Genomic DNA, 144,179 nt, shown 5'->3' on the forward strand with positions numbered 1-144,179 from the left:
TGCTATAAGAAATACTATAGACTGGGTGACTTAAACAATAGATGTTTATTCCTCACAGTTCTGGAGACTAAGAAGTCCAAGATCAAAGTGCCAACAGTGTCTGGTAAGGGCCTGACTCCTGGCTTGTAGATATCTTGTCTCTCAGTGTATCCTCATATGGTAGAAAGGAGAGAAAGATGTAACAAACTCTCTCATGTCTTTTCATATAAAGGTACTAATCCCATCATAAAAGCTCTGTGCCCATGATCTTATTACTTCCCAAAGGCCTACCTTTAAATACCATCATATGGCTTCAACATACAATTTTGGGGGGAATACAAACATTCAGTCCATAACAAGTAAAGAGGAAAATAAGTATGGCTTCCTTGGAACATAACACTTACCTAATTGAAGCATGGTTGCCTAGTTTTCTGATGAGTAAAGTTCTTTAGTAACTGAGCCAGAGGTCAGACAGTGGGGAAGCAATGAAATATTATCTTACCTTGTTCCAGGATTCTTTAGTTTTATTGGATGATGCATTGATAGGTCACTGATTGATTTTTCTCATTCCAACTCCACTGACCAGAAAATTTTTAGAAAATTAGCAAAGATTCTGATAATAGATTGTTTGCTGGTAGTCATATTCAATGCTGTGATTTTTTCCCCTTGGGCACAATACTATAAATTCTAAACTTTATTTCTTGACAAAGCATACCACATTAATTCTGTGATTTTTAAACATGTTGTATAAATTGTCATTGTATTTTTATTTTTTATTTTTTAATGTATTTTATTGATTATATTGTTACAATAGTTCCAATTTTCTCCCCTTTGCTCCCCTCCACCCAGCATCCCCCTCCCCCAGCAATCCCCCCACCAAGTCCATACCCCTGGTTCATAAAAAATAACTATCCCTCCCTCTCAAATATTAAGACCCTTTGTAATCTTGTAAAGGAAAATGGGCGAAGGTCTCAAGCTCCTCTAGCTGCTTCAAGCTGGACATGGTCGTCGTCCTACCTACCCTTGGGTCCAGAAAACCCTAATAATAGTGGGGTGTGGAGGGGAGGGTGGCATTCCCACATGGGGAAGGATCGTGCAGACTCCAGGTCAGCTGGCTGTCCCCGGACAACGGCGTGCTTGGTTTAACAGGCTGGTGTCCTTGTTGTGTTCTGGGGGCAACAGATTTGGCAACAGGGTTAAAAGGCACCATTCAATCCATAATCACTAGAGACAAAAGGCAGGGATTAATTTTTCAATATTGCATATTAGGAGAGAGAAAAAAAAAAGAAAAAAAAAAGGGCTTCTTTGGAGGAAGGTGTGCTAGGCACATCTCACCTGTCATTGTATTTTTAAAGGTAAGTAGGAGGAAACCACACCAGTCTGGAATCATAAACTCATATAACTAACCCCAGAGTAATTTACAAAATGTCAGTCTATTTTGTTAAACTATTTAGCTAAATATTCAAATAATTTATATTTTTTTTGCTGTCTCAAAAATAACCTTAAATACCATCTTATTTTCTTAAGAAATATTTCTAGGAGTGAGATTATTAGGTAAGAGTTAGGACATTTGACTGCCCTTAAAGCCTTCTCAATCATTTGCCAACTTTAGGGAAAAATAAAATCTTTCTTGCTAGCTTATAATTCTCCTTCACTTAACTGAATCCTTTTAGTAGACTCATATGATTTCCATGCATTATTGTTTTACTGATAAGAAAACTGTGGTTCGAAGGGACCATTTGTCCAAGATAATAGAGTAAATAAGCAGCAAATTAGAAGCAAATGAGTTAAAGGTTTCTTGGAAAGCCCAGTCTCCTAAGCTCAAATTCAATGCTCTTCCATACCTCCATGCTAATTTTCATTCTTATTTTACAGATGAAGAAACAAATACTCAAAAGGATAAAAAGTGTCATCCAAAGGCCACACAACTAGGTAATGAAGTAGATTCAGTTCTGCAATTCTTTATAAAGAAAATGATGCTGTATTCAGGATCAGTTTGTAATAGGAAATCATTAGAAATAATCTGAAGAAATGGTCAAATACAGTTCAAATACAATATGCTGAAACTCTGTAAATTATTATGAAATAATTATGCTTATGATTCTATAGCTATATGTATATATGTGTCTATCTATCTATCCCCTGATACCTTTCAACTTCTCCCAGGGCACTTCTTATTCCACATTTCTTCTGTCAACAAAACATCATAGAGTTTGAATTTATTCCTTACCTGAGTCCAGTGCTCAAGGAAGAGGCAATTAAGAAGACAGATTTCAATGACAAAATAATGCTGAAAAGGAAGCATCTTTCCTGTGTGCCAAGTGAGAGGCTATTTACACAGCTATCCAGTGAAAAAATCTGTTCTTGGAACATGCTTTCTTACAAAATATTAGCTTTCCATCTCCTATCAAAAATTCATTTACTTGTCATTTCTATTTGACTATGAGGTGGGGGTGGGGGTGGGTTATCTCAAGACATCTCTTCCCCTTTCTTTTCACTTTCTCTTCTGTTGTGCACACAACGCTTTGAGAAATGAGATTCCTGTTGTAATGAATAGCCAGCAACTCCAGAGCTTTCATAGTTTCCCAATTATAAAACATAACTTCGCCATGAAAGCATTTTTACAAAGACATAAATTAGGAGGCTAATGTCACAATGACCGGGTCCACCCTTGCTGCTCTCTCCATCTTTTCATGATTAAAGATAACAATATCAGTTGTTAAAGAATGAGTCATTCCGAAAGCTGCAGGAGCTTCGACGAAGGCTACGAGATAGAAAGGGGATTCCCAAGTCCTCTCTCTAGGACCTACCCACCACCAGCCTAACTTGATCCTTCTGTCCCTGCCACGCACCAGATACTACAGCCAAATTGGGCAACTGAATGAGCAATTACTGTTCTTTCTGCTTATTTTCCTGTCTCCTTTGCTCATACTGAAACTTCATCCGAAATATCTTTGTTTTTAAATTCACTGAGCAAAATCTTACACATGGTGATGCTCCACTTAAATTTTATCGCCTCTTCAAATTCTTTTTAAAAACTTTCATAGAGAGAACTATTCATTTCTTTCTCTCTAATCGCATTCTTATGGTTCACACAATTAGCAGAAAAAATTCTCCAATACACTGGGTTGGTGTTTTCTTTTCCATCCTTTACCCTAGTCTGTAAACATTTTGAGAATATCACAATTATGTATGAGTCTTTGCAGCCCAAGCATTTAGCACAGATTTTCTATAAAAGAGGCAGCACACGTTTTCTGTAAAGGGCCAGGTAGTAAGTATTTTAGGTTTGGTGGACAATACAATCTTGCTGCAACTACTCGACTCTGCTGTTATAGTGTCAAAACAGCAGATACATAAACATATGGGTGTGGTACATAATATTTTGTGGCAACCTGGAAAACCATTCTTTGGATTTGTGAATTGAAAATCAGACTGTCTTATCCAAACCAAAGTTGATAAAAAGTTAATTTGAAAATGACATCCTGTCAAGGTTACAATTTTAAGAGAGATGATTTGAAAGTTCATAAGAACAAAGCTTTGGCATCATGGACACCAGCACCCACCCCTGCTTGAGTTAAAAGAGAGCTGTGACCCCCTGACTCTGGGAAGTGTGGGGCAAGACCCCCAAATACAGCAAGATGGAAGCCATGGCTGGCAGACCAGTACTCACATCACTGAATAACCATGATGATAACAAGGATGAACATAATTATAGCAAACATTTATTGAGTGCTTACTATGTGCCAGGCACTGTCCTAAGCATTAATTCATTTAATCCTCACAAGAACCCATTGTAGAAAGTATTGCTTTTATCTCCATTTTACAGATGAAAGTGAGACTCTGGGAAGTTAAATGACTTATCGTGGAAACACAGTTAGCAAGTGGGGATGCAGGTGATCTAAAACCAAAGGATCAGTGCAAGCAATACACTGTGGTTCTAAAATGCAGGTCCATGACCTACATGCATATGAATCACCTGAGGAACTGATACAGATACCTAGACCCCCACCATTAGAAATGCTGTCAGAATACCCATAGCAAAAAAAAAAAAAATTTTTTTTTCTATTTTTTTAAAGAGCTGCCCCTATGATTCAGGTCTGTAGCTATAGTGAATTAAATGGTAGTTCCCCAAAAGACATTTATGTCCATGGTTTAATTCATGGAACCTGTGAATGTTACTTTGGGAAAAGGGTTTGTGGAAACATAGTAAGAATTTTGAGTTATGGAGAACCCTACATTATCAAGTGGTCCCTAAATCCTATAACAGGTGTCCTTATAAGAAGCACACTGAAGAGACAGAACAAGAAGAGGAGGAGCCAATGGGGCCACGAAGCAGAGATCAGAGTGATGTGGCCACCAGTCAAGAAATGCTGATGGGCAGCAGAATCTGGAAGAGGCAAAGAATGAGTTTTCCCCTAGAGCTTCCAGGATGAGTGTGGCCCTGCCAACACCTTGATTTCAGACATACGGGTTCCAGCACTAGGAGAGACTAAATCTCTGTTACAGCAGTTCTGGGAAACTCACACATAGTCACTCTCACTTCTCCTTAATTAGAGAACTCATGCGAGTGGCCAATTCACAAACCCTCAGCTAAAAAGAATCTTCCACTCCTCCCAGCTGCCATGGAAGTCCTCTCCAGGCCCTGAACTCCAAATCTCCCAAGGGTGGGATGTACGCTTCGTTTATATATTTGTGTCCCATACACCAGGACTCCTTTGGATGATTGTGCAGGTTGTTCACAGAAGCCCTGCTCTGAAACACCTAGCACACTGCCTTTTACATGAAAAACCCTTGATCAATAATTCTTAAATAAATCAATAACTGAATTCGTTGACATTGGCATTGTCCTTCATTATCAATGTAATGAACTCAGATTCCAAGATGCTGAATGTTTGAAGGCAGAACCTAAGGAGAAATATAAATGAGAAACAACACTGAAGGGAACCCAAATTCCTTATCAGAGAAAATTTGGGGTCTGAACTTTATTTTTAAAGGGAATCTCATGAAAGCACACCTCCATCACTCACACACACATGCGCGCAACCCATGACATAGAGTCCCTCCCTAGCCTTGCACATGATTCCCTGCCAGGGCCACTATGTCCTATCATGATGGTCACGCATTGTCTGCACAGTGCCTGTGCCTGACCCTGCAGTTACATCGTCTCTTACTGCACCCTACCCTCACCTCGCTTTCGGCACCCATGTAGAGTGAACACGCCCTACCACTCAGATCCTGTAACCAGCACCAGGAAAACTGCTACTAGAAACGACACGCAGTGCCAAACCCATGGCTTCTTTTCATGGGAACCTACTTGGCTTTGTGAAGAAAGAGTTAGAACATATCGTAATAACAATAATCCCAGGAGTCTCCATTGCCAAGAGATCGGATTCTCAATAGGTGAACTGTTTTTGAGTTGGAAGTCTGCCTTGAAACATAGCCTGATTATTCAACAGAACTTCGCCCCGCATAGGTATCACAGAGAGGCAAACCTAGGTAGATAACAGGCCGGTGCTCGGCAAATGAAACCAGGCCCCTGACCACTTTGATTACTTCTTATGTAGCCAACTGAAATGTGTAAACACAGCAAGGAACCCTGATGAGGTGTGGGTGTCAGTTCATATCCAGGTGGCCTGAATCGTGAGTGTCCCATCACGCTATTCTCTTACTGACCTCAGTGCCAGAATTTGGAACACATTCACCTGTGCAGACAAATCATAGGGAACCCAGGACGAGAAGTGATACTGTCCAGTGTCCCAGGTGGCCAGTGTCGCAACATACAGGCTTGGGATTCAGTTCTAATCCACTGCTCACATGGAAAGTTACCTTTCATTCATTCAGACTCCACCATTGGGGATGTGCCACCATGTGAGGGGAGGGACTGAGTCAAATGTCTCTGCTCCCACAGGAGAGAGTAGTGGTTACAAAGACTCATTCTGGAGCCGGATATGCTCAAGCTCTAACCGTCTCTGCCATTTACTACTTAACTTCTCTAGCTTCAGTTTTCTCATCTGTAAAATGAGACTGCTCATAACAGCACTGAATTCAAAGGGTTAGACATAACAAATATGAATTTGACACAGGGAAGTCCTCAGTAAGTAATAGCTATTATGTAGGATGGACAAATGACATACATTTATATAAACGTCCTTTCCTAAATACTTCCAAATTAAAACTTACACTGATTTTCTTTTTTACCTTTCAACTAGCTATTTTTATTTAAAAAGGTAAATAGTTCTTGGCTTTTAAAGAATTACTTTTCCACTCACATAGTTTGAGTACTTACAATAAGCCTGGCATGGGCACAACCTAAACACCCACTAAAAGATTAATGGATCAAGAATATTATACACACACACACACACACACACACAATGGAATATTATTTAGCCATAAAAATTCTGTCATTTGCAAGAAAAAGGATGAAACTTGAAGGTATTATTTTATGAAAAATAAGTCAGAGAAAGAAAAATACTGTATGATCTCATGTGGGATAGAAAAATAATGAACTTAATAAAAACAGAAAAAATTGACAGGGCTGGGGGATGGAAATGGTTGAAGGTAGTCAAAGGGTGTAAAACTTGCAGTTTTAACATGAATGATTTCTGGTAATGTAATGTATAACATGGTGACTATAGTTAACAATACTGAGTATACATTTGAAAGTTGGTAAGCTAAATCATAAAAGTTCTCACCATAAACACACACAGATTGTAACTATGTGAGATGATGGATGTGTTATTTAACATTATTATGGTAATCATTTCACAATATATGGCGTGACCCTAGTATTTTTTAATTTGGGGGGAAAGAAATTCAGAAACTATTTCACTCTTACTATGTTCTGAGAATATGCCTCTTTCCAGTAGTTTATAAATGGGTACATATTTTTCATTTTCCATTCATTTATATAAAGCATTCAGATTTACACTAACATTTCCATATAGGTAACAATAGTATATCAACTTAAAATACTCTCTTCTTTAAGCAACAAATGACCTTAACACATAAGCATCTGCTTTGTTCATATATCAAGAAGACAGAAGGAAGTTTGGCTGTGGTGATATAGTCATTCCAAAGATGTTGTCACGAATTTAACCATTTCCTGTCTTTTTGCTGCATGACGCTTAAAGGGATTTTATTGTGGTTATTGCCTCATAGTCATAAGGTGGCTGTTGCACCAATAGGAGTAAAATCCATCTGCATTTCAGCTGGTAAGTAGAAGAGGGAAAGAACTACATGTCAAGACCCGTGCTTTCTGGGCAGGGTTCTTTGAAATAGCTTTCCCTGAAGTCCCATCCAGCAACTTCCATAGAGTTCATCGATTCACACATGCAAATCTAGTCAAACCTCTGGAAGTTCTATGGGCAAATGAATTGCACATGGGGTTGTGCTCAGCAACCTGACAGTGTCTGCCATGGATAGTATGATAATCAGAGCTAAGCTACATGAGTTTTGAATCATGGCATAAGAGAAGAAGGCTTGGAGCCTCCTCTTTGTAACACAGAAATCTGAGGATCATGTATAAGTAATAAAGACAATAACAATATAATATAGCTAGTAATGACTATGTTAATCTGGGGCTGACTATATAACAGGCAATGTTCAAAACATTTATATACTGGATGTTACTTCATTTAATCCTTGCAATAATTTTATGAAGTAAATACTATTATTATTCCCATTTACTTATGAGGAAGGTAAAACATAAAGAAATTTCACAATTGAGGAAGGTCCTCAGTAAATAAGTGGTCAAACTGCAATTGAAAGACAAGGACAAACATTCTAACCCAGGTTTACTAGGAGATAAGAAAGGGATCTTTTGTTTCTTTACCTCCTCTTCATAATGATGTTTTTCTCTGGAAGTCAGCAAATGTTTAACTACCCAATATGAGTCTTAGTCTTAAACTCCTAAACTCATATGACCAGAAATTTTAAAACAAAAATACAAGTCAGTTCCTTACTTGGCACAGAGCCTATCTAATTTGTAATTGTTTATCCTAAATGATCATCTGAGGGGGTGAAATGTGCCTTGACTATAAAATTGCTACTGCTACTAAGATTAGTAATGCTCTGTCCATTGGCCTTCTATAACCACAGGTAGGAGGACATTGTAGAGCATAGCAGATACAGTGATGGAAAGGATCACTTTTATTAAAGTGGCCTGGAGTGGAGGCATCCTGTCTTCCCCAGCAGAAGAAACAATTTGTATGTCCCAGAGAGCCCTAACTCCCAACAAACACCACCAACAGCAAGAAGTCCAGATACAAAGTCACCACTCATTGGTTTAAAGCAGTGTTTCTAACCTTTTTTTCATTATTGAGCCCTAAGGAACCTGGGTAGATTTTCTTCCTAATTGCCTCCCACATGACATTTAAATACCACAAATATATATTTGTTTATGTAGTGTGGCCTCTAGGAGGACTGAAGATCTAAAAGTACCCCACCCCCACCCCAAGAACCAATTTTCATCCCCTTGGAATGATATTGTCCATGTTTAAAGTGATTGATTTATGACTATAAAAGTTATTCTGAAAAATAGAGCTTTCTCGTGGCCTCATCAGTTCTAATAATAGACAAGATCCCATAAAAACTTCAACTAAAGCCTTGCTGTTATCAATGTAGTAGTTCTTATTGCTATAAGCACTTTTGGAGCACGTACTAAAACCACACATGTGGTTTGGGGAGGGTTGTATGTTTAGTTGTTAGTGAAAGGGTTACATAGCACTTCCAGGCCAGAATGTTCTGTTGATATTTAGAAACCTAGAACTCTCTTTTCTTCTACCAAGTGATAAGCAATGTTCAAGATGGTTGTTGCTTTGTCAGCCTGGAGGTTGTTTGTTATTGCAGCACAACCCAGCCTACCCTGATTTACTGGGTCATTCATTTACTTATTTCAATAAATGATAACCCGCTACAGGCCACGTACTATCCTAGGCATTCATGATAGAGCAATAAACTAGACAAGTCCTTGCCTTTGAGGAACTTATATCCTAATGGAGGAACCTAGTGAGATTAAATTCAGAAATTCTTCAGTCCAGAAAGAAAGGGATATGCAGTAGAAGAAAATTAACCCTTGTCCTTGAAGACAAGGCTAAAATTAGAAAATTTTATCCTGTGATATACTCTCAACAATCTTCTCTGAAATGAAGCCATGTCCAGAGGGCATTGGTCCCTCTGTTCCTACCCGGGCACCAAAGGGATATTAATATCCTGTTTTAATTCTGTAATTTGGAGTTAAATGATTGGGAATGTTACAGACGGACAACTGTAACAGAATAACAATAAAAATAATTTAATAAAAAAATTATTGGAGAAAGAGCAGGATCTAGGAAAATATGAAGGTGAGAGAATGTCTTCTAGATTGCAGAAAATAAAAGGCACAGACATGTAAAAGTCCAGTTACTTCTCACTCAAACCAAACTGATCACAAAGGTAACAAGTTATAGGATGAACTAATTCATGCAAGCATCAACTTGAGCTCTTGAACAAGTAATTTTATTTTGTTAAGACCCTATATTACAGAGAGATGTTCATTTCCCACAAGATGAAGCCCATTCTTCCTTGAGAAGAATCCTGAGCAAATACACAAATAATTAAACTGAAATAGACCATTTTAACCCCACTGTAGTTCAAACACCCCAGCCATCAAAGCTGGCCAGCCAAAACCAGCTGCCTAAGATCATCCTTTGAGGTTCAATGAACCAAGGCTTTGTTAGACCAGGAGTGAGAAAGGATTTCAAAGACAAGGGCTCTCCTTGGGAAATGATTTCCTGATGACCTCTTTGAATTACATGATTTTTCTCATAAAACAGTTAGCCCCCTAATCCTTCTTCCCTCCACTGTGAATCTTTCCTAAGCCCCTCAGCCAGGCTAGGAGAAAATGATGGGAGGAACAGCCACATCTCCCCAACCCATGACAAAATGTTCCTAATTAACCTCTCACTCCATAATGTAAAATCAATAGGAGACTAATTTTCCTCTGTTTCTGACTCGGCAATTTCTGGATAACTTGTGTCTGTGTCTTTATACAATGATTTAAATATAAGCAAACAAATAAAAAGAAGCTGAATTATAAAGCTTGTCATTATATCACTTTCAGATACCAGCATCATTGTCACTGTCAACTTTGATGCTCCATCCACAGCCATTTCTGAAGATTCTTAATACTTTAATTCTGTTTGGATGTTTTAGCTAAAACCATACACATGTATTTGAGTTTTAACATCAGGTGTTGCCTTTTTCTATAGACTTAAGATAATAATTTTTAGAAGGAATATACCATGAACTCAACTGCCTGGCTTTAAACTAGGACAGTGATTTTCAATCTTTTTCATCCAATGACACACATAAACTAATATCTAAAATTCTGCAGCACACACACACACACACACACATACATATATATGTATATAAAATGTATCTTTATTAAATATTACATAAGATTCATAATATTTAATATTTATTATATACAATGCATGTGTATGCAACTGTTACAGGATTGCTCTGAGGAGTGAGTCATTCCATATAATGTGTGTAGGACAGGCCTGACCCTTAGTAAGCTCTCAGAAGGTCAGCTTTTATTATGGTTAACTGTCATGCACCTTATATTCTGGGGACATCCTGTCTTCAGTTACAAATCGAATCGGCAGCCGTCCGTCTCGAGAGACGATGGTGTAGCTTCTTAAGAGTCTATCTGCACCGCCGAGAACGGCTGTGCAGTCCGACTCGGGAGTGACACGGTATCTGTCTCCTCCCACGTTAAATCAACATCTTGTGATGACGCTGGAGTGTCCTCTCCAGTGGAGCTGAAGCTACAGAGCCTGGGCAGGGTGATATGGAGGGTCTGCTGTTGCCCATGCAGCAGACCCCCCCTCTCTTCGCAGCTGAAGGGTCCAAGGGAAAGACGGAGTCAATACAGCTTGGCTTCAGGTGCGCCGCAGGAGTTGCCGGTGTTGACTACAACGTCAAACCGCCTTAGGGACTCCGGCTCCGGATTTTCTGTCGGGGTTTACTCCCTTAGCCTTTCCCCTGAAGAGGTATGCCGCAAAGCAGCGGAGGTTTTTTGGAGTCAGTTACAATACAGTGGAATAAAAGAGATATTTGGTCAACAGTATAAGTTGTTTTTGTGGATTAACATGGTTAAAAAGAGGCAATTTTATATGATACAAACTAGAATGCTCAAAGAACATAGAGAATAGAGCAATTAATTTTGCTTGAAGAAGTAAAGAAAAGCTTCAAAGAAGTTGCACCTTGGTACAGCCCCACAGGGTGAGTAGGATAGTCACTGAACAGAGGAAGGGAGAGATAATTTTGAAGGAGAGAAAAAGCAGGAGCCAAAGTAAGGTCCACAGGAAGGCATGGCCATAGGCTTTTAGGATCAGAATGCAGAATCCATTGTGAGGATGCAGAATTGAGACTAGAAGGAACCAAATTACAGTTATTACACTAAACTCATTCACATTCTTGCCTCAGTGTTATAAGAGGTATTCGTGGTTTTTAAAGAGTTAAGAAGGCATGATGGCATAAAGAAAAGGGGATACATGGATTTTGGTGCCAGATAGACCTGGTTTGAATTGCAAGTGAGTGAACTTGACAAACTCACTTCACTTCCACAAGCCTCAATTTCTTTATCTGTAAAATGGGTTCAATAGGACTTCCCTTGCAGGATGGTTGTAAAGATTAGAGATGTATATAAAGCACTTAGTGGATTACCCGACAGAAATGATTTCAGTGAGAAGGGCCCTTATTAATAATATTGTTAATGTCTTGAAGGATTAAATGCTTTATAGGAACAGATTTACTGGCAACCTGCAGGGACTCCCAACACTAATTAGAGTAAGTCCAAGCAATTAAAGGTAAATACTATGATTCCCCAACCAGAAGACTTTAAAAAGGCCAAGAACTATTGTGCTGCGAAGATGTTTAACCCCCCAAAATAACTACATTAACTAATATTTGCTTAGCAAATTTGCATATGTGAAGCACTTTTCCTATTAATTCATCTGCTCATTTCAGCAACCTTATGAAAGAAATTGACATTATTGTCTTCATTTGAAGGGAAATAAACTTCAGAGAAGTCCTTGCTCAAGGTCTCATGATGGCATGTGACAGAACTGGGAGGCTTGATGTCATTGAAAATGTATACTGCGTCTTTATCTATTCCTTAAGATACTGAACACAGAATCTCTTTTGAAGGTTTAGGAAGTTGTAACCTTATGGTCTCAGTTAAGAATGATAATGCAGGAGATTATGCAATCATAAAAATGTGTGTGTGGTCCATCAACAATCATCTCTCTTAGTCTTCTCATTTTACAAAAGAGAAAATTGAGAAAAGAGCAATTAAATGTCTCTCCTGTAGTCACTTTGAAAATTCACGGCTGTGCTTCTAGTTAAAGATGGCAGATTTAACATATGCTTTACATTAAATCCCATCTCCAAAACCCACTAAAAAGACAGTAAAGGGATTGATTTTAAGGATATTAACCCATAAGGACAAAAAGAATAAGAAGAAAACAACAACAATAACATTTTGGGAGATAGAAAGCAGATGGCTGAGGGGTGACTGGCTGTGCAGACCCATGAAGCTGAGATTTAGGTTGATAGTGAGGGAAGCCCAGAAGCAACCTGACTTGCACTGCAAAACCTCACAAAGGCTCAGGGATTGGCAGGAAAAAAAGTACATCTGAAAGCAGCAGTGCAGCTGAAGCTGATAGATTTGCTAACAGTCTCTTTGACAGGTAGTCCCTTCTACCCTCCTGGCAGAGACTGAGGACTGACTCTGGAGAGGCTGATCAGAAAGATCCCAGAGACATTAGTGCCAGACTCTACTGAGGGCAAGGATACTTTACTGAAAACAGGGAAAGTTATTAAAAAGTGCACTTTCTGAGTGGTGAGAACCCCACTTTGCCTTCCAGAACACTGACAGCCATGCTTTGAGACCCTGGGCTGAATATTGAATACAGTAGTCCCTCTCTATACCATGGTTCACTTATCATGACCTCACTGTATCGTGGGATTTTTAAAAATACTGTATTTAATTATTTATCGTGGATTTTTTGCTATATCGTGGGATTTTGTGGAACTGTATACGTATGTTGTTAAAGTTACATAGGTTTAAGAGTGTAGAATATGTTTAAGAACATAAATAGTGTTTATAAAAGTGTGGAAAAGGTTAATAAGGGACTGGGAATGGTTTATAAGTGTGTGGGAAGGGTTTATAAACCCTTAAAATATATGTAAATACTAAAATAAATGTAAGGTTCCTACTTCGCAGATTTTCACCTATCACGTGGGGGGGGGGCGCGTCTAGAATGTAATACTTGCGATAAGTGAGGGAACACTGTAATTCTGATCTGAGGACCCTGACCAGTCCAACAGTAAAGACGTAAAGATATTGATGCTCCAGCATCATCTAATGAAATGGCTGACAGGTCACCTTAATGACACCCTTTAGTCACTATCCAGGCACACAGATCTTTCTTCAACTGCTCTGTTTTCCTTTCTTAAGGTCAGATTTAGCAAATAAAAATGTGATATTTGGGACACGGTTATATTAAAAATGCATTTGTTGTTTAATGCCCTCACTAAAAAACGTAAAAAAAAAAGAAGAAAATAAAGGTAGAGAGGAAAGAAAGAAGGAGAGAAGGAGGGAAGGAAAGAAAAATAGGGACTGAGCTGAGATATATGTCTATTTTAGTTCTATGAGGTCAGTATGAAAGATGATCAATAAATATTAAATAATTTGTAGTCACTCTAGTCTAGAATTAATATGAGTTTAATAAATTGACTAAGCTTTTAGAAATGAGCTCTTACAATAATGATATACATGAATAAGCATAATGTAGTGAAAGGAACTCTAGGAATCAGATGCATATATTCTAGTCTTGTTTCTGCCCCTATATGGCCTTAGACAGATCACTTCACATCTCTGAATCCCAGTTTTATCATCTGCAAAATGAGAGCTAAGATTATAAAATTCCATTAATCTACTTATTAAGCATTTGTGAAATATATGACACTAACATAATTGGGTACATAATTAAAATAATTTAAAAAATCTATATCCCAATATTACTTGCTAAGTACACTCCTAGGCATAAGACCTGAGTTCTGGGAATCCAGGTCTGGTTTTGGCCAAGCTCCCACAGTAACTGCTGGTGTCAAGGACTGCCTAGTCCCCAATAAATCTGCTGATGTCAGTGACTGCCTGTGTCTTTCAAAGATATTGTAGCCTGCCGCCAAGAACTTAGTAACTTTTCTGTTTTAGTAAGGCTCTCTGTTCCCAGGGCCAACTCCCCCAAATCCATCAACAGAGAATCCTTTCAATTCCCTTTTCCTTTATGCCTTAAAACAAAACAAAACAAACAAACAAACAAAAAAACCCAGCTTTTCTTTGTCCATGGCCGACACTTCCCTACCTTCCTGCCTTCCTGGTCTCAGCCCACTCATGCAGCTGGCTAAACAAATCTTTTAGACTCATGGCCTGTTCTCCTGTCATTTCTCCTCTCACCAGACCTAATAGACACCACGTCCTCTTTCTCAAACTGCATTTCCTCCTTTCTTCTTAGATAAAACAAACTATTTTATTTTCATATAATAATAGATGTGTATTTCTCTAACACTCCATAGGTTTTATTCATCCTGACATTCTAAAAATTCTAAGTGATATTATTTACAGGTTCAAGGTATATTGTATTGAATTATACAGTCACGGTACCTTTCCTGTCCTCATGAAGTTTTCATTTTAATTGGGAAAATCGTTAACAAAAATTTTAGAACAAACTAATACATTCCTACATGGATAAATGCTATGAAGAAAAATAAGTTTCTATGAAAGAAAATAATAAAGGGAACCAATGTTAGAGTTGGTGGTTAGCAAAGGAATTTATGAGAATGTGGCTTTTAAAATGACAATAAGTAAGAGTTGGGGATGTGATGAGTAGAAAGAAAAGCTTGCTCGGAAGAAGAGAAAGTATGAAAGCCTTGAGGGAGAAATTGAGCTTTCACAGAGAAGAAAATTGGCCAGTGTGGAAGTATGAGATTCTCCAGAGGAAGAATGGTGTGAGGTGAAGTGGAAGAATGCAGAGGCAAGATTATTTTGGGTCTTTGAATCCATGGAAAAATGTTGGATTTTAAAATAAGGGCAATGGGAAGACATTAAGTTATTTTAAGCATTAAAATGACATCAGCAAATTTACAACATATTATCACTCTTGCTGTTACTTTGTCTTGTTGGATCATCAATAAGCAGGACAGATACACACTTCATTGTTGAGGAAGTGAGGTACAGTGTGGTTAAGTGGCTGCCTCATGAACAGGTCTAGTGGTTAGTTAATGCATAGGGATCCAGAATAAGTCCTTGGGTTTTCCAACACCAGTTACTTAGTACACGGCCTAACGTATAATAGGAACTCAATAAATATTTGTTGAATGAATGTACATCACATTAGGACACTAGCTTCTGAGCTCCATGCTTCTTTCCGTAGAGAAAAATTGTGTAAAATCAGCCACCAGGGGGAGAGTATACTTCCCCTGTTAATAGAAACATTGACCTTGGCAAAGAGAGCTGGCAGAAAAAAAAAAAATCTTTAACTGAACAAAGTGCTTTCTCCAGTTTATACCAAAAAGATTTCATGAAGTAGAATTGGCAACAACACAACAGACCCTTTGTTATGTGCTTGAGCCTGCCATCTGTCCATGAGATTAGACTATGGACAGCCTTCTGACTTAGAGTTCTCCTGACTTTGTTAAAAAATAAAAAAGTGGTTTCTCCAAAGTAAAGGGTAATCAAATGGAAGTAGCAATGTTTCCTGACACAATTCAAGCTGCACATGCTGAACAAAAGACATCTTATTTTTTCCACCCAACTCTGCTATTTTGAATTTCCTTGAACTTGCTTCAAAATAAAGTTTGAGAAGAAGAAAACTTTGCCTGTGGCACAGAAATGGTCCAAAACAGCAAACGGAGCCTACCTGGTGATGAGAGCTCAGTCACCCCAAGTGAGATAGGGCTTCTTGTTTCCACTCTACAGCCAGGGCCAAGTATGTACAAATGGAAAGAAAGAAGAAGAAACAAAACAAAACATATACACACACTGTAAAAAAAAAAAAAAATTGTCTTCAGAGACTTGGATCTCACCTGCCGACCACTTTTTTTCTGATTTATCAAGGCTTGAATTTTGTCAACAACTAATTGACAACATTTTGTGTGGTTAGTTTTCAGTCAATAATGGGTTTGATCTACACATGTTTTTAGCTTTCACCCGATGAAGGATCAGGGAAAGTTTCCAAGAGTCCCTTAAAAGTAAATCAACTATCTGTACTCAATTAATGAGGACTGGTTGGTCATTCACTCGCTATTCAGAACTGGATTTAATCTCGTGGGAGAAACAAGCAAGGTATTGTATTGACACATAGTCCCTGTACTCAATAAACAACTTTTTTTGTTGTTATTTGGGAGTATTTTCCAAATATTTCATTTTTTTTAAATTTGAAGAGCCAATCCAAGTAATGGACGGAGTTAAACATTTTTTCTGAGTTTATAGAATTATTTTAAAACATGCAAAGACCAGTAGGGTACCCACTTTAGGTTTTGTGGTCAGGTGTATTACCTTATGTTATTTATCTTTCCTTAAATAAATACTGTTACAGACAGAATGTAAGCAAAGAAGTTTGGATGTTGGAAGAGGATAGAGACTTATGCTTAGTACCTTGAATGTGTATTTATTACAAAGCTTTAGGCATATTTTTTTAAAAGTACCAATTCTATAGCTTCACAGCTCAGAAGCTTCTGGGTACATTACATCAGATACTTATTTTCTTTTTCCACTAAATTATTTAAATGTAAATTTATTATCACTCTAAAAACATTGGTGAAAATAGTGACCTTTGAGCAGATATGAATTTGCTGTGAGGATGTTTACATGAGATGACTAGTTCCTAGTATTTTCCAGTTATTAATTAAAGAAAATAAGTAAGTAAATATTTCTCAAAAACATGATACAAGAAATACATTTTTTAAATTTCTAAAACTACAATAATTTTTTTCAAATTCAACATTCAACAAATACATATTGGGCAAACCACGTAGAAGATACTGGCCCAAGTGCTATGTAAAAATTCTAAGAAGGTCTATATGATATGTTCTTTTCCTCTAAAGGTCTTACAAACTGGAAAGAAGACAAGTAAAGAAGCCAAGCTCTCAGAAGAGGCCATAGTAAGCTGACAATGGTCATGGCCACAAGGAAGTTCAAACTAAGTATTGTAGGGATTCAGAGAAGAAATAAGGTTCAACTGTATGGAGCAAAAGCATTCTTGGGGGTGCTGGGCAAAAAACGAAATATAAATAAAGGGACAAATCATTGGGCTCAACTAGGAAATTGGGTCATCTCCTTTGACTAGAACATAGGTTAATTATGGGACAGTACTGAGAGTTAAGTCTGAAAAGATCTTCTGGGGTCAACATTTGGAAAGTCTTCAATGATATTTTGGAGTCCAAGTTTACTTGAACAGAGAAGTGAAACCATGAAAGACTTTTCATGGGAAGTGGGCGTCTTGGGGACTGATTTGGCTGTGGTGCTGAAGACAAACAAAAAAGGAGCCCAACCACCTAACAGGCTATTGCAAGAGTCCAGATAAGAAGAAATGTGTAAATTGAGTGGTAACAATTGTAAGGGAAAGGAGGGAGGGTAGCCAAGAGACAATTCAGAAAACAACCAAACATAAAAAGTGAGAAAAATGGGGCGAGGCAAAGCAGAGTCCAATATTTTTAGTTTACATGACAAAGGTAATATTTGTACACTTTACAGAAATAAACAGGCCTGAAGACTGAAAGAGAAAAGGATGATTTTCATACTGAAAACTCTGTGCTGAGATGCCAGCAGGGCATATGAAAAAAGAAGACCAGCAAGTTGTTGGAATTATGGGTTCAGAATGCAGGAGGCCAGAGAATTCTGGAGAAAAGGATCTGAGAGTCAGTCTGCAGAGGCAGGGCAGTCACTGAGACCCTGGCCCTAGGTGAGACTGTGGAGAGAGAAGAGGAGGGGAGGGAAGGGGATAGACAAGGAGCAGAGGAAAGGAATCTTGGAAACACTTCTTTCTCAGCCAAGGAGGAGTCCTTTAGGAAATTTGAGAAGAACTATTTCTTGTTGCAGGAGTACACTACTAGCATAGTGTACAGGGGCCGTTTCAAGAACAAAGAGGGAGGGGGATGTCAAGTACAGCACAGGGAACATAGTCAATAATACTGAAATAACTATGTGTGAGGCCAGGTGGGTACTAGACTTATAGGGGGGCCACTCTGTGAATTATATAAATGTATGAACACTGTGCTGTGGACCTGAAACTAATATAAAATAATATGGAATGTCAACTAATATAAAATAATATGGAAAGCGGATGTCAGCAGGATCATCTGCCGTGGAGGGAGAAAGATAAGGGTAAGTCTGAGAAAGAAAAGAACAAAAGACCTGACTCAGATGATTCAAGAGTAAATGGTGAAATAGTTATTTCACTCACTATTGCAAGGCTGTTTCAATAACGCCACTCAGATTGCAAGTGTGTAAAGAATGAGAGGGTGTGAGAAGCAGAGCCAGCCAGTGTAGACCACCAACTCAATAGTTCTAATGAGAAGGGAAGGAGAGGATAGTGTGCTAGCCTGAGGGTATTTGTATCCATTTTACCAGCTGAGAAGGACTGAGGCTTCTTCTTACAAAAACGGGAAAGGAGCTGTAAGAAAGGGCGGGACTGCCCCAAGAGGAACAATTACCAGAGAGATGAGCACCTGGGAGATAATTGATCATCAGCCCATGTTGGGTATTCCCTTGGGCAAGAAGGCCAAACCCTTCTTCAGATCCCAAAGGAAAGGAAAGGGAGTGGATAAGGACAAAGGGACAAAAGAACAAGCTCTGAGGTGAAGAGGACTGGTGAGTGGGGAAGACCTTTAGGAAATTTGAAACCTTCTCAGTTAAGTGGGTGAGCCAGGGACCTTTTTGAGAGTCAGGCAGGGAAGGTAGGTCGGAGGGTTTGAGAATCATAGAGAAGCATGAATGTAATTCCTAAGGCGAAGTCAGGGGACACAGTGGGAGTACAAAGTGAGGGATTTTAGAACTGGTAAATAGCAAAGCTTTTTTTCTTTCTGGGCTCAAGGACCCTCAGGCCCCAAGGGACCTTGACTTTCAGACCTGTGACTGCTCACAGCCAGCCTTCAAAGCCACAGGGTTAAGTACTCTTACTTTGCTAATTCCTGGCATTAAGACCACGCCACTCGAGACTGCTGTGAGCAGCTTTTCCAGGCCCCTCCTGCAAGAAAGGAGACGCCAAGGAACAAGGCAAAGAAATATCGCTGGAAAAGAAGATTGGACCTCCGCCATCATTTAACCACTCAGTGCTGACATGTCAAAATCAGGGACATGCCTGACCGTGTTTCTTTGGAAGAGTGAGGTGTCCATCAAAATACATAAATCCTAAAAAGCTCATTGTGAAGCGTAGAGTTCTAATAATTTGTATTTTGATCGCTTTGAAATATTTTAAAAGTTAAGTGCCACCAGGGGTAAATAGTCTCATTTTGTGGGGCATTTGATAAAATTCCAAACATATCAGTAGTCCAGGGTGTGCCTGGTGACTCTGATACCTTTCAGCGGATTTGCCAAGAGAGTGTAAATGTGAGAGGAGCTCCAACGAAACAAGGAAACTTCTCCCAGTAGCAGGTTGCAGGGCTGGGCAAGGGTAGAAACACTCAGACTTTCGTCTCCCCAGAGCAGAGGAGATTAGAATGGAATAAATTAGCGATGTGTGCAAGAGCTGTGCCTATATAACAATGACACTTTGTGCTGCATTCAAGGGACTCCAAGCCCTTTGACAGGGTTCTTGCTTTCTCTTTGGACTCCTGGAAGGTCCTTGCTAAGTACATACAACATCCAGGGAGACGTGTGTCTCCCCACTCACCTACAATATTCTCACTCTCCGCTCCTTCTCTACCAACTTTTTGCCTTCCTTTCCTTTCTGCCCACTTCGGCCCACCCTTTGTCGCTAAGAAAACTGCCTTTGCTTAGCAGGAAACAAAACTGTATTGAGCATCCACTTAACAGTAGCAGTTGAGACCTTTGCTTACTGAGATCATTCTGTGATCATCACAAAACCTGTACAGATAAGTGACATTCAAGTGCTGATCAAAAATATTTAACAGTTAGTTTTATATAATCAGAAGCAATTTGGAAGTTGCCATGGAGGTGAGTATTAGGGGCAACCATGAGCGAGGCATTATACCTCCTAGTTGCTGGAGTGTGGAAAGGTCCAGGGGTCCCAGAAGGAGAGGGAACCTGGATGCTGCAAGTAGCAAGGGGGGAGGGGACACTTGAAGAGCAGAAAGTTTTACCAGCTGTGACAGAGGTATTTCAATGTTCAGGCAACTAAAACTGTTGAATCTTGACCCCAATGTCTTTCCATATGACTGATAAAAATGGGGCCACAAAAGTTTTAAATACCTCACGTAAGGACATCCATTTTGTACGAGAATTGGTCTCCAGTGACTGCATTGCAAGGCCTCCCTGCTGCCCCAGCACCTGTCCCTTGCTGGCTCTGCTTCTTTTCCTTCATCTGTCACGTGGAGGTTAGAGATGAGGATATGTAGTATTCTAAACAGGGGGTGTGAGGATGCCTGAAGACCCTCTCCCACCAAATCTCTAAAGCTGCATCTATTAACTCTCTGCTGGTCCCATTAGAAATCGTCTCAGTAGTGGCAAGGTCAGAAGATGGGATGGGTGAGGGAAAATTGACTAAAAAGAACACCTATTATTTCCTCTTATCCCTATGAAGAGACTTTGTTTATTTGTTCCTTACCACACCCCGAGCTCAGCACATAGTTGCCGCCTAATAAAACGCTGTTGAATGAATGAATAATAATTTATTCTATTTCTATAAACACTTTATATGCTTGTAACATACCTTTATATCTATCTAATCCTTTACATTGGACCCTCAAGTAGTTCAGTAGCGTTATAGGGCAAACATTGCTATTTCCACCTACAGATGGAGAAACTGAGATGCAGAGAGCTAAGGTGCTTTGCTTTTCCACAGTGAAGCCAGGACGGGGTCCTGCCAATTCCTGGTCCAGGGCTCTTCCTCCCACATTCCAGTGTATCCTAAATATACATAAAAGTTCACATGATTGGAAAGATGAACCAACTTATAATTTCTGACCTGTCATGTACTTGGTGACACAAGGAAGGAACAATGGCAAACAGGAGACCTGGCTGTCCTCTCTCCTGCTTAACCTACTCCCACTCCACTCACAAGGAAACCCCTCACCCTTTGTAGGGATCAGCCGCACCATCCCCATGCAGTACCTACTTTCATATTTTTGTGTTTTTAAGTGAATCCTTTCTACCCCAGAGAATTATTATTGTGGCTTGTACCAACTGGCACTGGCCCTCCCTTGCTCTACCTTCTTACTAAGTTCAAGTACTGCATTGAATGAACAAAGAAGACTAACATCCATCTGTCTAACTGGAGAATGCCTACTCACCAACTCCTTCTCTGAGACCTCCAGAAGGTGAGGAAATTGGATGACTTTGGGCAGCTGTCATAATTTTCTTCCCTCTTTTTACCTATTACAAAAGTTCTCCAAGTGTGGCTTCTGGATTAGCAACATCAGCATCACCAGAAATTGTTACTAGACTTAGTGTGGTGATCATACCATAAGATGTATAAATGTTGAACCACTATGTTGTACATCTGAAACTAATATAATCTTGTGTGCTAACTATAGTTTAAAAAAAGAGAGGAACAGCTCATTGGGGAGAACACTTTGTAAAGTATATGATTATCTAACCATGTTGTACACTTGAAACAAATACAAAAATAATATTGAATATAAACTCTTTTTGAAAAAAATAAAAGAATTAAAATTTTAAAAAGTAACAGCAAATTCTTGAGTCCCAGACCAAATAGAGTCAGTCATAGACTCTGGGGGTAAGGTCCATTGATTTGTATTTTAAAAGTTCTCCAGGTCATTCTGGTGCATTCAAAAGTGTAAGGGCTACTGTCTTATTATGTTCTATTATTTTCCTGCCTGAGCCAGGGAGTCACCTTCTATTTCCATTGGGTCTTCTGGGGACCCCCTCTGCTCACTGAGTCCTCTAATCCTTCTTCTCTTCACATGCAAGCCTGTAATATAGTCTTACTAATAATATCATCCTTTTACCGTCCTGGAATAAGGGTGGGACTAGATCTACTAAGATTTTCTCAAATTCAGCAGCTTTGATTCTTCAGGAGAGCCACAATTAAGGAGATGGCTTTAAAGAAGGCAGAGGAAAGGTTCTGCCTAGTGAGTTTCCTCTTGCTGCAGGCCCAAAGGCTGGAGTGAAGTGAGGACATAGGCCAGCTGTCAACTCCTAGTTACAACCCCAGGAGATCTTTGATGTTTTCTCTTTGCAGTCTGGGGTCCCTGTTTTCAAGAATTTATCAGAATGACCCAGACTTAGCAAACTTGCTCTATGTACCTTGGACAAAGTAACTGCTGAGTCAATTCTGTGAGGAGTCTTGGATTGTCAGCCTTAAAACCTGTTGATAGTTGACTTCCTCTGGCAAACTGCTCCAAGTGCAAAAAATAGCATCACGGGTTTGGCATATGTACTGGATCCCTGCCAGTATTTGCATTAGGTAGGTAATCAATGCAATAGCAGGTAGCAGATATCAAAAAGAAATAATGCAGTTCCTAGCTCCACATCTTTCTTATCCTCACCCCTTACTTCCTTCCCAAATCTGCACTCCTGAAATGACCACTTGAGGGCTCAAAAAGATGATTTCTCTATATTCTGGAAATTTTGACACGGTTAAGAAAAAACAGCCTAATTCCTGCTCAGTTGCTGGGTTCTGATATACTTTTCCTGCTACAATCTATTGCTCTTTGATTCACCTTGCCAACCACAAAATTTGCTTAACTTCTGACCCTTGTAACTTTATTTTCCTCCATCTTATAGGTCCTTCAAGTTATAAAAGCACAATCAGTGAATGGAAAAATGATTGAGTAAGATAAGTCAAAAATCTTACAATCTGTATTGAAGGCAATAGGCTGAATGCTCTGGGATTGGAGTCTTGAGACTTGTGTCCCGCTATGGCTTTGCCACTGGTGCGCTGGTAGGTTGTGGCAGATTACTGCCCCACTTTTGGTCACTGTAAGACAAGACCTTCAGCAAAACAGATATCTGGGCTATTTTCCAACTCTTTGGTACTCTGAGTACACATTTATTTTGGGGCTTTATTATCCCTGACTGAAAACCCAGGTTGGGGAAAGCAGGTAGATTTCAACTTGTTTGCTAATTTGACCATTTGTAATTGACTGTCTGATATGTGGGAAGAGTGTCATGCTTGACTAAAGGGTCTGCCACAAGCATAATGGAGAGAAATAGCATGGTCAGGTAGGTGCATTCTCAGGGCCTTCTTTGTTTCGTTCATAACTCTCCCACAACTAGCAATGATTTTATGCGTATGTCTATTTAATTGTTTCTTGGCTGCTTAAAATATTAATACCATCATATCATAGAGTACAGTGCCTGGTACAGAGCTTGTTACTTGATAGATTCACACTGATATTTTTTGAGTAAATAAAGAGTCTAAATAGCTTAAGGGCACATCTAGAGAAAAAGAGCAACAATAGAAGAAGACTACACAAGTGCTGGACATGTGTAGAGAGAACAGCTCCATTCCAGGTGTCCTCTAAGCATACTTGCTAACTCAGATGCTATTTTCTCTAATACTGAATATCAATCCTTCAACTTGATGGAGAAGGGATTTTACTGGGATTCAACAAACAGTCCTTTTGGATACTGCTTCTTTTTTTAATATTTTCACTGAGAGTTTGAGTAGGTGGCAGTTAGCTGGAGAAAAGATTCAAAAAGGAATCTAGCTGCTCTGTAATGCTCTGGTTTTCCAACCACCAGGTGAATTTTCCTTGAGTCTTGAAGCCCTCACTGTGTTCCCCTTTACTGTTCGTTTATGTTGGAGGACACATATTATTATAGTTGGGTATTAAGCTTTTTGGAGGCTGGGAGAGAGGGAAGCTTTCTTGGTAGACTTGGCTCTGTAGCCTGGCCCTTACACAATAAAATGATTTTATCCCCAAACCAGATGTTCAAGTTGTTTTAACAATATCTTATGATCCCTCCATTAAATAAAACAAAAACACACTCTATCAGAATATTCTCTGGGATTAAAAGTTTGATCTCTGAGACCTGAAGGTAGCACCTAGACAAATTTGTAATAAGTGTCTAGCAAAACTCAATCCTGGTTTGGAATAATTCACTCTGGATCATCTGTAAAAGTACATGAGAACATCAGGATAAGTCCCTCAATGCCTCATAAAGTTTCTAGGTAGACACTTCTAGGTAGGTCTCTATTTATTCCCAAGACTAGTGTTGGGACATTGAGTAAATTCTCATAAACTGGGGTTGATTTTCATTCTCTTTCTACAATCAGTTTACCTAGAATCTTAATATGAGCTTTTCCAGTGTATGTGAAGTTGAATTTATTGATTGTTTGGGGTCTCTTTAACTCAACAATTCTAAGACTTTTTGTAAGAATAACTTATTGACTTCCCCAGACTTTCCAAATTTGCATTAAACTTCCATGCGTTCATTAGTAGTGGCTATTGACTCAGGGGCATACTCCCTAGAGAGTCAAAGGATGACCTACTTGATCCTTTGGTAGGATCATGGGTTTCCTCTTGGACCTGAGGACCCTTCTGTTTAATTTTACATTTTCACATAGCATCCGCATCTTGTGCCTTTCTCCCATTGCAATAATCCAAATTTTAATTAGATAATTTTGATTAAAGTTTAGACTGCAACAGTAAACTATAAACCTCTTGTGAGCAGGGACCATGTTTGTTTTATCATTCCAGCCTCAAGAAGAATGCTAAATACATATATGTCCTCCCTCAATAAATATTTATTGAAAGAATGAATAAATCAGTCTATGAAATAATGAATGAATAAATAGAGTGATAAACACCCTGTGCTAAGACTCTTGAGATGATGGAAGTAAACTGCAAATTTTTTCTATTAGCTAAACAAATATTTATTTAGCAACAGGTTCTAGGGACTAAGAGATGAAAATTTCTGTCCTTAATTAACTCAAAGACTCATGGGAGAAACAGACAAGAAACTAGGCAATTATAATTGAGGCCACCTGAAAAAGAAGAGCAAAGGGTTTTATAGAAATACAGAAACCAATCTCTGGCTTAGTCTGGAAGAGCTTAAGGATGACTCCCCAGAGGGAATGGTGCCCAGTCTTGAAGAATAGGTGGGGGAAAATCAGGTCAAGGTATACCTCTAGCAAGAGATCTTTAGCACAAGAGTTGAAGTGTGTTTATCCTTCCCGTGGGGTCAATAACCAAATAGGGGAGACAATATAGTAAAGAAGTTAAGAGCACAGTTCCTGGTGGTCAACTGTCTTGGCAGGAATCCTGCTTCTACCCCACCCATAAGCTGTGTGATCTTGAGAAAATGACTTAAACTCTTTGTGTCTCCACTTCTTTGTTTCAGAATGAGAATAATAGTATCATCCTCATGGGATTGCCTGAGGAATAAATGAAATGAAACATGCAATGCACTTAGAATAGACCTTGACATGTGAAAGGATTCAATAAATATTAATTGTTATTATCATTGTCATTGCTTTTGAGTAGTTTTTGGATGTGGCACAGATTGAAAGCATGGTGTGGGGGCAAAAAGAGAGAGAACAGTGAGTTAGAGAAGGACCATACTGATTAAAAAAACAAAACAAAACTGTATCAACTATGCCTAAATAATGACCAATAATTTTGGCTTGCACACCAGTCCTCCATGGGATAGTTCTGACATTGTCTGGAGAATAAAGTTGAATATCCATGGGTCTCAACATATCACCTTCAATTTTAGTTTCATATGACCCATCTCCAAATTCCCAGAAGACCTTGATGGTCATTGTTTTCCCAGGAACCTTGCAACTTCCACAGTCTCAGTTTCTGGAACAGATTGAGAAATTCAGTCATCATCATCATCATCATATTTTAAATATGTGAAGACCAATCTACCTTTCCAAATTAAATATTGATTGCAAAATCCATTTACTCAGCCTTTATTGAGCACCTTCCATAGGCATGGGCATCAAAGATGACTATGACATATTCTCTGTCTGCAGATCTCAGGGTCTCATGGGGCAGATGGGAGGGTACATGGGAATCAGAATGTAATAAATGTGGTGAGGGCCAGAGAAGTCATCACAAATGGCTGCTGCAGCATGAGAGAATTATGTCTACCCAGGAGTCAGGAAAGTTACCACAGAAGATAAGTAATAATATGTTGAGTAAATATGGGAGAGGCGAGGACTCTTGGATTCCCTTTGACATACCTATTAGATTAGGAAAGTACTTTGTCCACAAAAATGTTCAATTAATAGCTATAAAATTACTGAACAGATGAATAAAAAGGCTAGTTTTTCCTCAAGTTCCATTCTTCTCTTCTCCCTCCTCCCAACTACATCTTCCCACACATTCACAGTCTTCAAACCCAGAGGGAATCTCCAATTCATTACTCATCCCTTTCACTGCCTGGTCTTTTGCAAACCTCTCAAAAGCCTCTTCTAGTATTGCTCAACAAACACAGGTGTCCTGGGTGAAGTATACAGCATTTAAATCATGAGGGAAGACTGACACAGATGAGTATTTCCCACTCATTTTTTTACTGGAGAATGGGAAATGCTGAGTCAGGAGAGGACAGTGTGTGCTGTGCGGTCATCGTAATAACCATGTCATGTCCCACCTGGCCTCTTCCCTGGAACGCCCCTACAGAGAAGAGTTTCAGGCAGAAAACACATGCTCCTCCCAGTATCAGGACAGCTGAACCCAACATGCCCTGTGTCCCCTCACCATCTCATCAGAAAGAAAGGGGACCCTAAAGGAATCTAGAGAATTGGGACCTCTAAACCATCCCACAGCTGCAAGCAATGTAATGCTTCACTCAGGGCCAGACCCTACATCCTGTCCAATCCATCCTTCCACCCAGCATCAGTCCCATCCCCTCTCCATATTTTCTGCACCCAGATTCTATTCTCAGCATTAGACAGCCAACAGTATAAAAGGTCTTCTAAACGAAATCACATTTCCTTCTCTTTTCAGGCCCAGAGTGTGGTGTATCCAAACCACGTGGCAACTTCACTCCTCATAAATCAATTGTTTAATTGATGGAAGAGAGGATTTGTTTAGAGGCTCACAAAACTAAAAATTTATATGACCCATTTTCCCCAAATGCCCAGAAGGCCTTGATGGTCTATTGTTTTCCCAGGAACTTTGCAACTTTCACAGTCTGGAGAAGGGTCAAGTGCAGACTCCAATTCTTTCTCCATGTCTGTGGTCTGAGAAGACAATATCATTTGGGATTTGTGGTGAAGTATAGTCTGTGTGGCCTGTTTGCATGAAGATGAGATGGAATATTTGTATGAGGAGGTTTTTTTTTTTTTCTCTTATCCATAGATTGCCCACAATGCTATGCAGAGAACTCTCCAAGTTTGGGAGTAAAAAACAAGCAAACAAACTTTCAAATGTTTGAGAAAGCATTTTGGAAAGTGCTGTAAAATATGAAGTGGTAAGATTTGAGGAGGAAAAGAATGGAGAGAAGAAGACAACAGAAGCAGAAGGAAAAAGAGAAGGATAAGAACAATAATGAGCAAAAGCTCTTACCCAGAAGCTTCTTCCTTGGCAGATCTGCCACCTAAATGCAATGCAAAGTTCAGAGAAAGGTAATGTAAATCTGTGTGCTGATTTCTGTAGGGTCTTTTAGAATATCATAGAATTTGTAGGCATCGAAAAGGGGAGAGGCAAAATGTTTCAGGGAGAGGTCTGCTCTGTTACGATCAGAAAATGTGGGTTGTTGTCTCAGTTCTGCACATAATGTGAGTGATTTCGGGTACATCTTGCACCTGTCTGAGAGCAGTTGCGTATCTTGCATGCCAGTCCAAGTACAATCACATACTACCACCCCTGTGACCACTGTAGTACTCATTACCATAATCTTTCTCCTAGAGGGTGCGGGGAAGATTGCAACAGAAAGGATTGGAAAGATCATCTGGCCCAAGGTCCCCAGTCCTGGGCACATACTAGAATCACTTGGGCAGCTTTTAAAAATACCAAGGCCCGGGTCCCATTGCAGCCCTGTTAAATGGTTAAATGGCCATCCCTGAAGGCTGGCCCTGGGTACTGTGTTTTTAAAAAGCCTGTTAGGTGATTCTAATGAGTCTATACGGGGTTGAGAATCACTGTTCTAGCTCAATCTCTAGGAAACCTGTTCTTCACATATTCAAGATATTCCTGAGTGCCTATGGGGTATCAGGAATTCTGCTGGGCATTTCACAATGAACATGACAAAGTTTTGTGTCCTTTTACATTGGGGAGGGGCAATACATTTTTTAAAAATAGGTAAGCCACATAGTCTCAGATAGTGCTTTGTACTGTACAGAATATAAGAAAAAGTGAAGTAACAGAAAGTAACTGGAGGGGAACATGAGTGGTCAGAGAAGTTTGCTCCAAGGAGATGATATTTGAACTGTGAACTGAATGAGAAAAAAAAAAAAATCCTGCCAAAGCATCTAGGAAATAAGCATTCCCAGGCAAAGGAGCAGCAAGGGCAAAGGCCCTGGGGTGGGTTCGGCCAAGAGTCTGAAAGGCCAACCCCCAAAGGCCAGCACTGCTGAAACAGAACTCTGCAGGAGAACAGAACTGGTGATACTTGCCTCCAAATCATTACACTGTTATGTTGCAAAGATAAGTGAGGTGTCAGGAAGCATTTGGGAAAGAGAAGCCCAACAAAAATACAAAGCATGTGCTGTTCCATTGTTATCGCACCTTTCTAATGTGACTCAGTGGCCCAGATACCAGATGACAGTCACATAACATCCCGCTGACGTAGCTGTGGAACCCAATCGTTGCACCATGATGCAACTGTAGGATCCGGGCCTGGACTTTTCTGAGAAGTTCCGGAGAGATTTTGCAGAGATGCAGCTATGTTCTAGGAATCTTCTATGACAAAAGGCTGAGACATTTGTTAGACTCCACTCTCTTGATGCAAGTGATTGAGTTTAAAGTCAAAGTTGAAATGCCTTAAAATACACCAAAGGAAGAAGAGTTACCATGCCGCTACATTGGGTAATGAGCTACGCAGAGGACCTCTCGCTGTGGCTTAAAACAACAGCTTAACGTGTGATTCCTTGGTGAGCTGCCTCCTTCTTCTGGTCTTGGTGATCTTGGTAGAACTCTGCTGAGTACATGCCATGCTTCTGGGGTTAGCTGGCCACTTGGCTGGAGTCTGGTGATCTAGGTTGGTGTGGTGGTTATATTGCATTCACTTAGCTTAAATGCAAATGCATTTTTGAAAATTCCCTTCCATTTAAATTCTGGATTAGCACAGGCATCACCCCCCTATTTGCATGATATCTATAGGGTAGAAGTGAAGCGGGAGCCATTATGCCTGGAATGCTGGTGCAGGGCCTTGTTGCCTGGACCCCAGGCACCAAGGCCGCAGCTCATGTGCTTCGTTGTGGATCTACCAGCTCTGCCCCTGGCCATGGGGCAGCAGCAAGACTCCCAACGGCTTTGGCTCCCATACACCTCCTTCTCCTGCTTTCGAGTCCCCAGGCACACATTCAGCTCCACAGCAAAGGCCTTAGATACAAGGGAAGACAGACACAGGTTCCAGTTCGTCCACAGTCTCTCTTGTTTTGTGTTTACCTCCTGCCCTGATGACCTTCAGAGACTTCAGGAACAGCATCAGATGCAAAACAACAGCCTTCCATAGACTTCTTTACCAGCTAATGACTTCTAATTGTGCAATATCTAATCCATGTACTAAATTCTTTATTCCATATCACTCTGCAGCTGATAAGCTGCCAGCAAGATTATGGGGGTGGAAAGTGGGTAGGCAGCTGGGTCATGTGTCTGTCATCATCCATCAGGCTAGCCTGGGCTTCCTCACAGGACAGTCAGAGGCTTCCAAAAGCAGCAAGACAAGGCAATTGCCAAATGCTGCTTGCTCTACACTGGCCAAAGCAGATTACACAGCCAAGTCCAGGGACAGTGTGACAAGACACTACCAAAAGAGAGTGGATAAAGAGAAGTATAAGCACAGGAGGCTATTCCTGCAAACAATATGTCACGCCACTTCTGCAGGTTTCCCCTGTATCCCTTCAGCATTTCCTTATGGGAACTCAAGCAAACAGGAACACAAAAGCATATGTAACTTTCCCCTTTTCTCATATAAAACACAGTACATTGTACATACTGCTCAGAATTTTCTTTCTTTTTTTTTTTATTTCACAACAAATCTTAGCAGTATAGAGTTTTCTATTACTTTATACAACTGCATAGTATTTCTTTGTGTGAATGTACTGTGGTTTACTTAATCAGTACCTCATATGTGGGCATTGGCTGCTTTAACAGTTGGATGTCCAACTAACCTCTTAATGCTGGACATTGGGAAAGGCATTATGCATTATCCTTAGTTCAGTCATTCTCAAACTTGAAACTACAAAACATTCACCTGGGGGCAGAGGGTTTAAATTAAAAATTAACTTCCAAGTTCCTGTTCTCCAGATCCTCTGAGAAATAGTTCCAGAGTGGAGCTTGAAACCTGTATTTTAAACAAGCGCCACTTCAGATCATTATGAAACAATATAATCTGTCACACGCAGAGAAGTAGGTTTCCAAATACTAGTTACCTGGACTTAGCCAATGGCAAGGGCTCACAGGAGGCAGCTACATTCTCTGGATAAAACAAACTGAAATTTAAGGCAAATGTTACATTTGTTGATCCATTCTTCCTGTCTCTCTTGATAATGTCATTCCCCCATTGTGTACTACAGAGTAGGAGTTGTTATGGTGATGGGGTCCGAATTAGAAGGTGACTGGGAAAGAATGTGTAATTTGGAAAGAATCCCAGCCTATGTCCAAGAGTTCTGAGATACCAAGAGGTAGCTTGAGTTCAACACTCTGCCAAAACTCAAGCAGTCCAGGCTGGGCTTTCTCTTTGCTACGTTTCTTCAGCTACTCCAGGAAAACAACACTATTGGACGAGAAGAGTAGATCCTGGTAGCCATAGCAAAGCCTGAGAACAGGCATTCATTAGGAAGCCCAATAAAAACTGCCGAATGAGAAATGAGGTTCAGGATTGAGAATGGGGCTTTGTTATTCCATCCTGGGCTTTGTATGGAGTCAGACAGGCTTCCTCTGACTGCAACTGCATGACCCAGGCCTCTCTCTGCTTTTTCTAATTGTTATCTACTGTGTAATAGTTACCGCTGACATTCCTTTCTTGTGCATTCTTATAAAGAAAGCAATGTTTGTTTCTTCTGAAACACTTGCCTTGCGTATTTTTAGCATGGTAAATCGACTGTGTCTGTCTCTACCTAGCAGGCTGAAAGCGCCATGAAAGCAGGAGCATGTCTGAACTTTGCTTCTGCTGCTTGCCAGGCCAACTAACTGATGTTAAAAGAATAAGGTGCACACTAGAGATTGGATCCAGATATGGACATGGCACATGGTGTCTGGGCAGGAGAAGAGAAACCAGGTTTTAACTCTACAGAATCAGAAATAGTCTGTTGAGAACTTTTCTAATCCTCACACACAAAACTATAAGCAGAGAATTCAGTTCTCACAACAAACTTGAAAATGCAGTCAATATGATTAGAATGCCGCATGCATTTATTATTTTTCTTTTAAATGAGAAAATATAGGAATACAATTTATCGTTACACAAATATTTGTGGAGCACAATCTTATATTGTGCTATAAATAAAGCTTGATCAAAACAACATTTTTCTATTCTCTTTGCAGAAAATAATATTAATAAACCATTGTTATATGAAGAAACAATAAAAAGATATGCAATCAAAACTTTAAGTAGAAAACATACTGTATCAGTGTTCCAGGCAGCTAACAAAGATTTTATTTTGTGAAATGTGTGTATTAGTCAGATTTTAAAAATCTGTAAATTGCTGTGATTTCTTTTCCTATAATAACAATTTTTTATTCTTTTACTTAATAATGGTTGCTCTCAATCCAGGATCTGCCTGTGGACAGTGGACACACCCCACAACTTTTCTATACACACTTAGGCAATAAGCAGTTGCATGATTACTTTATATTGAAAATGTAGTCTTAGTACAGAAAGTTTAATGAGTGTCTAAGAACCCCAAAATGATTTAGGGTGGCTTACTTCTTTCCTTCTTAGTTTGGGTATATTTCAGAAATACAGACTGGGTATATTTGGAAAACTGCAATCATAAAAGGGGAAGATTAATTGATTTCTTTTATATTTTTCTAACCTATGTTTCTCTTCCTCACTTCCTTCTTCTCTACCTGGCTAGCAGTTTCTGGCCCCTCAAAGGTCAGAAAAGAGAGGTTAAAAAAATGTTTTAATAGAACCACATTGGCTGGTTTCCTGTTCTCTGTACCCAGCAGAATCTACTTCTATGCGGGAATTTTGAGAAGTTCACAAGAAAGTCTCCACCGGCTTCTTCTTTCTGTGATCCCTTGACCAGGGAAGATGTGGATACACATCTCATTTGAGTGGTTGCTTTTGACTCCTTCCTCACCAAGATGTTCACCTCCAAATTCCTGCTGCTGGATCCCACTGTCACACGTGTGTGTGCATGGTTGATTTACATTTGATCCTTAGGAAATCCTCTTGCACCCCTTGTTCCAACATGCCCTGGGAGTACAGGCTAATTCCAACACAGTACTTTCTCCTGACTCCAGCACCAAAACACTGGGCAGCCCTCTTTGTTTCACAGATTTCCCAGGCACAGGTCAGACTTGGCTCCTAACTGCATAGTGGTTTTTTCAAAGTTTTCTCAGTAGACTGGAGCTGAAGGAATAGTAGATCACTTCCTATTTCTCCTTTTATAGTCTTAACCTGGCTAAGGGGTCAAAAATTCACCCACTGGTTCTTAAGGACCATTTCCTTTGTCAATATGCAATTGGAAATTTGGAACTTCTTTTTGGACTTTCCCATCAATCTTATTTTGGGCCTGGTCATAGCTTCAATTTTAACACCAGCTTACAGTCTTAATTGCCTTTGATTCATTTTCTGGGATGCAGCGCCTTTGTTCATTGGACCACTAAATTGACTCGCTGTAAAGAAAGGCACAGTCTTTTTTAAATGTTAGGTATTTTTTGTTCGAATTAATTCATAATTTCTCTCACATTTGCTCCTTTTTAATTTCTTTGGAAGGAAACAAATTACACTGAAATACTTTTGCCTGATGGTTGAGCCTATATAAATACAAAATTAGGTAACTCCTTTAACATCAATTACTGTATGTATTGTTTCTTTTGTGCAAAGCACTATGCTAGGCACAAAAAGATATCACCAGTTAATAGAAGTTGTGTGAAGGGAGGTTGTGTGAATTATTCTACAATTATTTTCCACCCCCTCAACAATCCTTTTCTTTTTCTTTTTTTGGCCTAATTTCTTCCCAAAAGTAAAGCCAGGCTGATAGTGTAATCAAATGCAGGTCTGGCCACCTGATGTTTTGAAAGCCAATACCTGAAAGGTAGATTCTGATGTAAAGGAAAGTGGTTTTATTTCAGGTTCCGGCAATCTGGAAGGCGGGGGATTCGTATCTCAAGCCAGTCTCTGCATCTCATTGCAGGCAGATGTTTTTATAAGGAGGGAGAGGGGAAACAGAACAAAGAAATCAAAGGAGGGGGTTAAAAAGTTCTCCACATGAAGACAAGCACAGTCTGTCCTGATAAGGCGAGTGATGGTCCAGTGTACGTCATCCTGGTTTAGTCATCCTGGCTTTATGTCATCCTGGCTTCACTGTTGAAGGTCAGCATATCTTCCAGAGCTGGGATGCCAGAAGGTCAGAGTCTGTTTCTTTTGAAATTAGTTCCTAGGGTCCTTACACAAATGTGTTATTTATCTACAAGCTACATATTAGAGTCAGCATTTACAGAAACAATGTCAACAAACGGTGGAGTGGGTTATGATTTTCCACTGTTATGATTCTCCATTATTACAGTAGGAGGGTATTGCCAATGAAACCTGACAGCTTCCCTTCACTGTAGTATTACACTATGAGTAGACTGGAACTGAAAATCTCTCTTCCTCGTGTTCCGCAAAGAAAGTTATCTTTTTTTGCAGCTTTTGTTCATCATCTCATAGGTGCTAGATTCCCATGTAGTCGCCCTGCTGCCCAGGAGTGTGTTATACATCCAATGTGAATTTCCATCTCGCTCTGGCTCTTGAATCTTCTCTTGACTTCCCACCTTGACTCACATTTTGAAATTGGTTATTTTTTATGACATTAGGCCCCTTTGGCTGCATGATTTGATGGCATTTTTCACAGGTTTGATTCCTAATGCAAGATGGTGACTAATTCCCAAGGCTGGAAAAAGGACTTTTTCTATCTGGAGGTTGGGTTTTGCAAGGATCTTTTTCAAGAGCCCTGAAAGAAGACAGAATCCTTTTCTTGACATGTTCACTTCCACCATCAAGACAGACTCTGTTGAGAGTTGGATCTCTCCCCAATGCTCTTTGCTTAAGATAGGGTGGAGATGGGGAGAGTGGGTAAATTGCTTTCCTGGAACCTAGGAGAACAAGGAGTGACCTTAGATGTTTTCTCCCAGGCACATCTGAGAAGAAGTTTCAGCTGTCATTTTAGTTTTCTTACAGACAGTATCCTGTGTCTTTTTTCTTCTTCTTTTTTTTATGACTTCAAGGAGTAAAATCAAAAATCAAATATATATTTTTTATGACCACACCAGGTTCTAAATTTTGCTAAGCACTAAAGGTTTTCTTGGGTCTTAAAAGAAGTGTCAGGGGTTTTAATTCTATAAAAAAGAAAGAACTGGATGTTCCAAAGACAGACCACATGGTTGCCACTTAAAAGTACAAGTTTATAGCAAATGGCTAAAACTTTCTAGTAATGCTGAAATAATTTTGTATAAGTGTACTGTTTCCAAATATTTTTCAAGATTCATTTGGGAATGATTAAGCTAATGTTACATCTTTTCAGTGTTATAAAAAAGATGACTTTCGATTGGAGAGAGATTTCAGCAGATCACTAAGGAAATAAAACCAACCTGGTCTTCTTATGTGAAGGGAATGGGCTTTTGTTATTAGGGCACCTCAGGACACTCTGGGTGTCTGCTATGTATCCAAAAGAATTAGCACATGCATCCTTTGGGACTCCCTGGGGAGTTTAGCACTGACTTTTACTAAATCAAAGTATTGCTATCATCCCTATGACAAACTTGGAACTCTCAGAAGGCATGCCACCAATTTGCTCTGCAATCTCAGTAAAAATATGCTTCATTGCCTTCTACAAATATACAAATGAAATGAAAAGGACTGGTCAGAACCATCTGAGAATAGGTCAAGGGAGTAATCTTCAAGGCATAATCAGCCAACTGCTAAATGGGCGTTGTGAGGACAGTGTGACTCTTGGGGGGACCTTTGCATGCAATTGGAAAACCCCATGTTGACAGGGTGGTGTCTTGAATGTTTTATGCACTGACTACATTCTGTGAATGCTAGCTTGAAGTCAATGACACGTGATGGAGAGAGACACAGCTCACCCAAGACAAGATCCAAGAGATGTGAAAGCAAAGCACTTGCAGTTTCTGGGTTGGTGTCCTCATTGGTTCAAGAAGAAAAGGAGACAGGGCTGCAAAGAGAGATCCAGGATTTCTGGAAGATATTTATAGACTAATCCTATTGGCTATATTAATATAATTCCAACTTAATATGGCCATGTAAATATTAAGGAGATGCTACTTTATGGATTTATATAAAGTATGTATGCATGTATGTGTGTGTGTGTGTGTGTGTGTGTGTGTGCATGTGTGTGTGTGAGTGAAGAGATTTGTTATAAGAGGTTGACCCACACAACTATGGAAGGGAGTCCCAAGGTCTGCAGGGTGAGTCAGCAGGCTACAGACCTAAGAAAGCCAATGACTTGGTTTACTTTCTATCTGAAGACAGGTAGACCTGAGACACAGGAATAGCAAATGTTTTAGTCTGAGTCCAAAGGCAGAAAACTAAGCCAAATTTTAGTTTGAAAGTATTCAGTCAGGAAAAATTCTATCTTACTCAGAGCAGGATCAGCCTTTCTGTTCTACTCAGGCCTTTAACTGGTTAGATGAGGTCCACCCATATAAGGGAGGACAACCTACTTTACTCAGTCTATGGATTAAAATATTAATCTCATCCAAAACCAGTCATGGAAATACCCAGTAGAATTCTTGACCAAATCTCTGGGCACCTTGTGGTCTAGTCAAGTTTACACATAAAATTAATTATCAAAATTTTAATCCTTGTCAACTTGGTACCCACATGCATCTCCTTATACCATTCTTAATCCCCAAATGAAGACAATAACGAGTCATAATTCCACCTAATATCCTTATACAACTACTCTGTATACAAGTGAAAATGTATTATACTAACCCCTTCCCCAACACACACACACACACACACACACAAATGTCTTCATAACAAAACAAGGAAGAAATATGCATGACAATCACAGTCCTCATATCTACAACTGGTTATGTGGTTGTAGCTGGTATTTCTAACTACCATCATCTACTACCCATTTCCTTTGCCTTCCTCAGATATCTCAGCTGGTCCTGTTTCTTTATCTGGTGAGGTGACCCAAACTTTTATTCCTGAAGATTTTAGGCCATTGGTAGTCTTGCTTGGATTTGGGTTGTTGTAGTTTTCCTTTGACCTTAATCACAGGGCATGGTAATACTAAGAGACACCTTAAGGGATCTCCTGTATTGCACTTATACTCTTTGTTACCTTCTTTCTGGAGTAGTAGTCCAGTTTTTCCTTGGTAAGCAGGATCAATCACCAAGTCAGCACAGTAACTTCCTTCTTCACCTGTTGATTCAGAGGCATGAGGAGCCTGTAGTGGCCAGGCAGGAGTCTTGACTTCCAGTTCAATGGAATCATTGCTGTGTCACCTGGTGGAAGCATACTTCCCTTCGCAGCTAAGACCTATAGGCCAGCAGGGTCTAAAGACACAAGAACAGGAAGCAAAAATTTTGTTAGTAAGTCCCTGGAGGTGATAGTGACTAGTACCACTCCCATTTCCACCCCTTGATTGTTGGACCTATGAATTCTGGCTATAGGAGAAACAGCAACATATATTGGGTGCTAATTCAGAGCATATACAGCCTTTTGGAGAACCTTGCCCCAGCCCCCCAAGGTCCTGCCACCTATCTTGCATTGCAACTGATTCTTCAAAAGGCTATTCCACCACTTTACCAAGACAGTTGTTTCAGGATGGGGGGAACATGGTATGACCAGTGAATTCTATGAATATGGATCCATTACTGCATTTCTTTTGCTGTGAATTGAGTTCCTTGGCCAGAAGCATGGTTGTGTAGAATATCACGATGGTGGGGTTCATTCTGTAAGTCCAAGAATGGTAGGTTTAGCAGAAGTACCACGTACAGGGAAGGCAAATTTGAATCCAGAGTGTCTATTTTAGTAAGAACCCTCGTGCAGAGGAGTGGGAAAGTAAGACTTCAAAAAATAATCTTGATCAAGTAACTATTGGGTGTCTACTGCAAGGTGGCCCTATTGTAGGTCTGATGCTGTAAAGACAAGGAAAAGATGTTCCTGCACTGTGCCTGCCAAAAAGGAGCCTGAGCAAAAACAATAATCCCAACACAAACCCAATGAGAACTTATGCTCTACCTGGACTGTGACATCTACACTCTTCCCTGTCATTGGAATATGAGGTACAGGAGGGGTCTGTCTGGAAAAAGTCCAGCCATTGTAAATATAATGAGAAAGGTTTGTGTGACATCAATGTAACCTGGCAGCCAAGGAGAGTGGACTGGCATGAGCATGCGTGAACCATGATGACTTCACTGTACTAGTCAGTGGGGCCGGTAGATGTCATTATGTAAGTATCTGTTGCATTCAAAATGACTGAGTGAGTAGAGCAATGAATCTGCTCAAATTTTTCATTAAGCTTCAACATTCCTCTGAGGAAACTTTTTGAATGATTCAGAAGGCTGCAGCTATGGGTGATTAGTGATTAGCTGCTTCATCATGACAATGCACCCATTCGTGCATCATGTGTCGTGCAGAGTTCTTGTCTAAACATCAAATCAGCCCCTCTACAGCCTAGATTTGATGCCCTGTGACTTCTGGCTTATCCCCAAACTAAAGTCATCTTTGAAAAAGAAGAGATTTCAGACCATCGATGAAATTCAGGAAAATACAACGGGGCAGCTGATGGTGACTGGGAGAACTGTGTGAGGTCCCAAGGTGCCTGCTTTGAAGGGGACTGAGGCATCATTGTCCTGTGTACAATGTTTCTTGTTATCTTCGATAAATGTCTCTATTTTTCTTAGTACATGACTGGATACTTTCTGGACAGACCATTTTACACATGAGGACACAGAAGCTCACAGAGATTAAATGACTATTCAGGATCACACTGCTAATAAGTGAGAAAGCTTGGGTTTATACCCAGGTCAGCCTGGCCCTTAATATGATCCATATGTTCCATCGTTGGTACAGTATAGATAACCTGAAGGGTTGAGCATCTCCAGACTTGAGAGAATGGGGAGTCTATCTTCTCTGAGTAGGCATTTGAGCCATCTTTCTCCAAAGGTAACTGGTCAGGCAACTGAGAATTTCTGGGGCTCAATCCATGACCAGAGTCTATTACTTATTTAATTCACCTTAAGTGCATCTGACTATATTACAAAGGATTTGAACATGTCTTTAAAAACAATAACAGCAAGAAAAAGTTCCCCAACCCATACTTACTCTTAGCAGCCTGAGCCTTGGCCTGGGGCAGGATGTGAGAAAAAATATAATCAGCTTTCATTCTGCCATAGACTCTCAGGTCACGATTTCTTACCCTGGTGTTAATAAATGCACATTTAGCACTAGCCAGTGTATACAACCGTAGGACTCAGAGCTTCTCCCTTTTCTCCACCCACCCGCTGGCTCAGATGCACAATGGAACTAAAAAAAGAGCTTTTAGGTAGAGAGAGTCCGGGTCCCATTAGCTCACTCTGTGGCCAAGGCAGGGGGAAGTGTTTGGGATGGCAAGTTTTCCAGCCCTTTGGGAATCCAAATCCAGACAGACACCCAGAAAGTAGCCAAGCATCCAAGCATTTTGTGGTAGGGAGGTTTCCAGCAGGCAGTTTCCTCACTGGTAATTGTTCAGGCATCGCACAGGGCAACTTGGGCTGAGCTAGGACTCCCTCACTGCAACTATACGGTGATCTTCTCAGTCTAGACAGGTGGGGCAGACAGTTTCTACCTCGGAACTCCAGGAACTCAGTACTTGCAGTCAGAGCCCGGGCCCAAGCAGAGGTCCTCCACTTTTTAGTCCCTATGGCCATCATGTTTTTAAAGGTTTAAAATATAGTGTAAAAGATTACAAAGAAGGTCAATTATATTAAAATAATCAAATATTTGAAAAATCAAATTTGTTATGAAGAAATGTATGTGCTTAATATGTGTTTAGCAGGAACTAAATAACAAGATCTCCCCTTCTTAATAAACCAGGATTAAGTTTCGAGATCAAGAAAATTAATCTCAATGTTCATAACTACACCCATTGTTCCTAGTGGTGGTAAAGTTTTAAGCACTTTACTCTTCTAGTGATACATAGTTCTGTTCCTCCATATTCATTCATTCATTTATATATTCTACTCAAAAGCAAGAACTGAGCAAAGCATTATAATAATTTCTTAGCAGGGTCAGAAAACTATACCTGTTAAATAAAGTTGGCTATTCATTTACATTTGGTCTGTAACTGCTTTCACACTATATCAGCAGTTTTGAATAATCATGTTTGAGACTTCATGGCTTTCAGAGGAAAAAAAAAATTTACTCTGTAACCTTTAATAGAAAAAGTTTGCTGACTTCTGAACTAGGCAGAGCCTTTAACCTCAACACACTTTCACAGTCCACAGGAGAAGAATAATAAAAACAGATTTCAATACAATGCTATATGGACACCAACAAAAATATGTCTAAGTTGTAGACATTGCTAATGGAAGAATAAAGGAATAGGAGCATGAAAGCTTTCCTAGAAGAAGTAACATTTGATTTTAAAAGACTAGAGGTGCCATAGAGACCTGCTTTTGGGGCAGACGTCTGTGCAAAAGATGGCATGAATAGCATTATGTTCCTGGAAATTATAAATACTTCACAATCACTGAAATATAGAGCTCTACAAAGGAGTAGCAAGAGATGGCTGAAGATCAAGGCAGGGGTGAAACACTAACACACTTTGTGGGCACATTAAGGTAATCAAATACTCTTCCATAGCTATTGGCAGTGCTGGTCAATAGTATTTTCTGTGATGATGAAAATGCACTCTAGCTGTGTTGCCCATATGATACCCACCCATAATATGAGGCATTGAATTTTCAATTTACTTTAATTTTTACTAACTTAAATGGAAATAGCCACACGGGGCTAGTAGCTACTATATTGAACACCATTAGGTTATGGATACTTAATTAAATTTTACACTCTAACATAATGTGAAATCATTCACAGACCATATGTAAATGAAGAGCTGTGACCAGCTCCTTAGCCAGAAAGCATCATTATCTGACTGTTGGTCAGAACTAATCACAATGCCCTGCTCAGTACATGTTTCTAAGTGAAATGAACAAATAAATGAATGAATAGTATGAAAGAATAAAACTATACATCCTTAGGAGGGTGAAATACTTAAAACTTTATCTTCATGAGAAGCAGAGCTGGGTGTAATTATGTTTGTTGAGATTATTTTTCATAATCTTGATACTTAATTTTGGTTTAAATAAAAATAGGAAAGGGAGACCTTGTTATTAATCCACTGTTAAAATATACTTATCTCAATAGACAAATGGACTGTCAAATTTCCTCTTTAGCAAGATTATTCTGGTCATAGATGAACTGAAAGAGGACAAAAGCATAGTGGTTGGGGTAGAGAAGAGGATAGTTTTAAGGCTTATTCAGAAATAAAATTGACAGGTCTTGGTAACTAATTAAATATGGGCCGAGGAACATGAAAGAGTTGCTAAAAATGCCCCATTGATTTCCTGAATGGTGACCGAACAGGGAGATGGACGTTACAATAGATATGAAGGATGACAGGAAGGCTTGGTGAGGGGAAGTGTGGACAGGGAAGATGACAACTTTAGTTTAAGTCACCTTTGGGTGATATGAAGATGGGTACCTAGGTCTATTGGGAGGTCTGGGTTAAAGATAGAAATTAAATACATTAATATGTACCAGGAGAGTCAAAAAATTAACTTCTAGTCCAAGTTCTCCTGTCTCCCAGATGGATGACCTGGGATATGTCATTTCTTCAGGGCCTTGGTTTCATCATCTGTATAATGGGAGGGTGTCAGACCAGAAAAATTGGGCAAAATTTTTCCCTCAAGGGGAAGACAGTAAATTTCTTTAGGATTTGAAAGCCTTATATGCTCTCTGTTGCATATACTTCTCCTCCTTCTTTTGTCTTCTACTTTTTTATAACCCTTTAAAATGTCAGAAAACATTATTAGCTCATGTCCTGTACAAAACAGAAGTAGAATTTGTTGATGCCTGGACTAGGTCATCTCCAAGACTATTTTCAACCATCAATTGCTTTGGTAAGATAGTAGGAGAGCTTCCCGAAAAAAAAGGAAAAAAAAAAAAGCAATCTTTCTCCAGTAGTTTAAATATATTTTTGATGGAAATCTAATACACATATTAAAAAGTACACAAACTATAGGTAGACATCTTGATGAATTTCTACAAAGCAAGTGTACCCATGTACACCCGAATCAGGAAATAAAACATAACCAATATGCCAGAAGGTCATTACTTACATGGATTAGTTATCTTTTTAAAAATTCATAAAATCCTTAGTACTGGGCTTGAACTCACATATATTTATGAGATTTATCCATGTTGCTTATTTTCATTATTGTATAATATTCTAATATATTATCATGACAAATTATTTCTTCTATTATTGATATGTATTTGAAGTGTGTTCTTTTCAGGGTCACTATGGATAGTGATTATATAAAGGTCCTTATATCTGTCACTTGATATACAACTGTATGCATTTCAGCTGGAAATGAAATTGCTGAGTTGTAGTGTATGCATTTTCAGCTCTTTAGATACTGTCAAACATTTTTTTTCATATGGATAGCCAAATGACCCAGTAACATTTATTGGAAAGATTCTCTCTGTCCTCATACAGTGTTACACTTTTTAGTATTGTGACTATATACCTGTGGGTTTGGGACTGGAGCCTCTATTTTTTTTGACTTTTTATCTACCCATGAGAACAATATATCCTTCTACTTAATTAGATCTCCTTTAATTTTCCTAAAAATATTTTGTAATTTTCTCTATAGAGGTTTCACACAGCTTTTGTTAGATTTACCTTCACGTAGTTGATGTCATTTGACACTATTGCAAATGGCATCTTTTAAAATAAATTTTTCATTGTTTATGGAATACAGAAATATAATTAATTTTAATATATTGACCTTGTATTCAGTAACCTGCTGAATTTACTTACTAGATAACTAAAACACGAACAAATTCCTGACTGAAATTTTCTTCCTGCTGTCATCAACACAGAGGCTTGACATTTGAATGAAGCACAGCTGGATTCCAAGGACTCACCCAGCTCTAGATGGTCTCAATGCCTCTTAGAGTCAACAACTGTAACATCTCATGTGATAATAAAATAGTTCTAATCCAAGTATAGTGTGACCTCAAATTAGTAATAAATACGTCTATGTCTGCAGGTATTTTTAATTTCAAGAAGAAACCACTTTGTATAATCATATAATTTAATAACCAATAAAGCAAAGAACTTTTTGTCTGTTTGTTTTGCTTGTTTTAGTTTTTTAAGGAATTTCCCCAGTAGAGAGTATCATTAAGTAAATGGCAGTAACTACTGGTTAAATTTCCTTCAGCTCAGCTGTCCCCAACCTTTTTGGCACCAGGGTCCAGTCTCAGGGAGGACAATTTTTCCACAGACCGGCGGGTGGGGGGTGGTAGTTTCAGGACAATTCAAGTACATTACATGTATTGGGCAGTTTATTTCTACTATTACTTCATTGCAATATATAATGAAATAATTATACAACTCACCGTAATGCAGGATCAGTGGGTGCCCTGAGCCTGTTTTCCACAACTCGACAGTCACGTCTGGGGGTGGCGGGAGACTTATATTCAGTCTACTCTGTAATCTCATTTTGGTTGCTGTCACTGCAGAAAACCCTGCTTTGTAAAGATAGGATGTTGGAAATGGAAAGAGGCTTTTCAGTGCTTTTGTGGCAATCTCAGGATAGTCTCTTGGTATTTTCTTTTAGATGTAGCTTTCTTTTTGTTGGCAGTCTTAGAATCTTCTGCCGTCTCATCATTGGGTCTTTCCTCCTTTTCAAAGAAGCTCCCCAGTGATGTTTGTTTTTTACTCATTTTGGCTAGGGTTAGCATGTGGGCTTACCAAAACTGTCACTGAGACAAGTGCGCAGTGCGGGAAAGAAGCGTGGATGGGAGTGGTAAATAAAATAACGGGTGGGACACGCATGGACTAAAATAAGTGTTGGATTCTGACTTAAAGCCTGCCACTAGATGCAGCTGTGCAGTTGAAGTACATCAATTTGCTTGCCACTGTAAAGCCTGCCACCAGAGGCAGCTTAATTGTCACTGGCCACTCATTGATAGAATTTTGATAGGAGTCTGCAAGCAATTGATTTATTATGATCTCTGTGCAGTCACACCTCTCTGCTGATGATCATCTGTATTTGCAGCCGTTCCCCAGCGCTAGCATCTCCGCCTCAGCTCCCCCTCCGATCATCAGGCATTAGATTTTCCTAAGGAACCAGCAACCTAGATCCTGCGCATGCGCAGTTCACAGTAGGGTTCGCGCTCCTGTGAGAATCTAATGCCACCATTGATCTGACAGGAGGCAGAGCTCAGGCAGTAATGCTAGTGATGTGGCTGTCAATACAGATGGAAACTTTGCTTGCCCACCTGCCGATCACCTCCTGCAATGTGGCCCGGTTCCTAACAGGCCATGGACCAGTGTCAGTCCAGGGCCAGGGCCTGGGGGTTGGGGACCACTGCTTTAGCTGGCTTGTTCTGTTTGACACTGTGTTCATGGAAGCAGAAAGTTGTTAAGATCAAAGATGTCTTGGAGATAATCCATTCTAAAGTGCTCCTTTTTTACAAATTAAATAAACCCAAATAGGTCGTGACTAACTCAAAGTTTCAGAGTGGGTTAACAGTTGGTTCAGAGCCAGAACTACAAGCTAGGTTTCTCAGTTTCTAGTCCAGTGCCTTTCCACTAAACCATACTATCCCCTCTGCTCAGGTAGAAGCTGCAAGTGAGGAACCATAGAATGCTCATGTTTGGGAGGTAGGTGGAGATTCCCATGACATATAATGGTGGGAGCAGGGCAGGGATACGCACGTTCGTTAGGAATCTCCCACATGCCAGGCAATCGTCAAGTCATTAGTTCATTCATTCCACTCAGGGATGCACAAGGTAGCCAGTATTCTCACTTTATAAATGAAGCAATGAGTCTCAGTGACGTGAAGCAGTTTGCACAAGATCACAAGTCAAGAGAAGCGTAACTCTAACGTAGAACTGCTTAACTTCAACCCTTGAATTTTGTCTACTGCTCAGAAGAGAAAACATGGCAGTTTTAGACAGAAAAAGTTTTATTTTTTAAATACTGTCAAGAATGCCAGAACTAGAACAGGTCATGAATTGATCAGCATCGCTATTGCTAACAATTACTCAATCAATTGGAAATTTTGAGAATTCTGGGTTTGAGTCTTAACCACCTCCACCGTTGAATGTCCATTCACCTCGAGAGTCTATGGAAGCATCTTCGAAGCATGTGGCAGGACTCCCAAATGACTGATGACAACCAGATGGCAGCTAGTTAGCCCTGGCCAGCATGACTCGGTTGGTTGAGCATCATCCTGCAAAGCATAAGGTTACTGGTTTGATTCTTGTCTAGGGCACAGGCCTGGGCTGTGGGCTGAGTCCTGAGTTGGGGTGCATGCAAGAGGCAACCGTTGATGTTTCTCGCACCCATTGATGTTTCTCTCCCTCTTTTTCTCTTTACCTTCTCCTCTCTCTAAAAAATAAATAAAATCTTTAAAAAAATATGACAGATAGATGAGCATGTTCTAATTTGATTCTTTATAACTTCATAGTTACCCCATAAAACAGAGATTTAAAAATTACTTTTGCTAAGGGAGGGGGGTCACTGGGTGGAGCGGAACAAAGGGAAAAGAAATTGGGAAAACTGTAATAGCTTAAACAATAAAGCATATTTTTAAAAAAATATTACTTTTGCTAAATGATCCCTGAGACAAAATCCTATCTTTAGGAAACATGCCTACCTACATACTTGCATAAGCCACTTTCTTTCTGTATGAATTAAATTAATAAAAGACTTCCCTCAATAATCAGCTATATAATTATGTCTGTAGAATACTGAACACAGTGCCACTTCATTCATTCAATCACTCACAAATTTATTATTTTAAGACATTTATTAACAAGGGTGCTCATTATGAATCAAGTCCATTACTAAGTGTTGCAAGAGCAGATGGATACGACACAAGTTTTGTGTATAATAACTAGTAAATTTACATGGAAACATGTAAGCAAGCATATCACTAATCATGACCCAACTGATAGGTTCCTAAGAGAGGCATGTGCAGAGGGCATAGGAGCACTGAGAAGAGACTGTTATATCTGCTTGTGGGAGGGAGAAGGAATATCAGGAAACAGTTTCACTGTGGAAATAACATTTAAATTGGGCCTTGAAGAGTAATAATGACTCCACCAACTATGTCTTACCTGGAGCTGTTCACCTACCTTTTCAATGGCTTCCTTGACCTACCCTTGTCACCTACCCTATTCATGTAACAGCTGTGTGATATTTGTAAAACAATCCAGATTGCGTCTTCTTTGCTCAAGCTTTTTGATGGCTTCTCAGTGAATTTAGAGTGAAATCTAAATTCCTCAGACCATCTTCAAGACCCTACATGATGTAGCTTTTGGCTGACCTTCTTCTCATTCCACCCTATTCCCTTCTCCCCCACTCCCCATTACTACATTTCAGAGACTTCTGTTTTCTTTCTGTTTAAATATGAGTTTTTTCTGAATATCACAATTATACCAAAATTAATCGTTACACCTTCAAAATATGTATCATTGAAAAAGGATCCAACACCATAAAACTAAAAGTCCAAGAATGCTTTCCTGCTTCTTGTCTCAGAGCCTTTGCACTTTCTGTTTTTCTACTTGGACTACTCTGCCCCAGAGCTCTGTAAAGTTTAGCCTTCTCTTTATTAGGATCTCAGTTACTGAGCTGTCCTCCCTAATTATCTTAGTTAAGACACCCACTTACTTGCCCTAAACACATACAAAGAAACTTCTCTCTACTTCACTACCTTATTTTCCCTTCTTCGTTATTTTACATAGTACCGGAATCCATGTACTTATTTGTTTTCTACATCCACGTATATTTACAACTAGAATATAAGCTCCTTCAAGTTCAAAAATATGATTAATTCTCTTTGTTTCTTTTCCCAGCACCTAGAAGAGCGTTTGACAAATAATAAATGATGAAGTGGATAAGGAGAGAGTTTACAAGAAGAGTTCTAGAAAACATTGCTCTTATTATCTAATTATATAATAAATTTGTTTTGTTGGTAAAAGTTTTAGGGAGATAAGTGCTAACAATATGCAAACTGTTATGTAGCAACCTCTTGAGTCTTCTTTACCTGAGATGACATTAGCTCACTCGAATGGCTGAGGAGACAGGAAACGCTTTTTCCCCATGTGGATCAGTAAAATTTTAAAGTAAATCTTGGCTTTTTGATTCTGTTTTCATTGAAATGCCTTGCTTTTTTAACAGCCAGTTGCCTAGCTTTCCTGTAAAGCATTTTAGAACTTGGGTATGATGTATTTGGGGAACTGTTAAAATGTAAATCGATGTTGTCATAGGTTTTCAGCAGTCGATCCCTATGAAGCAATAAAAGCCATGCTTATGGCTTAGGTATCAGAAACTCCAACCAACGCTCTGCTGTGCGCCTTGTAAACCTTACAAGGCCTTTTACTGGCTTTAAATATGAAATTATGGTTTTATGATGCTCCTATATAATCCCCAAAGAAATCATAACTTACATGGTGAGCTGCCCCTCCATCTGTAAGATTATTGCATCCTCTTCTCTGCTGGTCCTTTAAGGTTCCCAGAGCTGTTTTTATTATTCCCTTATACCCCTATCCACAGGGGAAGAAGGATCTGGTATCTCTCACAATTGTGCACTAGATATCTCTAGACTTAGGATTAAGAGGAACCACCTGAATATCAATTTTGGTTTGAAAAACATCTTCCCGGTGTCTATTTCTGGTTTTATTCACAGCTTAGAGGCAGAAAGGAATTAATAGATAAAGCAGTTGATGAGAAGATTAAACAAACAAAGGTATCTAACATGATGAGCAAAATCCTGATCATAGTAAGGGCTCAACAAATGTTAATGATTAGGTATGGTTACATCTATGTCCTATTACTTAATCAATGGTGTTAAAATCTGATTATGCATCTGTCTCCTATAAGACAGGAGACTAGAGGTTGGAGGATTGATTTCTGCAGCATCAGAAATTAATAAGTGTTTGAATGTATTAGTCATTCAACTAATGCTTTCTGACCAAGACAGAGCACTGGCCTCTGGGTCCCTCTCTATCACTGATTAGCTGTGAAACATTGAGCAACTTTGCTTGGCTTTGCCAGGTCTCACTGTCCTCATTTGAAAAAGGGAAAGATTGGATTTTATGGTCTCTATGGCCCTTTCCAAATCTAACATTTCATGGCTCTACTCAAGCAGCACTATTAAGTTAAGAGAAATTATTAGTTACTGTTGTAGCCAAATTCCATCTTCCTTTGCCTTTTCTGACCATGTCTTCTACAATGATGAATTGTCCAAGCTAATTTTCAAGTAATGCAAGTGATTGTTTTGCTATTATTAAGATTTCGCCCTCAATTTTCAGAATTCATTCCAACCCAAAAAATATGGTGAAAGGGAGAGGTAGATTTGAACGAAATGTTACCCCGGTGGTCACTTTGCCGCACTCTACTTCCTACTCACTTATGTATGGTTCATAGAGGGTTAATAAGGTCTTAGCTAGAAAGTAATTATTTAATAGTTTAATTTATCAATCGATTGATTTTTTAAGACAGTGATTTACTTTATTTGGCAAAAATTGTTTTGTGTTTACTGTATGCAAGTTACTGGTTAGATTCTACAGATATAAATTGAATAAGAAAGTTCAAAATGTATTATAACTAAAGATCTGGAAGATTGATACTTAGTTACAGACATGTTGAACATCTTTTTTCTTTTTTTTTCAGATAAAGACAGGTAGATGCAGAGATCCAAAGCCAAACCAGTTAAATTTTAAAATGAGTGAAACATAAATATATAGGTCTTCTAGGTTCCAGATCACTACATATATAAATAATTAGCACAGAGCTTTTTAATTCAATAAACACTATTTTCCTTCTCTGCCTTGTTTAGGCTGACACCCAGAAGTTGTTTTGCATTTCTCTGCCACTCACCCCCAAGCCATCAAGTCTGCCTACTAATATTGTTGGATTTTAGACTCTTCTCTACATTTTAGCCTAAAACAACTTTTGAGATTCTCCTATCTGTCTCCTGGATTAATCTCCTAATTTTTTTCTATTGCCACTTTTGTCTCCATTAACCTGCTCTTTACATTGAGGCTGGAGTGGTTTTTCTTTTTTGAAGTTCACATTTATACTTCCCAAATGCTTAAACCAGAAACAATGAGGAAGGGACGGAGTCTTTAAATATTTAGAGATGTAGCAATCAACAATTGGTGATTGAGTGCATTTAAGGTGGAGGGGCCAAGTTACAGAGGAAGAGTCAAGAATGACTTACACTTTACAACTTCCTTAAATAAATGAGTGGTGGTGTCATCAAAAGAAAAAGAATGAAGGAAGAGAAGGTTTGGTGGGGATAATGGTATAGAGAATGCTATGGCTCACTGCCCAGGATTCCCCCAGTTGCTGGAAGTGTGGTGCTAATGGCTCATTCTGAGACTCTCTCAGGAATTGACCATCACCGATTATACCAATGCCTTTCCCTCAGCTCACACCTGTGCCTACATGAGAGTCCGTTTTGACCAAGTGATGGAGGAAGAAAAATGCCAAATTAAGTTCATGTTTGAGTCAACTCAGTATGTGGGTACAAGCCAAAAATGATTGCTGCTGCCTAATAGCTCCATTCAGGGGTGGCCCTAAAAGACAATGGTGAAAGAATATTTCCTCAACGGCAGAACTTCAGGTGGTGCACTTTGTGTGGAAAGAGAGGTAGATTGAGAAAAAGTTTATTTATAGATTAATTGATAGTGGCAAATAGCTTGTTTGCTATTCTAGAAGAAGAATATCTAGAAGATCAAAGACCGGACAATCTAGACAGGAAGTACATGGACTGAGTATAAAAGTGAGCACAAAATGAAAATAATTTATATCAGATGTTAAAGCCCACCAGAAAGTATCCATGCAGAAGAGTCACTAAACAACCAAGTAAACAGAATGACCCAGCAAGCTGACATCGGTTATTGGCCACTCCAGTGATGGTATAAATAGGCATACGAATAGAGTAGCCATGGTGGCAGGTATAAAAGCTATACATAAACTGGAGCTCACATGCCTCACAGGATCTAGCTATTACCATTGTTAAATGTCCAACATGCTGGCAACAGACACTCAACAGGACATACATAACACTCCCAGTATGACACCATCTCTTAAGGATAACAGACACTCAGTGGCAAGTCAACTACATTGGACTCCTTTCACCCTGGAAAGAGCAGCAATTCATTTTAACTAGAATTAACACATATTTCAAGTATGGGGTTAACTTTCTTACCCACACAGCCTCAGTAAGCACCACTATCAGAGGGCTTAAAGATGATCTGATCCACCAACATAACACCTATTAGAGGACAAGACTTATTATAAAACACAGGAGGTATGTGTCACTGGGCACATGGCTGAGAGATTCACTGGTTTTTTAACATATCATATCTCTCATAAACTACTAACCTAATATCGCAGTGGAAGGCCTTTGGGCAGTATAGCTGAGGTACCAGCTTGGAGATGATACCATGTAAGAACTGACTGCCATCTTCCAGGACATAGTGTCCTTCCTCTGTTTTCAACAGGTAAAATATGTGGGTCTAGGAAGCAAGAAAGGAGTGGCTCCATTTACTATCATTCCCAATGACCCCTCTAAGGAACTTGTACTTTTTAAAACTCTAATTTTAAGTTGTTCAGATCTAGGGAAGTCTGTTCCAAGAATTAGAAAGCTCCCACCAGGAGACATAGTTTGAATCTCATTAACTTTAAATAATGGCTGCCACCTAGTCACTTTGGTCTCTGGTACCAAAAGAACTGCAGTCAAAGAAAGGAGTCAATATACTGAGAGGCATAATTGTCTTGACTATAAAGAGGAGCTAAAGCTGCAAATACAGTATACAATGGGAAAAAGGAAGAATACATTTGACACCCATTTGGTCCACTGGAGAATCACTTTGTACTTCCCTATCCAATTTTGTCATTAAATGATTGGAGAATGAAGCCAAAATATGAAAATGACATGGTGACCAGAGGATCAGACCCCACAAAGGAGATGGTCTGAGTCACCCTTTCAGATAAGCCACCTATACTAGCAGAATTGCTAGATAAGCAAAATTCACAATGGATAGTAGAGGAGGGAGATGCTTAATGTCTCTGTAGTGTCAACACCAGCTGAGCAGAGGGGTTTATGATTTTATTCCACTAATCTTCCTTTTGTAAGTTTTCCCAAGATAAGAAACAAACCAGAATCTTGGCATGAGCTATTCCTATATGGGGAGAACTTATTAGAGGTGAAAGAATCCAATATCTCAAGAAGTGAACTGCATGTTGACCTACCCAAATCCCCCCCTCAGTACTGAGGCACTAGTTCTTACACCTGCCAGGAGCATTATCTGCAGATAGTCCACAGATTCATCTCTCCTTAGGAATTATCCTTTGTTAAAGGAGTTGTTTCAGCCCTATATATTCTTCTGTAGTGGAAGCCCTACAGAATGACTGGTCAATGTAAGGACACAAAAGTCTATCTCCATGATTTCCTCAATTTCAGACAATTCTGAAGTTCTAGAACCACTCTTTTATGGGGGCTATTGCCAAAAGCACTTCACAGCCATACCCGCTCATATATACAATATTATCCACGGCGGTTTTCCCACTGCAGAAGCAGAGGTGAACTTATGGTGCACAAAGCTTGAGATATTTGCTCTCTGGTCCTTACAGACGAGTTTTGCAAACAGGAAGGACCTGGTACAGGCATGTTGCCAGTGTGTAGAGTACTCCTAAGTTGGCAACATAAACACCCAGTTAGGCTGCAGCAGTTGAGCTTGCTGAGAATCTCACTGAGTGTGGAAAGGGAGGGGGCTCTCAGGAGGGTAGAGGGGCAGCAGTGAATCCCTCATTAGATAACAGAAACAATAGCAGAGAAGCCTCAAAGGCAGGAGGGTGTGAGAAGGGTTGTGTCAACCAGGGACAAGGACCCAAATGAAGTATAAATTCCTGGATGCTTTTGCTCTGAAGGAAGCTTTAAAAAAGGAAGAAAAAAATTCACATTCACTCTCTAGTTTTTTGTGCATTATACTGAGAGTCAAAAAAAGAAAAAAGAAAAAAAGATCTAATCTCTTGGTGAACACCATGAAAAACTTTGTTTCTCGGTGTTGTCTGAAGACTAAAGGCTTTAAAGTCAGGGGTGCTTCCAGGTTTACTGAATTAGAACTTGCGGGGATGAGTTGGAAATATTCATTTTGAACAAGTGTCTTGGGGATTTTGAGGTCTATTAAAATTTGAGATTTATTTGTAGATTAATAAACAAAGCAAATCAAATAAACAAAAATCAGGCAACAATAACAGCATTCAATAGTTAAAAAAATTAAATTTTAATCAAATTTATTTGAATGCGTAATACAGGTTGAAAGTTAATGTTACATCTGGAAACTCTACTGACCAGGGGACTATAGCAGTGTTTTTAAAGGTCTAGTCTGTATGTGGAAAATCAGCATACAGTTTGGTGGAATGGGGAATACTCATAATTTTCAGTAGAATGAGAAAGAGGAGATTTTCTGATGTGATGCAACAGGTCAAAATAACCAAAATGATCAAAGTCAGTCGTGCAGAAACCAGTCCAAAAGAAAGGTGAAATAATTTTATCCCTTCACTGTGCTCTCAGATACATTTTTCTATTCCTCAAATTGATTCTAAACCATGTCATATATTTTAACTGCAAAAAAGTTACCCCCCCAAAGGATTTATTTTGCATTGCCTACTCAATTTCCATACTTAACAGAAATAACTCTCCAATTATTTTGTAACTATCGTGATTTGTTGATGACAGCTACTATGATGGGTAGGAAAAGAAACAAATTGTTATTTCTGCTTCTGAGTAAATGGGTATTGTGACATCTAAGAGACAAATTACATAATAATGCTCCTTTAAGATGCTTAGAATTACATGGTGACTTCATGGTTGAATGAAGTCCTGCAGCCAACTGTGTATCTTTGGTCAAAATGTATGAAGCCATTAGTTAGGGCTTTGAACACTTTGAGGGGAAACACAATGTAGGAGCAATACATTAATCTTCAACATCAGTGCAATTAACATTTTTCTATTCAGTGAGGATTGTTTCTTCAATTGGGTGGACAGATGTTTTAAGTGGATGACACAGAAGTGGTAGAAGCCAAGAAATTGGCAAAGATGAGGACAATTGACAGACTAAAAGCAATTAAAACCGGCTTTCCTAATTTGAAGAGCATAGGACCTCTTAATTGCATAACACTGATTAGAATTTGACCTTAGCTGGATTGCAGTTCTCGGAAAATCCTGTGACAAAGTTAATAGTAAATAGTCAAAAGTACAAAGGAAGCATGTACTATGGGCACAGGTTACAATTACAGGTTGGCTTGTTGGTTGCCTTGGGTTAGCAATGTTTACCTTGGTTATACTAGATATTTATTCTAAAAAGAATTAATAATAAGGATAAAATTTTCCTTTTGTGGTTCAGAAATTAGTAGATGATAGTAACAGGTAACCTCTATAACTGGTTTGTTACATGCCAGGCACTGTGCTAATAGCTTGATATATGTTGTTTCATTTATCTCTGCTATAATTCTATAATGTCAGTATTATTGTTATATCCATTTAGGTAAAAGATCAGAGATTTAGAGAATTTAAGAAAACTTTCCAAGTTCATACTGGCTAATAATAGCAGAACTAGACTTTAAACTGAGGTCTTTTGATTCCAATGCTTCTTCTTTAAATCACCAGGCCAGGTTATTATTGGGATATCTTGGAAATACTCTAAAATCCCTGACAGAGTTAACATGAATCCTTGGACCCCTAAATCCTCTCCTCCAATTTTCCACTTGATACATACAGGAAAATCTCATGTGCCTAATATTCTATTACCCATTCTATAGATGAATGAGTTCTATAATTAGATCTACAGGACTAAATTTGTCAGAAGGCAATGAAATAACATCATCAAAGTGATGAAGAAAATGACCTGAGAGGAGAACTCCATATTTAGCCAACCTATCATTCAAGAGTATGGGTAAAACAAAGAATCTTTACATGTAAAAAATGCAATAGTAACATACCTTAACAGGAATATTTACTAAAGGCTACAATGCAGCAGTGAGAAATTGAACCCCAAAGAGGAGGAAACAAGAAACAATACTAAGAAAAGAAATAATTATTGACCACAAAATAATGACATAGTCGCTTATTTGGGGGAAAGTGGATGTTGGTAAGGAATGTCAAAAATCTAGTGGAAATATTTTTTTTCAAATGAATAACCAATTTTTCTAACCTTGTTTATTAACTAGGTAATATTCATTAGAGCTGAAAAATTATCTTTACCATACATTAAATTTCTATATATACAAATTTATTTTAAACTGCATATTATCTTCCTGATAAGTTATTTGCCTTTTGGCAAAAACAATACTATACTATTTTGATCATAGTAACTCTGTAATAGATTTAAAAATCTGAGGAATTTTACTGTTTTTGATTTTTTTCAAAATTTTACTTGACCACTTTTATTAATCATGTTCTAAAACAGATCAGCATACTGTCTCTATAAAAAACTAGGTAGTAAATAATTTAAGCATTGAGTGCACATAGTTTCTGTCACAAATACTTCACTACATTATTGTAACATGAAAGAAGTCATACACAATATGTAAATGAATGGGTGTGGCTACACAGAGCAAGAAGCAAGAAGGATTTGGCTGGTGGGTAGTAGTTTGTCAATCCCTGTTCTAAACCATTTCTTCTGATTTACTTTCAGTACTAACCTCTCTTTGCCATATTCCTTGTGGATTCTGCCTTCAGGGTTACTTTAGTTGTATAACAGTCATTTTTCCATGTGGGATTTACCTGGTTGAGGAAAGGGACAATTCCTCCCTCAGCTTTATGACTCCAAGATATAAATAGTGTTTAATGCAGAGTAGATGCTCAATAAACACTGTCAGAAGAAGGTAGAGAGAAAGAATGTGGAATCTCTTCTAACCCTCTTGTTTGATACTGCTGAAACATACTTGCTCATATTTCTAAAATAAGAATGACAAAATGGAGAGACAAGTAAAAAGACAATTTTAGCACAGAGAAATATGGGCTGGGTTGGAATTAACACAAGAGCTCAATGGGAACTGATGTTTGACATGTGGAGGTCAAGAGAAAGTCATGCTTGAGCAAAGATCTAAAGGATGAATAGCAATTGGCCAGGAAAAGGGGAAAATAAGAAAGGAGAATGTTCCAGAAAAAAAATGGAAGGAGCACAAAAAGGCTTAGAGATGAGAGAGGGCATGGCTGATCTGCAGTAGTTTAGTGGGGCTAGAGATTGGGATGAGAGGTGGGATAGAGAGGGAAGCAAAGGGTCTAAAATAATAGACTCAAGTAAGGCAAAGGTAGGGAGTAACCTATAACAGAAGTCTAGGCTTAGAAGCAAACTCCTTTACTAAACAGAGATTTCCCAGGCTGACCAAGCTAAACTCCAGATAAAGTAAAAAAGGTGGTTGTATTTAAGCAATGAAAGATACTAGAATCTGAGGCAAATTATGGTCAGTCCAAAGCAAGGGAATGGGCTGAAGCACTAGTGTAAGGAGCCAAAGAAAAAACAGCCAGTTGGCCAGTTGAGAGCAACTGCTCACAACTATAACAGGAACAAAGGGAGGAGGAGCACACACACACCAAGGAGCTGCCTGCCAAACAGTCCTCAGTGTGGGATGCTCTTGTTCCTGCTCGTACTTTCCTGATCAAACACACAGCAGCAACACAACACAATGTGCTCTCTGGGGCAGAGAAAGGTTTTAGTAATTGGGGACGGGGGCGGGGAGTGGAAGAATGGGAACATCTGTTCTGTGAAGACACTTGAAAAATCATCTAATGGTTTGGGGAGAACATCTGGGCCACACACCCCAGACCACCAGTGGTGTGGTAAATGGAGAAATATTGGGGGACTTGATGAGGAAGGAGGCACAGTGGATACAGAGTCAGCTCTAAGTTAAAGAGGAACGGTGTGGGCTCCAGGAGAGTGGTTTGGCCCCTCTGGAGAGGTTAGTCTTTTGGAGACTCTCTCACACAAGGACCAAAAGTGGATGAAATTTTCACCCACTGAGCTCACCGAAAAAGATCACTTGGTCCATGCCACTTGGAGAACCATCCTCAACCCTTCAAGTCTTCAATGTGACAAAATGTTAAATGGTGAATAGCTGCTATGAGAAGGAAGAAATTAAGTGAAAGGCCTTGCTCACTTTTAGGAACATATATGTGAACAAGGAAAAAAAGCCAGAACAATTTTTCAGATGAATAGACAGAGTTCCTTGAATTTGACATGTTTTTTATACTTTAGTCTCCATCTCCAGTTGATCTATTAATCTGGGAAATTCACATTGAATCAAATAAAGAGGATTAGAACATCATAGCTTTTCTTTAATTCATCTACCAAGAATATTATTTTTTAGGACTGTGCAAGGCTCTGAAGCCAATGAAGAGAAATAACTTTTAGTAATTAGGAGTTGTATAGAGTTCTTCAACTTTCAAAATCTGGGAGTTGTGGAAAATGACATACAGAGAAGTAAAATTACTTTCAAAGATGATATGATTGGTAAAGGAGTAGATCCTGGATAGATTAGGTTTCATGACTTCAATTCTGATTTTTTTTTCTTTCTATAAGCTCATGTTTTCTTTCTTTTTTTTTTTTTTTTTTTTTTTGTGGATCAAATCATCAAGGTTATTGCAATATTTAGAAATACCACATACTTTATTAAGAACCTCCATAAACGTGAGCAAGGAAGAGTAGGGAAGGAGAGAAGGGCCCCAGGAAAAAGCAGTCCACGGAGATGCTGGATCCACTCCAGCGTAAATCCCATGTGGACAACGCTGCAGCAGCTCAAACGTCCATCATCCACTGGACCAGATCCTGTCACTGGCGCACACGGGTGTACTCTGACACTGTCTCACCCGCAGCTGTCTGTATTCACCTCTGGTGCTGCAGGCCGTCCACAACTTTAAAATTTACGTTGGCGCGACTCCTGTCCTTTTGTGAGTGGATGGCCCACAGCACATACATTTTGAGAAGAACCTGAAGGTTCTGCGAGCCGCACCCCATGCAGCCTGGATGCAGTTGTCATTGGTGGGTTCTTCTAGGGCTCCTGAAGCGCTGCTGGTGCTGCTGCGGCTGGGGGTGGCCGAGGAGTCACCAGGGTCACACTGGAGGGCTGGGCTGCGGGTGGCCATCCTGGCCTGCGGGCCGGGTAGGGAAGCGCTGGTCCTAGATGCCAGGCTGGCTTCCCGTGGGGGAATGGATGTCCTCAACCCCAGGCCACTTGGGGGAAGGGCAGGCTCTTCTGTGCTCTTCCTGATGTGGGAGACAAGGGTGGGGCAGGGCTTTACCTTTAAGGTGCGGCCCCTCATCTTCATTGTCGTAGTTTTGAGGATCAGGTATGTTCCCATCACCCTGTCGTACTTCTTCTGCGACGACTCCTGAATCTCCTGCTTCGTAAACCCCATGTCCTTCATTAAGTCTGCCACCTGGGGGTCAATGTCTCCCCAGGGCAGCTCACTGTACGGCCTCAGTTCATCCCCCTGGTCCATGTTGACCCATGGGTCTTTCAGTATGTCTTTCAGGGTTGACCTTTTCCTGGGGTTAAGGGTCAATAATTTTTTAAAAAAGATTTTGACCTTCTTTGGATAGGAAGTCTGGTACGGTGAACTTCCCGCTCTGGATGATCTTCTCTGTTGGCCTCAAACAGCTCCCCACAAATGGCAAATGCCCCACCAGCATCCTATACAAAACTACCCCCAGGGTCTAGACATTGACCTTCGGGCCGTCGTCATAGCTTCGTCCCCGGAAGAATTCCGGGGCCATATAGGGCGTGGTGCCACAGACGCTGCTCAGTTTGTAGGGGTTATATTTCCTACTAACACCCTGTCGTACTTCTTCTGCGACAACGACTCCTGAATCTCCTGCTTCGTAAACCCCATGTCCTTCATTAAGTCTGCCACCTGGGGGTCAATGTCTCCCCAGGGCAGCTTGCTGTACGGCCTCAGTTCGTCCCCTGGTCCATGTTGACCCATGGGTCTTTCAGTTTGTCTTTCAGGGTTGGCCTTTTCCTGGGGTTAAGGGTCAATAATTTTTTAAAAAAGATTTTGACCTTCTTTGGATAGGAAGTCTGGTACGGTGAACTTCCCGCTCTGGATGATCTTCTCTGTTGGCCTCAAACAGCTCCCCACAAATGGCAAATGCCCCACCAGCATCCTATACAAAACTACCCCCAGGGTCCAGACATCGACCTTCGGGCCGTCGTCATAGCTTCGTCCCCGGAAGAACTCCGGGGCCATATAGGGCGTGGTGCCACAGAGGCTGCTCAGTTTGTAGGGGTTATATTTCCTACTAAAGCCGAAATCTGCTATTTTGAGGTTCCGCTCATCACCTCCCAGGATGTTCTTTGCCTTCAGTCCCGGTGGACGATCTTCTTCTGGTGGCAGTACTGCACCGCCGCCAGTAGCTGCCGGAACATGGGTCTGGCTGCCTCCTCCATCCTGGGGCCGCCGTTTTCCAGCTATTCGAGCAAGCTCCCCCCGCTCACGTGCTCCATGCAGAGATAACAGTTCTCCTCCGTGCAAATCACTTCAAACAACTGGATGATATTTGGGTGATGTAAGCACTTATTACAACGAACTTCTTCAAAATTTCTAGATGCCTCGCACTGACTGATGGCTTTGACAGCCACCTCCGTCCCTGTCGGCATGTGCAGGGCCAACCACACCTCAGCGAAGGTCCCGCTGCCGACGGTGCGCAGGAGCTCGTAGCCGCCAACTGTGCGCTCCTTACGGACAACGGTGGCTGCAAGGTCATCAGCCATGGTGGCTTCAATATAAGAACAAAAGCAAAAAAAAAATGAAAAAAATAATAAAAATAAAACAAAAAGAGAAACAAATGACAAAATAAGGAAGAGAAAGAAAACAAACTCGCAAAATAACAGCAAGAATGAAGCTCGCGAGTCCAAGTCCAACAGGTCGCCTCAATCAGTTTCCTGAGTTCTAACGGACAAAACCTCAGCCCCGCCAGGGCCGTGTATATATAGGCTGGGCTTGCAGTTGCGTCACAATGGCGCGTATGAGGTCAGAGCTGGGCGTGGACCAAGCGTGGCTGGGGATGAACTGCCGTGGTTTTCTTTTTGTTCTCACTACCCTTTTGCTCTGGAATTAAAAAAAAAAAAAAAAAAAAGGACCCCCTCCCACCCAATGTAGGCTCATATTTTCTTACCTAGGTGAAAAGGCAATAGAAAAAAAACATAACAAAAATAAAAATTTTTTTCTTGTTGGAAAAGTAAGATGGCCAAGCAGGTAATAGCTAAGTCAGGAACAAAGTGTTTGTTTCAAATAATGTGCCCATTCACCACTGGGAAAAGAGAGAGACCAGTGGGGAGAATAAATGAGAGAAAAGGGTCTTCTTGGGGGAGGGAACCCGAGTGAGAGATGTAGGGCTGATCTTCCCCTGCATCTGAATAAGTTCTAGTTCAGAGACATCCATGTGCTCCAATGTCTCACTTCTGGAACTGCGCCCCTGGGCCCCACTGCAGTTGTAGAAAGTAAGGGCTACAAAAAAATTCCTGGAGCCAGGGGAAGGCACAGACACAGTTCGTTGGTCTTGTGCAATCACTGAGGTAAGACCATATGTTAGGTTGCTTACATCTTCATGACCTCCTCCATCCTGGGGCCGCCGTTTTCCAGCTATTCGAGCAAGCTCCCCCCGCTCACGTGCTCCATGCAGAGATAACAGTTCTCCTCCGTGCAAATCACTTCAAACAACTGGATGATATTTGGGTGATGTAAGCACTTATTACAACGAACTTCTTCAAAATTTCTAGATGCCTCGCACTGACTGATGGCTTTGACAGCCACCTCCGTCCCTGTCGGCATGTGCAGGGCCAACCACACCTCAGCGAAGGTCCCGCTGCCGACGGTGCGCAGGAGCTCGTAGCCGCCAACTGTGCGCTCCTTACGGACAACGGTGGCTGCAAGGTCATCAGCCATGGTGGCTTCAATATAAGAACAAAAGCAAAAAAAAAATGAAAAAAATAATAAAAATAAAACAAAAAGAGAAACAAATGACAAAATAAGGAAGAGAAAGAAAACAAACTCGCAAAATAACAGCAAGAACGAAGCTCGCGAGCCCAAGTCCAACAGGTCGCCTCAATCAGTTTCCTGAGCTCTAACGGACAAAACCTCAGCCCCGCCAGGGCCGTGTATATATAGGCTGGGCTTGCAGTTGCGTCACAATGGCGCGTATGAGGTCAGAGCTGGGCGTGGACCAAGCGTGGCTGGGGATGAACTGCCGTGGTTTTCTTTTTGTTCTCACTACCCTTTTGCTCTGGAATTAAAAAAAAAAAAAAAAAGGACCCCCTCCCACCCAATGTAGGCTCATATTTTCTTACCTAGGTGAAAAGGCAATAGAAAAAAAAAATAACAAAAATAAAAATTTTTTTCTTGTTGGAAAGGTAAGATGGCCAAGCAGGTAATAGCTAAGTCAGGAACAAAGTGTTTGTTTCAAATAATGTGCCCATTCACCACTGGGAAAAGAGAGAGACCAGTGGGGAGAATAAATGAGAGAAAAGGGTCTTCTTGGGGGAGGGAACCCGAGTGAGAGATGTAGGGCTGATCTTCCCCTGCATCTGAATAAGTTCTAGTTCAGAGACATCCATGTGCTCCAATGTCTCACTTCTGGAACTGCGCCCCTGGGCCCCACTGCAGTTGTAGAAAGTAAGGGCTACAAAAAAATTCCTGGAGCCAGGGGAAGGCACAGACACAGTTCGTTGGTCTTGTGCAATCACTGAGGTAAGACCATATGTTAGGTTGCTTACATCTTCATGACAACCTTCTAAGGAGTTATCTCTCTCACTTTATGCAAGCGGAAACACATCTACTAAGTTGAAAGAAAAAGCTAGACATATCCAGCTTTCTTATGTCACAAACTGTGTGATTGAGGTCCACAACTGGGCTGACTGTTGCTGGAGTTCATTGAGTATGGCTTATTATTACAAAAATGCAGGCTTGAGTCACAGCACACCATGTTACTCACATTGCTCTATCCAACAGTTTATATGTGACAAATCAGATTAAAGTGAAACAACAGAAGGCAACAGAAACAAACGAGCCCCAGAAGGGATGCCTGGTATATGTCTGAATGTGGTTAGGTATTGCTCTGCTCATTGAAGCTTGGTGGTACAGATAGTCATAAATGCAAGGACCTAGAATCGGAATCATCAACTGCGAGGAGAGAGGGTAGGAGAACAGGTGTAGGTGTAGGAACTGTGAGGGAGTTTAGTTCCATGTGCAGAACAGCACTTTGAAGGAATGGCGACGGAAAATAGGTGGTGGGTCAGAGAGGTCCAAGGCAAGGCCCAGCACGAGCTGACCCATATAAGGAGCATATTGAAAAGGGATGTTGAGAACAGTGAGTGCTTGACCTTGCTTGACTAAAAGATGGGACTTCTGCCTAGGCATGCACAGCTTCCAAGGAGACACATTTAGAACAGGAAAGAAGAATTAGCAGAATACAAGAGTGAGCTATTCCAGGAAACCCAGACAGAGGCAGTGGCACCTAGAGAGCAGAGGCCACTCACCAGAGACAATGATTCCAGTTCTTGGGAGGCAGTTGGCAACAATGCAAGCCTTAAGGGTGAATAGGGGAACAAGAGAGAAATTCATGCTGGATCACAAGACAGAAATTTAATTCCCAAGAAGAAAGTGTAAGCCCACTTCTTCACCTACATTGAACCCTTTCCTAAAAACCTGTTGGATAACGAATGTTCAGGTAGTGGGAGCCTATAGTCCTCTTATTTTAAAATAGAATAATAATAAAAATAATACATTTGTGTCATTCTTTAAAACCCAAACAATTCCCTGAAATGTCACTGAGCAGCCATATTGCAGTTTACTAAGAATTTCTGCACAAATAAACCACCAGTGCTTTAATAAATTTCCTCTTTACTCATGCACAGAAAATAACATGTATGCACAGTAGATTAGAACAAAATTATTATAAACATACATTTTTCATGCAGTCACCTTTCTTGATATGCTTTATACCTTCCAATCCCTAGTCCAATGAATGGACTTCCCAAAGCATCTCAGGGCCACCAACTTTCTTTGCAAGCGTTTTCATTGTTTTAGGAGACATCATCACTTAATGTGGTGAAGATGACAGTAATAATGCATAACATGTTGAAATAATGAGGTGCAATTAAAATAGCTGAAATACAACCACAAAACCTTCTGCATACCCTCTCATCTATAATCATGTAACTTTAGAAATTTTGCTGGCATATATAATATGCTGATGCAGGCGGGTTTTTTAAAAGTAATTATTTGAGTACTGAGAGTTTACATAGTAAGAGAACCAAGGAGATATGTTATCTTAGAGATAACAATGGTAAGAGATGAAACTGTGATTTATGATGTTTGAGTTCTTTTTATGTGCCAGGCATATTAAAAACAGTAAAATCTTGCTATTGTGCTTTAGATGGAGTCTAATAAATTAGTACAACTGAGGGTTACCTTGGTTCAAAGTCAGAAAGAGCCCAGGCAGCCAACTGGAACTCCTGTGTCCAGGAATCAGTCCTCAAATATCCAAACCTGAGTAATCATGGGCTTTTACCATAAAGTGGATACTTTATTGCCTCTATTTTATAGGTGAGAAAACAGAGGTGGGGTGGTTAATAAATGGCAGAGCCTGATGTGGCAAGATCTTTAGGTCCCAAAGACTGCACTGAATGCCAGACCTCCCCCTTGAAAACTACGTAACTCTAACTCCAATGAGTTAATAAGCATCTGATGCCTGGATTAGTGTTGCCCAAACTTGAGGGATGTAAAGCATCTTTGAAGGCAGTGATTGGCTTATTTTTCTGTAAAGGGACAAATAGTAAAGATTTTAGGTGTAGTAAGCTACACATACCTTGTCTTTATAACCAGAAAGTAACCACAGACAATGCATGCACAAATGAGTGTGGTTGAGCTCCAATAAAACTGAATTTATAAAAGCAGGTGGAGAGGGGAATTTAATCTGTGTGCCATAGTTTTCTGACTTCTCTTTTAAGGGAAAAAGTTATCTTTGAAAGCCACTAATTTATTTTAGGATACTCAGAATCTATGGGATTGAGTTTCTGAAATTCTGACTTGAGAAGACTCTTATCCAATGAGCAAACTTTTACTTTGTCAATTAAAAATGGTATTTTTCTTCACAACTGGTAAAAATAGTTTTCCAAGTTTACCCTTAAATTAAAGAAAAAAAATTCTCTTGTAACCCAAGGATTCCCAGCATCCCTCTGACCACAGTTGAAGAAGCATTGTCCTCAGTGATTTCCACCTTCCTATCTTCCCTCTGGCAGAATGGGGGTGGGGGGGGTAGGTGGGGACACACAAGACTGACTTTTGTCACCAGTAGGATGTGAAAGTCTTGATATCTGTACTAGAGCATACAATACCCCAATGAGAAGATCAAATCGTCGGCAGCCGTCTGTCTCGAGAGACGATGGTGCAGCTTCTTAAGAGTCTATCTGCACTGCCGAGAATGGCTGTGCAGTCCGACTCGGGAGTGACACGGTATCTGTCTCCTCCCGTGTTGAATCGACATCTTGCGATGACGCTGGAGTGTCCTCTCCAGTGGAGCTGAAGCTACAGAGCCTGGGCAGGGTGATATGGAGGGTCTGCTGTTGCCCATGCAGCAGACCCCCCCTCTCTTCGCAGCTGAGAGATCCAAGGGAAAGACGGAGTCAATACAGCTTGGCTTCAGGTGCGCCGCAGGAGTTGCCGGTGTTGACTACAACGTCAAACTGCCTTAGGGACTCCGGCTCCAGATTTTCTGTCGGGGTTTACTCCCTTAGCCTTTCCCCTGAAGAGGTATGCCGCAAGGCAGCGGAGGTTTTTTGGAATCAGAGTTTTCCTTCTCTGATGTGCCCTGACTGGAAGATCGAACCAGCGACACTTAGCTCACAGGCCGACGCTCAATCCACTGAGCCAAACCAGCCAGGGTTGAGAAGATCAAATAATTTTCCATTTATTGTTCATAGTTTTCTTACCTCCACCACTCCCCACCCCCATCACTTAAGGAGTTCTGATGATTGTCAGGTATTGGATGCAAGTTCCTTTTACAAGGAAATAGAACTCGTTCCCCTTGCAGGATTAAAGGATTACATTAAAATTTTACAGAAGTAAAACCCCAACCTCATTCTGAACAATTGTGTCCTATAATGCCCTTTACTGTCTTTCTTGCTGTACTTATTGACCCATTCATTCCCCTCTTTTCCCTGTAGCTGTTCTACTGCTCCACCATCATATCTAACTCTGCCCTCGCTTAGGAAGATACGTGCTCAATAACTGGTAATTGTCATTATAGGAATGCTTCAAAAGCATTTACAACTCCAAACTCCTTGGTTGTTAAAATAAAACTTCCTCAATCATACCTTCCACACCCTTGGACCTCAAATTCCATTGTTCTTTTACATCCCCCTTTCCTTTCTCCACACATTTGTCTTAAGGCATTATTAATGTCACATCACTCTTTGATCAGGATAGGACTTTTCACCATTTTGTGCCCTTGGGCAGGCAGCTTCAGTCTAGAATGCCATTCCCAACCTTCCCACCATTTTTTCACTTGGCCAATCATACTCCTTCAAGACACAGCTCGTGTGTTGCTTTCTATCTTAACTTTTCCCTAGCTTCCTAACCCAAAGGTGGTTACCACTTAGGGTGTTACCAAAGCACTGTAGTCATACTCTTATCCTAGCACTTTCTACTGATGACTTATACTGAAAATCATCAGTTTTGGTAAGTTCCAAAAAGACAAGGATGTGTCTTGTTCATCACTGTGTTTCCCAGTCCTTTGTGCCTGCTAATACAGAGCAATCAGTATGAATTGTTTGATTTAATGAATGGATATATTGATTGCTGAGACTGTGCTGATGTGGAAACTCCATTAAGGTCACAAGAACCAGTATTCCAATATTCACCTTGGACCATCATTCAGAAGAATCATTTTATGTGGAACTCCAAGATCTTTCATTCATCTATTCTTTTTCACGTCTTTGGGACTCTGACTAGACTAAGGGTGCTCAGGACATACAAATCCCCTCTTCTGTGAGAAATATGTTTTGGGCCTCTCATGAATTCCTCAGATATAGTTCTCAAGAGCTATAAAATGCTCTGATAACAGGTATCAGATTAATCATCACCCAGTTACTCGACTCATGTATACTTACTTACTCAAGCTATCCTGTTTTCATATTTTCTTCCCCAGTCCTCAGTAGTGTGTGTATATGTGTACATGTGAGTGTTTAAACTGTCATTGATAGCACTGCTAAATTTCCATCACTGAAGGTCAAAACACAAAGATAAATCTACGTACCCTGAGTAGTTCATTCATTCCTGAAGAGTTTATTTCGAGGACCCCCTCTAAAACGTACACAAAATAAATTTTTTAAAAAATCACTGTGTACTTCAGTTTTAAAACGTTTCTAACTTTTGGCTGGTCTAGCCTACCTCTTAACTAACTAAGTATTTATGAGGTGCCTAAGACTTCAGTAACCCAGGCACTCAGACAAATAATTAAATTCCTTCTCTTTCCTGCCAAAGAAATGGTGTATCTACTCCTAGTTTGGCAATATCCATACAGAGCAGTGGGATTTTTGTTTATAGGAATAGACTTGTAAGGTATTTCTTAACTGCACTTTCAAAGCTGCTCCCACAGAAATAGCAAAAACATGTGAAGAGGACAAAAGATGATAATGACATCAGACAAATTTCTCACCTCCCAACAAATCCCATGATTAGAGCTAATTTCAAATCTCAAGGTTCTTTATCAATGGGAAACTAACTCATTAGGATATTAGATTCATCAATTATTTAAAGGCATATTTATTAAATAAATATATTTTTGTGATATACGTATATGTGTGTATACACACACACACACACACACACATATATATATATATATATGTATGTATATATCTCCTATCTACATGATAGCCAGGCATGCTGCAGGTAGTGGAAATACAAAATTAAATGGAATCGTCAAAATCCTTGAGCAGTTGAGGCCATTTGGGAAAACATCCAAGAAAAGAGGTAGTTACATCCCTGGAGGCAAGTTCTGTAGTTGAGGGGTACTCAAATCCTGCAGAAACATGGAAAGTGCACTTAAGCCTGGTTTCCCAAGTGTGTCAGGAAAAACTGGGAAAGTGAGGAAAGAAATTCAAATTCGAAATACAGTATGATGACCAAAGTGGAGTTGAGATCAATATACCGGGGAGAGGGTATATTAGATCTTAATGACAGGAAAGGAGTCACTGCTAGGAACTTTCCCATCTTCCCAAGGCTTTGCTCAAATGTTACTTATTATATGAGTCCTTCTGTAACTATCATGCTTCACTCTAAAATTGTGCCTCATGATTACGCCTCATGTTCCCTTACCCTATTCTGCATTTTCCATATAAAATACTTTTCACTCTCTGCTGTGTTAGATTACTTGCTGTTTTTTTGTTTTTTAAGTTTAATGTCTTTCTACTGCCCTCCCAGCATCCCACAGATAGAAAGAAAATGAGCTACCCACAGAAAAGGTTTATTTTCATTTAAAAGTAAATCCCAAGTAGGCATATCAACCTTAGAGATACTGTTTCTATCTTTCTTTTCGTTCTATCTGGTTTTGTTTTATGTATTTTAAAACTCTGTTATTTGGTGTATGCATTTATGATTATTATGTCTTCTTGGAAAATTGACCCTTTTTATTATATAATGCCCTTCTTTATCCCTAGTCGTTTTTCTTATGTTAAGTCTACTTTGTATGATACTAACATAATCATTCTAGCTTTTTACTGATGTTTGCATACCATATTTCTATCCTTTTACTTTTAACTGATCTATATTATTATATTGAAAGTGAATTTCTTATAGGTAGCATATAGTTATGTCTTTATTAACACCATCTCGAACCTGTAATTGATTTAGACTTAATACAATTATTGCTATGGTTTGATTTATGTCTTCCATTTATTGTTTTCTGTTAGTTCCCTCTAGTTTTGTTGTTGTTTTTCTGTTTCCTTTTCCTGACGTTTTTAAGTTACATATTTTTTATTATTTCATCTCAATTACTCTATTGGCTTCTGAAACATGTCTCTGCATTATTTTTAGTAGTTATTCTACAGATTATAGTATTCATGCATAGCCTTTCACAGTATGCTGATAGTTAACACGTTGCATACCGGGGTATTTAAATGCCTCTTAGAAATGACAAGAATTCTCACCACCCATATGCAATGTGTTAATATTTTACAATTTCAAGTAAAACATATAAGCCTTACAACCAAATACATCTCTTTAGTCTCCTCTTTCATGTGTAATTTTCACATATATTACATCTAAATATATTGAAAATTCCATCAGTGTTATAAATTTTCCTTTCAACAGTTGTACCACTTTTTAAAGAATTTTAAGATGAGAAAAAAATGTGTATTATTTTTACCCAGCTATTTGCTATTTCTGTTGCTCTTTCTTCATTCTTGAAGTTTCAAGTTTCTGGTATAATTTTCCGTTTTGAAAAACTTATTTTAGCATTTATTTTAGAGTAGCTCTTCTGGTGACAAATTCTCTCAGTTTTTCCTCATTTGAGAAAGCTTTTATTATGTTTTCATTCCTGAAGGATATTTTTGCTGGATATCAAATTCTGAGTTGATAGCTCTTTTCTTTCAGCACTTTAAAGATGTTATTCCACTCTTTTCTAATATCTGTGGTTTCTCATTAAAATGTCACAGTTATTTAAATTCTTGTTCTCCGAACTTTTGTATTTTAAAGCACTGAAATTTTGAGGTGGTTTATTGTACAGCAATAGGTAACTGAAAGACCCTCCAACTCGACATTCAGTTCATACTAAATATTACTTAGTTCTGTGAAAGTCATTCACTTCTGTCTTCTGGAACTTTTCACATGTTTTTCCCTCTTCATGAAGACTATACCCTCACACACATATGGACTCCATTGCACTCTCCCAAATACACCATATTACCTACTCAGCTTCCAGGTTAACTATTTCTTCCTCTAGAAGGAGCTTCCTTGTCCTACTTGTGCTCCACAGGTATAGATTAAGAGCCCCTTTTACATGTCCCAATAACAAACTGTGCTTTCCATATTATAGCTCTTAAAATAAAATGAAACTTCTATTGACTACTCACTATGTACTAGGCCTTGTTATAAATGTTTTGCAAGGATCTAAGAAGCAATGCTGTTATTGCCCCTATTTTTCCAATGAGGAAACTGAAGAACAGAATGGCTAATTTACTTGCCCATAATCACAGAGTACAGTTAATTATTGGTTGAGCCAGCATTTGACCCAGACAATCTGGCTTCAGAGCCATGTCCTTAGCCACTATTTTAAGCTGCTCCCAACTTACCCCACTACATTACATTAACATTTATACTGTTCAGTATAGCTAACAAGAGTCTAAGTTTTGTAAAGGAAAGAACTATGTCTATTTTGCTCATTTTTTGTATCCCCAATGTTTAACATACAGGGTGCGACAAAAGTACGTTTGTAGTTGTTCGTATAAAAATAATATAATAATTAATAAATAATAATGCAAGAATAGACTCTATGTTCCATGTACTCACACTGTAAACCTACTTTTGCCTAACCCCTATAGATGGTAATCAATAAATATTGACTTCCTGGCATCAAAACACTATTTTATTTCTCATATTATGTATGTTTATAGACTTTGAGATTCTAGAAGTAAGGGGCCTTCAATTTTCATCTATTGCTAGATTCAGAAGCCTGAAATATGGTAGATTCTCAATAAATATTTTATGAACACATCATTATTGAGTGAAGAGAAAACATGAAGTTCAGAGAGTTAACATGCCTTATGGATAAAATAAAAATTGCAGAAGTTCTATTTAGGGAAGACAGAAATTGAACATCAATGGTACGTAAATAAGTACAGAAAAAAAGGATAAGAACTTTGGAATAATTTCTCCATCAACTATTATAAAACTCACTAGTAACTCAATAAATGGGATTTAAAATAAGAATATACCAGACTTCCAGCCAAGATTGAGACCTAGATAGATATGCTGCATCTCCCTCCACAACTGAGAAGAAATATAACTACCTCAAAACTAGAAACAACCAGAACTTCCAAAAAAAATTGAGCTGCATGGAAGTCCAACAAACAAGAATATGGAGTGGAAATACTCATCTAGACAGGTTGGGGGGAAGAGCCTGGGTAGAGAGGATGCAGTGTAGTGGAGGCAGCAGTGGTGGCAGCAGCAGGCTGGCAGAAAACACAGTCACACGTTTTGAAAGGTAAGGAAGGACACCTGGTTAGTGCTCCCAGTACCACACCAGACCACACAGCTCATGGTCCCAGTGCTGGGGAAAATGGAGCCTCATTGTTTCTGACTGTGCAGACCAGTGGAGGTTGGGGCAGAGGAAGAGGCTGCCTGTCTCTCAGTAGAGTCTGCTTGTTTAAAGGGTCCCCATGGTCCTAGAGCATCCACAGACCCTCCCACTCTGGGAACGATGGCCAGGACAACAGCTAGAGAGGCGCCAGTCCCATACGGAGGTGGGAGAGGTGCCGGGAAGAGGAGCAAGTGCTGAGCAGATGGTGTTGTTCCCTCTCAGGCCCCTCCCCCACATACAGCACCACAACATGGTGAAATGGGTCATCCTGTACTGATGAATACCTAAGGCTCTGCCCCTTACAACATAACAGGAGGGACAGTTCCACCTAAGACACAGAGGCAAACAAGCACAGGAGCCTGTCAAGTTGAGGAGACAGAGAAGTATGGGCCAAAAGAGGGAACAGATCAAGGTTCCAGTGGGAGAACTAAGGGAAGAGGTGACAGCCAACCTAACAGACAAGGAGATTGCCAACCTAACAGATGCAGAGTTCAAAACACTGGTGATAAAATTTCTCACAGGCTTGACAGATATGCTTAAGTACGGCAAACACATAAGAGAAAAAGTGAAGGCTATGCTAAATGAAACAAAGAAAAAGCCACACAAAACCAATGGTGAAGGGAAGGAAATGGGTTCATATCAATGATTTGGAACATAAGGAATAAACAAACAGTGAACCAGAACAGAAGGAGGAAACAAGAATTCAAAAAAATGAGGAGAGGCTTAGGAACCTCTGGGACAACTTTAAATATACCAATATCCAAATCATAGGGGTGCCAGAAGGAAGAGAGGAAGAGCAAGAAATTGAAAGTTTATGTGAAAAAATAATGAAGAAAAACGTCCCAAATTTGGTAAAGGAAATAGACATGCAAGTCCAGGAAGCACAGAGAGTCCCAAACAAGCTAGACCCAAGGAGGACCACACCAAGACACATCATAATTAAAATGCCAAAGTTTCAAGATAAAGTGAGAATCTTAAAGGCAGCAAGAGAAAAGCAGAGTTACCTACAAAGGGGTGCCTATAAGACTATCAGCTGATTTCTCAAAAGAAACTGCAGGCAAGAAGGGGCTGACAAGAAATAGTCAATGTGATGAAAAGCAAGGACTTAGAACCAAAATTACTCTATCCAGCAAAGCTATCATTTAGAATGGAAGGGCAGATGAAGTGCTTCCCAGACAAGGTAAAGCTAAAGGAGTTCATCATCACCAAGTTATTATTATATGAAATGTCAAAGGGACTTAAGAAAAAGAAGATCAAAATTATGAACATTAAAATGACAACAAATTGCAACTATCAACAACTGAATCTAAAAAATAAAAACAAAATCCAACTAAGCAAACCAGAATAGGAACAGCATCATAGGTATGGGATCATTTGGAGGGTTATCAGCTGGGAGGGGGAAGGGAGAGAAGTGAGGAATTGGTGCAGGGATTAAGAAGCATAATTGGTAGGAACAAAATAGACAGGGGAAGTTAAGAATAATATAGGAAAGGTTGAAGCCAAAGAACTTATATGCATGACCCATGGACATGAACTAAGGGGTGTGTGATTGTTAGAGGGAAGGGGGGTACTAGGTAGAGGGGAGCAATGGGGAAAAAATGGGACTACTGTAACAATATAATCAATAAAATATACTTTAAAAAAGGATATACCATTTTTATTCTACCATATTATCAAATTGAGATTAATAGTATACAATGGTAGCAGGAGTATAGTAAAATAACACTAGCATTATCATGCTCATGGAAAATTAAATTGGTGTATTTGTATTTAGAGTCATTACAAATATTTATACAATGGAGACTCTAATTTCTTTTATGGGAATCTATTCCTAAAAGAATAATGAGAAATATGAACAAAGGCTTAGGTGTCTATGTTAGTTACAATGGTTAAAAAAATCAGAATCTACCAAAATTATATAGCTATTAAAATTTTGTTTAGAAAGACATGGAGATATGCTTACCATATATATGCATACAAAAAAAAAAAAAGCCTGAAAGAAAATATTGCAGAATGTCAACAGTAATTAACTCTGGGATGATGGAATTATGAGTGATTTGAATTTTCATTTTTATACCTCCCTGTACTTTTCAATTTTTCAACCATTGGCATGTATTTTTCTTTAATCAGATGAAAACAATAAATGTTACCAAAAAACTGCAAACTAAGCTTGCAGCTGACCACAAGGCCCATCATAAATAAACAAGCTGGAACAAGCCATTTCAGGAAAGCAGACATAATAACTGACAGGGTGGTGGGAAAACATACAAGCCAAAGGCCCTTCTCCTTCAGCAAAGTAAAGATTATGTTGCTAAAGACACCCTGGGAAAGCAGTGTAAACATCAAGGAACACAAGGATCCAAGAGTTGTTGGAATGAGAACATATAGGTTTACATCTGCCTATTAAATATGTCATGGAGGAAACTTTAAAGCAAATAAATCTCAGCTCTCAAGTGGCCTAAGTGAACTTCCAATTCATAACCAGAGCTAATTCAAGTTTTGGATCCTTGTCTTGAAGGTTCTTAGTGAGAAGGGAATTAGAGACCCAAAAACTTAATTCATAGTCCACACCTCTTCGTGTGCACTTTGCTTGACCAGCACTGTACTGAGGGCCTGCTTGGATGCTAGTTTCAGGCTGTTGGCCTCCCTACTCAGTGTCCTGGTTGTGTCTTGTCACCAGACATTTAGAAGATGACACAGGAGCTATCTCTAACTTGCCATTCTTACCTTTGAATAGTCCTGAAGGAAAGCAACACATTTCCATACCTCAAAGTTTAATGCATAAAGAAAAGTCAAAATTTCATTTCTTCTTTAGTTTAAAAAGCAATCTGATTATGCCATTGACATACTTTTTTACAGCTATATTGTAAGGATGTCAACTATAATAGACCTGTAGACATTATACATTTTGACCTCTTTATTTTCCCATGGTACCAAGCTAGGTTATGGGCAACACTTTATCCAAGTGATAGGAGATGATAAATAAATACTTATTGAATGATTCACTTATTGATAGCTTTCCATATTCCACAGATGGGATGTCAAATATATTCATTGCACTGGAATTGTCATTTCTCCTCCAACACTATTAGGTAACATTAAAAAGCATTCACAGTACTTTCTCTGAAATGCAGAAGGGACTTCAGAAAGTTCCCCAAATGGTGTTCCAAGCAGACAGTACCAATGTATTGGCACACAGACAGAAGTCTATTTACCATTCACTCTATATGATAATGTGCAAACTTCTTAAGGCAAAACAATCTGACCAAAGCATGTCTCCCATACAGGATCAAACCCACCTGCCTCTCTGTTTATCTCCAATAAATCACCACACTTCCTTATCTCAGTCTCCAAGTTAAATCACTCTTCGTTTTCTATATTTAGCAGTTTGCTTTTAGTTCAGTTGAACCATTTATTACATTCAACTTTGGAGTCTTAATCTTATCCATGATAGCATCCACCTTTGAGAACAAGAATTCCTCTCTTTAACATCAAAAACTTTCATGGATTCCCTCATTATAGAAGGGCAGGGACTATATCTGTTTTAACCACACCTATAATTCCAGTACCAAACACAGTGTCTGTCCACATGGTAGGTGCTTGGTAAATATTTATTAATGAACAAGTTATATCTATTAATTGAAAAGTATATAGTAACCAAAAATGACTATGAATTGGTATTTTCTCATGTATTTGCATTTTAGAAATTAGATCAATAACCACATATATTTTTTAAAATAACCATATTTGAAATAATAAATTATTTTTGGGGCAGGGTGGCGGGGGACAATGGGGGGAAAATGGGACAACTGTAATAGAAAAACAATAAATAAATAAATAAATAATTTAAATCATCTCTTTAGGGTGATTTTCTGGTTATTAACATACTTAAGATACTTTCATGTACCTATGTTATTCAGAGATTACTAACAGCCAAAGATTTCAAAGACATTAAAACAGACTTAATACCAAACTTAGGCTGAACATAATTTCAGATTTATTTGATGATTGAGAAGGCACTTCATGACCAAACAATACTCTGGGGCCATCATTATGCACCAATAACTCTTCCCGGCAATAAATGTTAATAGAGGTTTCTGGTAGTTAAAGACCAGATTAACAAGCTGTTCCTGCCTTTGGAATCTATGTGTACACAGACTGCCAGCCCCAGACTGAATGAAGTATTTCTTGATTCTACTGCTTTTAGAGTTTCCCCAGTAGACTAATTTAAAGTGTAATTGCATTTGGGAGAATTTCAATTGGTCTCCAACATGACCAGTTTCTACATCTACCTCCAAATAATAAGATGTTGATGATTCATTGTATTATGATTGGCATTGCAGGCTCTACTTTTTGTAACTATGTGTGGCCTTAAGGAAGTCACTTAACTTCTCTCTTTTGTGGTTATCTTATTTTTTTTAATTAAAAAATTTTATTGCTATTATAACTGTCATAAATATCCCCTTACCTTTCAATAGGTATAATCATAGTACCTACCTCATGATACTTTTCTAAAGGTACACATATTTAAATATTTCTCAAAATATAGCTGTTCAAATAGAACATCACTGTTATTATTGTGATGTTGTTTATTCTCTGCCCACCACTGAATAAAACTCTCAAACAAAAAGCATTATCCCCTATCTGCCCAGGCACCCTTATTTATTCAGTCAGTTTATTCAGCATTTATTCTGAGTGTCTACTGTGCTCCAGTCTGAGTCAAGCATCTGAAAAATAAAGATAGAAGAGACTTGGTATCTTCTCTAGAGGAGCTCACAGTCTAATGAGAGAGACAGTATGAAATAATGTGGTATGTGCACACCTACTAACAGGAACAAGGCTGGATTGACCAGGATCAGAGAGGACTTTTTCTGAAAACAACACCTCTGTCAGATCTTAACATGAAGACAGTGAACAAAGGGGACAGGGTGACGGACAGTTACTGGGAAGAGGGCATTTCAGGTAGAAGGAACACAAACAAAAACAGAGATGCAAGAAAGAGCATGGGTTTGTTTGGAGGGAATGGGGGCTTCAGATGGTTTGGAATTTCTGGACTATAAAGTACAGGGCAAGCAGTGGTAAGGGAAAGGATGAGAGTGGTAGGCAGGGACTAGATCACAGAGGAAGTTTCAGATCGTGAGCCACTGTAGGCTTGAAAGCAAACAGACTTGAATCATAAAGTCACATCTCCCGTTGGATCATTGTCAGAGTTCTCTCCTTTAGCAGAGTTCTCAGGGCAGTATAAGGTGGAACCATGGCAATTTTCTCAAGGCAGGGGGCATAGAAAACAGTTTTTCCTTGAACTAATGAGTGCTAGCAGTAAGTCCTTGGGAGGGGATTGGGTTTGGGTTAAAACTCTTAAGAATGGAGGATTCCAGAAATGTTCATTGTACCTGGACCGCCTCTCTCTTTCCCAGTTAAGGCCCAAAGCTAGTCAGACAAATAAGCATGTGTAGGTTGTGAGTGTCTAGATCTTTGGAGAAGTCCAGAAGAGACTCCTTGCTTCATGGAAGCTGTGAGTGAAGGACAGGCCTTAGTCTACCCATCTCAATTGTACTTAAAGCCAACAGAACCTCCCTGGGGTTTATGTCATGGTCACTGAAAAGCCAGGATCTGTGCTTAAAAACTAACAAGGGTGTTATGCTCACAGGTGCTTCACAGGCCCACAACCCATGGCTCATTGCTTTGTATTCCAAGAAATTCGGCATCTCCACAGCTCAGCCAACTTTGGACATAAATGTCCCAAAATCAGCAAATAAATCCTGTACTGTGGCCAAGGCAACAGCAGCTGCTTCTAAGAATATAATGAGGTTAAGAAGGGACACAAAATGCTTTGTTAAATTTTTTCTACAGTAAACTGGGATAACGATGGATTAAAACTCCAATGCTGGATTTTTTATGGTTAATAACCCTTAACAAAGTTTTATACACCCTATATCTATACAAAGTAATATGGAGAAGTGAGTTCTTGGTCTACATAATTTCAGCCAAAATTTTAAAAAATACATTCACCCAAAATATTTGAATGATTGAGGGGAAACATCTTTTACTATTTGCATTATTTGAAATTATCTACATCACTGGACTGCATATACATAATTCTGAGTTACATTTACCCAAGAAATACTGCTTTAAGTAAAAACCTTGACATTTGAGGTAAGGAATGGACCTCCTCCTCACAGTCCAAGATTTCTTTTAAAACAGCTTTAGAAAAATCAACAGGAAAGTGAAGAGTGATATGAAGTGATTTTAACTTTACTGTTATTCATGAGTATTTACAGATCCCCCCCATCTCCATGAAGTAGGAACATGCTCCCTCCAATTCAAAGCAAATTCAAATCCTATTTAATCTGGAAGAATGTGAGCAATGTGCCTGCCAGATATCAATAATAAATTTGGTCACTTAGACCTAGAGTAACAAAGTCATCCAAAACTGAACAAGGATGGAGTCTTTGAAGGTGGCCGTGAAGGAGCCTGTCACAGTGTGTTAAGAATCTCAGAAGCATTTCTCCAGAAGAAGCCAAGGCACAAATATATTTGAATTTTCAGAGAACAGATAATCCAACTGAGTGACATCAGGTCAAAGACTCCAAGGATAAAAGCCAGGAAGCTAGCCATTCTTCTTTTCCTTCTCAATGTCTCAGATCATTCATCTAACATTTAGGAAAATTTGAAGGCATAAAGAACATATACCACCTATGGACAGTTGTCCAGGTATCATGCTGGTCCAAAATACTCACTTGGAAATATACAAACCAGAAGAAAATGGGGGTGGGGAAGGTAGAAGAAAATATATAGGGGGTAAATGGTATTGGGAGACTTGACTTGAGGTGGTGAACACCCAATAGAATATACAGACGATGTATTATAGACTTGTACACCTGAAACCTATATAACTGTATTAACCAATGTCACCCCAATAAATTTAAAAAATTTTTAAATCTCACAAGCAAAAATTTGGTAACTTGTTTACATGTAGGTTATTAAGTTTAGAAATATTTTTTTAAATAAAGGAAATCAGAAGAAAAGAAATATACAGAGATATACACCAACAATAGTAATTGTTTCCATTTTTTAAGCTTGTTAATGGATTATAGCATAGTAAAACCATATATATTTTGTCTTCCACAATCTATAGAAACAGTCAGATTGGGCCTTCAGATGTCTAGCAGCTCCAGTTTTCTTCACACCAAATCTCAATACTAAATAACAAGTGATATTCTAAATGTCTCTTGTGGTTAAGTTTCTCCAACCATACTGGAAGGTCCTAGAAGGCAGAGACTGCTGTCCTATTATTTATTTGTCTTCTCTATAGCAAAGTACTCATTATGGAATGGGCTTGATGAAAATTACATGTGATTTGATTGGTACACATGAAAACATGTTTATTTTATGACATGATCCAACATGTTTGTGATATGGCCTGACCAGACAAATTAATCTAAAAAGATAAAGCATTTAACAATGGCTTTTGCAACTAAGGATTTGGATTTTTGTGAATATTAATATATCCCCAGTGGAGAAGAGACTTGGCTGGGGTCACTGTAGCTCCAAACCCTGATATAGTTCATGCCATACTCCTAGATTATTTCAGAAATACCTAGAGCTCAGAGCTCAACTTCAAAAAGTAAGTACAGGGGCCCTTTCTGGTCTAAAGAGACTATATATATTTTCAATCTGTCAGTTTTGGCACATTTTATTATGAGAATGCAAGTTCTGAAATCCCAGAAGAAACCCAGAAGATCAGTGAACTAATCGACAAATCAGAGCTGGCTTTGGTACATACAAGGGGATACATCCTGGGGAATTTTGCAGAACTTGAATATATGGAGTAAGCAGCTCTGGTGATTTTGAAGAGGCCAAGGGAAACAAATGAGGCTTTATTTGGGGTTATATAAAATGAGGCCATGTTAGAGACATAAATCAGTGGGGGAAACATTTCAAATCCAAGGTAAACCACAGCTAAATGTTCTGTCTGGAAAGCTTGCCCTCCAAGAGATCTGAATTTACCCAAGGTCAAATGGAGACGAAGGTCAGAGGCAGAACCTGGAATAGAACCTTCAATTCTCAATTGGCAGGCTACATGTAGCTCCAGGCCGAGTTTGAGAATTACACTCAAGGCTAAAACAAGCATTGTATCAGAAATCTGTAAGCCTTAAGTAAAATCAAACAAGTTCATTGAAATCATAGAAATGCCATCTTCCAACAATTGACCTATAGGATTTGATGAGCTGGAGGGATAGTAATGAGATGTTACCTTGTGTGCGACATGTGTGACACCTTTGAGGTGTCTCTGATAGGAATCCCTAAGGAATAGGCAAGCCACCTGGCTGTTTAGGGAAAATCATAGTTTACGAGACTCTTCAGGAGACTTAAGCTAAGCAGATCCTCGTGCTAATATAAAGCATGGATGCTGAACAAAATACAATGAAAATGGATTTCTGAGTAACTGAGAGGGAATTGGATTTAATGCTGTGATCACACATTGCCCAAAGCTAGAAATGACTTATGCTACTGAAAAAATAAATAGGATTTTAAAAAAGACCTTGGAAATTGCCTCCATCAAATGAACCTTGTTGCTCTTGACAGAGCCTATCTCTACTCTATGACTCTCTGGGCTATTCAGAAGCAGAAGAATCTGTATTTGTAACAGCCACTGGCTAAAGAGGAAAACTGGAGACAAAGCTCTGCCTTTACAAGGAGAGGGATCCTAGAGATAGTGGAAATAAGAAAGACACATAGTCTATTAAATAGAAAGGAGATGAACGGAGAAGCTTTCCAGATTGAAGACAAGTGATCATCCAAGTTGCCCCTTAAATATGGATTATCTCTAAAACGAACTATTCTAAGAAACGCTCATTTCACGGTCAAATACGTTTGGGAAATCCTAAATGCTCTATTCTTCCTCTAATGCCTCACAATACACGTTAGCATATTAGAGGCACTCAGAAATCCTGCATTATGGAAACCTTCAACAGCATTTAAACAGGCAGACCTGGAATTCAAACCTGGTCTATCTTTGAGACTCATGCACGTACTCACTAGTTTATGCTGCTTCATTTTAAATGAACATTGTTCTTAATTTTGAAAAGCTAAAATAACACATAAAAAGAGAAAATAATGAAATAAACACATCCATGTGCCCCAAACCAGAAATTAACAAATGTTAACACTTTGTCATGTATGTTTCTTATTTTTACATAAAGGAAAACATTACAGATAAAATTAAAGTCCTCTTTGTTCTCCTTGTTGGTCTTCTTCCTTCCTCCCAAGAAGCAAACACTATACTGAAATTGGTATGTATCCTTATTTTCATATATATTATGTATATATATTTCTGAGATAAATAATATCTAGCATAAGTATGTATATATATAAAGAGTATCTGGTATCTATTTACCTAGACATATAATATAATATATAATATATATAATATCTAGGTAAGTAGAATCTAGTATTTTATTTTTTAAAACATTATGTAAATGCTATCATGCTACATGAAACATTCTATAATTTATTTTTTCTGAGAGCTAACTTATTATTTTAGTTGTCGTATAACATTTCATCTTATGAAGAGAACCTAATTTATTTATTCATTCTCTTGCAGATGAACATTAAGTTACTTCCAAATTTTGCTATTACCAAACAATGTTGCAACAAAAATTCTGTTCATGTGTCCTTATGCACCTGTAGAGAGATTCCCTAGGGAGTATACCTAGAAATAGAGTTGCTGGGTCATGGAGTTTGCACATTTTCAATCTTACACAATATTGCCAAATTACTCTCAAATGGCCTTCTAATCCTTATTCTGTTTAGTCCACACACTCTCCCAAAGCACAAGGCACCATGAGAAAAGAAAAAGGCTTTTGCAAAGAGTGTCAGCAAACCAGTGTTGTAAGTGCTAATTGTGACGTTAAGGCAGTTGCTGAAAATTTCTGAGTCTTAGTTTCCTCAACTGTAAAATAGATATAAAAACACTTTTTTGATCTTATCCTCTGGGCTTTGGTGAACAAACAAAATTGAGATAATCATTGGGTTTTCTAAACTAGGAAGTGCTGGATTATGTTAATTACTTTTGTTAATGAACACACATAAACCAGTCACCGTCATTGTTCAAACATATGAGCGTCTACTGTGAAACAGGCACCAGATGAGGACTGAGCTCATTCTCATGTAGCTTAATAACTTTATTTACTTTATTTCAAATTCGTAAGTGCCATGATGCTAAGCACTTTATGGGCAACTCCTGGTTGTTTGATTCCAAAATTATTTTGTTAATTGGTTATTTAAAATTCAAAACAAATTTTTCAAAGGGACATCATCATTCAGTGATCTGGGTCCAAGCTGTCTTATAAATGGTCTAAGTGTATGGAAGCCAACATATTACAGACTACTGGCTATATATAACAGAAGTTGTGCAAAATAATTTTATATATATCATGTAATATATTCTACCTTAGCATATGGCACTTAAGAATTTGAAATAAAGTAAATAAAGTTATTAACCTCCATTAGAATGACCTGAGTCCTCATTTGGGATGTAAAGTTTTAATTATTTCATCTCATAAATAGGAAATTTGAGGTACAGAAAAGTTAGTTAACTTGCCTGAGGTCACACATCTAGAAAACAGTAGAGTCAGGATTTGAACCCAGGATTGAAGCCACACATTGTTTTTTACTACTTTACATGTATATGCATGCTACTTCATCACTCATAAAACTGAATCTATAGGAAAATGAATGCCAATAAATGGCATGAAAAGGTGGTGGTAGCTCAGAGAATGCATGTGCCCTGACTAGAGTCACCTCAGTCTCTCACTAACTCATGAGCAGTTGATGTGGCCCCTCAAGTATTAGTTCTCTTTCCAGTAATGGCCCAAGAAAACATTGGTAGGGAGAAGGGCCTGTACAGAGAAAACATATCTTCCTGGGATTGGAGATAAGACTGTTTCCCAGTTCTGTCACAGCAGCACGACCATTCTTGTAATGACTAACATCTGTATGGTTTTCTATAGCTTACATACGGAGGTATCTGTAAAATGTAGAAAGATGAAAGGAAACCTTGATGTATGATGGTTGGGGCCTTGGAGACTGTTTTCCCATCCTTTCTTTCCTTTCCAAATAAGAGGCTCATAAATCAGACTAAATGTCTACACTATACAAATTACTATAAACCTGAAGTTATAGGAGAAAGATTGAAATTAAGCATGAAACTAAATAAATTCCTTCAAGAACAAAGTTCCTTTTTATTAAACTCAAGTAAGCTCTGCTGATTTTAGAATTATTTTAAATAGTTAAAATTTTATATGAAGCAGTTATAACCACTACTAATTAGAACAGGTAATAGAAAGTTCCTCTTCACATTAGCAAGAAAAATTACAAACTACCTATAAACAAATACAAACACAATACAAATTATACACCAAATCTCACTGAGGAACATAGTTTGGTTTTGATATCGTTGTTAAGCTAGCCTTACAAAATATGTTGGGTGGTTTCCCACCTTTTTTTTTTTTTTAATATTGTTTGGAACAGTTTATATGAGATGGGAATTATCTGTTCCTTGAAGGTTTGCTGGAACTCACCCATAAAGTTATCCGGATCTGATGCCTTTTCTTAGGAAAATCTTTGGCTTCTGTTTCCATTTTTTAAATGGTTATTGGCCTATGCTGTTGAATTCATCTAATAATTTATATTTTCCTTAAAATACTCTGCTTATTTAGGTTTCAAATGCCTTAGTACAAAGCTGCTCCATAAAATTTTCATAATTAAAAAAGATTATTAAACATTTTTGTCTCTATTTTCTTTTTATGCCTTATTTTTATTTTTTATTGTTTTTTTAATATGTTTTATTGATTATGCTGTTATAGTTGACCCAATTTCTTTTCCCTCTGCTCCCCTCCACCTGGTGGCCCCCCTCCCTCCAGTTGTCCCCCCTTTTTAGTCCATGTCCATTGGTTGTGCATATAGTTCTTCTCAACCTCTTCTTGTCTACTCCACTCCCTCCTACTGTGTTTCTTAATTCCTGTACTATCTCCCTCCCTTTTCCCCCTTCCCCCTCCCTGCTGACCTCCCTGTAAAATGTTCCCCATGCCTATAATTCTTTTCCCACTCTCGTCGCCTACTTAATTTGCCTTTGTTTTGATTCCTTAGCTTCTGTGGCTGGTTGTTGTGATGCAGTTTTGATTTTAATGTTCATAGTTGTGGTCCTCCTTCTTATAAACCAGTCCCTTTAACATTTCATATAACAGTGGTTTGGATCTAATGAACTCCTTCAGTTTTACTTTGTCCTGGAAGCACTTTCTCTGCCCTTCTTTTCTGAATGACAGTTTCGCTGAATAGAGTATTCATGACTGTAGGTTTTTGATTTTCATTATTTTGAATATTTCTTGCCAGTCCCTTCTTGCCTGCAGGGTCTCTTTTGAGAAATCAGCTGATAGTCTAATTGGGACCCCTTTGTACATGATTCTTTTCTTCTCTCTTGCTGCTTTTAAGATTCTCTCTTTATCTTTAACTTTTGACATTTTCATTATAATGTGTCTTGGAATGGTTCTCCCTGGGTCCAGTTTTTCTGGAACTCTCTGTGCTTCCTAGACCTGTAAGTCCATTTCCTTCCCCAAGTTCAGGAAGTTCTGCTTCATTATTTTTTTCACATAACTTTTCAATTTCTAGTTCTTCTTCTTCGCCCTCTGGCAATCCTATTAACTGAATGTTCGATTGCTTATAGCTGTCCCAGAGGTTGCTGGTCTTCTCGTTTTCCTTACTTTTTGTTTCCTCTTTCTGCACTGGTTGTCTCTTTGTTCCTTCCCTATGTTCTGGTTTGTTAATTTGATCTCTGGATTTTATTTCCTCGCCATTTGTCCTGTATGTGTTTTCATTTGTTTCAGTATGAGTAGCTTTCATTTCTTTCCTGTCTTGTTCCAAATCTTTTGTTAATTCTGTAAGCCACCTTATAATTATAGCTCTGAACTGAGCCTCCAAAAGATTTTCTATTTGTTCCTCTGTCAGGTCTCTCATCTGTTGCCTGGTGAGCTGTGTCACCAAGATTTCAATTGTTATATGCTTCATTCTAACAGATTTGTGTTTAGCTTTCTTCCCGGGCAGGCTACAGGGGGCAGAGCCCCATGCACTCGTCACTGCCTGGTGACCAGCAGCTATCGGTGACCGGTGGAGATCAGCGACCTTTTTTGCCACACTGTGGCGCTTTGTGTGGGGGTGGAAGTCCAAGATGGATTCCTTCTGCTACTCTCTGCTGAGAGATCTGGATCTGTCCCCCCGCCCTCTGGGCCTCTCTGTCTGAGGCAATGGGGAGTCGGTCTTCCCCATTGTTGGGATCGTGAGCTGCCAGGACTTGACTGCAGCTGGGCTTACTCCTCTCAGTCCTGCTGCTATCCCCACTGCTACCACAAACAGCACCATGTTTTCTCACCCCTCCTACCCATCTGGACGAGCGCCGCTGGTTTATAACTTCATATATTGGGCTTCCAAGTAGTTTTATTTTCTGGAATTTCTAGTTATCTTTTGTTTTGAGGTAGTTGTATTCCTTCTTAGTTATAGAGGGAGACCGAGTGTGTCAGTCTAAACCTCCATCTTGGCCAGAAGTCCTATTTTTTATTGTTGACACTATTACAGATGTCCCCTGTCTCCTCTCTCTGCCCCACTCCAGCACCCCCACTGCTGCCTTCACCACATTGTTGTCTGTGTCATAGGCTATTTATATATGTATATATGTTCCTTGGCTATTCTCTCCCAGTTCCCCCACTCCCAACCCCTCTGAGATCTGTCAGTCTGTTCTTTGTATCCATGCCTCTGGTTCTATTTTTCCATCAGTTTATTTTGTTCATTCGAGTCCACATATAAGTGAAATCATATGGTATTTGTCTTTCTCTGACCGGCTTATTTCTCTTAGCATAATGTTCTTCAGGTCCATCCAGGCTGTCCCAAACAGTAGGAGTTCCTTCTTTTTCACAGTCACGTGGTATTCCATTGTGTAAATGTACCACATCTTCTTTATCCACTCATCTATTGATGGGCACTTAGGCTGTTTCCAGATCTTGGCTATTGTAAATAGTGCTGCTATGAACATAGGGGTGCATTTTTCTTTTTTATTGGTGTTTTGGGATTCTTAGGATATATTCCCAGAAGCTAGATCACCAGGTCAAATGGCAGTTTCATATTTAATTTTGTGAGGAAACATCATACCGTTTTCCACAGTGGCTGCACCAGTCTGCATTCCCACCATTATGGATACCATCAAGAAACTAACAAACAAGTGCTGGCGAGGATGTGGGAAAAGGAAACCCTAGTGCGTTGTTGGTGGGAATACAGACTGTTTGTCTCTATTTTCATTTCAAATTGTTTATTTGTGCTTTATTTTCTCATTGACTTTTTTTCCTGAGAGTATTATTTATTTTAAAGACTTTTCAAAGAATGAGGTTTTGGTTTTGTTAATCAGCTCTAACTTTTAGTATTTGTATATTTATTTTTAATTAGATTTTGCTTTTATCTCATTTTGTAGGTTTGTTCTTTAGACTTTTCCAGCATATTATTTATTGCACTTAATGAGCTTTAATTTTCTTTGTGTAAACACAAACACACGTACATATATACATGTATGTACACATATATATGCACAAATACTTCTTTTCAGATCTTTACTAGTTTTTTTTTAATATATTCACCAGCTCCTATTTTATAATCCCTGTTCTTATCTCATAATTTCTTTATTTATCTTTTTAAATATATTAAATTGTTAATTTAAAGTATTTTTCTGATTGGTTTACTAATTATTTCCTGAGATGAGAGTGTTTTCATTAGTTAGGCATGTTGGTCCCTATTGAATTGTAGTGTTTGTAATGGGTTTAGTGATGTTTGGTTGTGAGTTTGTCTTCTGCCACAGAATTCTCATCCCTGTGTCCTGAGCTTAAGTGGCTTTTCAGGTTGGGTGCCTGCCAGTAAGTGACTTATTGCAAAAGTAGTCTTAATTTAGTGCTGTGACCTCCGCTCTTCATTTTCTTTTCTAGGTTTGCTTGTAAACCAATAAAACCTTTTTTCTGTTCTCAAGTAACAACTTTTATTATTTCAACATTTAAATACATCTTTTATTTCATTTTTGTAGGTTTCAGTTGAGAAGAAAAGACTTTAGTCCATGCTCATTCAATTTTATTTGTATTTCTAATTGGCTTTGCCATATCTAGTTCAATATGATAGTATTCATTAAGAAAAGGTTCATGATAATTATATCTTCATTGTATCAAAAATAATTATTTATAAGTGGTAATGTCTTGCCTTGAATTTTGTCTTGAAATTAATATTACAATCTCTGTTTTCTTTTTCATTGGATTTGAAACACCTACTACTGTGATTAACATTGCTTTTAAACTTTAAAAGTGTGTTTTATATTTATATATATATACTCCTTACCAAGAAACAAAAAATTAGATACTTAAAATCTAGCTTGAGACTGTCTTTTAATAAAATTAATTGGTCCATGGATGTTTTGGTTAAAACTGGTATATATAATCTATAATTATACACACACACACACACACATATAATTATATATGTATATATCCAGCCATGTAATATGAAAAATAGAAATATTTACTTAAGAAGATACAAAAAATTTTGTATATAGGACAATAATACTTCAGTCCCCTTCAAAGTTATGATCTTCTTAAGGAAATCTGGTTCACTGGTAGCAGTTTGAATCAAGTCATTAGCAACTGCAGCATGATGTTCCTTCTGCTCTGGTAGCAGAAGCTGCAAAATAAGTTCTGCCACAGCATGTTTTATCAAAATCTCAGATACAGTAGCTTTTGGAATCCCCACATCAGCTTCTACTTCTCACACTGTCAATCACCTATCTTTATTGATTGTAGCCTATACACGTTCAACATTCTCAAGTGTTCTGCTTGTTGCAGGCCTTCCAGAACATGGATCATTTTCAACAGGTTCTTGACCATCTTTGAAGCATTTGTATCACACTTTTATTTGAACTGCATTCATTGCAGCATCCCCCAAAACCTTCAAAATCATCCGTATAATTTCTGCAGAAGAATGTTCAAGCTTAACACAAAATTTGATGCAGATTCATTGTTCTACTCACTCAGTCATTTTGAATGCATAGGCCACACAGTACACACGCTCACTCAGCAGCATCTACCGCCCTCACTGACTAGTACAGTGAAGTCGTCATTGTTCACTCATGTGCATTCCAGTCCACTCTTGTTGGCTTCCAGACTACATTGATGTCATGCAAACCATTCTCATTAAGTTACCAACGGCTGGAATTCTTCCAGACAGACCTCATACATATAGTTATGATATACATCCTATAACATATGTATGATCTGTAATAATTTCATACTGTATTATTTTGAAGTTTTCTTGTTAGTAATCCTATAAATTGCTATGTTTAAGATTTTCAAAAGCATTTTGTAGCTTCTAATAATTTTTATCTTGATTAGGAATGAACTAGTACCTTTTTAATACTCTTAATTTTTCCCCATTCTTCCCTCATTTTGTGATATTAGTTGATATAATCTTGGATTTTAAATCCAAATTATATATAATAATGTTAATTTTGTATTTTTAATTTTACAAAAATTTGAAATATACATTGACCTCTATAACCATATTTACAGTAATTTGGACTTACCTACTCTCACTGGCTTAAATTCTTATGCCCAAAATATTTATGTTGTTACTTTGCCAGTCTTGATCATTTTATTTTGCTTCATTTTTCAGTACCCTAGAGAATGTCTTTAGATACAAATTTTAAGAAGCATGCATGTTAGACTATTTTTTCAGTATGTATATATAAATGTAAAATTTATTTTTTCCAGTACATTTACACATATATATCTGTCTTATTTATAATTGTATTTAATACATGGTTATAGTTAGAGAACAAATTAATATAATAGCATTTTAGTACTTTCCTATATAAAAGGGTAAGATAACATGATTGAATACAAAATTCTTAGTTAACAGTTTTTTCTCAAAATTCTGCAGACATATGGTTTATTGCTATAAAAAAAAGCCTACATTTCCCCTATTATTGCTTATTTTGACTGGATTTTCAATAAATTTTTCTTTATCTGCCAAGTTCAAAAATCTTACCTAAATAAATGTAAGTTTAATTATAGTTTTGCTGACTTTTCTCCTGGAATGGAATGAGCCTTAAATCTTTAAACATGCCTCAATTCACCTCAGTTAAGATTGTTTTGTCTTGCATCTTTAATTAAAATTTGAGTCTATCTGTGCTTTTTTCTTTTTCAGGAGAATAGTTTGTTTTTTGGTTCTCTGTCTTTAGCTTCTACATCTGTCATCTTTTCTTTCAATTTTTAAATTTATTTAAGCTTTTCTTTCTGAGAACAGCTCAGATTTATCTTATACCACTTATTGGATTTTGTACAGCATCAATTATACTGTCTACTGCATTCAGTGTGAATTTTAAGGTTTTTATTGAATTAAAGTTTCAACAACATTGTTATCTCATCGTTTCCTTTTTTACCTCCTTTAGTCCACTTTTTCAACTTAAAAAAAATCATATTGTGTCATTTTTATTGTATCCTGGTAATTTCTTGGTACAGTTTAATTGTTGCCTAATCTTCCAGAAGGACTTTCTGTTCTGTCTCCACATATAGCCTGATGCTAGTTAACCAATATCCAGCAGAACAATGAGAATGGCCAACCAGGACAGTTATATTCAAAGTGTGGTCCATGGATAGGTACAAACTGCAATTATTTGTTACTGGTCAGTGATAAGATAAGCATGCTTATCTCTAAAACCTTGCTCTCTGATACTTTGATCTTATAGTATTCATTTAAAGCTCAGTTTCTGTCATCCACTGTTACTAGAGCTCTTTATCTCAGCATCTGCCTGCTACAACACACACACAAGCATATGCATACATGCACAAAAATGCTTTACATTTTGCCAAGACCTGTGTGTTGGAGAGGGGAGAGGTGTGAACCTATCAGGATTATACAAGAGATGAAAGACATAGGAGGAAGAAGAAGCTTAGAGGTTGCTGGCACTAAATCAAACATTAGTGGGGGTTGTAGTTCTTTCCCTGTTATCTTCACAAGAAAGACTTGCTGACTGACTGGTATTAAGGAGAAGGGAAAGGGAATAACACTTCAGGATAATTCCCAAGTTTCTGGTTTAATGACTGCAGAAATGGAGAAGGTGGTACTTTTTGAAGAAGGGGCATTTGGGGCCAGAAAAAGAATGATTTAGGTTACCCATGAGATACTGTTATAACATTCCAATAGAAATTTCTAGTAGGCAGATATTTGTACTCTGGCACTATGAACTGAACATTTAGATTTCAAAATCATTAGCATGTGGATAATGACAGAAACCATGACCATGAATGAAACCACTTTGATTAGAGTGAGTGAGAGAAAAGGCAGCCCAGGAATAACCCTAAGGAAACCATTAAAGGGTCAAGTAGGGAAGGAGCGACAAGAAAAATGGATAAAGACACAGCTGGAGAGGTATGAAAACTCTCAGAAGAGTGTAGTCATGGGAGCCAAAGAAAGAAAATGCTTCAAAAAAAAGGGATTAGCCCACAAGGACAAATGCCATTCAGAGGTTAAGCCAAGTAAGTACTGAAAATCAACTTTCTTGATTCTGAAACTAGGTTGACTACCAGCCTAAATTTTCAATATTATTGTGAGTTGTTTCTAAATCCTTTAATTTATATGTATTTTTGTGGGATATCAAGAATTTCTGCACTAGAAGCTGTTCTCCAGCTAACTTTCAAAACAGAAGTCTACACTAGTACTGGTTTTTTGTTTTGTTTTTAGTATTCTTGCAATTCTTCTTTTTTGGTCAAGGACCATTTGCTTGCAAATAATAGTATCCCATTCAAATTAGGGTAAGCCAAGAGTGGAATGTTTTAAAAACAATACAAGCGTAATTTATAGACCCCAAAGTCAGGAAGTCTAGTGAGGCCTCATGGGAGACTGGAATGAGGAACTGGAAAGTTGTCAGGGACCAAGATAGCTACTTTCTCTCTATGTCTATCTCTCTCCAGATTCTGTGGTTTCTTGTCTCTGTTTTCCTTTGTTCATCTTCTTAATGCACCCCTCTCTGCAGTCCAGATCTCTATTTTTCCATAAACATGAAAGAAAATGGCTCCCAAGGCAGTTCTGCAGATGCCTTATCTCTCAGATCACTCTGAACTTACACAGCATTTCTGGGTCCCTATTCCAATTTTTAAGGAGAAAGAAATTGATGGGCCAAGTTTGTGTCCACCATCGTTGGGTCTACTGTGAGCAGGGCAAATCATGTGTTCTTTTTCTGTTCTGAGACTGGGGAGTTGGGAGAGCTGACTTTTAACAAAAGTATAGACAGACAGGTAACTAAACTGTCTGCCGAATCTTCCTTATCTCCTGTAGTTCCCTTTTCGGCTCATCTTATTGTTTTCACATTTCATCTTGTAATTTCATTTCAGAATGTTCTCTTCTTAAGATTCTCCACTATTATCTTTTAAAAGCCCATGTCTACTTGCATCTTATTAAAAAGTCTCTGGTTCCCATTAAAAAATTATTTTTTAAGATAATGATCTTCATCTTCCAATCTTGAGAAATGTGTTTTTCTTTTTTCCTGCCAAATTGTCATAGGCCTAGAGGACTCATTTTTTATAAAGTATATATCTATATTCCTTGGAGGTTTCTCTTTTCTGATCCTGAAAGAAGGAGAGATCTAATGATTGATGATTGTTAATAGTGGAATATGTGGCTTGCACTTGTCCCCACTCAGAAAGGTTTGGAAGAGTTCCCATATCAAAATACTATGAAGAGGAATCATTGGGAAGGGATGGACACAAATTGGCGTGAAAAGTTCTTGCCCAAATACCATCATCTACCAGACTTTCTTCAGTTGTTGTTGTAATGGACAGAGAGATGAATTTCTCCACCCTTGTGCCTTTCCCCTTTATTCTCTAAAGTAATCAAGGGCAAAAAAATCTACAGTCCCCAACTGGCTATCTATTACAAATTCCAGAAGCCCAGAATCCTTAAGATATTTTTATCTTCAATCTGTCAGAGCCTCAGAGAGTATATAGTAGAAGTTCAATAAAGGTTTAAATTTGCCTCTTTTTAAAATGAAAATTTGACATGTCATTTACCTGGCAACCTATAATCCTTTAAGGTGACCTGGATGCAGAAAGAATTCAAGTTTCTTAGTTTGGAATTCCAAGTCCTTAATAAATTGACCCCTACCTCTACTTTTAGGAGAGAAGCTCTAGCAATATCCTTGTAGGCATCCTAATGGGTCATATCAACCTGCATTCCACTATAGGCAATGCACTCTCACACTTCCATGTCTGTATTATCTGAGTCATTTCCTCTGCCTTAAATCTTGTTCCCTTCCTTTTTCTGTGTGCCTGATAATCTCTTATTGAGCCTGCCAGACTCAGGTTCATCACAACCTCCAACATTTGGGCAACTGTCAGAGTTAGACTCCTACTGGCACTTTCCCTACAACACCTTCACATATGTCTCTACTAATGAAACTGGTTGGAATCACTTTTTTAGTGTTTATTTCTCTGTTTCCTAAGTAGATTGGGGAGCTATTTGGAGACACAGATGACATATTTCTCATCTCTGTATATCTAGCTTCTGCTTGGAACCAGAGAATTTCACAAATGTTTAATGAACAAATCAATTAGTGTCTAGCTTGAATGTATGCAAACAAAAATGCCTTGGTTGACAAAATAAGCGAAAATCATTAGTTAAATACTGATTAATTGACTAGCCAACTGTTCAGTGTTATATGATCAACTAATTTTCAAGAAGCTTGAGTAATTATAAAATCTCTTAATCCTAAATCAAAGTAACACATCTAGATCCATGAAACCCAACCAGCTGTTAATTATGTGCTCAGAGACAGGAAGGTAACATATTTTATGTATTGGCAAAGCTCTTCAGCCTTCCCTTTGTCACATGAACCAAGAGGAAAATGGATCTTTCTAGTAGCTCACGAGGGAAGTACTAATCAACACTCTCTTCATTTTTATAACTTTCTGAAACTTACAAAGTGTTCTCACATCCAAGATAATCTTTAAAACAATCTTGTGAGTTAATTAGAGTATCATAAGCCTACCTTTAAGGCTCAAGAGGTAAAGTGATATACCTGATAATATTCCAAAAGGCAACTAAAAGCAGTACCCAAATTCAAATCTTAAGTGCCTGTGTTTAAATCAGGTGCTCATTTCATTTCATCAGTTAGCGGAGAAACATAAGAAACAAATACATTCAACAACTTTCTCAGACAACAATATCAGTAACAATTTATCTGGTTTACAATATATACGCTACATAGAAGGTTTAATATCTTCTCATTTGCTTTATACAACAGCCCTGCATGTAGTTTGGATAAATACCCTTATGCCTCTTGAGTTGGTAAGATGTCTGGGTTTCAATGGAACTAGGTGACTTTCCCAGATTTCTTCAAAGTTAGTCAGTGACAAATCTAATTCTTGATTCTTTGCTCTATCTATTCCCTTTGTTAACCAATATTTTGATATAACTAAAAGGCTCCACAGTTATTATAGAGTTAATTCACTCTTGAGAAATCAAGAAAGATAAATAGAAATAATTATCTCATGTCTAGATAGTTCTAGACTTCTCTCAATAGCAGTAAAGCCCTATGATGCAGTCCCCTTTTGTATAATACTAATTCCTCAGGGGAGTGTCCAAAACAGATCCATCTTATCCCTGGTTATTGTTTTTATTCTGAGTAGCTTCACATTGAGTATGACATGCATTTCTACATGAATGGAAATTCCTATACTATTAGTCTAGGGTAAATTTAAATGGCTTGTCTTTTAGGGGGTGCATTTTGAGCTTCATGAATGTACATATTCTTCTCAATTAAACTTTGAGTCTGGGATTTGGCTATTTCTTCCCTTCATCCTGAGTACATTTACTGCCCTCATTTACATGCTCACTTCTGCACTTGCATATACAGAACACGAACAAATATACATATAACTTTGCACAATCATTCCTTGTATACACAAACTTTATTTTGACACACACACACACATGCATCTTGTGATTATACCCCCCTTCCCCAACAAGGGGACACATATGGACACGTAAGACATACACATAACATTTTGGGTAATGTCTCTCCTTCTGCTTATACCATACCTCCAAGCCCTACTGAAAGTTAATGATCAAGAGCTGGGCTGCATGTTATATAGTTGCCTATTATGAGCTATTTAACTTTTATAGCTTTATTTTATATTTTATGGAAAGGTTTATTTCATGTTTTATTAGAGCTTTGTTGGATAGCCATATTTGGCCAAGAAGTTTGACAGATGAGCACAAATATTTTGCAGATATCTCTGATAAGCAGTTTCTGGTTAAAATCATGTCTCATTTTGACATTTTGTGGAGGCAGAACGGGCGTGGTTCTCTTTAATGAAGCACAGTAGGGTCTGGTGATTATGACAGGAAGGAAGTGAAGAGTAGAAGGAGGAGCATACACAACATTCTAATTTCTTAGCTGCAAAAAATAAATTAAGATTAAAAAATGTTATGGAAGTTTGCTTTGGCTAAACATGAATATTTGAGTTAGAAGCCCCTCTCCCCACTCAAAATACTTCTAGTTGATATTAAGTCTGCTTTGTAAAACTAAAAATATTTAAAGTGTATTAATTTTATCCTTATAATAAACCTATGAAGTGGGTAAAAATAATAGCAACTAAGATTACTAGGGGTTCTAAGCCTTGTTCTAAGCACTTTATATTTAGTATCTCGTTTAACCCTTGTAATAAGATACTAGATGAGTACTAATATTAAGACCATTTTATTGGTGGAGAAACTAAGGCTTCAAAAGTTTCTCAAGCATCTGACTCTAACTCCAATTTAGTTACCACTCTATCACAGAGACCACATTACCTGGTGGTCTGATGTGTAGGTCATTTAAGTTATCAATTGATCTTTGAGACATCCTTTTTTTTTTTTTATTTTTCTACAGACAACATAAAAACTATTGAGAACATGCATTCTGAGGTTATAGTCACACTGGCTATTTGTTGTCACTCTCTCAGCTTCTTGCCTTTTTTTTCTTGCAAAACTTGCATGGTTAAGATGAAATTTTCTCAGCAAGGCAAAAATCTCTTCTTCTAACTATTTGGAAATAAAAGCCTCATGAAAAGAATTTCTAAATCCTTGACTAATTTTTATCTAGAATCCAAATGTTGTTTTTCCTCTTAATTTTTTAAATGTTGCAATGAGGAATTTTAGCTGAAATGCCATTTCTTTATAAAACACCTCATAAATACCCCTTAAACAACTTGGTTTAGTGTTCCCTAGAGCATAACATAACAGTCCTTGTTCTCTCATTAACTGAGAGCCTACTATGTGTCAGAGACTCTGATAGGTACTTCATATATGTTGTCATATTTCATTTAATTCTTACTACAACACTAAGTGGTGATTATTATCTCCTTTTTACACATGAGGAAATTGATGCTGAAAAAGTTTAAGAAGCAGCTCTAGGCTGCAAACTAGGTCTCTATCTAGGCTGCAAACTAGGTCTCTATCTCCAGGGTTCAGTGGTCTCTCCTCTATTGCATGTGGTCTTTGTCTGAAGTGAAAGAGGACCCTAAGGATGTCCAGGCTCAGTTTATTGGGGAATTTTTCTTAAGTATAGTGACATCTGAGTCAGGAATACTTTTGTAGATAGGTGATCTTGATTGGGACTATTTTATGGCTTCTGATTTTGTTGACAAGGAAAGTCTCCACCTATCATTCCTATGGTGCTGCCCTATTCCCCTACTCTAGAATTGGAAAATTCTTGCCCTCTTCTCTTGCCCAAGCAGAAATCTCAGTCCCTAGGGTGAAGTTCACAGAATTTCTTAGTCACATTCAGGTCCTGAAAGTTGACATGACTCTTAATTACTTTGAAACTTGGCACAAGTATATGTGTATGCTTACTATTGCATACACCAAAGAATCTTCATTGCTACAGATTATCCAGCAATAATTGTCTTGATTCCTATTTATTTTCAAGAAAAGCAACACACATGGTACAGGAAAACATCACCAAAATTAAGAATTACACAATGATGGGACTTTCGGCCAAGACGGAGGCCTAGACAGACACACTGCACCTTCCTCCACAGCTAAGAAGGAATACAACTACCTCAAAACTAGAGACAACCAGAAGTTCCAGAAAATCAAGCTGCATGGAAGTCCAACAAACAAAGATATAAAGAAGAAATACTCATCCAGACAGGCAGGAGGGGTGGAGCCAGGGCAGAGAGGATGCAGCGTGGTGGCGGCAGAAGCAGTGGCAGCAGCAGGTCGGCAGAAAGCGCAGTCACATGTTTTAAAAAGTAGGGAGGGACACTTGGGGAGCATTCCCAGCACCAGCACCAGCACCAGACCAGACTGCACATCTCATGGCCCTAGTGCTGAGGAAAATAAAGCTTTATTGCTTTTGACTATGCAAACCAGTGGGAGTTGGGGCAGAGGAAGAAACTGCCAGTCTCTCAGCAGTGTCTGCTTCTTTAAAGGGACCCCACAGTCCTAGAATGTCTGCAGATCCACCCACTCTAGGAGCAACAGCCAGGGCAACAAGTAGAGAGGCACCAGTCCCATAGGAAAGAGGGATAAGTGCCTGGAAAAGGGGCAAGTGCTGAGCAAGCGGCACTGTCCTATCTCAGACCCCTCCCCAACACACAGCGCCACAATATGATGAAATGGGTCACCCTGTGCTGATGAATACCTAAGGCTCCACCCCTTATAACATAACAGGAGTGACAGCTCTACCTAAAACACAGAGGCAAACAAACACAGGAGCCTGTCAAGATGAGGAGACAGAGAAGTATGGCCCAAAAGGGGAACAGATCAGTGTTCCAGTGGGAGAACTAAGCGATGAGGAGATGGTCAACCTAATGAACGAGGAGATAGCCAACCTAACAGATGCTGAGCTCAAAACACTGGTGATAAAGTTTCTCACAGGCTTGACAGATATGCTTAAGTATGGCAAACACATAAGGGAAGAAGTGAAGGCTACGCTAAATGAAACGAAGGAAAATACACACAAAACCAATGGTGAGGGGAAGGAAACCAGGGTTCAAATCAATGATTTGGAACATAAGGAAGAAAAAAACAATCAACCAGTACAGAATGAGGAAGCAAGGATTGAAAAAAATGAAGAGAGGCTTAGGAACCTCTGGGACAATTTTAAACATGCCAACATCCAAACTACAGGGGTGCTAGAAGGAAAAGAGGAAAAGCAAGAAATTGAAAACTTATGTGAAAAAATAATGAAGAAAAACTCCCTAAATTTGTTGAAGGAAATAGACATACAAGTCCAGGAAGCACAGAGAGTCCCAAACAAGCTAGACCCAAAAAGGACCACACCAAGACACATCATCATTAAAATGCCAAAGGTTCAAGATAAAGAGAGAATCTTAAAAGTAGCAAGAGGAAAGCAGAGCATTACCTACAAAGGGGTGCCTATAAGACTATCAGCTGATTTCTCAAAAGAAACTTTGCAGACAAGAAGGGACTGGAAAGAAGTATTCAAGGTGATGAAAAGCAAGGACTTACAACCAAGATTACTGTATTCAGTAAAGCTATCATTCGAAATGGAAGGGCAGATAAAATACTTTCCAGACAAAGTAAAGCTAAAGATGCTCATTATCACCAAGCTATAATTATATGAAATGTCAAAGAGACTTAAGAAAAAGAAGGTCAAAATAATGAACATTAAAATGACAACAAATTGCAACTACCAACTGAATCTAAAAAATAAAAACAAAATCCAACTAAGGAAACCAGAATAGGAACAGCATCATAGGTATGGGATCATTTGGAGGGAAATCAGCTGGGAGAGCGAAGGGGAAAAAGGGGGAAATGGTGCAGGGACTAAGAAGCATAACTGGTTGGTACAAAATAGACAGGGGGAAGTTAAGAATAATATAGGAACGGGTGAAGCCAAAGAACTTATATGCATGACCCATGGACATGAACTAAGGGGGGTTGGAATTGCTGGAGGGAAGGGGGTTATTGGAAAGAGGGGAGCAAAGGGGAAAAATTGGGACTACTGTAACAATATAATCAATAAATATATACTTAAAAAAAAGAATTACACAATGATAATTTGTCCACCTCATCACTCTCCCCATCAAAAACAAAACAAAACAACAACAAAAAAAACACTATGGTTTGTCTATTACAAATTACATCTAAAAGAAATAAAGTCAAATGGCAGTGAAGATCACAGAAAGTATTTTAAAAAAAGGAAAAGCATAAAACTCATATTAAAAAATTTAGCTGAGAAGGTATAGATGAGAAGTTTCTATTCCACACAAATGATTTTAAATTCCCCAATAACTGAGAACTTCATATAAATATTTGCCCAATGGCCTGAAAGGCACTGAGAAGAAATGGAATCCCTGGGAGTTGAAACCTTATAGATTACAGTTGGTGGCTCCAAATTATTTGAGGTTAAGAGGATTTATGATTTATAAAAGACTAGTATTGTTAGCCCTTGCATAAACAGCTACATCTCACAAGCTCATTTTTACCAGGAGCAGCTCCCTGGAGCCAAAATGATATACAAAATGGAATGCCAGCTTCTATACTTTGTTCAAATTCCTCCGTCTTTCAGGCCAAGTTATCTTAAGTGAAGAAAAATCAGTTAGAAACTTGGGAAGTAAATTGGTATTTAATACAATTCCATCAGATTCTTTTCTTTGCCCTGGAGTCTTACTCACTGAAGAAGTCTTAATTAAGAAGGCAGGGAATTGGTCTAAATGCATATGTGATGTATTAAATATCTGACACACTGTTTGCAGGCTGACCTTACCAGTGAGCCAGGATGGAGTGCAAGCCTGTAACTGGGCTTGAGGACAGCTTGAAGCCATCACCGCCGAATAATGGCTGCTGTCTTTTTAAAAACTCTCAGAGGTTCACATTGTAGATTTCCTTCCAGTTTCCAGTGGTATGAGAGACACCGCCAGTATAAATCTTGTTGTCACAAAAGAACAAGTTATAGTATATATTCAACCACACACACAAAAAAACTTTCAAATAACATTAACTTAAACCCACAAAACCAAGGAGAGTCAGAAGCAAAGCTGAAACTCTGTCCTTAAGTCACCCCCATTGTGTTTAGATCTTGAAGAACACCAAACTCATCACAAGTATCACCAGGGCTGTGTCTTCAGAATACTGAGACACTAAGTCAAACTGGTTTAAAAAAAAAGACAGAAAAGAAAAGAAAGAAAAATCTCTCCTAGTTCAAGTCAGGTTGACAGAGAAAATACAAACAAGTCTCCTTTTGTGATTTTTCATACCAATGGGTGGACCTAAACACTCTGTTCAACCCCCAGAGAGTATCAGATGCTGAAAGAAAGGGAAGATGAAGCTTGGTGTAAATTGGAGATTTCTTCCCAAGCATTATACATTCTAAGCAAAGGTTTTATAAAATAAGTTTTACAATTATTTAGCTTAACAATGTGTGTCTTCTCTTGATCAATTCATACATAAATTTTTGAATTAGGTTTTTTGACAGTCACTTGATCTAAATCATTAGGATGTCTAGTTACCCTTGGAAATCTGAAGAACTATAAGCACTATCAAATAGGAGACAAGAATGCTGTTTGTAAGGCAGTAAAGCTCAGTGTTTAAGGCCCTGAGCTTTATAGCCAGAGAGAACTGCGTTTCAAGTCCTACTCAGCAGTCACCTACCAACTGTGTGACCTGGGGCAGGGAGCTCACCTCTCTGAGTGGTGGGTATTCTACCTATAAAACAAACTCCCACCTTATAAGGTTGCCCTAGAAGATACAAGGAGCCATTTGTAAAGTCATTGCCTGGAGTGTGGTAAACATTCCATAAATGGTACCCCCATCTGTGAGCATCAAACATTTCCAAAGAGGAAAAATAAGATAAGGGCTCTTTAAGATCAAAATTGGAGGATGTTGAAGGTTTCTAGAGGCAGAAAGAATTTGCTTTCATCACATGGAAAGTAAATTTCACCGAGGGAAAAGGCTGAAAAACTAAATCACTCATTCCACAAATATGTCAAGTATGTGCCAGACATTGGGGAATTTGAAGATGAACAAGATAGAAATGGTCCCTGCCCTCCAGAAAATAACAGTCTAGAGGACAGGCAGACACAGAAACGGGCAATTACAGCACGGGGTCTTGTCAGGGTTCCATTTCTTCCACACAGGGCCCTGGTGTTCCCCACCCCCACCAGAAACTATACCAGGGTCCTTCTCTGTGTTCACACATCATTTCCTGTCAATTCAGGGAGAGTACTTGAAATCTGTAGCCCAGGCCATAAGAACTTCATAAAATGAACTAACCACTTCCAGCCAACGACTGAGACTGAGAACTTGAACTGTCCTAGGCTGCTGCTTTGAACTGAATATCATGGGCTGAACAGTGTCTCTTCAAAATTCATATGTTGAAGTCTTAACCCCAGTGCCTCAGCATCTGCCTGTATTTGGAGATAGAAACTTTTACAGAGATGATGAAGAAGTTAAACTGAGGCCATTAATGTGGGCTCTAACCCAATCTGACCGGTAGCCTTACAAGAAGAGAAAATTTGGATGCACAAACAACAGTGATGCATATGCACAAAAGGCCATGTGAGGACACAGGGAGAAAGCAGCCATCTCCAAGCCAAACAGAGAGACCTCAGAAGAAACCAAACCTGCTGACACCTTGATTTTGGATTTCCAGCCTCCAGACCCTATTGTTTAAGCCACCAAGTCTGTGCTATTTTGTTATGGCAGCCCTAGCAGACATGCAGTTGCTTCCCTTAGAGAAGCAGGGGAGGCAGCAGAGAAATGGGAGCTTTTGTGCCTAAGAGGAGACAAAAGTGTATTGGGTGAATCACAGAGGGTGTTGCTGCTGATTTCAAAAGTATGTGATGCCAAGTGAAATGGGCCAGCTCTTCAAAAAGGTTTGCTTGATAAGAGTATGGCCCAACATCCTTTGTACCCACCCAAGAACCTACTCACACATAATTACTGACAACTGTTTGGAATATTTTCCTAGTCAAATGAGCTCAGTCAGGACTGTACAACATAGACCCAGGCATGTATGAATAATGGCTTATATTGACCTCATACTACATTGCAGTCACTGTTCTAAGCACTTTACCTATATTAACAAATTTAATCTTTGTATAACCTAGGTATTAGTTTCCCAGGGCTATCATAATGAATTACTACATGGTGGGTGGCTTACAGCAACAGAAATTTATCATCACAGTTCTCAAGTCCAGAGTTTAGACTAAAGGCTAGAAGTTCAAGGTCAAAGTGTTGGCAGAGCCATATCCTATCCAAAATCTGTAGGGGAGAATCTTTCCTTGCCTCTTCCAGCCTCTCGTGTTTGCTGACAATCCTCGGTGTACTTTACTTATAACTTCATTCATCACTCCAATTTTTGCTCCCATTGTCACATGGTTACCTTTCCAGCCCACCCCCCACCCACCCCCGGCCATGTTCCCATTTTCTTATAAGGACATCAATTGTTGGGTTAAGGCCCACCTTAATCCAGTATGATCTAATCTTAATTTAATGAATACATCTGCAAAGACATGATTTCCAAATAAGGGTACATTCTCAGGGAATAGGTAAACACGAATTTTGGGGGACACTATTCAGGCCATTGGGTAGGCAGTATTATTATTATGTTAGTTTTAGTGATGGGAAAAATCTAGCACAGAGGTGAAATAACTTTCCAAGTTTTCCCAGGTAATCAATGACAGAACCAAGGTATAGCTCCAAAGCTCATGTTCTTAACTGTTACACTACGTTGCTTCTCAAAACATATTTTCTAAATGAATGAATAAAATAGCTTGATTATGTTGCTCTGACTTCATTCCTCACAAGTAATATCCCTCTTTGCTTCTGCTTTCTCCCTTCTCAAGTCTGCCCTCCATGTGTCCATCAGATGTGTCTTTTCAAAACACAGATCTGATCATTTTGCAAGTTACTAAAAATTAAAATTCATAACTTAGCAGGGCAGCCAATATCCTTCGCCTATTGTACTAAAAGCTCTGTGGAGGCAGGGCTTGTATTCATTTTTGTTCACTACTGTATCCTTAATAACAAACACAATAGGCCTTCAAGAATCATTAAGTGAACAGAGGAATGAATGAATGATCTGGGCCATTTCCCGTCTCAGCTCCTGCTGCTTCCTTAAAACTGTTCCCCACTCGCACCTGTCCTCACCACCCTTTGCATTTTCAGTGTTGGCTGGTTTGGCTCAGTGGATTGAGCGTCGGCCTGCGAGCTAAGTGTCGCTGGTTCGATCTTCCAGTCAGGGCACATCAGAGAAGGAAAACTCTGACTCCAAAAAACCTCCGCTGCCTTGCGGCATACCTCTTCAGGGGAAAGGCTAAGGGAGTAAACCCCGACAGAAAATCCGGAGCCGGAGTCCCTAAGGCGGTTTGACGTTGTAGTCAACACCGGCAACTCCTGCGGCGCACCTGAAGCCAAGCTGTATTGACTCCGTCTTTCCCTTGGACCCTTCAGCTGCGAAGAGAGGGGGGGTCTGCTGCATGGGCAACAGCAGACCCTCCATATCACCCTGCCCAGGCTCTGTAGCTTCAGCTTCGCTGGAGAGGACACTCCAGCGTCATCGCAAGATGTCGATTCAACACGGGAGGAGACAGATACCGTGTCACTCCCGAGTCGGACTGCACAGCCATTCTCGGCGGTGCAGATAGACTCTTAAGAAGCTACACCATCGTCTCTCGAGATGGACGGCTGCCAACGAACTCACATGAGGCAGCTTATATCATGAGTGACACTGATACACTTAGTGCCTTTGCTTGTGCCATGCCCTATGTCAGGTGTACCCTAATCACCCTTCAGGGCCAGCTCAAACTTCTCCTCCCCAATGGGGGCATTTAGACAACACACATTCATATCACATACAGAAATTGCTTCCATTCACAAGGGTACCATAGAATTTCATGATGTCACCAACATTGCACTTAGTTTTCTCTATGACATCTAGCTGTAAAAGTTTTTTTCTTGACTCCACTCTTGAGAGGTCTTTGGGCGTAGAAGCTGTATCTTCACCATTTTATACCATCACTGTTTAGCACAATGCTTACAAGAGAGTGTACATTTGATAAATGTTTGCTGGATGAATGACTAAATAAATAGTCTAATGTCAATTTGTACATAAACACAGCTTTTAGTTCTATTTTGACTAAGGCTTGACTGTGCATATATGGAATCCAATTCCTAAATGATGAGGCAACTTCTTGGCTTTCAAAACTACCCAAGCAGATGTCACACAGCTAAGAGAAGGCTAAAGCCAAGTCTTGGTTCAAAAGCAGACATCCTAGGGGCAAACACTGAAATACAGTGGAGGCCCCTGCCACTCCCTGAATTCCTATTTGCTTTTGTGATGGGTGAAGTGAAGAGATGAAGAAACTGACAGCATGACCCAAGCATTGAGGATTGCCTTTACGTAATAGACATACTTTTAGAGCTTTGTTGTTTTTTAATCACATCTGGAGTCCATTTCAAAATTACTAAGCCTATTTACTCACTTCTCATTCATATTATTATGGTAGATAGTATGGTATAGAGATGGCATAGAGGTTACAAGCATGGGCTTTGAAATCATAGAAATGAAACATACCTAGGGTCCCTTCCCATCTTTAATATGCAGGGATGTATTGTGTGCATGGATGTCCCTCCTTTGGCCACACATCCTCCGCTTTATACCATATCATTTCAATGACCTCATGTATGTCAAGACTCTCTGAAGAGTTATTTACACATATTTATACATATGCCTCACTTCCTCACCTCACATTCTCTCCAGAGCCCTAGTTAGCCTTCTGTCCCCTCACACCGAGATCACTCACATCAAACTCTACACAGTCCTCCATGCTGACACCTCCCTATCCTTACTTCATTTGACTTCTCAGGAATACAGACCTAAGGATGATCCCCCTCATTGGAAGCATTTCTCTCCTCTCTTGGCTCCTGTTAACCTCACTTTCTTCTACTTGTACTGCCTCCCTCCCACCCTCCAGGCTGTTCCTTCTCATCCTCTGTTGACTCCTCTTCCTTCCTCCGACCTAGAAATCCTGGCCCAATCTAGGATTCAGGACATGCTTTCTTTGCCTTTTTGTCTCTGCCATTGGATCCTGTCCAGTCTTAATGCCACATGTATGCTGAGGACTCTGACTTTCCTGACTTTGTCCTTGGACTTCTCACTCTCTAACAGTCCTCTTTCCAGAGAAAGGCAGTATTGAATAAAGGTAATCACAGGCAGCTTGGAGCCAGAGGGCCTGAGTTTGAATCCTTACTCTGACAGTTATTTGTTTTAGTACGTTGAGAAATTCATGGAACATGTTTCCTCATCTATGAAATGGGAATAATGCTTTATAGGACTCTTTTGAAGATTAAATGAGTCGATAAAAGGACTTATGGACATGGGCAATAGTGTGGTGATTGCTCGAGAGAGGGGGATATAAAGGGACTAAACAGTAATGGAAAAATACAATAAAGATTAAATTAAAGATGAGTTGATATATTTAAGAAATGTATAGCAGTTCCAAGAACATTGTAGGCACTCAATAAATGATAGCAATTATTATGGCTATTAATAGTAATAGAAACATCTTCTCTTAGGTATCAAAAAGACATCTCAAAGTCAATGTTCCTGAAACAGAACTCTGAACATTCTTCTGTTAAAACTTATTTCTATTCTAGTCTTCTCGCATCCTTATCATATTGACTTACCTTGTTTTCTTCATATAACTTACTATCTGAAGTGTTCTTATTTATGTCTTTAATTGTTCATTGTCTGTCTCACGCCCAGCTAGGAAGCTAGGATTTAAGCTTCAGAAAGGCAAGACTATGTCTACCTTGTTCACTGCTATAATTCCACCACCTTAAACAGTAACTTGTATTAACACATAATAGGTTCGCAACACGCAGCTCTGCAGTGAATGGATGGATGGATGGGTGAATGAACAAGTTGACTTGGATTTGGTACCTACATCCCACACTTAACTAGTTATGGAACATTAGGAAAAGTGTTGTCCTTTACAAGCTTTAATTGGCTCACCTGTTAAATGGGATAGAAATACTTCCTTATAGGGGTACTGGGAGAGTTACATGCACTTAACATGCTTTGTACAGTGCCTGCCCCTAAGTAAGGTTTCATTACATGGCAATCAATAATGAAAATATTCTCCTAGGAACCACCGAATAGTCTTTAAGAGGAATTGGAATATAAGGAATGTAAGCCAAGCTATTGCCATAAAATAAAAAAGTGTAATATATAGAATTGTAGACTTTTAGAATTTGAAGGAACCTTCAGGAAGAAACTTTTTTATCCTTTGCCTCTAACGCATGTACCAACTGAGGCCTGAAGAACTAGGTAATTTGTCCAAGTTCACTGGCTTGTCTAGAAATAGAGCTAGAATCCAGATTCCCTAACCCCAAGTTCATTAAACACGTTGCATTGCTTTATCTCTTCCCAGTTTCTCTGAGTTAATTATTAATCTACCTGAAATTACCTCATACATAAACTTCAGGTTTAATTGCTTTTTATATAAGAATATATTGTAATTATTTGATGGCAATATGTGAAAAGATGTACATATATGCCCAATATTTCTCTCTCATCGTTTTTTCCATTAATTTTTGGTCTCCTGTTATGTGTTTAATGTTGTCCTTCATGTCAAAGAAAATAAGTAGAAGACAGTCTCAGCTGTCAATTCTATACACAGACTAGTGGGAAAGACATAGTTATACTGGTTACTCAACAACTAAGTTGGTTACTCAACAAATATATGTTGAGCCCCTGCTCTGTGTCAGACACTTTGCTGGATTCCAGAAATGAAGCAGTGATTTAGGGTGAGGCTGGGCCACTGGAACAATGAGAACCCAAATAATTCAGTGGTTTGAAGAAGACTGAAATGAATTTCTTTCTCATGTAACAATTTGAGATAAGGCTCAGGTTGGTGGGTAGCTCTATTCCCCTTGGTCATTTGGAAACCCAACTTCCTTCCCTCATCTCTGCCATCCCATGAGAGGCTTTGCCATCCATCCTCTATATGGTAGACACTGGGTCACAATTGGTCCATCTGGCAAGAAGGAGAAGTAGAAATAAAAGTGGTACCCATCATTTGTGCCTGCATTCTATTTGTAGAAATTTAATCATGTGACCACACATAACTACAAGCGAGGCTGGGAAGTGCAGGTAGCAGACAATCATGTGCCAGGCTATAATTCTATCACTGTGTAAAAGAGAAGAATGTCTTGAACAGGCAGCTAGTCATCTTGGCCTCAGTGAGCAAAGACTTCACAATAACTCCATGTTTATGTGCTCGCAAGCTAGATGGGAGATGGAAAATAATCAAATCTTTATATGGGGTCATAAAAGCGTAGAGTGAGGAGACTGACCTGGTCAAGTCCAGAGCATTCAGGAAACAAGAATAGCCCAGGGAAAGGCCTGGTAGCAGTTGGGAAAGGGAAATTTAGAAGTTCAGACTCTGGAGCCAGACTTCTGGCTTGAGTCTTAGCTCTAGAATTTACCAGCTGTATAATCTGAGATAAGTTACTTGACCCCTTTGTGCCTTTGTTTCCTCATTTTAAAAATAATAATAATTATATATTACAGTAATTATCATCACTATTATGTCATGGGTTTCTTAGTTATAAGATTAATTGTGCTACATTACAGCATGTACTAAATATAGCTAATGCTACCTAGTGGTTTAGGGAAACATATTTCTGAGGTCAGGAGGTTAGCATGTAGTAATTTCAGTGTGTTATCTAGTGGTGATTAGTTAGGATTTTCTAGGTACTGATTATGCCAAGTAATTCAAGAGTTTCCATGTTTCTACCTTTCAATATTGAAAAAGCACAAGCTTGCCTGATATATCACATGAGGGGAAATGTCAAGCCAGTAAACTTTTGAGCTGTTGCTCAAACAATGCCATTTGTACATTGTACATATGCATGCAAGGTATCAAGGGGTAGTGGGAAAGAACCTTGATCAATAAGCTCAGGTGAATATTCCTATTCCTTTGTGCACCTCTTCCTCTGTGTTTTAAAAGTCAACCCATTTAAGTTGTAAGTCCCATTACACTGCACAGTTGGGGTATTCAGCCAGGTAATTTGGGGCACTCCATAGTTTCCAGGGTCTTAAATAGCAACCTGAACCACGGAGGCTTTTTATTCACCAATCACTACAGGGAATACTTAGCTCTGAATTGTTTTATTCTCTGTTCAATTGTCCCTTCAGGTTGTGGTATAGTGAAGTGATTCTGAGGAGTCCTGTGTTTATTCCTGGCCGCTTTTACCACTGCCCCCTCAGGGATCCAGCTACCTCCTTGGAGCCCTGCCAGGGAGTGATGGCAGGGAGAAGGACGCTGGTCACTGCTCACAGAAACCACAAACCTCTGCCCCCTTCCTACTGTCTGAGAATTATTTTTTTTAAGTCTGGAAAGAATCTCACTCTTTACAGTTTCCTCAGGGTCATTCTCTCTCTCCTCAGACTCTCCAGACTGTTGACCTAGAACATGTCCTTAATGGCATGGAATTCTGAACACAAGAGCCAGTTGTTTGTGTTCTTTTGTTCTCTGCCACATACCTAATGGACAGGGAAGCAAGACCATGGCTGTTTAACTGAAGGGCAGGAAGAAAGGTGAAAAATTATCTCACTACAATCAGCATTATGTTTCTGTACAACTAGGAAGCCATTTGCATCAGAATCTTCCAAAATTGCCTCACTCAGAGATTATCCTCTTCTTCTCTGCCCCAAGACATCGGGACAAAGCACAGGACTCCAGCAGCAGCTGGGTATCACAAAAGTGGACAAGAAATTGTAGTGCAGAGGCCCCCAGATACACTGTGTATGTGGAGGGGGTGGGGCAGTTGGTGTGTGTTGGTTCACGTTCATTTGTTTCTATTAACAGCTGAATTAGTTATCAATGATTAAAATTCTGGAGTTTTCACATTAAGTCAGGATAGGTGACATTTCTTTTTAAAACCAAAATGGACTCTCAAAATACTGAACCTGCATTCCCAAATGGGAACACTAGAGCTGAGTAGTGGCACCCCTTCCAGATTGAGCCACTGTGTGTCCTCTGGTTTCCCACAGAACCCAACACCTCTAACTCCCTAAAACTCAATTGTGGTGCCAAATGTCAGGTATCATCAAATTGTGATGTTGTTTTCTAACTGTAGAGTTAAGAAGAAAATAGCTACTTTATGGATTCTTGTTTCATGTAGCAAAATTAAAGATAGACAAAGGGGTATTTTTGCTTTAGGAAAAGTGGAAGCGAGGACATTTCCTGTGGTAATGGAAAATATCCCTACATGTTCAATATGCAAATGAAGTGTGGCTGGGTCTAAGAGTACAACTTGAGAGTAGGGTTGCCAGATAAAATATAGGGCATGAGTTAAATTTTAATCTCAGATAAATAATGCATTTTATTTTAGTGTATGTCCCAAATATTGCATGGGACATCCATATACTGAGTCAATTGATCAATCGATCATGGTTTTTCTAAATTTAAATGTAACTGGGCATCCTGAGTTGGGGGGGGCATTGTTTGCTTGTGTGTTTATTAAATTCAGTAACTTTACTTAGGAAGCTATTAGAAAACAAATCTCTTCCCTCATTCATTTCAAAGAACATCTGTGTCTGTTTTCTTAAAACATAACAGTGGAAGAGATTTTCCTGGTTACAGGGGTAAGAATCTCTCCAGTAATATGCATAATTAGAAGAAGAAGAGGAGAAGAGAAAAGAAATGAGAATCTATAACCTAAAAGAAATTGAATCTCTCTTCCTAATCAATGACATATTGATCACTTGTAAGTTTATTCGAACCTTATTTGGTCCTATTTATTGAATTCACTCGCTCGCTCATTCATTCATTCATTCATTCATCTAACATGTGTGGACTTGGCATTGGGGATCTAGCTTCCTTTAGGGAGTGACAAATTTTAAATACATACTATTGAATATATAACACTGTTCTGTCTTTTTTTTTCCCCCTCAAATGCTTTGTTCCAACTTTGAAGGGTGCCTCAGTGCTCAAAAGTTCTGGAATTCTCTGTTGACCTTATCCTAGGCTTTTTCTCCCCACCACATACCAGCTACAAATACAGGTCACTTTGAAGACTCGGGTTGGCTCTGGGATGGGAGTGGGTTTGGACTGGTTGTGTGGCGTGAATTGCAAAAGATGAGAAATGAGCATTCTGACGTGATCCCGTATTAGTCAGGAAAATTCTAAGAAACTGTTCCCAAAGCAAGGCAGTAAAAGGATTTTTCTCCTCTATTAGGCTTATATAACTCGTAAAATAACAGGTTGCCATTTTAGAATAGTTGGTGTTGGCATGCTGTTATCGTGAAAATTACACAAAACTATTCTTTTTAGAAAATATTACTTCAGGTTTTAGGTTAAAGCTTGATGCCAATTGGTTTACACAATTATCGCCTTTTTCTTAGAAATAAAGGCAAAACCTCAAAACATGCCACAGCAGAAAAGCTATTTCTGTCACTGGCTAACAATTGAAGGACATCCACAAACCTTTGGAAATTAATATCCTTCAGGAAAATCTATTTGACGAAAGTCACAAGGAAGTTATTAACTACATTAAGTCACTGGCAAGAGGTGATATTAATGATCTCATCAAAATTTCAAGTGCATTTAACTATCACATTGCAAGCCTTATTATTGACGACTCAGAGAATATTAAATTATTCTTCAGTAGTTACTTGGCTAGAGATCAAATGAAAAAAAGATGAGAAGCTTAAGTTCTAGGTAATTCCATAATTCTTTAGGCTTCATACAATTAAAAAGTTAGAATCATTGGACTTTCTGTCTCCCTCTCCCCTAAATCTACTGATTGCTAATACAGGCAGTTTCTTTTCATTGTTAATTGTTCCCTGTTTCTCTTCCAAATGCTGACACAGGAATCGTAAAAGCCAGAGAAATCCTCCAAACTTTGGTTTTCCGAAAGTAGTTCAGGAAGCTCAGTTTACTTTCAGATTGGAAGAGACACTTTCAAGTACACTGGGCATTTAATGCCATCCCTCAAAGACGGTTTCCACAAGGGAAAGGCGTTCTCATTCCTGCTCGATTCTCTCTCTGAGATTTTGTCCCAACTTTCGGGTTGACACCAACTGAAACTCCATGCTTTGCCTTTGTTAACATCCTCCAAAACTGCTAGAGCTTGAGCAAGTTTGAGTAATAAAATTTTAATATACACATTATACACACAAAAAAATTATTTTAAAAAATAGAGTATTTTATAAGGCTTTTCTAAATTGTAACTTTATCAGGTTATCTAAGACAATTTTCTCCTCACTTTAGAGCCCCAAGTTGGACAAACATTTATTGAGTTTCTCTTATTCCTGAGGCACTGTGATAAGGAGCTAGAGAGACAAAGGGAAATGCGGGATGGTTCCTAGTGTTCAAGGAGATGTAGAAATAAAAACAGAGTGTTTAATACTATGCAGTAAGGTTGATGCAAGTGGTAGGCCAGGAAGCCTGGGAAGCAGAGAAGAGCGGAGTACCTAACCCAATGTGGAAGGCATGATGGGAAATGCAAGGGAAGTGTCCTCACTGAAACTCACAGAATAAGTAGGAATTAGGAGAGAAGAAAATTTGTATTCACCAGTGTCTACAAAATACACGTACTTCACACATGGCTTTCCTTAAAATCCTTTTAACTACCCTAGGGAACAGCATTAGGTACTCTTATTTCTAGGTAAGGAGACTGAGGCTTAAAAAGAGTATATAACTTCAGCCAACTTACAAATGGAAGGCTTGGGATTCCAAGCTTATGCTCATAAGCATGGCAGTCTGCCGTTTCTGATGTTAAACCCTCAGTTTTGCTCCCCAAGTCCACCATTCTTGTCTCTACAAAACTTACAGACAATCTCACTACACACAGGGACTGAGCAAACCATCTGTGACACTTTGTCTCACCAGTGTTCTGTGGGCCACTGTGGAAGGCTGCAGGACATCAGGTGTTTGAGACAGAAACCCCCCTGCAGGCTCAGGCCCCTCTCTCGCCCCTAAACTCTGTCATTCAACACATGGACCACATCGTTGGGCACTTGGTTAAACCATATGCATCCTTGCTAATTGGTACATTCATTTGTAATGAGGTGAAGATTTTTTTTTTTTTTGCATTGTTGAGTAGCTGGTCAAAGATTCTTTCAGAGGAAGGACTACTATTGATAGGGAAAAGGTCTGAGCAACCATCCTTCTGTAAGAGAGAGGGGCAGGAGAAACACATGGTGTGATGCAACTTTTCCGTGATCCTCAACTTCCCTGCTAAATCTCTTGTCACACTAAATGCTTAGTGACATTATTGGATTTCTTGTGAAAGCCAGTGAGGGAGCAGCTTCTTTTTGCAGAAGCCCAAGCAAAGAGGGTGCCAAAAGACTAACCATAGTTCCCAGCAGGACAGCCAAGAGGCAGAACGTCTTTTATTTTTGAGGTGTGTGTTTAATCTCTCACAATATTTTGCTCCTATTGTCATTGCTGTTTTTAATCTGAGTGAATTTGACAGCATTCTAAATTCAACGGATCTCCCTTTTAAAACCACAGATTTTCAGCTTTTCTTCAAAAAGGATACATAATGTGGCGACTCTGGGTCCAGAATACCACAGGGAAACAATCAACGGGAGTTGGATAAAGTTGCCTACTTATGTGAGGCACACACACTCCAGTGGCCTGCCTCCACCACTCTTTATTACCTATATAATGAAGTGGGCCTAACCAGTTTCTCTCTTTTATGTTATCTGGCCCACATTAGGCTTTTGAGTTTGTGACCCTGATATGAGGCTAAGAAACTATCACAGATCTTGGTGGTGAGAAGTGGGGTTGCAGCCAATTTCTTCTTAAAGACCATGGTTGTTTAGTTATACTTTGTTTCTACAACTATAGAAGAAGCCCAAGAACTATACACGATTAGCTGTTAGATAGGTACTTTAAGTATATCGAGTCTTCTAACCCTTACAAAAACACTGGTAGGTCATTATCACAATTATCTATATTTTAAAAACAAAGAATCGAAGACTCAATTTTTTACTCTTTCTTTTCTCCTTCTGGCACCCCTATATTCAAATGCTGGTGTGTTTGACATTGTCCCAGAGGCTCATTACTCTGTCCTCTTTTTTATTTTTTTTTCCCTTGTTGTTTTTATTAATTTTTTTTTCTTCCTTATGTTCCAAATCATTGATTTGATTCTTGGCTTCATCGACTTGACTGTTGATTCCCTGTTAATTTTTCTTTACTTCACTTAATTTAACTTTCATTTCTGCCTGGGTCTTTTTATGCTGTTGAAGTACCCAATGAGTTCCTTGAGCATCCTAATAACCAATGTTTTGAACTCTGCATCTGATAGATTGATTATTTTCATTTTGTTTAGTTCTTTTTCTGGAGTTTTGTTCTATTTCACTTGGGTAATGTTTCTTTGTCTCTTCATTTTGGCAGCCTCCCTGTGTTTGTCTTTATGTATTAGGTAGAGCTGCTTTGACTCCTTGTCTTAGAAGCATGGCCTATTGTAGACAGGTGTAGCTGTAAGTCATATGGGGCAAAGGCTTAGGTAATGTTATTTGAAAAGATAATGACAAAAACAACTCCCCTAATTTGGTGAAGGAAATAGAAATACAAGTCCAGGGAGCACAGAGTCCCAAACAAGATGGACACAAAGAGGATCCCACCAAGACATATCATAATGAAAATGCCAAAGTTTAAAGAGAAAATCTTAAAATCAGAAAGATAAAAGCAGATAGTTACCTACAAAGGAATTCTTCTAAGACTGTCAGATGATTTCTCAAAAGAAACTTTTCAGGCTAGAAGGGACTGGCAAGAAATATTCAAAGTGATGAAAAGCAAGGACCTACAATCTAGGTTACTCTATCCAGCAAAGCTATCATTTAGAATGGAAGGGCAGATAAAGTGCTTCTTACATTAAGATAAAGCCAGAGGAGTTCATCAGCACCAAGACATTATTATATGAAATGTTAAAGGGACTTACTTAAGAAAAAGAAGATCAAAACTATGAAGATTAAAATGGCAATAAAGTCACAACATAAACAATTGAATCTAAAAAAATAAAGTGAGCAAACAAGCAGAACAGAAACAGAATAATAAATATGGAGATCATTTGGAGAGTGATCAGTTGAGAAGGGGAAGGGGGACAATGGGGAAAAAGGTGCAGGGATTAAGAAGTACAAATTGGTAGGTGTAAAATAGACAGGGGGAAGCTAAGAACAGTATAAAAATGGAGTAGCCAAAGAAGTTATATGCATGATCCATGGACATGAACCAAGGGGTGATTTCTGGAGGGAATGGGAGGTACTGGGTGGAGGGGGGAAAAGGGGGAGAAATCAGGACAACTGTAATAGCATTATCAATAAAATATATTTTAAAAAAGAATCTAGAGATCAAAAAGGTTAATTTGGCCAAATCCAGTTCCTTGTAGATGAGAATTGAGATATGAATCTGGAACTCCAAGGAGTTCCACCTTAGGCCTTCTTCGAAATGTGAGATCCACCGTGTCTTTTGTGTTCCCCCACAGAGACCCCAAATTAATCACCTACTGGATAGACAGTGGTGCCCTTTATTGAGGCAGCTGTTGGGAAACAGTGCAGAATGCTCTGGTCACGCACAAGTGCTTTGGCTCTGAGCCAGGTGGTGTTGGGGAGTCAGCAAATGCTGGCACTCCCTCCAGGAGCTCTGACCTTTTAGCCTATGGCATGTGCTTCTGTGCCTGTGTTTTTCCATAACATATGCTATAGTTTGGGTAATGGTGGGCAGGTGGGCAGAGGAAAGACATAGAGCTTGGGATGGGATTCGGGGGGTGGCCAGGGGGACCAGCCTTTAAAGGTCTCAGCTTTGAGAGCAACACTGAGGAACAATGGTTGAGCAAAATGAAAGAAAGAAAACAAAAGAGCAGAGAGAGCGGGGAGAGACTACTAGATAAGAATAGGGGCAACATAACAAAGAGAGAAGCAGAAAATAAGAAAAAGGAGAAAGGAAGAGAAGCGTGGACAAGAAACTGACAATCACTCTGCAAATAACACAAAACTTTCCATCAGGGAGACAAGAAAGAGCATATAAGAGAAATGAAGAGCTTCTCCCTTGGTCTCAGGCCCTCTCTCCTGACTTCACAGAACACACCCAACCTCCAAGGGCATTCTCTTCTTTCCAGCACAGAAATGGAAACATATTTGCTTCTTTGCTACTTTGTTACAAGAATCAAGCTCTAATCTTTGGTAACGGAACTTCACTTAGGACCAAGGAGGAGCAGAAAGAAATACATGAAAGTGTGGGACAATGTCTAAATATTCCAGTAAAACATTCTAAGCTTAAGATAGCTAAAACTAATGTGCAGGGTTCCTGATTCAACCTGGATTCAGTGAGCGGGAAGGGGAGTCCCTGCTCGGACTCTTTTCTCCTATCATGTTTCGGTCAGGCATCCCATATGACCAGTTCAGCATACCTCTTTCTGCCTGTACCTGCTTAGAATAATTTGTTTGCAAGGTACTGAAACCCAATTTAAACCAGCTTAAGCAAAATTGGAAATATATTGTCTGATATATCTAAAATATTGGTTTCAGCTGTGGCAAGATCCAACACTTCAATGCTTTTTTTGAGGAGTCTTCTTTTTCTCCCTCTCAGTTTGCACTTCTTCTCAGCTTCATTTTCAAGTGGGTATTCTTTATGGGGTGACAAAATGGTTGCTGTCAGTCCGAAAATCTACTGTGTCTATGGTGTCCATCTCCAAGAGGAAGAGAAAACATCTTTATTGGTAATTCCAATAAAAATCCAGGGGAGATTTCTGATTGTGCTGGTTTAGATGATGTCATCGTCCCTGAATGAAACCAAGCTCAGCCCCACATTTTCCTGAATTAAACAGACAGTGGCAGTTACAAACAGGAAGCCACACACAACGGTCATTTCACAACAGATATCCTCACTATGTATCCTTGTTTTCTCAATTACTTAGTATCTAAGAATCAGAAATTGTTGAGCACCGTATTTGGAAATCAAAGGAAAGAGTGTGTATTTAAAAAGACTAGGTTTAAGAACCCACCCCATGAAGAATAGGCTCACTGACCCAGGTCCAATCTCACCTTCTCAACTTTCCAAGGTCTCCTCAGTTGACCTTGATGGGTCGACCTCATCTCTGCACCTCCTAAACGAGCACTGCATAGTGATTTGGCTACAGCAGGCACTCCAGAAAGATTGTCTGCATTGCCCTGGTGAATGCAGCGGAGGGGAGGGGAGGGGAGAGGAGAGGAGAGGAGGGGGAGAAAGGACAGAAGAAGGGAAGAGGAGAGGAGAAAGGCACTAGGAAGATGCAGGGAAAGGAGAAAGAAAGAAACAGAAGGAGAGAGTGCAAGGCAGTGTTCAGAGACTGTACCCTGAAGTCAAATACCCTGACATTCAAAACCCACACTGCCATTATCTTGAGAACATGGACAAGACTTCAAAGGCTCTGAGCCTTAGTTTCATCATAGTATAATGAGCGTAACAGTACTTTTCTTACTGGACTCTTAAAAAATTATGTGCAATAATGATTGTAAAGCTCTTTAGTTTGGTCAGTTCCTGGTACAGGACATTCATTTAATGATAACTTCTAATGTTATCCTTATTTTATGTCCAGCATTACTGTGTGGGGATGGGGTTAGAGGGAGGGGCAAAGGGAGGCCCCCCAGAGCCTGAGATACCCCTCAGAGGCCATGAACAGCTCTCTGAAGAGGTTCAAAATACATTCTGGAAAAAAAAAAAACTCTGCAACCAAAAAACTCAGACCATTTCTAGAACCCAATCCAAACCAAACCTTCTTGAAGGTCATAACGTGTTCTGGGGTTTCATTCCACTATTTTTCACTTATACCGTCCTCAGCCCTGCCAGTGCTGAGCTAGGATTTAAGCTCAATGTAGCCAAGGACCACAAGGGGGAAAAAGCCCAAGCCCTTTGCCCTGAATGTATTTCCAACCCAACAGAAAACTAACAGCCCTGGAAAGCTAAAGGCAGCCTGTGGCCCCAGCAGCCACCTCTTCACAGGAGCTTCAGAGCATCAGCTTGTGGGTCTTGGGGTGTGGACCACAGCCCCCAGCTCCCTCTGTTACCTCCATGGCCACAGACGCAGAAAAGGCTGCTGGCAGTCCTTGGGTTCTGGCAACCCAACCACAGGCTTGGTGAGAAGGAAGGCTGCCAGAAGTGGGATAAACTGACTGATTTTTCCAGAAAGTATCTTCCCTCCAGCAAGGCCAGTGTTGAACGTAGTCACAGAGCTGATCCATGCCCGCTTTCTTTGGGGAAAAGAATTCCTTGGTATTCAGCACACTGCATTTACTAACTTGCTTCTTGCAAAAATATGGGGGGGGAAGTATGGAGGATAAGATGTGATGGATTCATTTAAGAAACTGAATAAGACAGCTACTTATGGAGAGGGGGAAGGGAGAGGAGAAGGAGAATAGGGGAAGAAAGGAAGGAAAGGAGAAAGAGAGAGATCAGAATGCTGACATTTGTTGAGGTAAAATGAAACACAATGTGTCATCTTTTACCATCTTGCACTTTCCCATCACCCCTATGGATTTTGCTACATATGTAGAAAGTACTTGTAGGAAGATCGTCGTCGGCAGCCGTCCGTCTCGAGAGACGATGGTGTAGCTTCTTAAGAGTCTATCTGCACCGCCGAGAATGGCTGTGCAGTCCGACTCGGGAGTGACATGGTATCTGTCTCCTCCCGTGTTGAATCGACATCTTGCGATGACGCTGGAGTGCCCTCTCCAGTGAAGCTGAAGCTACAGAGCCTGGGCAGGGTGATATGGAGGGTCTGCTGTTGCCCATGCAGCAGACCCCCCCCTCTCTTTGCAGCTGAAGGGTCCAAGGGAAAGACGGAGTCAACACAGCTTGGCTTCAGGTGCGCCGCAGGAGTTGCCGGTGTTGACTACAACGTCAAACCGCCTTAGGGACTCCGGCTCCGGATTTTCTGTCGGGGTTTACTCCCTTAGCCTTTCCCCTGAAGAGGTATGCCACAAGGCAGCGGAGGTTTTTTGGAATCAGAGTTTTCCTTCTCTGATGTGCCCTGACTGGAAGATCGAACCAGCGACACTTAGCTCGCAGGCCGACGCTCAATCCACTGAGCCAAACCAGCCAAGGGCCTTGTAGGAAGATAGGTTCTAGGAAACAGCCTTTCTGCACTTAAGATGAAAGAAAGAACAGATGACACAAAATATAAGGATCTCTTATTAATATGGGTAATAGCCATTGATTCTGCCAATGTTTATATCACTGATAAAACTGTATGAAAGAGAGAGAGAGAGAGATTTTTTGAAGTCTACCATTTATAGGCTGTGTGACTTTGCTTATCTGAAAAATGGGCATAAACCAGAATCAAATGATAAAAATTAAATGCAACCATATATGTAATGTACACAGTGCCAGGGACATCATAATGATTCAATAAATAACTGTAACAATAATATTATCATTAACAATATTATTCTCAAAGAAGTCCAGAACTCCAAAAGAGTTACAAGCCACTGATCTGGGTAGTTGCCAAGGCCAAGTCCAGTTCTAATAGTCTGTGTACATTCCTATCCCAAGTTCCTTACCTGCTCTCAGCCCAATATCCTTCCCAGTAACAAAGAGGTAGAAGACAAAAACTGCCTGCTTTTCCCCTCTCTAGTTTTCCTCTTTGCACCACTTTCTTCAATAACTACATACCTATATTCACACCCCTAGTAAGTGTAATGATTGCAAGAAACATTTATTCCATGTCTTTGCTGAGTAGTGAGATCAAAACAATGAAGAAGGTTCCAATAGTGAGGCAAGATCAGGACAAGGTCATTACAGTTATGGTTCATTAGAGTGATTCTCAGTCACCTGAAGGACTTGGGAAAACACAGATCACAGGTATATACCCCCCAAATTGAAAGCACAGTCTAGAACAGATACTTGTACACTCATGCTTCTAGAAGCATTATGCACAATAGCTAAGAGGTAGAAGGAACCTAAGTGCCCATTGATGGATGATGAATGAATAAACACAACAACATCACACACACACACACATAGGAACATTATTCAGCCTTGAAAAGGAAGGAAATTCTGATACATGCTACAGCATGGTTGAAAATGAGGACATTATGCTAAGTGAAATAAGCCAGTCACAAAAAGATGAACATTTCATGATTCCACTTATATAAGATACTTAGAATAATCAAATTTATAGAGACAGAGAATAGAACAGTGGTGGTCAAGGGATCGGGGTAGAAGGGATAAGACATTGTTTAATGTGTATGGAGTGTAAGTTTTCTAAGATGATAATAGTTCTGAAGATTGATTATACAACCATGTGAACATATGAGTATTTATCACTACTGGGCTGTACACTTAAGAATGGTTAAGGTTGTGTAATTTATGTTATGTGTACATTTCATCATAATTCTTTAAAAGAAAAAAAAAAACACAGATGACTGGGCCCCATCCTCAAATCTCTGAGTGGGGCCCAAGGATTTGCATTGTGAACAGCTTCCTGGGAGTTACTGATGCTCTGAGTTGGAGACCACACTGAGAACCAATGACCTAAGGATCAGAAGTGTTACCCTAGGAAACACTACAGCCACTCCTGGGGCCTTATATCTTAGAACAGAGATCACTATAATGGAACTGCAATAGAAATCCTATGAAATTCTAGTCCAAATGATGAGGTTGGCTCCCCAGCTCCTGAGACACTGGGTAAGAAAGAATAGAGACAGCTAGCTAATGTTTCTAATACAACTGCTTCTCTTGACACTTAGCCTGGAAGCCTCTCATGAGCAGGAACTATCTTAAGCTTCCCGAGACCTTGTCTTTAGTCTAGCATCAGGTTTTTACACAGTAGAGATTAGTCAAAATTCATCAATTCAACCAGAGAAGGTCACTACCTGCAAACTGGGCCACAAAAAGCAAATGTACTCACTCAATAAATTTTTATGGAGCACCAACTTGGTACAGGCAATTTCAAATGGATCTAACCCTAGATATTAATTATTATTACCACTATTATTAAGCATAAAGACCTAGAGCAGTGCTTAGCCATGGATGCAATTTTCCTCTATCATCCTGTTTACCAAAGTGCTATTTCAATCTTCACTGTCTTATTCCAGGTTCCTAGCCCTGTTCTCCTGTTTGGGCAAATGACTTTTGATAATACTGTTTAAAGATTATTATGAAATTTCTCAATCCCCTAACCCACCCCCACAACTACAAATATACTAAAAATATTCATTTCTCTAAATATTCTTGTCTTCTTCCCTCTTATTCTAAAAGGAGAAATGTCCATTAAGACTAATTCTCCCACCTGTCCTTTGTTTACCCCGCCTTTGGTCTCCTTAGACACTTACATCCACCAACCATGCTCTTCTTCCTCCTAACTCCTGAGCCTCTCTTTCTCTCCTCTGATTCCTTGACCTCAAAAAATAAACCCATTCTTTTAAAAACAAGCAAAAGAGCCAACAAAATGCCCCTTCTCTACCCTCCATCTTAATGAGATTCCTGCTCTAACCCTCTCCTTCCCTTCCCAGGCAAGTTCTTGGAAATCTAGGCCACCCCTTGCTGATTTCATTTCCTCCTCTCTTCACCCACAGCAGTCTGGCTTCCAGCCACCCCTCCACGCTGTCTGTTGTTGGCAAGGTCATGCTGACCTCTGTCGTTACAGATCCAATGGTAGCTCCACATGCCTCACTCTACTTGATCTTACTAATTAATGCATTTGGCACTCCTCCTTGAAATTTCCTCTTCCATTGAATCTACCCTTATTTCCAACATACTTCTCCTAGGTTGCCCCATGATCACTTCAAAATCTGTGTCCAAACTGAACTTTTTGTCTTTTCCTCCAAACTGAACCATCCTCTTCCATTTCTTATTCTTAAAAAAGGTACCAACACTCATCAGCTCACCCAAACCAGAAACTTAGAAGTCATCCTCAATTTTTATTTCTTTGTTCTCCATATTCAATTGTTCACTAAATTATCTTTACTCCGGTAACAGCTTTGGGATTCATCTGTGTCACTTCTTTTCACTGTTGCTGCTTTTTTTTCACTATTTTACAACACTCATTTGAATTATTTCAATGGTCTCCTAAGTGGTGGAAATATCTCCAGTCACTCCTAACAACACTTTGCCTTGGAGTAGATGGAGATCGTCTCGGCAGCCGTCCGTCTCGAGAGACGATGGTGTAGCTTCTTAAGAGTCTATCTGCACCGCCGAGAATGGCTGTGCAGTCCGACTCGGGAGTGACACGGTATCTGTCTCCTCCCGTGTTGAATCGACATCTTGCGATGACGCTGGAGTGTCCTCTCCAGTGAAGCTGAAGCTACAGAGCCTGGGCAGGGTGATATGGAGGGTCTGCTGTTGCCCATGCAGCAGACCCCCCCTCTCTTCGCAGCTGAAGGGTCCAAGGGAAAGACGGAGTCAATACAGCTTGGCTTCAGGTGCGCCGCAGGAGTTGCCGGTGTTGACTACAACGTCAAACTGCCTTAGGGACTCCGGCTCCGGATTTTCTGTCGGGGTTTACTCCCTTAGCCTTTCCCCTGAAGAGGTATGCCGCAAGGCAGCGGAGGTTTTTTGGAATCAGAGTTTTCCTTCTCTGATGTGCCCTGACTGGAAGATCGAACCAGCGACACTTAGCTCGCAGGCCGACGCTCAATCCACTGAGCCAAACCAGCCAGGGGTAGATGGAGATACAGCATAGTATTTAAGGCAACAGATGGCCTCTGTTCAAATTTAGGCTGAGCCCTTTCCCACCTGTGTGATACTGAGCAAGTGATTTGTCTTCTCTGCGCCTCAGTTTCCTCAACTGTAAAGTGGGGATGATAATAATGGTAACTTTTCTTTTAGGATTCTTGTGATACCAAATGACTTAAAGTGCTTAGAATAGAGCCTGGAAAAGAGTACATGTTCATTCGTTATTAGTTATTGTGATTATTACTATTATTTACTGCTGCCAGAGTAAACTTCAAATATTAAAGTTAGTTAAGTCACTCCCTTATTTTGTAATGAATCAATTCTACAACATGGCAGACAAGGTCCTCTATATTATGTTTCCCTACCTGCTCCTTCATCTCTACCTCTTATGGGTCATGATCCACACAAATTTACACTCCAGTCTTATAGTGCAAACCATGCACTCTGAAATTCCAGGAACACTGTACATTATTTTCTTGTGCCTGGTATGCTCTAATGCTTCTTATATGCCACAAAACTCCTATTCAGCCTTCATATCCCCTGTCACCTGTGAAATTAGATTATTTTCTACTACTTCCAATTTAAAATATCAACCAATCCTTATATATTACTTGTATATCATGCATATATTAATATGTAAATATACATACATTATGCTGCATTGCACTTGCATATCTGAATGTCTGTCTTTCCTCATAGAAGATAAGTCCTTAAAGACAGAAACTATCTTATTTATCTCCAAGTAGATAGACCTGGCATATAATGTGCCCTTATGATATAGACATTTTCCATTCCTATGTGCTTCATAATTTTCAAAATGATATTTATAGCAGATTGTCTCCAAAGATGGCCATAATAAACTTCTTTCCTCATTGCCTGTGCATACAGCTTCATTTGAGGACTTTTCCTCTCCTCTTGAATTTAAGTTTTCTTTGTCTCTGCTTTGACCAAAAGAATGTGGTGCAACTCACATTTTGGAACTTTCAAGCCTAGACCTTAAAAAAACTGGCAGCTTCTGCTTCACCCCCTGTAAAACCAGCCCAACCACTCTGAGACCATGAAGCTGCAAGGGAGCAAAGGCCATAAGCAAGCACAGGAGGACTCCTCCCCACCTTCATCACTGTCACCATGTAGGGGGAAACACAGCCATGTTTCAGAGCCAGTCTGCCCCCTCCTTTAGGTAGGTTAACCAACTGTCCTGATTTACCTGGAAATTTTATGATTTTAACACTGAAAGTCCCATATCCCAGGAACCCCCTCAGTCCCAGGGAAACCAGAACAGTTCATCACCCTGAATTTTAATCTGCTCTCCTCGATCTCTGTTGCCCACAGAGGTCTCTAGGTTGGAAAAAGACATTTATTACCTCCAAGACCAGTTTCCTCATAGTCCAAAGAATCACTCCTTATTCTAGTTCCCATTTCTAATCATGCCCAGCCACATGGTTCAGTAGAGCTTGCCAAAGGTTATACAATGAACCCAACTAATACAATGAAGACTATCCCAAAGTTATGTAACAGAAACTCCCTCTAATTATTCAATTCCCAGTGAAATGAAATCCTGAAAGTTAAACCCCAAATGAAGTCCCTTTTTAAAGCTCAAAGTGCAAAAAGTTAAATACATAACATAAAAAATCCTCTCTGCTCCAATTTTTGTCTTTTCTCAGTCTCAGCCAGATAGCATTTGGGTTCCTTCCACATCTCCTGCACTATCTTCCTCAAGAATTAACAAAGCTCTTCTACCTCCTCAGGTGTGCAGCTTCAGCTCTGTCCTCTCCCCCAACGCTGCCACACACATAATAAAACTTCCATAGCAAATCTGAGCACTGCAGCTCAGTGGTCTCCCCTGCAGGCACCGTGTAGGTAATGTAGACCTGCAATGTTATTGTCAGCCATGAACCTTCGCAGAGACATGGCGTGACCTAGGAGAATAGGATTGAAAGAAAAAAGAAATAGACCAAGGCAGGTTCTTGAAAGGTAGTTCTTCATCCAATGCATGGAGAAATGAAAGGAATTATGTGAGGGGTCTTGTCTTAGTTTGTGGCTCTCCAATTCCAATGTACAGGTAAGAGGATTTAGCTCATTCCGTACTCTTGGAGGTCCATAAAATTTCTCTTTATATTAAAACTCATTTCTGTGGAATTCTATTGCCTGTAGTCAGAGGACCTTGATTAAAACACCATTCTTAAGAAATTACTTATTAGGGAAAGTACTTTTTCCTACACCAAAGATCCCATCCATTTGGCTCCCCTAATTATCTTCTTACACATATCGAAGAAGCTACCAATATAGCATACATTAAATACAATGTGAAAATGAGCTCTGAGAATGTAACTGAGTAGATAAGAAACTTGAGAAAAAAATTTTTAATTTTAATGATTAAATTGCATTTTTACTCATTTATCAACTTTTTAAAACATTAATGCTGTGGGATCTCTAACAGCACTTCTATTTTAGGGGGAAGCTTCCACGGACATGTATTATGGCATGATTTAAGATTTATGGAATTCCAGGATGCTCAGAAATATATCTACCTAAAAATATAGCCCTTATTTTTGCTGCCCAACTGCAAACATATGAAGCAGATGAATATACAACAGATGGATCAAGGGACATACGTGTCTTTTAAAAATAAAATAAAGCCCTCGATGTTTCAAGGATGACAGAGAAGAGGGAATCTTCATATTTGAGTGAGGGTGGAAAGATTGGATCTTATAACCAGGATGCTTGTTCCCAAAAGTCACCATTCCTATGAATATCTCTCATTAAGAACGTTCAATTGGCACTAGTGTGCTGGCCTAAGAAACTGGAGAGGGGTGCTTCTCCCCTGTTTTCACTTTCTGGTCCAAGTGTGGACACATGAACCTTTTCTTCACAGTCTATACTACATGTTGAGACCAAGCTGCAATGTTTAAACAAGACTTTTCTAATGGCTCAGGAATAATAAAAGGAAAAAAAATGCAGAGGCAGGCTGAACTCCTCCTTATCCTTTTGTTTTAGAAGAAACTCCTTTAAATCACCTGCTACACCCTCTCCATCACCAATTACTGTCGTCAGAAAATCCAGAAATTGTCAGAACCCTACAGCCTCAGCTCCTTTCTTCCTCAAGAGTCTTTTTCACAGATTCTGCTTCTGCCTTAACATTGAATCAGACAGTACAGAGAAATCCATATCTATTTCATTCCTAAAAGAGCATTGTGCACACAGGCACATTCATACATACACGTAACAGAACACCACACAACCTGACCTTCTAAAGGTTCTACATAGGAGCCCAGAGAAATGAGGGCTTATGTCACATGTGAAGCAAGTGGAAAATGACTTCCTGAACATTTGTTACCCCAAAGTACCCTACCATGTTGGGGCCAGCAGGAATCTCTCACTCACCCTTCTCCCTGGCAAAGCCCAGTCTCCTCCACTCATTTCCCACCTTTTTTTCTTGTAGTCTCTCAACCCCTTGTCCCCACAAGAGCCACAAGAAAAGTTCCTTTTCTTGCCTTATGCATAGCAGTTTAGCAACCATCTTTGCTATTTAAATGTATCTTTGGGATCTCACTCTCCACCCTTAGAAATTTATCAAAGAATTTCTCCCACATAAGTACAGTGCATTTCTAAGGATCATTCTGCTGAAAAACATTTTTTTCTGTCTTTGTACACAAATTAAACCCAGAAAGTAAAATAAAATTAGAGAATCCACTTCACTGCAATTACTTGCCTTCAATGGCCATAGACCTGATTCTATCCAAGCTTCGGGCCTGCCTTGATGTGGTGGGCGTTACTGCCATCAAGTGGCACAATTTCTTTGATGTCTAGACCCAAGGGACTACACCCAGGAAAAAGAAGGTTAGGACCTATGTTTTAGTATCCGGTTTTCTAGCTGAGGATCCATCTATTATTCACTGATTGAGTCTGGAAATCTCTCCTTTTTGAGAAAATCATGCCTTCTCAAGTGAGCACAGTTTTATCAGTACACTACACATGGTCACTGGTATTCAGAGCATCAGGGCCAGCTTCGTGGGCATGTGCCCTGTGTATTCCTACAAGGCCCCATGCTCAGAAGAGCCCCATGTTTGGTATAAAGTTCAACAGTCAGTGTTTTAAAATTCTTACTTGCAGGTGAACAAAGGCTCCTTCCCCCACAATTTCATTTTATACCGAATTCCAAATATGATGTGACTGGCTTTGCCCAATATCTATATAAGAGGTACACGCGGAAAGAACAGAGGGTGGGTCTTTTCCTTCCAGTGGCCTTAGAAACTGTGGCAGAAACGTTTTTAGTAATCATTACAAACAAAGCTTCTTCATCAAATGAGAAAATGGAATCCCAGATATTCCACTTGGGAAGTAAATAGCCCCGGGTCTCATAGCTCATTGGTGGGAGGACCATTGCTTTGCACAACTGCAGGGGGCATCAGCCTTATTATCTTAGAGCTGCAGAAGTTACCATCCACCCTATTTGCTGTGTGACTTGTGGTCTCTAGCCATGCGTCACACAATGACTCAGAACTCCATATCTAAACCAACACACTCTCCTTTTCTTAATATCTTAGCTTAGGGCACATCCCACCTTCCAAAGCTTTTCTTGCCTTTTCTGGATCCACTTAGGAACATGCACTTGGGCAAGGAAAAAGCAACATTGTCAGAGGACATCTCTAGGAACAGGCACCCAGAGAACTTGAAGTGATTCTAAATGATGGAAGATACCAGAAATTTGTAAAGAAAAGAAGGCTCAGAGAACATTTTCATTATAAATTAAATTTCATAATGCTGGCAGGGAGATGAAAACACTAGAAAGGCAAAGCTGGAGTGGGTGGCTGACATTTGTAGGCAGCTGGAGTAGAGAGAGAGAATAAGGAGACTATTAATGCACCGCAGTGGGAAAAGGACCTGGAAATAATGAACATAAAACCCTACCAAGGAGTGAGGTGACACCATTAGAGACACATAATGGGCCAATAACACTGTTACTTAGTGCTCTTATTCCCTGCTAAAGGAGTTTTAATTTGCTACTAATAATTTTGATGTGCTAACATGTGCTGCCTGAGGAACAGAACACACTGTTCAAATCCCAAGGTCATTTGAGCCAGGTTTTGAGGTTTCTCCAAATAGGGCATATCTGAGTCCACCTCTGGCAGGAGCTTTGATTGAGGCAAGACTTGCCTCAGGGAATAATCCTCTTGTATTCATGTGTAGTCATTGTCTGGCCCCTGTGGATGCCTCTGGTGTTTGGGAAGTTTCTTTCTGATGGGAGATTAAAAGAAAATTGTTTAAATTTACAAACTACAACCCAGATTAAAGCTCAGCCCCAGGTGGTAGTAGCAGATGGGAAATATGAATTTAGTGAAAAAGCATCTGAACATTTGGAGTAAACTTGAAAACAGAACCATCTGTTAAATAATCGGATCCAGTAGACTCCACACATCGTACCACCAGCTGCTGTCAAATAGGAGATTATGAAACCTTGTAATAAATGCTCCACTAAGCCTGTTTTCTTGTTTCAGGGTTAACCTGGGCAGAGCTGCAGAGCTGTAGGGATGAAATTCTGGTGTCCTTTTACGTAAGCCTTTCTTCCAGGTGTATGTCTTCATTTCAATTCTGTAGTCCACTGTGGATGTAGAAGTGACCTCCAGCCCAACAGGTGAGATTGGAAGAGAGGAGTGAGAAGAGAGTTCTACAGCCCCTCTGTTCCTTCTTTAGTGTAAATTCTGACTTCCTCTGCCATCTCCCCTCGTGTTTCTCTGGTCATCTTCCCTTGTCTGCTCTTCCATGGCCCAATGTCATGGGTTAATCTCAGAAATGACGTGGCAAGAGAAATAATGGCCAGGATTGAAAAGGAGGTAAGGAGCAAGGCTTTTTTCTTTACTTCTAGCTTTTCCCACAAAAATTAAGGGGAATTATTGAGGCAGAGAAGTAGTCAATAATAATTCCAATAAAAAGACGAGAGAGAACATGTTACCCTTTTCTACCCCACAACTTCTCTTCTTTCTTTGGTCCATGCCCAGCTCCCCCAATTCTTGTTCTGAGTAGCCCTTGCTCACTTAGATGACCAAACTATTCTGGGAGTGGCCAAAGAAAAGGTCTCTGTTAATTGCAGTCTCTCAAGAGAACTCAGACCTATAAGTATTGGAGCAAAGGATTTGATTCAAGAGCATCCTTATTATCTGGTCAAAACCTGGGAGTTTCTCTCACCTCCTCTCTTTCTCTCATTACCCACATCTTATCCATCAATAGGTCCTTTTGCTTTTGTCCTCAAAATGTTTCCCAAACTTCTCTCCACGCCTCCTTCCCCTCTGGCCTAGATGACTGCCTCCTGCCTGGTCTTAGCCTGCCCACACTTGCCCCACCTCAATCCTATCTCCAGCTGGTAGCAACAGTGATCTTTGAGAAGCTTCACTCAAATGATGTTGCCCTCCTGCTTCAAATCTTCCAGCGGCTTCTGCTGTACCCAGAGTCTTTTCCTCCTGGCTGTTACCATAGGTTTCACTTTCTTGCTCTGACCACCTATGTAAAGTAGTTGCCACTCCCCCTGCTCCCCAAGTCCACTCTCTCTTCAGCACCTGGACTGTTTCCTTCACAATACGTAACACAATCTGAAATTAGGTAGCTTACTTATCTGATTGATTGATTGTCTGTTTATCACCTGTCTTTCCTCACTAGAATACAACATTATTAAATCCTGGGGATGTTTCTAAACTGTTCACTCTTGTGCCCTGGCCAGTGCTTATATGCTTGTGAAAGGCATGAATTCATGCCTGGAGATGCCACAAAGAGATTTAGGACTGGAGACACTTAATACATTCTCTCTTTCAAAGGCTTTCAAGTTCAGTGACTTCAGAGCCTTATTTGAAAATCTGGGCCAATACATTGCATTGTTTGTCAATTATCTTCATGGTTATCAATGGAAATGATATGCGTGGATGAAACACATACCATGTAGAGTCCATTTTCCCTACTGGCATGTAGTTATAATCATAGAAGGCTGCTGTGTTTGTGAAATGCCCAACCATTTCAAAGAGCATCCTCCCCACGACTTCCTTCACCCTTCCACAGTAGCCTTCTGAAGTCAAACCATTGCACCACTGGGGAACCCGAGGCTTGGTGCCATTAGCTGACTTTTCACAAGGGTTCAGAGATAGGTAGGGAGCTTCTGCCCAAGTCTTCCACTCAGCCATGCCACCTCTCATTTGATGCTCACAAAATTCCTGTGAGGTCAGAAGGGCAAGATCATAATCCCTGCGACATTCCAGTGAAGACTTCCCATCATACATATGGATGCCAACCCTTGCTGGAGAACCCCGTTCCACACAGATCAAAATGACAAACGGGATTACAAGGGTGCTTTTAGTTCTACACACAGAGCAAGGCAGGCTCTGCCAAGTTGCTGCCTTGTGGACAACCCATGCTTTCTCCAGCACTACTACCTACCCCAGTGCCTACGTCACAGCCTTTGAGGCCTCTCCGATTCCTCTCTTTCTTTTCCTACTGCCCACCCACCTACCCACTAAGCCACCACATAGGCGGGGCTCTCCCTCCGACCCACCATCGCCTCCTCTCTTGCACCACTATTCATTCCTTAGTTGTAAGCCAGTCTGATTAGATTCGAATCCCTGCTCTACATTTACCAGGTGCTATGTGATCTTGGCAAATTATTCCAGTTTTCTTATGCCTGTCTATAAAAAAAGAGGTAATAAGAACTGATCTCACAAGAGTATGATGAGCACAAAATTTTTTAATGTTTATAAAGCACTCAGAACAAGGCACAGAGGAAGTACCATGGAGCTGTGAACTGTATTTATTATCATGAGTCTTTCTAGGTCCTTACTAACACTCCTCTGGATTCTTATCTTTCATCTACTAACAAGACCCCTAACTTCTGTCTTGCCCACCATTTCCACTCATCACAGAGCTTTCTAACTATAAAATGGACCATTTCACTGCTTGGCTTAGAACCCTAAATGGCATTGCACTGGTCTTTGGATGAAATTAAACAACATCCACAGGGTCATAGTCTGGCCCATTCATCCTTCTTGTACCTCCCCCTATGCCACCTCTGCTTTGCTCATTTGGTTATAGCCTTGCTGGCCTTGTGCCAAGTTCTAGAGCACACTAAATTTTTTATATACCAGGCCATTTGCACATGCTGTTCCTGCTGTCTTAAACTCTCTTCCCTTTGTTCTTCATCTCCTTCTGGTCTCAACTCAGAGCAGCCTTTCCTGCTACCTTATTTGAGAGGAGGCACTCAACATCTACTGTTTTCTGACTTGGTCCTCTTGGTATGTCTTAAAAACACGTGTCACACTTCCTAATTATTGCATATAGTTGCTTCTTTGCTTATTGTTGCTGCTCTTTTCTCTTTCCACAAAATGGAAATGTCAGTAAGCCAGTGACCATGTCTATCTTAGCATAGCAGCAAAACTTAGAGCAATACTCAGAACATGGTAGGTCCTCCATAAATATTTTGGATGAGTGTTGAACCTGTATGATCATGAACCAATCAATATTTTATGCCCACTTCTGGATAAGATGGGTTTGAATGCCAGCACCAGAACTGCGATAAACATTCAAAACTGTGTAAACCTTTAGACAAGACCTACAGAAATGACTGTGTTTGCCTACAGCTAACACCCTTACTAATCCCACAGATTTCATTTCTCTTGTAGTTTTGACTGCAGCTCTTATTTTAGAAAATTATGTAAGAAAGGAAAGTTTTAAAGATGCTTTAAGTAACCAGCTTTGAAAAGTTCATTATTGCTTGATACCAAACACACACACATACACACACACACACACACACATACACACATATACTTTTTAATGAATAAAAAGTAAAGCTTCCCTGAGGAAGAAACAAAAAGAGAGAACTGGGAGTTATAGACATATAAAGGGACCAAAATAATTAAAATGTCACCCATGAGTTTCACTAAAGAGAAATTAAAGGGAATTTCATTAAATTTCTCTACATTTTGAAGGAAAAGGAAATGAGACCTATTAAAATTGATTGGTTACTCAAAGGTGAAGCTGTGGCTGTGTGTGTGTGTGTGTGTGTGTGTGTGTGTGTGTGTGTGGTAGGAGGTAGGCAAACTGTTAAGCCCAGCAAAACCTGATCAGACAGTGTTATAGTCCTGCTGACTAGCATTTTGAAGATTTCTTGTAAGTTTATAACTACAGAAATGAGCCGATAAGTTGAATGAATTCATTACTTCCTTGCTTCTTTGCTTCCTTCCTTCCTTCCACAAATTTTGCTTGAGTTTTCTCTACATACCTAGTACTATACTAGGCACTGTTAAATAAAAAATGATGAAGACCTAGTCTTTACATTCAAGAGACTCACACATCTGCAGACAAGACAGATACGTAAAAAAGCAATGAGCCCAAAACATCTCAGCTACTAAAGGAGGTACAAACTACAATGCCGGGGTCATTACTTTTATTTAGGAGTAGCTAAAGCACAGGATTAGGGCAAGGAAAGCTTCTCAGTGGCAGTGACAACTTTGTTGGACTCTGAAGTTTCCATGGGAGCTTGGTGCATGGTCAAGCGAGGATGGGTATACCTGGCAGAGGCAAGAGCCAGCCTGGAGATCCTACATTGCCACCTTGGATCCTTCAGCTCTGCCATATTCATTTACAAGCTCATGCAGGAAGCTAGCCCTGCCCAGGCCTGGTACTGGGAGGGAGTCAGATGCCCTTTGACAGTTAAAATATGCTAAGAAAACACAAAACAGAAATGGCTTTACATGGGAAAGAAAGTAAGCAAGTAAAAAAATATATATCAATCAAGCAGCAGAGGATGAAAAGGGACTTCAGAATTCTCCAAACCCTTTGTTGTCCAAATGAGAAGTGGGAGTGGCTAAGAGAAGACAATTCAGGAACTCTCCCTGAATCACCCTGCCCCTCTCCGATCACCCCTTCTCTCCAGGTCCTGCAAAATCAGCCCACATCTCTGCAGTAGGAGAAAAGTGCACAGACCTCCACCACAAGGGAGTTCAAGTTCAAGGCTTCCCTGCTTCCCTGATGGGTGGTCCTAACCCAGCTACCTGTCTTCTATGAATCCCAGTTTTCTCTTTGGTAAAATGAGAGTGAGTATGTTACTGACCCACTTTGCAAGACGGGGTGAGCCTAGCAGGTAGCAGGTAACAGCGTGTGTAAGACCGCACTTGCACTTGATAGGTCTTGTAAAAAAAAAAAAACATATATATATATATATATATATATGTATATGTCTGTACTCACAAATGAAAAGCAGCAACCAGGAGTGAAGGCCCATGCTGCCACAGGTAGCTGACACACCAGGGCTGTCCCCCTCCAACGCTGGAAGATTTAACACCCAGAATGCTCTGCAAGAGGCACTTGTCCGACCCCTCAGCCCACGCATGCGCCCCATGCGGACACAGGCTTGCCGTGGTTGGGTGGTCATGCTGCCCTGCCCTGGAAACACATCTGCCCGAGATCACAGAGATGTCAGGGGAAGCTGCTCTGACTCGGTTTCAGGCGCAACCTGACACTGGAGTTTTCTTTCACTGGCCAGAGAGGAAACATGTGGGATGAATTAATGGAGCCAACTGAAGAAAGCAACTGCAGACAACTTCAGTGGGGTCCCAGATGATGGAGCTGGGGGTGGGGGTGGCGTGGGGGACATCCAGGCTGCCCTCGCCCCAGAAGAGCTGCCCTTCAGCCAACCCTCAGGCCTAGGGATGTGTGATTTGAGCCCAGGCAATCAGGCGCATAACTAAGGTGCCGAGAAAAAGGGATAATAGTGAGCAAGACAGATACAGTCAGCAACTCATGCATGGCAAGAGCAGCTTCATGTTTGCAGGTCAGAAACACTAGGGAGCCAGGCCAGGAGGACTATCAAAAGCCCCACAGTTCATCCTTAGAGTCCAGGCAAAGTTGAGCTGCGAGATTGTACACATGTGGCTTTAAATGTTCCGTTACACTTGGAAATGCTTCTTTTCTTTTCCACCTACGCTGGCCCACAGTTAAGTCTTTGTCTTCACTAGCGAAGCAGTAGCTTCTTTCCAGGCACACACTCCCCAAGGGTAATAAAACAGGGTACTGGATTCGCTGATGCTCCTTCCCTCTGCCACCAGCCAACGTGTCCTTTCTTCCACTAACTGCCCTGACCCAGGGTCAGTTCTCCGTGCAGGCATTTCCTGTCTTGGCAGGTGATGTCCAGCTTGAAAAGTACTGTTTGCACCAACAGGTGTCGCCAGGTGCTCACACCTGCCTGATAGGGGACATCCCCTCCTTTCCAGGGACATGGCGCAAGGGGCTGGTTAAGGAGAGAGGAGGATGAGAAAAGGGTGCCAGGTATCTAACAAGGTACTTGAAATGAAAACAAGGAGGGGCGCTGGTAGAGGTTCCTTCTAAGTGGAGACCGCTGTCTTAAATCAGCCTGGCAGACAGCCACAGCTAGGGTGTTTGTGACATCCTGCTGCTCGGAGCCAAGTGAAATGAATTTCTCTCCTCCTTGGGGAGAAATGTTTATCTAAGACAGGCTTAAAGGGGGAAGGCGGGGAGTTAAAAGGAAGGTTAAATACAACCGGCACTGAAGTAGAGTCTTGGATAACCTTTGGAAATTCCACTGTGATTATTACCTCTGCTCCCATCTGAGTTCCACACTCCTCTTCCCTGCCAGAGCATGCTCCTAGCATTTTCCTGGCTCCACCAGGTTCCCTCTGAAGGCGATGCTTCACAGCAAGGCTGTCTTCGTGGTCTTGTCTCTGTGATGGATGGCCGCCATCATCCATCCTCCCCTAGGAGTCTGCACATCTGGGCGCAGTTAATCAGGTTGTGAGATCAGAATGGGGAAAGGAGCACCAGGGACCACCGCCAGCTGAGGGACACTGAGAGATGGAGCGTGAAAGCACCGGTCCCATGTTATAGGAGTTCTAAGAAGGGGCAGCTGTAGAGTGGGGTAAGTCCTCCCTGATACAATCTTCCTAGGACCCCGGCCACTGTAAATGGTATATTTTTCAGTCCCATAGTTTTCTTCCTTCCTTTCTTTTCTTTTAATTGTGATAATATACATAACATGGAATTTACCATTTGAACCACTTTTAAGTGTATACAGTTCAGTGGCATTACGTACATTCGCATTGTTGTGCATCCATCACCACCATCCAGCTCCAAAAGTTTTCACCTTCCCAAACTGAAATTTTATACCCATTAAATATTCTTTTCCTTCTCCCCCCAGCCCTTGGAAACCACTGTGCTAACTTCTGTCTCTACAAATTTGACTACTGTAGGAACCTCGTACAAGTAGAATCATGCAATATTTGTTCTGGTGTGTGTGAGGGTTATTTAATTTAACATTATGTCTTCAAGGTTCATCCGTGGTGCCACAGGTATCAGAACTTCCCACCTTTGGGCTATTAATATGGGTGTATAAACATCTCTACAGGACCCTGATTTCAGTTATTTTGGTTATGTACCCAGAAACGGAGTTATGGCATTGTAGGGTAATTATATGTTAAAGTTTTTGAGGAGCCGCCATGTTGTTTTCCGTAGCAGCTGTACCGTTTTATATTCCCACAAGCAGCAGCACACAAGAGTTCCTTTTCCTGCACAGTCTCACCACACTTGTCATTTTCTGTTTCATTTCATTTTATTTCGTTTTCCATGGTAAGGCTTCCTTTCTTCTGTTTTTTTCTTCCGAATGGGCAATTTATGTTTTCCAGGTTGAAGAATTTCCAGTCCACCTCCTTTGCTCATCTTGGGGGGCAGTTATCTCACCAACGATATTTTTCTAAATGGTGCAGACACACCATTTGGAAATGCCGCAGTCCCTGGAAGTCTGAACTCTGGACTGAAGTATTTTTCAGAAATTTTAGGAAATCTGTTCTTCCTTTATGGAAAATCCTGTAGGTGGTGGCCCTTTCCATTCTTGCTGAAAAAAGTTACTCTGCTTTAGGAAGAGGGAAGTAAGGCACAGGAATAAATGATGTAGGGAAGAAAAAATGCAAGCTGTAGGCATAGATCTCTGGGACCTCAACTCCTGCGCCATGGTGATGTGGCTATGTGTCCCGGGCAGTCACTGAGTTCACCTAGCCCCACTTACCCCATGTAAAAGTGAAGAGTCATATTTTGTTGTAGGAGTGATGCTATATTTGTATTAAAATTTTTCATATAATATATACATAAGCATATGTGCAATATATATCTATAAATGCATGTGTGTCACTCACACACAGCCGCAAACACACACACTTTTTCCATAAATGCCTAAATATAATCAGTTCAGGCACACTGTTTTTTTTTTTTTTTAAGAGCAATAAGTTTTGCACCTTGGCATCTCCCTTCTTCTCTCCTTGACCCATACAATCACCCCCTCTACCAGTGTAGCTCCTGTGAACTACCTAGTATACATCTTTCTATCATTTTCTCTATGCTTATATGATCATATAAATAAGTACATGTTCATTTGTATATAAAAAGTTGTGGAAGCTCTTATTAAAATGGGGTGTTATACATGCTTTTCTGCATTTGGGCTTTGTCACTCAACATTTCCTTACATAATTCTCTACAAATCAAGCAGCAAGCTCTAAGTCAATCTCTAGAATGGCTTAATCTGTGATTTGACTGTGCTGTAATTTATTCAACCACCCCCTCCTGGTGAGCATTTGGTTTTCCCGTGCTCCACACGGCAGCTTGAGCGTCACTCATGGATTGTGACTCAGCCACTCAACACCTTCTAGAGGTGCCTTTCTCACTCAAAACGAAATCCAAAGGCTTCAGGTGGCCTATGAGACCCTAAATGATCTCTTCACCCTCACTTCCCCACTGTCCTCTCTGCCTCCTTGTCTCTGCTCCAGCCACCTGACCTCTTTGCTGCTCCTCAAACCTGTCATGCATGCTTCCACCTCTGGGCCTTTGCACTTGCTGTTCTCTTGGACCTTAGAACATTTTTCACAGATGTCTACATAGCTCACTTTTCAGACTTTCTCCCAAGGCTCTATCTGTAGCTTCCCAGTCTAAATAAGCAATCCCCTTCCTCTCGGTATTCCCTATCTCCCTTCCCTGCTTAATTTTTCCTATCCTCTCCCCATTATAGTATAGACTCTACAGGGAAGGCATCTCTTTTTTGCTTAATTCTGTATTCCCAGTATCTACAATAGTACCTGGCACTTCAAGAGGTTCAATAGATATTTATTGACTGGAACAATGAATACAGGAATAAATGAACATCAACAATAAAAAAACTACATAAAATTCTGGGTTGGTGAAGAATGGGGTGGTCTGTGGGCTTCACTTTAAAACTGGTTTCTCTTTTCTATCCTAATGGCTTGGACAGAAAAGGCCCAGAGGTCTGAGAGGGGGAAACCTAAAGTATTTCCCTCAGCCCAAACTAAGTATAATGGGCAAAAGGGTTTTGGACAGGTGAGATGTGCCTAGCACACCTTCCTCCAAAGAAGCCCCCCCCCCTTTTTTTCTTTTCCTTTTTTTTTTTCTTTCTCCTAATATGGAACATTGAAAAATTAATCCCTGCCTTTTGTCATCTAGTAGTTATGGATTGAATGATGTCTTTTAACCCTTTTCGCCAAATCTGTTGCCCCCAGAACACAACAAGGATGCCAGCCTGTTAAACCAAGCACGCCGTTGTCCGGAGACAGCCAACTGACCTGGAGTCTGCATGATCCTTCCCCATGTGGGAAGGCCACCCTCCCCTCCACACCCCCACTCTTATTAGGGTTTTCTGGACCCAAGGGTAGGTAGGACGATGACCATGTCCAGCTTGAAGCAGCTAGAGGAGCTTGAGACCTTCACCTATTGTCCTTTACAAGATTGCAAAGGGTCCTAATATTTGAGAGGGGGGGGGATAGTTATTTTTTACGAACCATGGGTATGGACTTGGGGGGGGGGATTGCTGGGGGAGGGAGATGCTGGGTGGAGGGGAGCAAAGGGGAGAAAATTGGAACTGTTGTAACAATATAATCAATAAAAAACATTAAAAAAAAAAAAACTACATAAGGCAATGTGGGATGTGGGCTATTATGGGACACAGAATAGCATCTAATCAGAACCAGAGCAGATACCATTTACATGATCCTATCAAACTAAAGTTTCACCAAATTCCTAGTGAGGGAGAATTGGACATAACACAGGAGTCACACTGTATTTGAGACTTAGGTATTAATCACAGATACACACTTAACTATTCACTGAGCAAATGAGAGCTCATTCTATGGGATAGACCAGCCAGTGTTGCCCTTGTTAAATCCAGACTCAAATCCATCTAGTCCCATTAGAGAGAGCTCTGTATCTGGTAGGTTATAAATAACAAACACTGTGACTGTATAGCATAGTAGCTGAGAGCACTGGCTCTGGAGTCTGAGTCCCTGGGTTCAAACCCCAGTTCTGCCCATTACCTCTGCATGAGCTTGGACAAATTACTTGACCTCTCTGAGCCTCAGCTTTTTATGTGTTAAATGAGAATAAGAAGAGTACTGATATCAAAAGTTTCTTGCTACATGGGGTATATGAGTTAATAAATATAAAATACTTAGAACAGAACTTGGCTCATAGCAATCACTCATGTTATAAGGATTAAAAAGGTTAAACACAAACTCTGGAGACAGACTGTCTGGAATCAAAACCAGGCTCTGTTATTTACTAGCTGTGTGAACTTGGGCAAGTAACTTAACCTCTTTCATTCAGTTTCATCAACTGTAAAGTGGGGATAATCATAGTCTCTCCTCCCAAGAATTTTGTGAAAATTAAATGTGTTTATATACAGAGAACCTAAAATTATATCTGACCCATATTAAATACCATATGCCATGTAGATATTTGCTGTCATCATCATTATCATTGTCATTGTCATCATCATCATTATGTGTGTAGCCAGATTCTGAGTTACAGAGAAGAGAGAGCAGATAAAAAAACATCTCTTGTGTAAGAGCACTTAAGCAACACCTATCCCTTCCTAAGCCTGCCACACATCACACAGGCAATTCTTTGCTTTTCCCAGCAACCTTGTACCTGGTATGGTCCCTAACCACTACCCCATCCTTTTTCTCTTCATCACTAGAGTTAGTCAGTTCTTCTGTGTTCCCAGAGCACCTTGTCTTTGTCCTTAATTCCCCTTCCCTGCCTGTAGGAACTGCAGGTGGCCCCACTTCTGAGGTTTTCACAGCTGTGAACATTTTTTCACCAGAAGCTATGAGGAGACTGTGACCAGCAGAGGTAGAAATCAGAATGTGTCACTGCAGGGCCAGAAGCAGAGGACAGAAGTAGAAACTGAAGAGCTAGCTGTTAGCCTCTCCACATCTTTCTCTGTAAAATCAGGTTAATAACCATACTGACCCCATAGAGTCACTGTGAGGAGTGAAGGAGAGAAAGGATGGAAAAAGTTAGCCCAGTGCCTGGCCTATAGTGAGAAATGATGGGAGAATGCTTGGGGCACTAGAGGAACACAGAACATGAGCTTTGCAGAGACCAGAGATACCAAGGGAGGGGTGGGGAGTGCACTAAACTGTGTTATCGGTTTCTCCTCTCTAGGGAGGATTGTACTGCTCTGTGGAGGCAGTATTGGCCATGTGACATTTTTGGTCAATGAAATGCAAATGAGAGTGATGTGTTTCCTTTGGGTAGCAGCTTTAAGGGTCAATGCATGGTTTGCTATACACTTTTCCCTGCTTCAGCCACCATGGAGCATTGCTGGGGTGGAGACTTCATCAGTCTGGAGAGCTGAACTACTGTGATGATCAGAGTTCCTTTGTTGGTTTGTAATTGACATGTAACATACCTGAAAAATAAATTTTGTTTGACTCCACAAAAATATCTCTGTGGCCTGAAAGCATCTTGATAGTGCTGGGGCCTGAAATCTAGTGGGTGAGGAGGAGTCAAATCAGAGCACTAGTGTGCTAAGGTGCTCAAGCTTTGTCCTGCAAATCATCGAGGAGATGCTTTAGACAAGCCCTCCTGTCCTTGATGGGCTCACAGTCCCATGACACATCCTTTGCATGCTGCCTGGTGCAGGGTCACATAACAATAACCACTTCTACAATCCTCAGTGATTCTTTCTTTGCCAAAAGATAAAATCACAACACTTTCATCTGGCATTTAAAAACACATATTAATGGCCCTATGTACCCCACATCTTAACAACATGAATTGCTCACCGTAACCACAGTGGTCTACTTTCCTGCTTGCAGAACAGGTTTCGGCAATCCTATTTTTAAGTCTTTGTTCACATCTTTCACTCCCACCTGTATTGATCCTCTTCTCTTCCCAATTTATCAAAGTCCCAGTGGAAAGTCATAGACCAATGACGAATTGGAGTTCTGGTCCTGGTTAGTTTAATGGCACTCATAGGAACCCTATTACTAACTTTTGAAAAATTCCCTTAGGCACTCTAGTACTCATGAGTAAAATGAAGATTATTGGACCAGATGTGCTTTTCAGCTATAACACTTAGGATTTCACATTCCAATTCAGCAAAAATAACTGCTCCCATCTCCAACTCCTTTTTCTCCATATTTTTCACATCTAAGATGCTGTCTTATGTTATCTAGAATAGAGGCCCCTCCCACCTCCTCCCTCTTTCCTAGCCCTCTTCCTTTGATCTGAAGAATTTGCAATTTTTTATGTATTCCTATTTCCCATGATCAGGAGAACCTCTCCTCTCCAAGTCTTATATTTCCATGTGGAAAAGTCTCCTAAATTAATATTCCTGGTCTCTCTTGATGCCTCTGGTAATTTCTCCCTTGAGAGAGATGACTAACCTGATGGGTGTTTGGAAGAAGAAAAAATATATTGGTGCTCAACCCCTTCTAAGTGGGTCTCTTCTGTGATCCATCTGCCAAGGACACAGTTGACCTTCTCTCTGCCATTAAATCTGGAGCTAGCCCTGTGGGAAGGCCTGCCACTGCCAGTATTACTTAAGATCCAGTTCAGCTGAAAATTACAGAAAACCCAAAATGATGAGAATGTAAATCAAATAGAACTTTCTTCTTTATCATAGGTAGATGAAATTAGCATTAACCAGCTCAGGGCCAGCATAGCACTTCATTACGGTCTGAGCTCAAGCTGCTACAACAAAATACCATACACTGGGTGGTTTAAACAGCAAGAATTTATTTATCACAGTCCTAGAGGCTGGGAAGTCCCAGATCGAGGTCCAGTTCAGTTTCTGTTGAGGGCTCTGGTTCTTGTTTGCAGATGGCCGCCTTCCAGCTGTGTTCTTACATGACAGAGAGAGAGACCATCTCACTTGTGTCCCTTCCTATTAGGGCACTAATCCCATTCATGAGTCACCTTCAGGGCCTATTTACTTTACAAATGCCCCACCTCCAAATGCCATTGTATTGGGGATTAGGGCTTTGGTGTGAATTTGGGAAGACACAAACATTTTGTCCATAACATTCTGCCTTTGTCCTCCCAAATTCCTGTCTTTCTCACATTCAAAGTATTTACTTCATCCCAACAGCCCCCAAAGTCTTAACTTGTTCTATTATCAACTCTAAAGTCTGAAGTCTAAAGCCTTATCTAAATATGTCTAAATCAGATATGGGTGAGACTTGATGTATAATTCATCCCGAGGCAAAATTTCACACCAGCTATGAACCTGTGAAACTAAACAGGTTATGTGCTTTGGAAATACAATGGTGGGACAAGCGTAAGATACACATTCCTACTCCATGAGAAATATAAAAGAAGTAAGGGATGAAAGGTTCAAAGCAAGAAAACTTAACAGGGCAAACTCCATGAGATCTCAAAGGCTTGAGAATAATCCTCTTGAGCTTGATGCTTTGCCTTCCAGATTCACTGAGACAGTGATCCCACCTTCTAGACCAAGAGATCTAGAGAGAGAGGGAGAGAGAGAACTGGCTGAGAAGTTAAATGATCTGCCATTTGCTTTGCAAGCTAAAGATACAGGAAAGCCAACGATGCAGTCCCAGCTTGAGTACAAAGGCACGAAAACCCAGACAGCCAATAATGTAAGTCACAGCTGAAGTCTGAGTGCCAGGGAAGACCCATGTTCCAGCTCTGCAGTCAGGTACAGAGATTGGATTCTCCCTTTTTTTGCATTTTTGTTCTATTAAGGCCCTTAACAGATTGGATGATGTCCACCCATATTTGGGAGAGAAAACTGCTTTACTAAGTCCATCAATTCAAAGGATAATTTCATCTGGAAAACAGCCTCACAAACACACCCAGAAATGATGGTTAGTCAAATATTTGGGCACTCCATAACCTCCTCAAATTGACACATAAAATTAACCATCGTAATGGCCATCCAAAAAGCAGACACCTTTTGTCTTATTGTTCCATCATTGTCAATATGTAATTAGAACCTAATGGAGGTGAGATGTGCAAGGCACACCTTCCTCCAAAGAAGCCCCCCCCTTTTTTTTCCCTAATGTGGAACATTGAAAAATTAATCCCTGCCTTTTGTCATCTAGTAGTTATGGATTGAATGATGTCTTTTAACCCTTTTCACCAAATCTGTTGCCCCCAGAACACAACAAGTATGCCAGCCTGTTAAACCAAGCACACCGTTGTCCGGGCACAGCCAACCGACCTGGAGTCTGCACGATCCTTCCCCATGTGGGAAGGCCACCCTCTCCTCCACACCCCCACTCTTATTAGGGTTTTCTGGACCCAAGGGTAGGTAGGACGATGACCATGTCCAGCTTGAAGCAGCTAGAGGAGCTTGAGACCTTCGCCCATTGTCCTTTACAAGATTGCAAAGGGTCCTAATATTTGAGAGGGGGGGGATAGTTATTTTTTACGAACCAGGGGTATGGACTTGGGGGGGGGATTGTTGGGGGAGGGAGATGCTGGGTGGAGGGGAATAAAGGGGAGAAAACTGGAACTATTGTAACAATATAATCAATAAAGAAAAGCTGGAAAAAAAAAAAAAAAGAACCTAATGGTGCAAGATGGCTTCTTGAACTCCAGCCATCACATCCACTTTCTAGTTAACAGAAAGAACACAAGGAATAAAGAAAGGCTTCCCTTAAATGCACTTCCCAGAATACTCCACATAAGAGCATACACCACCTAAATTGCATTGGACTAGACTTAATCATATGGCCATACCAAGCTGCAAATGAGGCTGGAAAATACGGTTTTTATTCTAGGTGACTAGGTGCCCCATTAAAACCTGGAAATTCTATTACTAAAGAAAAAGAGCTATTGTGTATTGGGAAGAACTAGCAGACTTGGCTATCTCATTCATAAGAGAAATCTTAGCAAGCCTACTTAGCCATGCTATAGAACTACATTCTCAGTTTATCAATCATGAAGGAGAAATTTGGATCTCATTTGGCCTACCTCCTATGTGGCTCTCTCAGTTATTTCAAACTCAGAAGTGGAAGAAGGAAGAAGGGATTTATTTGTTTATTGAAAACCAATATCATAGCAAATCAATGGAGATGGTTAACTGAATATAGCTCTCTCAATACTGTTCTGGAAATAAGGTATTGCTATACCAAAGAGATATCTTCTATTCCCCTTCACACTGAAAATAATTACAAATAATATGAGTAAGAAAATATGAACATTTTTCTATATAACACAAGCACCTTATGAGAATAGCATAGAGCAGTACTGAGAAATTGTTCTGGAGGAAGATAAATATAAAAATATAGTCTTCTTATTCCTATTCACCCAATTCTAAAGTTAAAGATTCTAGCCATATAGTCCCAAAGAGCAAGGAGCTGATACATGAAAACTTACTTGTGTCTTATAAATTTTTTATTAAGGCCAGAGCCAACTTAATACTGAATTGGCATGATTTTTTTTAAATAAGAAGAATTGTATCTGTTTTATATTAGATACATACATTATTTTATATATTGGATACATATATATTAGGCATTTTATGTGAGGTATAAACAAAGCTGTTCGTCACTTTTATTTAAGGGAATCTATTATTCAGAACAGACAGAAAAAACCATTTGAATAAATAAGATTTCTTCTCTTATTCACAGAATGATTCATTTCATGTCTCACACACTTCATTTTTGACTCATAAAGTACGTCAAAACAGGCTTTGTAAGACATAATTATTGAGGCTATTTTAGGCTGCTATTCACTGCCTTTTCCTAGCCTCTCTGCATTAATAACCAGTTTTTTTCCTCTTTATTATTTAGTAACCAACCAAAAAGAACTGGTGTCAGCCAATCAGCATCTTGGATGATGACTCATACCATCAAAAGCTTAAAAATATTGGATCTTTATCATCAAAAATTAAGCCTGCTGCTACACACTTAGGCACTGAGCTAGGTCAAGGGATAGAGTGGAACATAAGACATCGCTCCAGCTCCAATTCTTGCCTGCTGAAAATGTAAATGTTTGATTACATAGCCACTAAGATCTTTTTCAAGAGAAATTTGTATTTTAAAACCAAATAATCACTGTCACAGGCTTTAGAGCTAACAAACTACCTTCGTTTGCATTGAGCTCATTTGAGATGCCCAGCAACTTCGGTGGAGGTCTCCATCATTAGCCCCATTTAACAGACCAGGAAACTGAGGCTTGAGTTAAAAAGCTAGCCCCTACATTATTCTGAATTTCAACATCAAAACTGTCCTTAAAAATCCCACTCCATACGTTCCTCAATTCTGGAAACCTTTCTAGGAGATGTGGATTTTAAAATGTATAGAGTGTTTTCAGAGTGGTGCCTCAATTTCCAGCTTCACAATCATCTGAGGCGCTTGTCTAACAGGCGCTCTTTCGTACCATCCCAGACCAACTGAGTCCGAATGGCAGGAGGGGTGTAGAAAAGTGGCAGTTGAACACCACCTCCCCATTTCTCAGCAATTCTCCAGCCTACTGTAGAGTACAGTCCACCAGAGGAAGCCCTCCATCGGCAGTGAAGGAAGGGTAGACTATCCTGGCTAGAAGAAGTGTATAAACCAAGGCTGGAGGTATGGATGTTCATAGCAAGGTCAGACTAAAATTATCCATTGCATCAATGTCTAGATGATGTCATAGATAAACAGCTGAGTTGAAAATATTGAAGGGAGAGGCTGAAATGCTCTCACAGCCCTCAGTGCTCTGAATCTCTGCAATAACTTTAGCTTCTTTGATCAGATGGGCTGCAGCAGCTGGAAGGTCAAAGGTCTGCCTCTTGAAACCAGGGACACAGTTTAATCCCAGACACAATCTGCTGCTGGCTGCAAAGATCTACTTTCTTCTTCTGGGAGATGGTTTTTCCCACTGAATTACATTCAGGTCCTAAACAAACTGTGTATGGTAATAACTGGAAGCCAAGGGACTTGGGTTCAAGTTCTCCCTCAGCCACTGTACTCATTGTACCTATTTATTTGCAAGTCACTGTGCTATCTTAAGCTAACAGGAGGATTTATTGTAAAGACACAACGTATCTCATAAGTTCCTAAAGACAGAGCTCTATTATTCTTCTCTCCTTCTCTTAACATGTTTGTTCATTTTTCTTCCCTTTGCCAGAATCGCTTTCTCTGCTGCCCTGTTTATGGGATAGAAGATAGCTCCCCCTCTGCTCCTAGTAATAGCTATAACATTTACTGTTCGCTTATTTAGGTCAGACATTATATTCTAAGCTCTTTATGAATATTATTTCATTTAACCACAAAAATTCCTTGTGATAGAGATGCCATGATTACCCCTGTTTGCAGATGAAAAAGTTGAGATACAAAGAAGTTAAGTAACTTGCTCTAGGATGCACAGCTACTTGTGTTGTAGACGTCAGGCAGCCTAAACTCAGAGCCAGTAGATTTATGTCCTGCCTTGTATACTTTCATACCACATACAAAGGTTTATTGGCTGTCTCTCCTTCTGACTTCATACTTCCAAATAGAACTAGATTGTCCCAGTGTGACTGAGGCCTGTGCTTGCAAAAGTGATGGCCTGAGGGAAGCCCCTGTGCTTCCTATACAAGTTTCCTCCACACCTGTTAATCGAACCAAGTGATTTTCTTCAAGTTCCTTCTAATATTTGGGTTTTAGGTTCTTCTACCATACAGTGAAACCAACAATTCCAGAATGTGTGCTATGAAACCCTGGTTCTGCAAAATGCTATGCACGTGCAAAGCTCTGTGGTCTTGTGGGTAATGCTACTTACATGATCTCCTCTTGGACACTCACAATGAATGCTTATGCACTAAAGCAGTGGTCCTCAACCTCTGGGTTGCGACCTCTTTGGGGGTTGAATGACCCTTTCACAGCGCTCACCTAAGACCATTGGGAAACACATATATAATTACATATTGTTTTTGTGATTAATCACTATGCTTTAGTTATGTTCAATTTTGTAACAGTGAAAATACATCCTGCATATCAGATATTTACATTATGATTCATAACAGTAGCAACATTACAGTTATGAAGTAGCAACGAAAATAATTTTATGGTTGGGGGTCACCACAACGTGAGGAACTGTATTAAAGGGTCACGGCATTAGGAAGGTTGAGAACCACTATCCTAAAGGCTCTGAAAAGTCCATTGGTGAAGATAACTGATAAACTTTAACATAGCACTTCTCAATTATATTTGACTACAGAAACTTTTCTCCATCCTTGGTTTAGACCAGCGATTTTCAACCAGGGTAGCACAAAAGTTTTTAAGACATGCAATACCTGACTGTTTAGCCAGGGGCACTGATCTCTTTTTCCCAAGATTGTAAAAATAAATAAATGAATAAATAATAAAAAATACAGCCAGCCAACACAATAGTCATCCAGGGTTAATGAGTCAAAATTATACCTATTTTTGTCAGATCAGCAAAAACTATATTTTTTTGATGTGCTGCAGAATTTTAGTAACTAGTTTATGTGTGTCATAAGATGAGAAAGGGGTTGACAATTGCTGATATAGACACTGAGCCTTCTGCTCTACAATAACCATGGAAGAGTTCAAACAAATCCAAAGTATACTACGTTGGTCCTTATCTTCCATATCCTCTCAACAGTATATAATACTGCTGACCAAACCCTTTCTCTCAACATATTCTCCAGCCCCCATGGTTTAACCTCCTCTCTTCTGGCTGCTCCTCCTGAGATCTATGCATTTCTATCCTATGTCAGAGTCCCTCAAGGTGAGTTCTCCAGTTATTATTACCCACGTCGTCGTCGGCAGCCGTCCGTCTCAAGAGACGATGGTGTAGCTTCTTAAGAGTCTATCTGCACCGCCGAGAATGGCTGTGCAGTCCGACTCGGGAGTGACACGGTATCTGTCTCCTCCCGTGTTGAATCGACATCTTGCGATGACGCTGGAGTGTCCTCTCCAGTGAAGCTGAAGCTACAGAGCCTGGGCAGGGTGATATGGAGGGTCTGCTGTTGCCCATGCAGCAGACCCCCCCTCTCTTCGCAGCTGAAGGGTCCAAGGGAAAGACGGAGTCAATACAGCTTGGCTTCAGGTGCGCCGCAGGAGTTGCCGGTGTTGACTACAACGTCAAACTGCCTTAGGGACTCCGGCTCCAGATTTTCTGTCGGGGTTTACTCCCTTAGCCTTTCCCCTAAAGAGGTATGCCGCAAGGCAGCGGAGGTTTTTTGGAATCAGAGTTTTCCTTCTCTGTATTACCCACGACTCCAATTATTATCTCCCCTGAACACCATACTTGTACCTCTCTGCCCACTTGACCTTTCTATTTGGATAACTCACAGAGGCCTCAAACTTGACGCAAGCTGAAATTGATCTTCCCTCTACAATCTGATCCTTCTCCAATGTCCCCCACCTCATGGGAGGTAATCTCAACCATCGATGTGAGCAAACCAGCAGCCTATCAGTCATCTTTAATTACTTCCTTTCTTCACCCCTCACACCTATTCTAGCCCCAGGTTTTATATAGTTTGGCTCCTAAATAAGACTTGAATATACCCATTTATTCCTGTGTCTACCTCTACCACCCTAACTGAACCTGCCGTCAGGTTCTACTGCAATAACTAGTCGCACTGTTTTCCCTTCCTGCTTTCTATGCTCTCTGCAGATCCCAGCTGGAATTAATCTACGTAAAACCCTTCTCAGTGCTTTTAGGATAAAAACTGAAATTCTTAACATGGCCTACAAAGTCCTTCCTCATCTAGTCCCTGCCCTCCTCCCAGACTCACCTCTATCCACACCACACTTGGCCATTGGCACCATGCGGGTACAGATGAAGAACACTGGAAAACATTCTACAATCTACAGGATTGCCCCCACAACAATGAACTGTCCTCAGATGTCAATAAAGCCAAGGCTGAAGCCTCTGTCTGAGCTCATCATTTCATCCCCCTTGTTAATGATGTATGTGTAATTCCTACAGTACACCGCATCCACCTTGGCCACTGTGACAGGTCCAGGGGTGAGCACATATTATGTATCTATCTGACTGTAGAGATGGACTTTTCTTTTCATGGCTGGAAGAGAGGCATGGTCATTCTCTTATCCTTTCTTCTCCCTCCTTCCCTTCCTCTCTAGTGTTTGGAAACAATAAAGCATGTCACCCCACCTGTCTCTGACAAACACCTTATGACCACATGAAGAAAGAAGCCTAAGAATACAACTTATACATCAAGGATGGTAGAGCACAGAATCAGAGAAGACCTGGATTTTGTGGCATTGTTGAGCTACCGGGTCAACCAAACCTGAAGTCCACCTAACTGCTAAACTTCTTCTTACACGAGATAAATACATGTCCTATTTGTACAAGTTAATTTGAATCATGTTTTGTGTTACTTGAGATACTGTGAAATGGATCTGTATGGCTTCTTTCAGTCTTTTATGATTCAGTGACTTAGTGATTGTAAATATAAACAAGATCTTTCCAGCCCAGGACATAGTCAGTGGAAACATACATAACTCTAACGGATGCTGGTAGACGAAGCAGGGAAGACTTCATTTTCACCAAATTAAAGAATACTTGGGCCACTCCACATTTTCTATTCCTCTCAGATCCACCTCAGACATATTCAGGACATAACAAAAGGCAGACAATTTATTTTTCTAAGATGATAACAGGTGTGTTTGTGACCCCATCAACCTTGCCTTCTGCCTGTCCTTATTGCTCTAGTTTCAAACAGGTGCTCCTTTCCCCACTCCTGATCTGCTGGATGTACACGAACCATCTATCCACCATCATCATCATCTTTGTCCATCGCAGCTCCAGCTGTTGGGGTCACTTGCCTTGACCATTAAGTACTGTCTTTAGGACGAACTAGCCTAAGTTTCTGGGTTCTGTGTTAGGGCGGCATTTGAACAATGTCAGTGACAGCTGGGATGACTGAGCGCCTGTGATAGCCAGCACTTAGCGCTTGACACACCTCCTCTCATTGAACCCTCGCCGCCACTCCGTATTGCTGGCACTACCATTAACCCTATTTTCCAGATGA

Source organism: Furipterus horrens, unplaced genomic scaffold (assembly GCF_987537825.1).
Source record: "Furipterus horrens unplaced genomic scaffold, mFurHor1.1.pri manual_scaffold_4, whole genome shotgun sequence".
NCBI lineage: Eukaryota > Metazoa > Chordata > Mammalia > Chiroptera > Furipteridae > Furipterus > Furipterus horrens.